This window comes from Filicampus tigris, chromosome 11 (genome assembly GCF_054856515.1).
Source record: "Filicampus tigris isolate MCC_2025a chromosome 11, RoL_Ftig_1.0, whole genome shotgun sequence".
Taxonomy (NCBI): domain Eukaryota; kingdom Metazoa; phylum Chordata; class Actinopteri; order Syngnathiformes; family Syngnathidae; genus Filicampus; species Filicampus tigris.
Genome location: NC_141227.1, coordinates 6,279,412 through 6,423,590, shown reverse-complemented (window position 1 = coordinate 6,423,590; position 144,179 = coordinate 6,279,412). Strand labels below are relative to the sequence as shown.

The window sequence follows — 144,179 nt, the reverse complement described above, 5'->3', positions numbered from 1 at the left end:
TGTTATTGATTCTACATTGCACTAAAGGGAGGGGGCGGGGGGGGGTGTTCTGGTATCAGTCGTTGGCTGATTAAATGTCATAATTGCTTAGATGTCATTGAAGCAAACTGTTGCTTGAAGGGGAAGTCAACCCCAAAAATTTCCTTACAATAATATGTTCTACGAAGGCCCACTAGTCGAAACATGACATTCTGATTAATATTATGTTTGTGGAATATGAATTAAGCAGTACTGTTTTTGTCCATCTCGGGTGGCGGCCGTTTTGCCACTTGCCGTCGACTCAAAATGACATCACAGTTGCTCAGGGCTCAGATAATGACCAATCATGGCTCAGCTTCAGAAAACCGGTGAGCTGAGATTGGTCGTTACCTGATCCCTGAGCAACTGTGATGTCATTTTCAGTCGACAGAAGTGACAAAATGGCCTCCCTCTGAGATGGCTAAAATGGGTGGATTTTGCTGCTTAACGCATATTCCACAAAATTGTTATTAATCAGGATGACATGTCTAGACTAGTGAAGGGTAACAACATTGAATATATTATTGCAAATAATTTTTGGGGGGTGACTTCCACTTTAAACTTGACAGGTTTGATGGGGATTTTGGACAACTGGGAATCAGAAAAGATTCTATTCCTACAGCTGTTGATTGATGGGGCAGTCGTTCGATAGTCTGTTTTATGAAATCCTATTAATAAAGATTGGCTATCTACTGAAGACTACTCTTTATAAAATATACAAAGTAGACTAATGTTCGATATTCAAATATTCGTTTCAGGTTTTATAAGGTCAACCCACTAAAATAGAAATTCTATTGTTTACCGGTCGATTTAATTTCCATTCGGATTTGGAGGCCCGTCTGTTCTCAAGCATGACAGTTCCCCAGTGCACAAACTAGGTTTATAAAGACATTTGGTGTGGAACGTTTTGAGAGCCCTGACCTCACCTCCATCAAGCATCTTTGTGAGGAATTAGAACACTGATTATGAGTCGGGCCCTATCTTCTAAAATAAGTGCCTTTGTCGTCCCAAATGTTCTGGATGGACAAAAATTCCCTTTGACACAAATCTGTTCTGAAATATGAATCTGTTCCATCTACAATGTGGAAGGACCAATCTGCTTATATTAAATCTTTCATGTTTATGCACATCTACTGAGGGAGCAGCAACCTTTCTCCCCAAAAAGAAAGTTTCCCCTGCATGCCTCCAGTCCAGCTATCCAAAGACTCCCCTACTGTGCCCAGAAGCAGCTGTACGGTCACTGCCAAGCAGCCAGGAACGCCACGGTTGAAAGTATAAATAGCACGTGGGTTATCAGTTTCAAGTTGGCTACCCGAGGATTATGAATAATTGATGCACACCCAGGAGGGTGCGGGTGGGAGACTTTCTGCGAGGTCAAAAGAAAACAAGAAGTCATAAACTTCACCACCATGTCAGACGTTTGGCAAGACCCTAAGAGACGCTCAGTAATCACATGTTGAACATTGGGTTGGATGCGGGTTTCCGAGAAGAGGAGGGAGATTAGGCTTGTGCGACATCAGCGGACCAAGCCCATCAGATTTCATCTCCGCACAGCCCAATCGGTCGTGTCTGTCTCCTGACGGACCCCAACAGTACACACTGCTCTATCTCTGCTTGGCACATTGACCTGCAATGATCAGTCATTTTTGGCAGCAGCATCAAAAAGGCACGTCAAGAGTGAGAACCTTGACGCTGCTGTTCAGATAAGCTTTCCTTTTTTTTCTGGCCAAGTCAAGTACAAAAAATCTTCGTTTACCTGCCTTGACTCGCATATGAATTTTAAGTGACATTCTATTCTTAAGTTCATGATGTCGCTTTCGGTTATCCCCTTGCCTCCAACTCTTACTGGAGCGTTTGTGAGGAAAATCAGCACCTCCAAATCTGACTTTATTGGTGTGTATTGGTGAAGAACGAGCTGAGCCAAAGGGCGAAGCTCTCGATTTATATTTCAATCTACGCTCCTACCCTCACCTATGGTCACGAGCTTTGTGTTGTGACAAGATCCCGGATACATGCGGGCGAAATTATTTTTCTCCACAAGGTGTCCGGGCTTTCCATTAGAGATAAGATGAGCAGCTCAGTCATCCAGGAGAAGCTCGGAGTCCTGCTCCGCTGCTCCTCTGCATTGAGAGGAGCCAGATGAAGTGGCTCAGGAATCTGCTTCTTTCAATTTCAATCAAAATCATGATTTTCACACCTTAGCAAGCAAACAACATGGCTGAGAAGTCACTATTTATCATACTATCCACAGTCATGGTTTTATGAAGTACAGTGCCGCCGACGAAATCTGGCTGCGCTCCTGCCCGTACCGACCAAGGACGTCAATTGCCCGACTACCTAATGTCTTATGAGATTGTTGTTTGGCTGAGGTGTGTTAAGAGTGGATTTGTCCCAATAATAAGATCCAAAACGGGGTCAGGCCAACAGTCTTAAATCTGAAACATGTTCAATATTTATGACTAAAAATCTTCATAGAAAGTTGTCATCCTCTCAAGTCATTTGATTTGAATGGAATACAGACAATCAAAGAAGCTCCCGGACTGCTGATCAAGGAAGTGGCGGTAAGTAAAATATGTCGTTCCCGATGTTGTTTTTTGTATAAAAGTGTGTTGCCCCGCCGCCAAGAAGTATTTTCCAAAGCATATCTTTTCTTGCCGACATCACCGGCTTTCAGTGTTCCCACCCCTTGTTCTCTTCAGAAACACTTGGGAAACATTAGTGCATCTCCGGTTGTGTCTGTTTTTATACAGTTTTGTGAGATCATGTGTGATCACACGAGGCTTCTTTCTCAAAGGACTTGGTGTGATATTGATGGTGTGACATAATCTTTATGTGTGTGGTGTTGTGTGTTGTGATCATCGAGCAGACCTCACACACCACCGCCAAAACTGTTAAATGCCTGATTGTTTAGCTTTGTATGTGGGGTCTGTCATCCATTAATAATCTTTCAAGATTTGAAAAATCCGTACACAGGTACCAGGCCCAAGGTGTTCTATTGGAATATGGAGGTAATACTCTGGTAAGGCCAGTCAAGTTCATCCATGTCTCTCATCCATCTTCTCGTATGTTTATGGACTTTGCTTTCGTCATGTTCAAAGAGGAAAAGCAGTTCCACAAAGTTGAGAGCATGGAAATGAGCGAGATATCGGCCCCTTAGTTCCAGTTAAACTCTGAATGATTCAGTATACTAAGAGATTTAGGACAATTCCATGCTCCCAATTCAAGTTTGGGGCTGGCTCCTTCCTGTTCCAACACGACTTAGCACAAAGCAAAGTCCATAAAGACATCTATGACAGAGTTTGGTGTGGATGAACTTGATCGGCCACAGAAAGTTCTGACTTCAATCCAATGTAACGCCTGTAGGATGAATTACAATGGAGTGTGTGTTCTCACATATGTGCTATCATGGGAAGAATGGTCAAATTTTTTTATTCCTGAACAAATTCCTGAACCCTGTGGAAAGATTTTCCGAAAGAGTTGAAGCTGTAGAAGGGTGAGCCGTCATTTTGTTGAAGCCTATGAGTTAAAAATGAACGCAGGTGCTTGTACACCTTCTTTCAGTTCAAATGCGATTTAAGACAGGTGAACAAATCATTTGGGCAATACAGTCTATGTTGGCTTCATTGCAGGACAGTGTAACTAATCAGCGAGCATTCACACATTTTCCATAGCCCCAATTTTTCTTAAAAAAAAAAAAAAAAAAAAAAAAACAAGACATCAGATGTCTTGTTTCCCTGCCAAATACAACAAAGAAGGCCTTTGTCTTTGTGTCATGAGGATGCATGTGTAGAGTTGTCCTCAGCTCGGTGTCAATGCTGTTTTGTTTTAGCTATCAGAGAACAGTAAAAGTTATGAAACGATGGAAGGCATTTTTTGTCAAACAGAAATACAGTCATTTGATAAACTCAAGATTCTGACTCAAACCTGTTGAAGAGGATGGAAATTAGTATTACTGCTTACTTCGAAGACTAAAAGTTCATTTCAGCAGTTTACTTCAAAAAGTGTAAATACAGATGAGTTAAACACACTAGGCTATTCCTAGCACTTTCTATATTGAAATTCTTTCAAGTGTTGAGCTAAATTGTTAGTTACAATCATCAAAATTCGGTAGAAAAAAAAAACTCCACTCTGTGTGTAGCGAATCAATACAAGCTTCACTTTTGTAATTAAAATCGATGCTGGCATAAATGAAGTCCTCGACAATGTCCAAATGTATTGAGCTGCACCTTTGCATGAATTTAAAGTATTCACAAGCTGTTTCCATTATGCATTCTTAAGCATCATAATGCTGCCTCCACCTCCACAATACAAATATATCAGAACCTTCCGTGCTGTAATGTGTTGCTCAACCTGCCATCCTTTGCTCATCTGACCTGCTTGTCAACAATTGAGGCTTTTCATTTTTGGTCCGATATCTCTGCCTCCGAGCGTGCACACAGAGGTAAAGCCAGATCTGAGCTCACATCCACACCACGTGGCTCCTTGCGCCTTATCTGCAAATTGCAGCCCGCTCTTGAAAAGGAGACAACAGAGCAGTGAGACAGTGCCGTTGCTTATCCCAGTGTTGGAAAGCCTCCAAGTCTGTGGCGCACAGCCATGTGAGCATTTGACCTCTGCTTGACCTCGTTCTGAATGCACAGGAGCCAGCTCGGAAAGTGGATATTTATTCACACGTCACAGTAGAGTTATATTTTATATTATATTTCTTGATGCTTTAAAATGATCCATTGCGTTTGTTGTAAGTGTACAAGTGAGTTACTCAACATACTGTAAGAGTCATTGAAGACCCTGTAAAGTTCATTCAGAAATTTGTTTCAGAGATTGTACGTTTGGAGATAATTGCCCAAAAAAATGTGCAAAGACTGACAACAACATGGTACTCATTTGAGAAGATGTAGCATGAATCTGTTTTTCACCAATTGAGTTTTCCTGTTTTTTGGGGGGTTATTCAGCATACATTGCAATTGCGAGTAACTTTATCATTCCTTGGCCAATTTCTCCCACTATAGCATTGTAATCATCTGATGATGATCGAGCCATACAGACAGAATGGGGCCTGATTTGCTTACCAGTGGTTTAGTTCCAACATCACCCCCTACAAATTCTTTGATCCGTTCAACATCTGCCGGCCCAAAGAGTTTAGGCTCTGTTTCAAATAACATGTTTCAAGTAAGACGTTCAGTTAACTTTCACCTTTGCCTCCCCCGAAAATCCAAACCGATCAAAACCTCTTTTTTTTATTGTATCGAGCTCCCCTTATGTTAGCCCGATAGACATTAGGCAACACAGTTCTGTTCAGCTAAACGCTTTTCAGTCATTCCCCACCCTATTAGCCTTTTGTCATCCAGATATTGCTCCTCCTTTTAACACTTCTCAGTTGAAATTTTGGAAATTTGCTGGAATGCGCACTCATTGCAATTCTTTTTGAAAATATCCAGGTCAGATTGCAAGCTGTGCCTTATCCAGCAACTTTTCATCTCTCGCTCTCACACACATACACAGCCCTGTGTCCTTCTCCTTCAGCGCAGTGTATCATTGCCGCTTGGCTGGCCTTTGCGTAAACCCTCAGTCTGCCCAGCAGCCCTGCTTACTCTCACCCTCTGCCTTCCCATGGCTCAGCGAGCCCCCGGAAAGTTCTCCTCACTCGGAGTGCTGGCACCGGGATCTGAATCCGTGCATGTGTTTATGGAGCTCTGACAAATTCCTTCCTCCTCACTCCCTCTCTTGAGTTGCAGACTTGACATGCGAGCATTATATTTATTCCTTCGTTCCCAGTGCATGCAGAGGCCGTGTGGTGGAGCCGCTATGGGTCCTGGAGCTGGAACTGTGCCTTCTGTGGAGGTTGGTGCACCATTATGGATGTTAACCAGGCAGCGCTATTCACATTTGTCATGCGACGGAGCTACGGGATGTATGCTGGAGCTAGAATTCCTTATGGTGTGACTTCACCATCACGGCTGACCTGTTTTCTGAATCTGACGCGTTATTGGCCGCTGTGAGCAGTTGTGATGTCATTTTCAGTCGACAGAAGATAAAATGGCCGCCCCCGGAGATGGCTAAAACGAGTGGATTAACACTTATTCCACAAACGGAATGATTATCAGAATGCCTTGTTTCAACTAGTGGGCTTGCATAGAACATATTCTTGAAAAAAAAAAATGTTTACGTTGACTTCCACTTTAAAAATCACAGAAGGGTGATGCTATTATGAATCTGGAGGGTCGTTCCATTGATGCCGTACTGACGGAAAATGAATCAATGAGCGCTTTTATTCAGAGCCTCACCAAGGTTGAATAGTTTCTTGCTTCATCCAGCTCCAAAGTTTAGCCAAAATCTGTAATGCTTGTTTTTGTAATTCTGTTATGTCTGTCTCTTTAACGCCTTTAAAATAACTGCTTGAAAGAGGTCATTAAATCAACAAAAATAAGTATGACCATTGGGTGTTAGGATGTGTTTTCGCAAAATAACAACAAAAGAAAGCTTCGGTAACACCATAAAAACTTGCTGGATGTTTCTGGGAAGTTTCATTACATTTGCGTTAAAACAGCTTAAAAATTAAAAAACAAAACAAAAAAGCAAGTGAGGTGGGCATGAGTAGGAATGAAGCATAGAGCTCAGAGGGTTAATTTCACACTCGCAACCGCAAAGGAAAGTCAAGTAAGAAATGTTCCTTTTCAATTAAATGTTCTATGCGGACCCACTAGTCCAAACACGGTATTCTGATTCGCATTGCGTTTGCAGAATATAAATGAAGCAGCAAAATTCTAACCTTGCCTGCAAGCTGAATTCTAACAGTATTTGTGAGTTCCCCAAACCCTGAGAGTCCATCTTGTCCCGAGTCTGCTGATTACTTGAGCCCTTAGGCGTTGTGATGTCATTTTCAGTCAACAGCAAGTGGCTGCACAAGGCAAAATGCTCGCAACCAGAGTTGGATAAAAACAGGTGGGTTTTCCTGGTGAATTCTTATTCTTCAATTGCAATATTAATCAGGAAACCATGTTTAGACTAGTGGGGGCGCGTACATCATATTATTGTAAAGAACATTTTAGACTTGAATTTCACTTTAACAAACAAGTAGTTACGACAAAGCTATGCAAAATTAGAAAACACTAGACTAGCTTTGGTGACTCAGTTCTTCTGAAAAACATTCCTTTCCCTGGGAGTTCTAAACCAAAGCATGTAACATTTTAATAATGCTTGCTTGAAAGAGACCTTAACAAGAAACGGCACCGGAAAATCAGTGTTCTTTTTTTCCTTTTTCTTTTTTTTTTTTTTCCAGTTCTGGTGAAAACTGGCAGTAGCGGAATAAAAGGGGTCCAAGAGAAACTGTGGTTTTGTTTCTCAGCAGTGTGATTCAGCCAAAAATGACCACAAAGGAACCCAGAGCTATTTCATTCATCCCCGAGGGTCTCTCTTTGGGAGCTGGGGGGTGAGGCGGGGTGGGGCGTGATGTCACATTGGCCCGTCGCTCTTTCGCAGTGCTGCTCGTAATCATCACTGGACACCAGCTATTTGACCTCAGCCCACTTAAGTAGGGGTTGCTTCACTATGTTAATTCTCTTGCAGGTCTGAATGGTAGACACAATTATACTGTCTACATGCTGTTACCATTATCTGGTAACAACCACATGTGCAACTCTGGATCGGGAATATATCCTGCTGAATGGGTTTTTTGACCAGATACAGCATGTGGGTGGATGATAGCTACGTTAATGACGTGTGAATGCATACTGGAAGGAAATTAAACATACCAGTGACATTTTTATGGGATTCATATGTTTCATTTGAACAGACCTATTGTAATTACATTTGGCAGTACTACGCTTTTTATGTCATCACAGTTTCGTGTAATCTAGATTTCAATCCTGCTTGGGCACTTCCCAAAACAACCGCAAGTCATCGAGCATCTTTATCTTCTGATCTTGAATTTTTCTACAAGCTCGGATCAAGGCTGCAACAAGGCATGTATGAATACTTTTTGCTGAATTGCAAAGGGATAGAAAATTTCTGCTTTTTTTTTTTTTTTAAGAAAAAGAAAATGTGTAAATTTTTAGCTTGGCAATTTTACACATTCAGGTCGGGTGCTCTAGGCTTCATTGAATTATATATACAGTCCATGGAAGTTTGACATCACTTCAGTTACTCTGCCATTTGAGTTAGGTGGAAAAAAAGAAGGCGACAGCTGCAACACTTTCAGCATGTTAATGAATGGATCAGTCAAATAAAAAAACATAATATAATGAAAATACTTTTGAGTTATGAGCTCGGTCAAGGAACACAAACTCATAAATCAGGGTACCATGGTATGCATTGGTCTGCTTGGTAGTAGAACTTCAGTTATTTCAATGAACAAAAGAACTTTGACTTTTTGCAAAAATGCTTAGGTTGCATTTATGCAATTAAAGATATATCCCTGTTCGCCCAACCCCCCCCCCCCCCCCTTTTATGTCCTTAACAATCTCAATCAGTCATCAGTCAAGATCTCAACCGTGGTTAACATTACCGCTTTCTATTTGCCTTTCTCTATTTGTATTTTTAACGTCTCATAATCCGCAAAGATCGGAAAAAGAACAAAACCTATTTTGACAAAGTAAGCAATAGAAAGTACACATCTGTTTTCAAACAATACAGTAGGGCATTAAAGCACAAAGGTGTCAGAAAAAGTAGAACAGATACATGAAATACTCTTAAATACAATAACAAAGAATTTGTACTTCGGGCCTTGGGCAAGCCTAATAACTGAGTACAAAGTAATTACTTAGTTGCTTCGCACCACTGTCTTTAAATCAGCCGCCCGTCAAACTCATTTTAGCTCAGGGCCATATGGAGGAAAATCTATATCCGGTAAAATCATGGTTTATAACTTAAAAAAAAACAACTTCAGATTGTTTATGTATACAGTATATATTTGACATTCAGGGAAACCTACCATTTAACCAGAGTTTTGGCAACACAAGTTTGTAATCTTGCTCTTTAGTTACCATTTAATTTCAACTGTGGTGTCTCAGTCTGAACACTGGGTGGCACCCATGCAGTGATGTACATGATTTAAGACAGAAGAAGATAAAAACTCATGCGATGTGATCAACTACTGTAGCGCTGTGTGCTAAGCTGTAAATAAAGTCAATAAAAAAGAAATGCAGTACTCATTAGATTAGAATACAACACAGACCAAAGCCGAATGTTCGGTACATGCCCAGACAGCGACCCCTGCCCATTGTGAATCTCTTTGCGGCAATCAAAGGTTTTTAACTGCGCCAACCTAGATGCTAATGCTAATGTGAATGCTAGCATAGTGACACACTTCTGTCACTTCAGCAGTCAGCAAGCTATTGTGACATCTACGCAGCAACACTTTGATAGCTTCAAGGTCCGTGTCATATCTACCTATTTTGCCTTTTGGCCCATTTAGGCAAGCTAATTAATCAGTCGGGCCCAACATTGTTTTTATACTTTACAAAATCATCTTGGGGCTGGATTAAACCTGTTTTGGGCCTGATCTGGCCTGCGGGCCATACTTTTGACACCACGGTCTAAGTGAATAGGCCAGTCTCAACAAGAGATGAGAAGTGTGATCATTTGTGCTGTTACATGTTATAGAAGGGAAAGTATTATTATTATTATTATTATTATCATTATTATTATTATTATTATTAACATTATTAGTAGTACATTTGACAGTGGTTAATTTTGCTAAAACAATCATCAAACTTCTTTCTTTTTTTTATTTTAACAGAGTGACGAATAAAAATGAGGGACTTAATAAAAATGAGTTTTGTCCATACGTCAGGCTCCATTTGTACTCCACTCTTGAAATTGTTGACCATAATTTAAAACAATAAACCAGGGGTTCTGTGTTTAGGCACTAAGGTACAGTGTATGGAGAAATCAAGATAAAAGGTATCTACAAAAGCATCTACAAAATCCACATCGGTCCAACTTTGGGCCATGTGATTCACCACAGTCCACCATTTCTTTCATTCAATTGTCAGCCACATGACCTCCCAAATACAGCTGCTGCCATGATGTCCACCACTCTGCTTGAATGCATACAGACATTCTGCTCTCTGTTTAATGTATATTTGTAGAGGGAACTGTATAGTCTACTGTGCAAACTTTGCCTACACCTGGGAACTTTTCATGGCTACAATCCAGTATAGGAGGAAGAATTGTAATTTGTTGTGAGGCAACTTGAGTCCGAGTGAAAATACCTCTTTTTTAGCTTGACCGTGCTGAATGAGACCCAAAGCCAAATTGAGAACATTTTAAGAACGTGCTGTGTTTGGGTGTGATTCTGAAAGCAAAGCACAGAGAGGCACCAAGTGTTTGACTCTTGACTTTGTGGTCAGCAGTACTGTGAGCCCTACGACAGGAAATGACAGAACTCTGAACAGTGGCTAAAAATAATGGCCGTTGTTAAAAGAGAATAACGCCAGGGAGGCAGTGGAGAACAGCAAATATTATTGACATTAAACCACAAGTCTAAAAACTGAGACTGGTATTTAAAAGAAAAGACCAGTCAGCTTCCCGAAAGAAAAGTAGAGGCAATGTGGAGCGAGAGGAGAGGTGAGGACTTTAAATTCTTGCCAATGAAGTGAAATGCGAGGTGGGGGTGATGGGGTAAGATTCCTGAAGTTATGGCGCAGTGCTTGGGCGTTTCCACCCTGACATTACATTTGTGAACAAAAGCTGAAAGAAGGGGGTGCTGAGGGCTGTAACTTTGGAATACAAACTGACACCAATGCCAATCCAGTTCACCTCCCCCTTTTCTAAGTCGCACACACGCACACTGGCTAGCTCCACACACCCTGGCACTCAGCAGCGCCGAGCTAAGAATGGAGCACTCCTTCAGCTCTGCTCACGCAATGTGGTGTGCTGAAATTTCCTGCTCTAAAAAAGTTATTGGGAAGATACCCATTAAAATGTGTGAGGGAAGAGGAAAGAGACGAGCGCTTGCCAACTAACTGCGCACACACGGAATGATAAAGAAACGAAAGAAGGCGGAGGAGTGGGTGGAAATGAGTTTAGTGGAGGAACGTTAAAGAAAAGCACAAGAGGGGGTGCGCATGCTTTCTGTTCTGACCACTGGCTAAAATGCCACCCATTTTCAAGGGGGGCTGGGAGAACATTTAGGCTTTATTTGCATTCCCTCTCTTCAAATTCTGTTTTCAGTTAGCAATGCTCCCTCGAACTCTTGACTTTCTCAAACCAAAAAGCTATTTCCTGATACACTGCCTCTCTCATATAATTACTCTTCTAGGCAGTTCTTTCTTCAGCCTCTTTTCTTCCAGCACTGCCCGTTCTGTACTTAGGGTGACATCATGGCCTCAACGGGGCAGCCGGGTACACTTTGTTCGTAATAGGCCAGAGGTCATTACTGCTCCCAATTTTCACACATACTTTAAGGCCCGTGTGTGTGCAACATTCACATGAAGACAGTGTTGTGAAAAAAAAAAACATTTGAAATGCATATTTAAACAATGTGGCAGTGAATGGCATCATTTAAAGACCCTGTAAAGTGAAGCACTGTTGCAGTTCTCACAACGCTACTGCTCAGCCTGAAACACATCTAATTTAGGTTGAAGAAGTATGGGCCCACCAAAAAAATATTATAATAGTATTATTATTATTTTTTTAATCATTCAAGTGTAGCAAGCTTGTTAACAACACTGTTCTCAATGGTAGGTGAAGTTTAGAAGACATGTATTTTCATTTGGTAGAGACTAAAGTTATCATTTCTTTGCAGCAAAGCAAATATTACAGCAGAAAGTCAATGAAACATGCATGATTTTTTTTTGTACAAAGGATATTTTTTGGTAAGGGTGTATCAGAGGAAATCAGAGTTGAGTTGTTCCAGTACATCCTCTTTCATGTGAGTCACATGCAGTATGCAAAAGGCCTTTGTTAAAGGCTTCGCTGTCTGCTCTATAAATGGTTGCATTGTTCACTTTCACAAACATTGTAACTTTTTTTCTATAATAAATAGGAATCATTTGGAACGTGCGCTTAAATCTGTTGTTTAGAGCCTATGACCCCATAGCATTAATAAAACCTGCACATTCTCAAAGTGCTCTCTTTCTTTCACTCTCTCTATCTCTCTAACTCTCTCTCTCTCTCTCTTTCTCTCTCTCTCTCGCTCTCTCTCGCTCTCTCTCTCGCTCTCTCGCTCTTTCGCTCTCGCTGTCTCTCTGTGGTGGTGGTGTAAGCTGTGTGGAACTGTGTTAACACTTGGCTCTTCCCCTCCCATCTGTGTTCTTCTGTCCCCTTTCCAGCTGTTCTGGGTGTGGCTGCTGCTGGCACAATCAGGATCTTGGGCTTTGCCTCTACTGGACAGAAGGAGTTCTGTGCAGAAATGTGATATGAAGTTATTCCTCTTCATACATTTTAAAACTCCAAATCAGAAAAGAAAAAAAAAACATAGTGTACTAATTTTACAAAGAACACTGTGGTCATTGGTGGCACATAAATGGAAGGCCTGCAACTCTTATGACTTCTCTTATCCTAAGTGATTCAGACTTTAAAAAATTACACTAGTCAACAGCAAATTTTAGTTACAGGTGGTTTTATCTATCCTTTAACATATTTTTGCCATTGATTTAAAAATGACTTTACTTTTTTGGAAAAGTCTTAGAGATATTTGCATTTTTCTTTTTAAATTTGACCTGTAAAAGCCTGCCCAATACGAATCTTATCATGTTGTATTTTATAGCTATGACATTACAGGGAGAAAAAAAATCCTCCTATTGCTGAACGTTACCCTTAATTCATAAATATTACTCAATAATATTATATTTCATATGACATATCGTCGCTGTCCTGTGAAAACCACGTACCGGTATGTCCATATTTTTAAATGTTTTTTATTTTTTATTTTCACATTAATGGCCTGTAATGCAGAAATCTCATTCACGTAAAAATGTTAAAATGTAAAATCATGGACATAAGTGTTTTTCACAGCAACGATATATTATTCTTATTACATTCTTCTTCTTTTGATTATTATGATTATTATTATTATTATTATTATTATTATTATTATTATTATTATTATGAAAACTCAATCTTCTAAAAAAATGAGGGCTGATTTGGAAAAAGTGCAAAAAATAAATCGTCTAGAAAAGTTTAAAATTTAGTAAACATTTGTTGCCCAGTGTTATATATAGCTGCCTTGGAGGATATGCCATTTAAATGTTGCCCTATCTTTTTAGAGCTGCAGTGTCAAACAAATTTTTGGTCACGGGCCACATCGTAGTTATTGTGTCCCTCGGAGGGCCGTTATGATTGTGAAGTAAATGTATGATCGTTTTATATGATCACATATACACAACAAATTGATGGATAGCTAGTTTTGAGATTAGACGCCGGAAAGTAATTGTTCAATCATTTTTCAAGTTATTTCAAGGGGGAGGATAGGTAACAAATAACACATTGCAGTATCTCATATCTCAGTGTTGTTAAAAGTGAAAACAATTAGCAAGAAACGTGAAGTTGACGCACATGATTTGTCTTAACGGGCCACATAAAATGAGGTTGTGGGCCAGATCTGGCCCCCGGGCCTTGACTTTGACACCTGTGTTATAGAGCATAGGAGCATGTGCATGTACCCTTTACCACAAACAAAAAACCTCTCAAATAACTTTATTCTTGCCTTTTAAAGAGTGTGGCATAATCTATATTGTTTTAATTTTTGGTCAACACCATACCTGGACACTGAAGTGATCAAATAAAGAATACCTTTAATTGTTGTTTGTTTGTTTATTTAAAAAAAGATTTAGTCTGTTATGATCAGTCTGCTATGGTTTTCACAGTTTCCTGTAGTACAGTATTTGAGGGAGTGGGTTTGCAGTGCTGCCTCACAACAAGAGGGTTTGATTCTTGCTCAGGCCACTCTAGCCTATCACTCCCAGAATTATACAATTGTACTTGGACCGGCAAATGCACATATACTGTACATATAAATTAGTGGTTCAAATGGCGACCAGTCCAGGATGGATGTTCCCTCTTGCACACAGTCAGCTGGGAAAGGCCCAAAGCACACCCACAACCCTAATGAGGATAAGCACGACAGAAAATGGAAGGGTGGATAATGAGACGAAGCACAGGAATTTTTTTTACGAAAGACATTTCCTCAAAATTCAGGGGTAAGAAAACCAAAATAAATGCACTGAAATCAGGGGCAATTCTCGGAACACAGCTTCAGAGGTGCTGAGCTCCCAGCCAGGCAGGATAGATTTCACAGTTTTGTACATTTCAATGCAAATGTACCCATTGTGTTCTCTCTTTCTATCCAAATAGGAGTTATAAGCAGCACCTTGGCAATAAAATGATTACACACATGCACATGACACAACAGGTAGCCTGTGTCATTCCAATTCCAACAGAGCCCAGTTTGCCCAACCAGCAGGTGAACGGGCTCTTGAGTAGAATCACCGGTAGCTAAAGTGTAGCAGGGTTTACTTTCTGGACCTGGATTTGACACCTCTGCCAGATGGGAGGATTTGCATTTTGGCCATCGATATTTAAATGGGTGTATAGTTTCTATAACACCCTTTACTAAAAATTAATTTTCTTAAATATACTATTTTATATTTACTTTCTGGCTCAGGGATTCATTTTGCTAAATTATAACCAGTATGAACAAAGAAATGACTACATTCATTAGCTCTATTTCAATTTTTTTTTTTTTCAATAACAACATCTTTATCTTTTATGACATGTCTTGGATATTCAGTTTTCCTCAAGCTTTTTTTATTTATTCTATTTAATACTTTCCAGATTTTTTGCGTGTTATTTTTATTCTGGTCCAGTAATGTGCGATTATATGACTTCTTACATGATCTTATAATACTTACTAGTTTATTTTATGTATTTTGTTTTTGGTTTCAGAATCTTGTGTCCTTCATTTTAGAAATGTAGTTGCTGTGAGGCAACAGTGCTAAACCCTCTCCTATTATGATACCCACATTTGGACCAATAACCTGTTGAGTGAGAACTCAGAACTCAGAGTGAGAACAGTTGAGTGATGCTGTGCTAGACAGTTAAATTAAGCTACAGCTTTTACAGCCTCACTAATCAGTCTTTTATAGCAACAATGGGTCAGTGACAATTCAAGTGAAGTATAATGTGACAAACCCATTGAGAGTTGTCACCCAACTCTGCAGTTCTGGGAGCCTTTCACATTATTGTTTTAGTTATATGGAATTGCAACATTAAAACATTTACTTGCATTATCTCGTAACCTTAACAGGCAGTGTGAAATATTGTGGAATTGCTGGAAAGTACCCCCAAGCACCATTTTCTTCTAAATTCGCAAAAACATACGTTAGTGAATAATGTGTAAAAGGTCGCGTCCAGGGTGTACCTTGCCTCTCGCCCAAAATCCACGGCTCCAGTTTACACATCACTATGAAGTGGGAAAGTGGTTTAGAAACTTGATGGTTCGAAATTGTGTCTTCATTTAATATAAATGTATATTGTTATGGCGGCACGTTAGTTGACTGGTTAGCACCGTGCAGAGGTCGTGGGTTTGAATCCGGTCTTCCTGTGTGGAGATTTCATGTTCCCACCTGTGCCTGCATGGGTTTTCTCCGGGTATTCTGGTTTCCTCCCACATTCCAAAAACATGCATGGTAAGTTGATTAGACACTCTAAATTGCCCCTCGGTGTGATGGAGGGTGCAAATATTGTTTCTTTCTGTGTGCCCTGTGATTGGCTGGCAACCAGTTCAGGGTGTACCCCGCCTACTGCCCGAAGACTGCTGGGATAGGCTCCAGCATGCCCGCAACCCTTGTGAGGATAAGCGCATTGGATAATGGATGGATGGATGGATATTGTTACAAAGCTATTGGAAATACAGTAGCTGTTTCAGGTTTGCTCATTTGAAGTGCAGGATGCAAAATTGTATTGGCTCTTTCAATTTGTCAGACTTGACAAGTTTATTATTAAATCTGGCAGTATAAACTTTGCAGACAAAACTGCAACACAGCATTATACATTATGTAACAATGACATCCTATTTTGATGAGAACGTTGTACGGAAGATGTCGTTTCCAGTGTGACAAGAACCAAGCGTTGATGCTCTATAAATAATTAGTTTTTTTTTTAAAAAGAAACCTTGGACAAACAGTAAAAATCTAAGAAGAAACTCGTAAAACAGCAAGAATATGAACTTGGTGAACGGATTTGTCGAAACAGTCCACAATGTAACTAATCTTCACGCCTTCAAAGCCAAGCAGCATTCCTACTTGTGCTTTAAAGCAGTGCCGCAGATGAGACTACAATATGTACTATAAAAGCAGATGACATTCTATACCATCTTAGAGGTCAAGAAGTATGTAGATAAATCCTCATCCCCGTAGGAGAAAGCAAATGAATTTGCAGCTTAAAATACAGCCGTACAACATGCGTGTTAAGTTGGGGACGCGTGTGGAGTCACGTCATACAAGTTCCTGATACCGAGGCATCTGCTATGTGTGAGGTCAGGGTGGCGTGCCGGGGATCAGAGCAGGTTTTAGCACCAATGACTTGATGTAACATACAGCCGTGGACTAGACATGGCACGGGCCGCTGACCTGCCATGGTTGCTAACATCAACACCATACAGACACACACACACACACGCACACACACACACGCCAGGGGCGGAGCCAGAACGTGGCTAATGGGTGGGCCTGGAAAAATCAGGGTGGGCCTGAATATTTCTTTCACTGAGCACAATCCTCAGAAGAGTATCACATACTACAGTCAAAATACAGTATACAAAATACAGTACAATACAATACAAAAAACTAAAAGATGATGCTTAGTTTTTCTTCTAATTAGGTTCCAATAAGCCCAAATAGCAAAAATAAATAAAAATGCATGTAAAAAACAAAAAACATCTTGGACCTTAGGAGATTAACAATAATTTACTAAATATTTAATAGTATATATTTCATGAATCTCACTGGGGGGGGAAGTGTGTCAATCTGGGTGGGCCTGTGCACACCCAGGACCACCCTGACATTTGAGCAATTATTCAATATCCTTGATTAGGAGGCTACTAGTGCATGACGTGCCTATTACTGGGGTCTAGTGCTGTTACAAGTGCGGCAGAATAGTCTACTAGTAAGATTCAACTGTGTACTTGTATGCCAAAATCGTCACTAGTTATGGAAAAAACTACCAATAAAACACGTCGTTCTACTAGTGTGCTGAATTGTCTTAATAGTGAGGATGAAGAGCGTACTCGTTCATGGAACTTAAAGTTGACACCAATATTGAATAAATGCTTAAACGACTCAAACTCTGTCAGTTAACGCCTCATCTGTGCACCTTACAAAACTCATGTTCTCTTTTTCCTTTGATGTCATTTTTGTTTCACAGTTCTGCATCTAGAATGCAAATGAATGGCGCTTGGCCAAAGCTACCACTCTGGCTAACTTAACCATTCTTTTGTTTAATTTCACACTTGATGGGTGGTGCAGGCATTTCAGAGACCCAACTATTTGTATACAAAAGTAAATTTCCCAGAATATGTCCTCCGCTTCGTTACCATGTCCCCAGTAAACAAAGCAAGAACTTGATTGCGCTGACTTCACAAATGTTCTTTTGCAAAACAAAAGAAAAAAAATACAAATTCACATTTGATTCTATATTCAGTACTTGTAGGTTATAACTACAGTGTTTATAACGCAGTCACATGGAAATAGAAATGCTGCAAAGAATCTGCCCATCAACACTCAAGACGCTCTCGAATTAACATGTTGCATCTTGTTAAAAACATGTCGGGGATGAAATGTTGGAGTACGTAATGCATGTTGGGTTTTTCCCTGAGAGCTATGTGGTGGATTTTGGCACACTGACTTCCTGGAGTCTTGACGCGCTTCGAACTCCAAGCCTCAAGCAAAGACGCTATGTCGACTATGTCTAATTATAACCAAAGCAATAATATCCTATGGAGGAACAATTTTATTTGTCCAAGGATAATTGAATGGGAGGGGCAATTGTGATTTGTTAGGTCACATACGGGGACACAAACGTTGACCATAAAATATCTACCTGTGTGATATCAAGAAAAAAACAGATGGAGAGAGAGAGAGAGAGAGAGAGGACCAAGAGATGATGACTATACTTTGTCTTTGTCTTTGTCTGCTTCAGGCTCCTTCCTGTGGTATCACATGCGTTGTAAGGCAGGGTGGCAGGGATGAGCTCACGGAGCGCCTTTGAGGATCACAGGAGGCCGATAAAGCCAATAAAAGGCTGCCGGGAAAGAAAGGAGACACCACCAAGGGAGTCTGGGGCAGGAGGCATCCAGACGACAGCCCTGCAAATCCATGGGCCTCCTCCTGCCAAACAGCTGAACCTCGAAAACCTCTTGCAGGGCATGTTGCCACATGTTAGCATTATCTACAGTATGCCATTCTGTGATGAAGCTAACATTTTCATAGAAGCGGAACTCAGACCATTGCAGTTACATTTCATTATTGACATAGCCAGAATTGTTCTTCTTAAACTATTTGCGGTGATACTTTTGATCGATACTCGGTTGAATCAATGCTAGATTATTGTCAGGCATCTCTGCAGTTCTATGAAAACATGTCACAACGGTCAAAACTTCTTCCTCTTTTATGTTTGTACCCTTGAAAGATGAGAGTCTCATGGCACAGACTGTACAAAGCAGCGTGGCGGGCAAATGATCAAGGAGAGGAGAGGCTGCTGCATAACTCACCATCTGCTGAGTCATAGCGATTGCAGTGGTTCCCTTTTGACCCTGAAGACTGGTCCAGCAGGGCAGACGGACAGTCTTGTTTCACCCCATAACATTTTGCCATCAGTGGACTTAAAGAAACAGACAATTTCTATCAGACGCAACACATCTAGTTACAAGGGCCACAGTAAAACAAGAAAAAAAGGATATTTACGCGAAAAAAGATGGACAAAATAATACCTGGGCATTTTACTAAAATTTCCCAGTCCATCAGCAGCTGGGTTACCCTTCCGCCATCTGTCTATCCGCCTTTTTTTCCGGCCGGACCAAATATCATTTTAAACGGGCTTCCGTTAGCGTTTCCGTCTACCAATTCCAACCAACTTCCACTAACCCAAAGCCTTTTAAAAATATATTAAAGATAATGAAAATAATACATTTAATGAATTGATTTCTACAATGATTCAGGAGGTATAATGCACACGGATGCCATATTTCTGAATGAAATACAAGGCCATCCACCACACATACCAGCAGAGCGCAGAATCTGTCTGCTTTGCACCTGGATGAAGTCCACCATCTGCGCCACAACTTTGACTTGGTCTCACATGGTCTAGTCCAGTAGCGTCGCCAGACCCCTTTTAATGGGGCACGTGCCCAAGTATAATGGGCTGTTCCCCAGGATCAGGTGCAGGCTGGCCATCGAACTGGACAGTACGGCCGGAGTGGGAAGAAAAAAAATTCGGGCATTTGGGGCTTGTAAGCTCCACGACAGAATATTTTATTTATGGTTTTAAAATGTACCTGTGTGTCCAGTGTATTTGGCTGAAGTGGGATGCAAAAGTTTTCAGGCTGCTGAAAACACCTTAGTACTCATGGACAGACACGCTCTATGTCAGACATTTAAATCAGTCTCGGAAACAACCAAAAGAAACAGTTAATTCAAGCAAAAGACACTTGCTGGGCTCCAAAAACCTCAACATGACTTGCTCACTGATTCCATCGGCACACCACCCAAGGAGAGTTAACAAGGTTCTGTAGTCAGTTCTAGCCTTGAGACAAAATGAAGACAATCCCCCTGATTTGTATGGTCCAGTAAAATGTGCCCCTCTAAATACGTTTCCTACAATTGGGCGTAGGACACAAGCTCGGGCTCGATCACTCGCCCAATGATTGATCGGTACATTACTTATATGCAGTTACAGTATGTCCCCAGATTGACATCCTTCCCATGTCTGAGCTGCCATGGAAATATCAAGGAAGACCATTGGAATACGCAAAGGACCATCTAAAATGGCTGTGAGGATTCTTAATGTCACTTGAAATCTACAAGGATTAGACAGTCAAAAAATATATCGACTATTGGCATTGGACCTAAAGAGTAAATCCAGCCTGAGTCCTTCCAGTTTGAGACTGCACTCGTAGTTTTTTTTAATCTTTGCCCAGGAAGTTATGTAATCACTGCCGCAATTAGCAAGATTATACAAAAATAGCAGGCCACTTTCATTCAAATGGATGGAATTGTGTCACGTGAGACAAAGCAGACATCATTAAATTACTGTGTGACCACCCATATGAGGGAACATGCAACATGATCTGTCCCAGGCTGATTGATTTTCCATTCTTGCTGCTCTTTTTCTGTGACAGATACAGTATTCATTTTGTTGCAAAATGCCATTGCTGTTTGTTGTTGCCAGCCCTGGCTGAACGTCGGGATTGGTTTCATGAACGCTAAGTGATAAAAGGCATCCTTCGCACGCTACAGTTTCTCTGTCTTCACACAGCTGGGCGAGAAGACTGCGAGATGGATGAGGAGGGCCAGAGACTGGGGCGTTATTGTGGGGCGGGAGGAGGGGGCCTACATTCCTTCCGTCGGATCTGTGCTTCTGCCAACCGGGTCACTCCCAGTTCAGTCCCGGGAAACTGTGAGGGAAGTATTTCCTAAATCTGTCCATACTGGACTTGGACACATTATGTGATTTGAGCATTTGGGACACGTGTGCGCAAGTGTGTGTTTGTGTGTGTATGTGTGTTCCAGCCTGCCTTGTGTTGTGGGGCCATGAACGTGATTACATTGCAGAAGGTTGGAGGGAGAAGTTTGTGTGAACTGCAGATGTACCGTATGTGTAAGAGAGAGAGAGAGAGAGTGACAGAAAAAAGTGATAGAGAGGGAGGGAGAAAGAGATTGGTGCAACAATAACAGACAAAGGAACAGGATATAATTGCTTCCACTTTGACCAAACCGACCGTAACTCAAGTTCTTTAGGACACTGATTAAACCAAAACTGAATCTATCTTGTTCTTTGTGGCTGCAGTGGTTTGTCGCTCCTGTAGGCATCCCTGCTGTATTCAAGATGTGGAGATCAGACAGCAGCAAAGAGGAGAGATTCTGAGGCTCTGGAATAGTCTAGGTTGTTGATACAACCTGACAACAGAAAAATAAACATGTTTTTAGTCATGTCCACCTTTATTGAGTCAAGCTCAAGTCATAAAGGTCCGAGTCCGAATCAAGTTCGAGTACGCAAGGTCCAAGTCCAAGTCCGAGTCCAAGTCCAGATGAGATCAAGAGTAAAGCTTAAAACGGAAGTCAAGAATATGTTCTATGCAAGCCCACTAGTTGAAGCAAGGCATTCTGATAAATATTGCGTTTGTTGAATACGTGTTAATGCACTTGTTTTTAGCCATCTCTGGGGGCGGCCAGTTTGTCTTCTGTTGACTGAAAATGACATCATAACTGCTCACAACCACCAATCACGGTTCAGATTCAGAAAAAAGGTCAGCCGTGATTGGTGGTTGTGAGCAGTTGTGATGTCATTTTCAGTCGACAGAAGGCAAAATGGCCGCCCCCAGAGATGGCTAATACGAGTGCATTTTTATTCCACAAACACCAAATTAATCAGAATGACGTGTTTCAACTAGTGGGCCTGCTGGGAACATATTCCTGAAAAAAATATTTGGGTTGACTTCCGCTTTAAGGCAGAGAACTATCATTTTTCCGACCACAAAATTAAGAGAATTTTCATTATGCTCAGCACTCTTCTTAGGTGGCATTGAATTATTTGCTTTATCAACCGTGCGTGCAGATAAACAACAAAAACTATTTTAAAAACAATGTTGCTTTATTTACTGGTGATCAACTTTGGAGGAAACGAGGAGGAGATTGGGCACCGGGGAGCAGCAAATTCCAGCGAGCGGTGAAATAATGAATGAACATGAATGTGTCGCTTTGGCAGGATTTGCTGTCGCTGATTCCCTCGCAGTCAGGTTAACCGATCAGATGGCTATTTTTATAATCTGAAAAACTTTATTTTAAGTTTTCTTTTGAAGGAGGACGTTAATTTTCAGGAATAAAAACATAGTTAGACTCGGTGGAGTCGATTAAAGTATTTTGCCAGTCCAATAGCCGAGCCAGAGTCAAGTCCGAGAAACAAAAAAATGTGTCGTGTCCAGACTGGAGTCTGAGTCAGGACTCGAGTACAAACCAAAACCAAACCTTCAGTCTTACCTTTATCGACAATGGCAGATATTTTATTCGTAAAAACGAAATTACTTACAGTACACAGCATTACACATTAACATCTGAGATTAGCACTTCAGCAAAAATGATTTAATGATAATCTGGAACTACAAATAAAGTCAACCTCCCAAGATGCTATTGCGGTAGCGGACTCTATCACGTTGAACCATGTGCAACTCATCATGACATGGCCATCTGTCAGTTATAATCATCGCTGAGGACAATGCAAATCTGGACAACATATGGCTAGCCTGGAACTTATATGATAATAATTGTGTGGTTCATTTCATCTTTATGAGATGGAACATGTATTGCGTTGGTTTGAGGGGGACATTGACTCAAGAGCATATTTTGACTTTAATGAAGGACTTGCACAATAATACCGTACATTATTTAATCATCACTAAAATGATAGCAAAGCAGTTTTTGGCGCTTTTAACACCAATGAAAACGATGCAGAGACATGGAATGATCTCCTTTGTGACTTGCGGTTTCTGCTAAATATGGTCTTGATTTTTTTTCTCTCAAACACAACACAAAATATAATACAAAATATAATAATGGGTTGACAATAGCTGTCTCAACTGGATACGAAATAGTGAAAAGGTCACCAAAATATGGTGATTTGCATGATTCTGACATCAGCATATTATATGGGCATATACTGGAATATGTTTTGGAAGAATTTTATTGATCCGTTGTGGCGTTGATCCAGTGGTTAACATGTCTGACTCACAATTCTGAGGATTGGGGTTTGAATCTTAGCTCTTATAATGCTGGTGTGGATTTTCTCTGCGCATTCAATCTACCTACACATTCGAATATATATATATATTTTGTGACACCAGTCTTCGAACTTTTCTAAAACACTTCGTGTGTAAACTCTAAAAACAGTTGGGTTAAAAATAACACAATTTTGGGTCAAAAATGGACCGATACACAACTTGGGTCAATTTGACCCAACTCTTTCGGTTGTTTTTGCAAAAAAACAACCCAACAAATGGGTAGTTTTGTACAAAACAAAGAGGCTTTTGACCCAAAATTGTGTTATTTTTAACCCAACCGTTTTTAGAGTGTACCCTAATTGGTTGGCTGCCGGTCCAATGTCAGTCCATGATACTTCCAAAATTATGTGTATTTCCTTGGGATTATTCTAAAATGAATGTGTTTGTTTGTAAATCAAAATCATAATGCATGGTAGTTGCTTTAAGGAGACGTCAAATGACTTGCCCTGCAATTTGTGACAGCATTTTGTCCTTACTCCTTTGTCCTGAATTTACCAGTGTGGCTCTGGTCAAATGTATTTAGTAAACCTTAACACAGAGTAAAAAGAATACTAAGAATTTTTCACACGCTGCATAATGAAAATGTGTTTCTGCTCATCTGACATAAAACCCAATAGAGGGATGTCGTGGTTTTAAATCCCAGTGAAATAGTACAGTGACCCCATGTGGCCAAATCGTTGTCTCAGTGTCTCCCATAGTGTGTGTGCGTGTGTTGATATGGTTCAACAAAAAAAGAACACACATTTAAAAAATAATAATAAAACTTTTTTTTTTCAAGTAGTCACAGAGGCCAAGAAATATACGTTCAAAGGAAAAAAGGAAAGATGTGGTTCCATACAAATTGAAATACAATTATAAACACCTTTCCATAATTTATGACACAATGAGCAACTCCAAAATCAATGAAAAAAGGTCCCGAGTGATCCTTCACAAAAACAAAAAGTTTGTCAGTCAATTAGTAAAAGTGGAGTGGAATTCATTTGAAACAGTGCTGTCCTTTCCTATGTTGGAAAGGAAGCACATTTTCATCTCTCCTTGACCCGATGACGAAAAGGTTAAGGAAAGGTGGCATAAAGGTTCGGAGATTTGACTTCCCAAAGAGGCCCAAATGAAAATGGAAATGCTGGATGACAACATGGCTCTTAGAAATCATGTAACATGGATTAGACTAATGACAGAGCAGCGCATTCACTTCAAAGACTCTCCCAACCACGGTTATTATAGTTAACAAAACTAACAAAATAACTCAAACAAAATTGCAAAAACGTTTTGGTTAATGAAATAAAATAAAATGAAAATGCTTTAAAAGAAAAAAAAAGTAACTGAAACTATGTTATGTTGATAAAACTGACTAAAACGAAATATAGTTATAGCAAAAACGTCCTTTGTTTTCATTTTTGTTAATGTTAATATCATGAATGAGCTCATGGTTAATTTTAAATGTATTTATTGCGGCATTGCGGTACGGAAGAAGGAAGCTGAAACAGTCGCTTGAGAATTGTAGTTTACTTTACTTTATTACACCATCACCATTTTATTTCACTTTTTTCTTGCACTCGACAAATACTTCATATTTTAAAAAAAAAAAAAACGAATACAAAAACAACCGGTAATAAAAAGTCAACAAAAACAAAGTATTTTTGAAAAAATAAAACTAATAAAAACAAACAAATCTGCTCTAAGAAACAATTATATCTGAATTTATCTGAATCTGAAAAAAACAAGAGTCCAAATAAAATAAACACTAAGCATAATGAAAAATCCCAAACTATTACTTTTTAGCACCCTGCACCAGACTTTCCTTTACACGGCTTCACCCTGAACTTGTTGTCAGCTAATCACACGGAAAACAAGTCAATGCCCCTTTTATTTGATTTGTTTTGAGTATTATTGACATCTGTTGAAATTGTAAAGGGATTATCTTCACCAAGGGAAGGATTATGTGATCATCCACTTTACTTCTGTGGTGGTCTTGTTCTGCATGTTTTGGTGAAGTTGAGGTCACCAGTGTTTCCTTTTTTTCAAAGAAACTCTAAACTCTGAAATTGCTCTTCTTTTTTTCTTTATTTACCTACCATCTAATAATGGCCATAATGTCAATCTCCTTGCACGCCATTTCAGATAGATGTCAAATGCCATCTTATTCCTCAACATGAACTCCATATTGTTCTCACTGTCTGACCCCAGTAAGATGCCAGTAAGAAGACTGCCCGATTTCTAATTGAAAAATAGCATGCAACAAAAACTTGGGTTTAAATTGTCATGCGCAAGCATGCAGGTACACTAAAATCACATTGTTTGATTTCACCCACCCTGAGTCACGTCACAGTTGTCCGAGTCGCTCATCCACACCCACAGAGACAAAGGTAAAGACACACGTGACTCCATGGTTACTGGCAGCAGGCTGCGTGTGAGTGTTGGATGACCACCAGGTATACAACGCTTAGTATCCCATCAGTGAGCAGTGCAGTGATGGCCCAAGTAAAAGTAACAGGAGATGCGATGAGGAGCCACCAGGACTGTGCTGACGTTTACTCTAACATGGCCACTGTCAGCTCCACTGCAGGTAAGTTCGCAAAACCATATTTAAATAATCCATCTTTTACCATTTTTACCTATTTTATCAATTATTTTCCTATTATTAAAGTACACCAATGATGCACAATGGAAAGGACTGAATACAGAATGGGAACAATTAGTGTGAGCCAAAAAAAACCTTTTATTATTGAGCCGTCCCTTATCAATTACATAAATAAGAAAATAATGCTATTATGCGTCGTCCAAGGTAGTTAGGGTTTCATCACGTTTTTTTTTTTTGGTCAAGTAAAATATTATGCAAAAACTACATAACCATGATGTGAAGAGTGGCGCTGCATAGACCAAAGAATTTATTACATTTATACTTTTTTTTCCCCCACAAAATTATAATATATTGGCATTTTCATGAATTTCTCAGTGAATAATGCATGCCATTTATATGCCCCCAAAAAATTAATAGAACATGCAGTACACTGATGACATGCCAATGCCGATTTTTGGCAGAAAAAAATACAGATTACATATTAATCGGCCTGCTAATTTAAAAAATATATAAAGCATAAAATAATATCTCCTTATGTGTGTTTTTGTTACCCATAGTTGAATGTATGCCATATTGATGTTTGATTCATGTTGCAATATGTTTTTATTATTTTAAATAAACCGTGACTACAGGTTTTGTGTAAAATAGTGACATCCAGGTCAATTCCGTATACAATTTGCATCTCTCACCGAAGTATTGTTTGTAAAAATGAAGACTTACTTTGCTTTGAATGACAGATCCATAAAGAACCTTATCATCAAATTTCATTTGATACATTTAAGGATATAAGTTTATGGTAGATAGTGAGACCAATACTTGTATACATGGTCAGAGTATATAAAGATAAAAACGATCTATCTATCTATCTATCTATCTATCTATCTATCTATCTATCTATCTATCTATCTATCTATCTATCTATCTATCTATCTATCTATCTATCTATCTATCTATCCATCTATCTATCTATCTATCTATCTATCTATCCATCTAAAAAAAATGTACATACAAATTGAACAAATAAGTCACTCTGGTGCAAGAAACGGCAAAACCTCTCACATTTTTGTGTGACAGGGCAAGGTGTTAGCTCAGTCCCCCACTCTGGCAAATTAGTCCCTTTGCTGGGAGTTGTACTAATAATCTGCATCAAATCCCTGCGTTTCTGGTATCTCTTTCTCACGAGCTTGTGTCTGTGTGCAAAAGCTCTCTGCCTCTCATGTTGCTTCATGGCAGTGGGAACCACGAAGCCTGGGTAATCCCTCTTTTATCGAAGAAGTCATCATCGAGCTAACGAGTTAAGTCGCGCTTTTTGCGGGATGCCAACCTGGGGAACGCAAGGAAATCATGAAACAGGAGCTGAAGAATTGTCTTGAAGTGAAGTGAAGTAAAATAAAGGTACAAAACCTTATCCTCTTTGTCCATTCTGAAAGCAGATATTGGAGATTCGTTGAGCAAGGGGTCAGTGTGTGAGACCTCTGTGGCTGTGGGTGTTAGCCGACGTAGCCGTGCCTTTCAGTCTCCGGTGAGGAGACGCCTCCGCACCACCTTCAGCCACAAGCAGCTGGAACATCTGGAGATAGCCTTTGGACAGAACCAGTATCCTGACATCTACTATAGAGAGGAGCTGGCCCGAATCACCAAGCTCAATGAGGCTCGCATCCAGGTACACGCTAGGGGTTTGTCGTCCTGTCGACTTGACTACACTAAAATTTGTCAAGAGAAATGTCCAGTAGCACTTCAAGTGTTTCCTGCTACTATAATGGTAAATGCTAAATGGGCTGTCACTTATATACGAACTTATCTTGCAGTATCAAGTGCTTCATCATTCAACAACGGTATAGTAAATATGTTACATTACGACTCGATACATACAGTATTTGTACCCAGAATGCAATATGAAACACAACAGAAAAACTGGAAATCTGGTGGGACACTGTCAGCACCACAGAGTTATAACCGGGCACAGTATTCACTTCCTCCTATATTATCACTATATTAAAACACGGCCTTCTGCATACTGATGAGGACTTAAAGTCAATCCAAACATTTTTTTTTTCAAGAATATGTTCCCACACGGCATTCTGATGAATTTTGTTTTTGTGGAATATAAATTAAGCAGCAAAATGCACTCATTTTTTAGCCATCCCTGGGTGCCATGTCTTCTGTTGACTGAAAAGGACATCGCAACTGCTCATAACGACCAATCACGGCTGACTTGTTTTCTGAATCCGAGCCGTGATTGGTCGTCACCTGAGCCCTGAGCAGTTATGATGTCATTTTCAGTCGACAGAAGTGACAAAATGGCCGCCCACGGAGATGGCTAAAAATGGGTGGATTAACTCATATTGCGCAAACGCAATATTCATCAGAATGCCGTGTTTCAACTGGTGGGCCTGCTGGGAACATATTCTTGAAAAAAATGTTTGGGTAGATTTCCTCTTTAAGGGATTCATTATGATCATCTGTTTCATGTCATTAGCTGACTGAAAACGGATTTGCTTGATTAAAAGGTATGTTTGGTGCCTTGCGATTGGCTGGTGACCAATCCATCTCCTCTTGCCCATGAAGTCTGCTGGGATTGGCTCCAGTTCAGTTACATTTGGTTCTTCTGGCCTCTTGTCTGCAACAGGTGTGGTTTCAGAACAGAAGAGCCAAACAGCGCAAGCATGAGCGCGTCTCCCAAAAAGTGCACCCACTGGGCGTGATGTCGGGTCACAGGGCACTACTGGGCAGCGTGCACGTCGCACCGTCCATGGCCCGGCAGTACTACGGCCAGCCCCTGGCCCACATTCCCCACGTCGCTGCGGTGCTGCCTGCCAGAGTGTACCCCCACCACCCCCAAGGTCCGGTCAGCCCGTGTCCGTGTCCCTCCATCACGCCGCAGGCCACCTCACAGCAGCAGCATGAAGAATGGTACAGCCACGTAAGGAGCAACCTGACCTCAACCATGTTCTCGTTGACATCCATGCAGCCCCTGGAACACTCCTCTCATTGGAGCTAAGCATCGTAGAGGCCTCAGTCAGGATTTTGCAAGTATCGCTGAAAGCAAGAGTCAAATACCATTCCGCATGGATACATGTATGTTCTCAGTACCGTTTAACTTCTGACTTGCATTAATTATAAATGTTCAGTTTCTTAGATGTATTACTGTTGAGCAATAACTGTGCTGCTGGTGTTCATGCCCACAACCACAGAACAGTGGGTGGGGGGAATATGATATTTGTGTCATTGAACAAACATGACATTTTTCAAAGCATTAGCTATAGACTGGTTTTTTTTTCTTCTAGTTGGCAACAGAGAAAAGTGTGTTCCATTGAGAGGAGTTCAGGAACATTTTACCCCAGTAAATGAAACGACTCTCAGTAGAATACTGTGCAGTTTGGGGGTGTCGCTATTGAATATATATATATATATATATATATATATATATATATGTATATATATATATATATGTATAATGCATGTATAAAATCAATTGTCAATGGCTTAATTTTGACACCTCTAGTCTATTGCACCACAACCACAAAAGACTGGTAATAATAGGCTCTCATTCGATATGAAAGAGTACCCAATAAAGTGCACAGATGCAAATATTTATTGCATTGCGTCATTGTACTTCGATGCTCAATAGTTTGAAAACTTGGAAGTAAACAAAGTTGTTCTTTAATAGTTGCATTAGTTGGTGTCGGTAGAAATCAATGAAAGAAAACAGTAACATCTGTTGATTACAGATTTTAATAGTTCACATTCCACATGTATTATGCATTTATTTTTAAATATTTGTATTCAACAACGCCTGACTGAAGAATCGCTACAAGATGGGAAAATACATATCTATAGAATAACAAACTGTACATTATTAAAAATCACAGATGGATTTGACAGATTTAAAGATGTTTGTATCTCGAGGCAGCTGATAGGTGAAGTTGTGCGTGTATGTGTGTGGGTGCGCATGTGTGTGAGCTTAGTTTCAAGAGTTTACAAACAAACAGCAGCAAGCCAATCCGATCCAGTGATAGAGGCAGCGTTGCACAGGTTGACACTGCGTTACATTCACTCTGTGACGTTTTCCTGTCACGCATCTGCTCGACACATGAATACAGCGAGGATGACAGTCACCGCCGGCTCATACGTATAATTCGTAGACAATCATCAAGATTTCATGAAGAAATAGCAAGTTTCGCACTCAAATGTTGTATGCACTGGTTATAATATACAGTAAATAATAATAGCACTCTTTTGGCTTGTTGTAGACAAAGAAGTGAAAACAGTACTGTGTGGTATGTCCTGTTATTCCAGTGATTTGGCAAACTCTGCGTAGTCGATGTAACCGTCATTGTTTTTGTCATCCTGCCTTAGAACGTCGTCAATGAGCTTTATTAGAGCTTCCTCTCCTATTGGCTGGCTGTTGTCTCCTCTCTCCTAAAAGAAAATAAACACAAAATTGATGGAAAAGCAACAGAAGCAATGTGAATACCAGCAGCAGCTGGTCAATAGAGGGCGCTAGGGCACCGTCCTAACGCTCAGCTGAGTCACCATGTACAGTACAGTAGTCAAAACAGTAAGAATGAAAAATGAAATATTATAATACAAATATTTCAAAATGTACAGTGGAACCCCCCTATTTGCGGGAGATAATTTAAACCTTTTTTTTTTTTTTTTTAGAAATAAAACAGAAAAGTGGGGTGGGCTAATTCTGCTAAATTATTCGGCCTTCCTGAGTTAATACTATGTAGAACCATGCACCTTTTCCTGCCATTAATGTTGCAATCTTTTGGGGTAAAAAAAAACAAAACTTCCAATTTTATATCTTTATGTTTGAAGCCTGAAATGTGGCAAAGGGGCAAAAAGTTCAAAGGGCCAAATACTTTTGCTTGCAACAAGCCACTGTGTGTGTTTGTGTAAGTTATTTTTTACACTCCAAAAATTATTGAATAAGCGTGCAGTGACACCCCCTGCCCATTTTCCTTTTACCCACAAAAAAAAAATTGCTTCAATGTACCTTTGCAATTCATCTTTGTTCACATTCAAGAATTACAACAGCTTTAGGGGGAGCAAATGTTCACAATAATATTTGGTCACACCTTTAACAGGAAAAGAAAACGCACAAGAGCAGCGGTCCTACCTCTCTGTGGACGTGGGTGATCGCTGTTGCCAACTCCAGCCCGTCTAACAGGTTGTTGCTATCATAATCGTGCATCTTGAAATAATGAAGCTGAAGTTCCTGAGGTGACATGTCTTTCTCTGGTTTGTCAATCACACCCTCGAGATGCTCCATAATGTGGCTGCGAGACAGATATTACAAATCGCTGACTACTGGCTACTGTGTGTGTGTGTGTCTCGAAGCATCGCTTACTCTTTATCCTGGACAATGTTTTTGTCGAAGCGACCGTGGCCCGATAAGTCATCTGCACTCTCCACAACGTGGGGCTGTGTCTCATGCTCTGCGTCCTCGTGAGAGTAGACACACAGAAGACAGGAGAAGAGGAAGAGGAGACTGTGATGTCTCATTCTACACCAAGGGACACATGTAGAGACAAAGTAACATGTAATGAAATACTATTGTGCTGCAGCATAGTGCTACAATTTAAATGAAAGATTGCTTCTGCATATAGTGTTGTAATTCGGCACTAAGGTAAATTAAAAAAAAAATCAGTAATAGATGTTCTCGGTATATCAAGCATTCCCGCAACCACGGTGCTGCGGCACATCAGCGTAATGTGAAACAACCTATCTTTGTTAATCTATTCATGCGATATATGAGGCCTTTATACGCCCTCGCACTAGTATCCACCTGTTGCCATTTATACAACAGAATCATCTTTAACTGTGATCAACCACTCAGGCCCAGAATTCGCATAGATGTCACCATTATTTCCAGTACATATACTTTTTGTGACGTTTTTGTTGTGTGTCATGAACTTTTTCTAAAGGTGGCTTGATCAATGGTTGGGAAATTTTTAACTAATTCAAATAGCAAAATCAATTTTATTATATGCCGTGCACGGACAGAAGCTGTGTATCACGCAAATTTTAAGGAATTCACCAACGGATCCTTCAGCACAAGGAATCTATAGTACGTCTGCTCTGCAATAATTTGCTGTTCCACGAACATAAATACACGAGAGTACGTTGACTGCAATGACGTTACCTAAAAGTCGAGTGTTGTCCAGTAGCTAGCACGGAACTAACGTTTACGTTACTTAAATTACGTTAATGTTCAATATACAGCACAAGTGATTACAGTTTAATTACTTTACAATAGACTAATCATCATATAGCTGCATACATTCTTTTTGCTTTCACCTGAATCCGAGTTGAGTGATCGTGTTTCTCGGGTCGCTGGTAACCATAAGCAGTCACAGGTTTGACAGACCTAGCCGCTTGCCGTAGTTCCACTTGGACACGACATCGCATTGTGATTGGTTGTCATGTGCGAAGACTACCAAAGTGAAACAAGATACGTACCTCCGTCCTTTGTGGTACGTTTCCATCAGATTTTTGACACCTTACTTCCTTACTAAATCAACGGACAAATCTATAATAAAATTACATAATGAGGAGTGGATATCGAAGGAGGTTTATTTCATTTCATTTCATTTTATTTTAATTTATTTTATTGCACAAACGAGCACCATCGTTTGCGTAAAACACCACATTTTACTTGATTTCTTGTTCAGAATCGCCCATCAACGATTGTATGACAGCGAGGTCATAATTGGTTTCAGGTGGCGTGTGATTAAAATAAAAAAAAAACATATTTTGTAATATATATTGTAAATACTAAAGAGAATTTCTGGCCAAACTGTATCATTATTACGGCCTGCTTGCAGCTCACTTTCATTTACATGATCGGTATTTGTTTGTCCATTATGGTGGAGGTCCACATTAGGAATAAGCGTGATACGGAAAGGCCTACTCATGTTCGTCTTCATTTCTTCGTTTTTCTTTACCATCTTAATTAATTAATATCAGCTATGCTATATTATACATAGTGTAATTTCCTTAGATATGCTAAATGAGTGTTGAAGTTTGAATATATGAGTATAGAGAAACTTTCAAAGCATCGGCAGACACACCACAATGACAAAGAGACTGTCATAAACAATTCAAACAACTAAAACAATTCACAACTCATTTACCTTTCAGTTACCGCCGATTCGTGTACAGCCCTAGTATTGAGTCTTCATATCGGGGGTTTACATCTCTGCTCGCCCCCCAAAAAAGAAAATGCAAAATGCTTGGGTTGCAAAGGCTCAGTGACACACTTGATTTGATGCTCATTTTTCAATTTTCATCATGCAGCGGGGAGTTGGGACCACACTCAGGGACGAGGCTCCTGGGGCTGAGTCCTTCTGAGTGGAGTTATGTTTTGTGTTAAAGCCCCAAACACCCCATGAGCCAGAGAAGCACTACTCATGATGTGTCTACTTTCCTAAAGTTTTCCAAGTCTGCCATCAATTCACTGACAAGTTCACCAGTATGTGCTCGCAAAGGATATTAAGGTGTCCCCCAGTGTTTTGGAATGTAAAACCTTATGTTCATATATCATGTATCAGTGCAGAGGAAAAGCATAAAATAAAAACATTAAAAAAAAAAAAACATTTCCTGTAGTGTATGTAAATGTACCTTTGGTAAATTAAAGTGTCCACCCAGAGATTTAGTGACGGATCAATTCTAACTTTACAGAATGATCTAGAGAAGGCACTCCATTTTGTTGTCACAGTCTCCCACCGTCAAGAAAGTGTTCTGGACAAAGATTTCATTGAAAATTTTCACATCTGTGAATTTTTTTATGATGGAAACCTAATCATTTTGAAAGAGTTAGACATCTGTCATGAAGTTGATATGGCCAGGAGGTCCTAATCTTTGTTATTATTGTTGTGATTTTTCATTATTTTTATGATTGAACAACTCTCTTGGTTAAAAATAAATTCAAATTAAGATCTGTGAAATGTTATGTCTTCATAAAATGCAAGTGACCTTTCACCACTACAAAACTCCTCCCCGTTGCCTACACTCACTTTTGCATTTTGGACTTTCAGTGACAGTCAGGCTACTTCATGTAGTGAAAGAAAACAGGCCATTGTGGCATATTACAGAGACAAGGCCGTAAACTTTAATTGAAATAATGAATAACAGTCTTGTGAACGTGGAGAAGTGGATAGAAGAGAACCAAAATGCTTTCCTGCCACCAGTCTGCAACAAACTAATGTGAGTAAGCTGTGTTAAATTAACTTATTAACAATATTGTTTTATATGTGCAGCTACAAAGGAGATTCCAGAGCTGCAATCATCACGAAGTAGAATAAAATGATTCCAGATCACAAGATTTGAGCCGTTACGTATTGTTTGTTTAAAGGTGTTTTTATCTCATTCAGGCACTTTTCCCAGTTAAACATTATGTTTGTTGGTGGACCAAATACCAGGAAGGATTACCATATTGAAGAAGGGGAGGAGGTATTTATAATCAATATCAGGTTCTACTCAAATGTTGCAATCTCAATGAATTACGAGCAACTTTTAGCTTGATTCCTGTTTGTGTAGCATTTTGAGTGTTGCTATTTTGCTGTTAAAGATGGAAATCAGCTGGTAGCTTCATAGACTATTTAGTACACACTATAGTGGTTCTGTAGCAAGAACCTTTCCCCTCATCCAAGAGACTTTTTATTTACACATGATATGGAAGTTATCTGTTGTGGCAATATTGTATATTTCCAACAGCTCTTCTACCAGGTGAAGGGGGACATGTGTCTGAAGGTGATTGAAAATGGCAAGTGTAAGGATGTGCACATCAAGGAGGGAGAGGTGAGCTGAAATGGAGAACGATGCATAAAGGACAACTAATTAAATGGTGTTATTTTAAAAAAAAAAAAAAAAAAAAAAAAAACCCTGATTGACAAGTGATCTGTACAGGGTGTACTCCACTTCTTGTTCTGCTCAGTCAGCTGAAATGGGTTTCACATTCATAAACCACTGTCTACGGTCATTCCACTGGACCCAAACAATTAAGCTTCGCATTATAAAAGCTATACTGCAGTAAGGTTGAAGAGCAACATGAGAGTCAGTTCCACAACGATTATGGCAAGCAACCCTTTACATGGAAATTCCATTTGTGATCCATTTTCTATACTGGCGCCTATCCAAGCTGACATTGGTGATTGGCTAAGATACAGACTCCCTGGATTGGTCATCAGTCAGTCACAGAGCACCTAAAGAGACAGACAGCCATTCACACTCACATTCACAAGTGGAACTTGAACCCATTATGCCTGTTTAGAATTTAGGGTAATCTGCCACTACATCAGGGACCTACTATACCTACTACAAATACAATTTAAATATACAGAGAAAAATTGTATTCACTTGACTGATATGCAGTCCTCTTTTGATATTGTCTTTTCCATTTTCAGATGTTTCTGCTGCCTGCTCGGATCCCCCACTCCCCTCAGAGGCAGGCCAACACTGTGGGACTGGTGGTAGAGAGGAAACGGCTGCTTACTGAGACCGACTGCCTCAGGTGATGCAATGAACCTATTTGGAAAAAAATAGGCAAATGAAAATGATAGAAGATTAAAATAAAACAACATGTCGATGTTCACGCATTTTGTATTGCGTGATTTTGTTTTGCCACTTTGCAAAATGCATGTGTCTCTATTTGGTTCAAAGTCATCATGTAGACACAAGCATGTGCTTGTGCCTATCAGGTACTATGTTGACAACACAACGGACATCCTGTTTGAGAAATGGTTCTACTGCGAAGATCTTGGAACCCAACTGGTGCCAATAATCCAAGAGTAAGAAAAGCTTTTCATGATCGCCCGTTCATGGCAGTCTATTTAAGACAAACTTCATTTTATTATCAGGTTCATGGCATCAACACAGTACAAAACAGGAAAACCTGATCCCAGTGAGCTGCCGTTTCTAATCTGCAATTATTTAGCATTTTCAGAATTTTATTATCATTTTTATTTTGGGGGACAGGTGAAGTCTTCAGGGAGCCTCCATTCCAGATGAACAACATGAATGTGATGTCGCCCTTCAGCTTTAAGTCCTGGCTGGAAAAACAAAAGCCATTCCTTGCCAATGGCAGCCCCATTAACATGTTTGGGGCTCAGTTTGAGACAGAGGTACAATGTTACACCTCATTCGACAAGAATGTAACCTTTCATTACAATAAAGCAACCTAACAATCGATAGCATACACTCACTTGCCACATTACATAGCCCTTCTAATGACAGCCTATATGCATAAATAAAAGAAAGATTTTGAATGACATTGTCAAAAAGGTGCTAGTAATTGCACAATATGAAACACAAACATGAAATAATTCAGCTATTTGTGACCCTGACAGGCAATTATGTTTGGACCTGGTTTGACTGACGCAGCCTTACCACAAAGTGATGTCTGGATTTGGCAGCTGGTATGTTCAAGAAATGTGTTGCTTATTGCATAGCTTCACGTTCTATGTGCCATCTGACGGTTCGGTTCCATGTCTAATAGTTAAACTATTGCCAACATGCACTTAAGACCAACATCATTCATACCCATGCCAAAATTGGAATGAAAGCAGAAATACAATATACAGTAATTTTGTACATAATGACATTCCAATCAAAATTGAATCACCCTGTATTAGAGAAATTGTATGAATCATTTTATACATGGAATCTTTTGTATGTATATAAGTACAGTAATTATATGTATATTAAATATGAAAATCACTTAAAAAAAAGTCTTTTTTTCACTTTCTTGTCACATTTCCTGCTAAAAAAACACATTCATTAATGATAAATTACTATAACTCAACATTGTATCTCCTCTTCTGATTTTCACCGTCAGGAGGGATCATCAGGAGTAATCATGAATGAACAGGAGTTCAATCTCTCTGCTGGAGACAGTTTACTCATTCCTGAGAACACCCAGTCAGTAGGCCTACACCCGTTTAATCGCAATATCAATGAGACACTATGATTTGAGATCATTCATTAAATTCACACGGAGCATATCGGTGATTATGATTTTTAATACAGTGTATTTTCATATCTACTCCTGTAGGTACCAATGGAAGAGAGATGAAGAGACGGTTGCACTGGTTGTGGTTCAAAACCCTGAGCGCAAAAGACAATGATCACAGCTGCCATTGACACTCTCCACATCCAGCATAGTGCAAATTCAAAAATTTTAACAAAACATAGAAAGTTTTAAGATATAATCATTGAAAATAATAGAAAAGTGAATACAAAGTCGTGAAACCTGGCATTGTTGTATTATTGCGTGAATTTCTCATAAAATGTGATCTGAGCATTGTCTGTTGAATCACAAACATGGACAAATATTGTTTGATTCAACTATCACACAAACAATTGTATGATTTCATGTGTTTATTCTCCACACCATGTCAAATTCACAGTGCAGGGTAGAAAAAGCAGAGGTCGGCATTTTACTAAAAATTTTAAGTCTGTTTATCACCTTCTGCCTACAGCCTGCGTACCCTTCCGCCGTTCGTCTATCCGCCATTTTGTCCTGTCGGAGCAAATAGTATTCGCGTATAGGCCGGTCCGACGATCATTTTCAAGTTTTCAAAATAATGCCTGGATCTTCCACAATCCTACTGACAAACTATTCTATGGATCAATAAAACAAGTTGTATGAGTGTTGTTGTTGTTTTTTGGGTAGGAACACACAATGCGATGCTTAAAAAAAGAAAAATAAGCTGCAGCGCCACAAGAATGCCTCATTCCAAATGTCAATAAGCTTTTCCCTCTCCACAGAGGCGCTCACTACAGTAGGCTTATGTCGCTTAATGAGGAAAACACCTTATCCATAAAATCCAGAATGGGCAAAAGTAGAACTGTCCACATACATTTTGGTGATGATTCATTGCTGTTTTGTGACATTAAGTAACGTAAGCACTTCAAAGCTTATGTGTAAGCGTTTTATGGTGTCCCGTGTGCCAGTGTCCTTGGTTATTTTCAAATATATACAAATTTGCCACACAAAAAAACACAAGTTCACTTGAAAAATGTGCAGTACTCTTGCACACTGACATTGACTTATTTGTCATGTATAGGTCGGCGCACTTAACATATTTTCAGTCAGGCCGTGATTGACTGTTGCAGACTGGCCATCAATCAGACAAAATCACACCATTCTTTCTTAATATTTTTAATTTCTTACTGATAAACAGCTCAACATTACTACAGCACGAAAGTACGGTGACTACTATGATGAAATAAAATAAAAATTAAATAAAAAGAAGGAGATATATTTTTAGAGATCCGTGCCTCAAGTAGTGGGGGGGACAAGCATCTCGGTGGGTGCCCCCTATGAGTGTGGTGAATGGTAGAATTTTGCTTTTTGCGTTGTTCAAACAATTCAATTTCAAGATGTGCAATTTATATAATGCTTTTGTCATAAATTGAAGAGTAACATTTCCTTCTAGCGTTGGTACAAATTGGCTGAAAATTACCCTAGTTGTCTTTGATTAGATGTCCTTTCAAATGTGAACAGAAGGAGTTGTTCTGATATTGAACAATAAACACACAAATGTATTGCAAAGCAGTCCAACATAATAGCAAACAAAAACAATGGAAAAAAACATTTCATAAAATTGCTTTGGTGTGGTTTGTTCCCAAATTAGTGTGACATAATTAGTGAGAGCAGCGTTGGAAACTCATTTTTCCAGATGTGCGATAGCTGTTCAATTGCACATCCGTACCCTAAGAGTGTTTTTGATCACATGCTGCTCTGCTATGAAGGCGGCAACCGCCCAAGGTAGCGCGTACTCCAGAGTCACCACTCCTCCCAGATTGTATTTATAACCCGAGTAGTCCCAAGGACAAGCCCCCAGCAGCCTGAGCCCGCTCCCCCAGCTGAACTCCCACAGGTAGATGAACAGTGTGTAGGTTATCAGACGCACGGACAGTGGCTGATGACGAGTCAGCAGCCAGCCTCTCATGCTTTCCATGAGGTAGATTGCAGTGGCATACATAGGCAGTGCCCAAAGGCTGCTGTATCCCATCATCCTCCTGTCCTGGATGCTGCACCAGTCCAAGACAGCGGTGAACGACACCTCACAGAGGCAGCCGTGCAACGCGTACACATAGAGGCGAGCCAAAGAAGAGAGGGAATATGTGGAGACCCTCCCGCAAAACTCTGCTGGGTCAGCACCTCCAACATGGCCTGCTACCAAGAAAATGGTGTTAATCCACCGTGTGGTGGTATGTGGCAAAACAGATCATTAAAATATTATACGCTGCAAAAATGAAAAAAAAGAAGAGAGTAATTAAGTTAGATTTTATGTCGTAAAAAGGGAAGGTATCCCCTATTGTTATTACTCGAAGAACACAGATGCTTTTGTGTTTTTGTTTGTTCACAAGAAAGTCCATTCATTGCCTTCTACTGCCTCGTTCTTGTCAGAGTGCACACTGCTGCTTGCAGAAAATGCAGCTGGTCAGACAAACAAACTCAAATGCTGAGTTTCATTGTTTGATTTTCACTTTTATTAACAGCTCAACTTTGGCGGAGGTCTTGGGATTTGGAATCGGCGGTTGAGTCCCCGCTGCGGAAACAAATGTAAAAATGGCAACTACTGTAGTTGTTGGAGAGATGCTTGATAGCTTCTCTCCCTGCATTCGAGTGTGAGTTGAATTTCCCTTTGAGGGTGTATATTGAGTATTAAAATAGTTGCTGCCACATTTGGATCCATCCATCCATTATCCGATCCTCTTATCCTCACAAGGGATCGCGGGCGTGCTGGAGCCTACCCCAGCTGTCATCGGGCAGTAGGCGGGGGACACCCTGAATTGGTTGCCAGCCAATCGCAGGGCACACAGAGACGAACAAACATCCGCACTCACAATCACACCTAGGGCCAATTTAGAGTGTCCAATCAACTTACCATGCATTTATTTGGAATGTGGGAGGAAACCAGAGTTCCCGGAGAAAACCCATGAAGGCACAAGGAGAACATGCAAACTCCACACAGGGAGGCTGGGATCAAACCCACGACCTCTGAACTGTGAGGCGGACGTGCTAACCAGTCGACCACCGTGTCGCCCACTGCCACATTTGGATACCAGAAATTTCTCCTTCAAACTGACCAAATTTAATTCCGAATGACGGTGAGTCAAACCTAAGAATAAAAGTGGGAATAATGGGTGGGAATAATAAAATCAGAGTTGGGCATTTTACTACAAATTGAGCATTCGTCATTCGCCATCTGTCTACAGCGTGGGTACCCTTCCGTCGTCCGTCATTCGCCTTTTTTCCGGGGGGGGGAAAAATAGTATATACTATAGGCCGGTCCGCCTCTAATTTTAAACTTTTAGTCACTTGGAACTGCCCATCCACCCTTTAGTGTCTATTCCATTGTCATTACTGTATACCCACATTCCATTTGCTGCAGCTCAAGGACTGACAGTCTTGTGTGCCTTCTCCAATTAGGATTAACGAGACAGTAGGTCATCCCAGCAAATCAAAGACTTAGAAAAAGCGCTCTTGCATTTAGAACTCAAATCGAGTTAACTGTACTAAAACAGATTAGGCAGATTTCATTGCAACTTCACTGCGTTTCCTCGGCACACAATTAACTACAATACAATGACTGTAGCTCCATCACTTAAATTTTGCCAGTGGCAATGAAAGCTACATTAAGTCAGTAAGCGTGAACATGAGGAGTCATTAAACACAAGTTAACATGCCATTTAGTGCCGTAACGCTCACCTGAGTGGCCACCACTTTGTGCTCTCCTCTCATGTAGTATTCGCGCCTCCATCCTCAGACAGCATGTGTTTCCCTGTGGCTTTTTAATCCCTTGCGTGTGTGTACGTGTGTGCGTGTGGGCGTGCGTGTCTGTGTGTGTATCTTGGGCTAAACATTAAGCTGATCCATGTCAGACAGAGAAGTGCCCGTCATGGGCTGAGATCGAGGACAGACAGCTAGACCTAGCAAGCAAACCTGGACCATGCACCTGATAAAAATTGTGTGGCACAAATGCCAGTATTGATTACAAAGTTGCTCATGTGAATGTTTGCTTTCACAACTTCAGTAAATGTGCCCGTCCTTGTATCGATGTGTGCTCGAAACCAAATATACGGTCATGTACTGTGTATTGTGCAGATGCTCCATTCAATACGGTGTGTCATGATTGGGTCGGTTTCAACGTAACAATAGAGCTTTAGAAACTTAGACATGTCAGTAAAGTTAACAACTGCCACTCCACATTGTTAATTTTATTGAGTACGCAGTTAAAAACTAACCCTTGCTTCATTGATTGGTCTATTCACACTACAGATCTAGCAGTAAAGCCAGTAAATGAGACATTTTCTTTAGTCACTTCTTCACGAATGAACAATGTCAAAAAAGGTGGATGTCTAGTATATTTCCTTGCATGCACGGCATATAACGTTGCCATGTGAGCATATCAGTGCCAATTTAGGATGTTTATTTAGTGTGACCACCGAAAACCAGTTTGATGAATGGTAGACCTCCAGATCAGAGTCCAGGGAGTCAGCAAACATGCATGTGGAAGGAGAATACACCACTACATCAGAGTCAATGACTATAAAGTTATCAAGCTGTCAACGCTAAATATATACAAAACCTGGTTTGGGAAAGTAGTGTTCCTCTCATGAGGAAAGTCTTCATTTGGATATGAATTTTAATATGAATGTCAAAAGAACTTCAATTTAAAATGTATTAATATTTAGTCGTCTTTGATAGGCCAATGTGTACAGACCGACCGTTTACTGTTCCCATGCCGAACAAACATTTTGCTACACATGTAGGTTCATGTATTTTCAGTTTATTATTGCACTTTCTAATTCCTACAGCATCAGAAGTGGTATAGCTTCCCCACTGCCTCTGGACCATTGATGATTGTGAGTCGAGGGGCCCGGTTTTCATCCCCACCTTAAGTCTAGTCTAACTGTATGGTTGGTGTGTACGGAATATTTTGAAACGTACTGGAGATGTATAGCTATTAATGTGAAGGGGAGAGCTGGGTAAGATTCCCCCTTAAGGAAATTTCTATTTATTTTGAAAATATAAATAATTGGAAAATCAATAGAATACTGTATGTACACAAGAAATATGTCTAATAAAACTCATCTGTAGTGTAATTAAATCCCGAAAAACTTGATTTTTTGTTTGTATACAACAGCAATAGGGGCGTCTTATTCCACGGCCTAGCGAAGCAAGTCGTGCAACTTCAAGTAATTATTTGTGCAATATACAAACATTACTTTAGCGTCATCTGGTGGCAACTTGGTGCCAAGCAACTATATTGAAACCGAGGGAAGGAGCTTCATTTATTCAGTCCCCCCATCGCCTTGTCAAAAAAAAAAAAAAAAGGTTCTTTGCTGCTATCTTGTGGCATCTACAGGCCATTACAAACCTTCGGGGCAAACGTCAATTACTCACGGACTGTCGTAGCTCCCGGTAGCTTTCCGTGAGAAAAATAAGAAAGGGATATGTAAACAACAGATGAAACGTGAAATTAGTACTTTATTCGATTTAAATGTCAATCGCCCAAATCATTTAATTTCTTTCACCCACATGGATATCTCCTCTTGTCACAAAACATTATTACAAATCACAGTGTTGGGATGTTGTGTAAAAAAACATGACTGATTTGTAACTCCTTTTCAACGAAATATTCAATACATAACAAAAATATACAATGTTGAACTAATAAACATTGTCATTTTCAAAATCATAGAGTCATTATTTACAAGACGCCCATTAGTTGATGAATAAATATATCAAGTAAATGATTAGTCATTGATTCGATTAATTTTTAAACACATTGTGAAATACTGTACAACAAATGAGGTATGGCGGAAATAGGTTACTAAAAGCAGATTTGTTCAAGTGGAGTTGCCGTACGAGTTGCCAAAGGTGAACGCCAGCGTTGAGCAAGATGCTGAGTGTCTCTGTTCGACAGCAGGGGGCGCCAAGGAGCCTCCACAACCCCACAACTCCAGACGAGTCCTCGTCATCCCGTTGGGGCATCATCGAGCTTCTTCACTGAGAAAAGGGACTTTCTCCGAAAGCAAATGTCAAGTTTCCAGAGAGAAAATGACCCAGCAAAATCCTTATTCAGAAGACTTGAGGTTTTTATTTTACGTTATAAAGTACCTGGCATTGACTTCTATAGTAGTTCGTGTCTGTATTGTGCTGTCCTAGAACAAACGCAATTTTAGAGTTGAGGCTGTGTCTATGTACTGCATATTGTGTGCCCCTCTTCAGCTGTGTTATGTGTTTGGTCGTTCCCTGAAACCGGCTGGTTGACCTCAGCCAGCCTGTTGAGCCCGGACAGACACAGGAACAAGTTCCAACCGAGCAATATGGGAATGTGGGTCGTTTTCAATTAGACGACCTATTGCTATTAGACATAGAACTTGTTGCATTGCTGTTTTTGCAGTTTCTTCAGCTCTACCTGATCCACTTAGGGTATTAACTGAGAAAGCTTAAGAGCAGGCACTCCTGATTCCTTAAACCATATTACGTTGAATGTTGTAAAAATAGTTTTCTTATTATCTATAAATGTTCTAAATACAGAATAATGACAGCATTGTTCCACAGCGTACTACAGTATAGCCCCCCCAACACACACACACGCACACACACCCACGCCCCCCCCCCCCCCCACACACACACACGTGCGCACGCTCCAAAGTACTTTTTTTTTTTTTTTTTTTGAATTTCTCCTGAAAGTCTGCAGTCACTCCCATCGTGTCCGGGGAGTACAGTCAACACCGGGACCGTGCTGCCATGGCCTCCCGGATCTCCTTCACTCAGCTGCGGCTGGAAGCGGAGCTGGATCGGTACCGGGCCGAGTGCCAGTGGGACAAGATTCCTCCAATCGTCGAACACATGCAGGCTGCACGTATACACGAAGACGGTGAGTGCACTTCACCTAAAGTTTTACTTTATAGGACTTAACAGTGGTCTCCAAATTTAATTTTAACCCAGCTGGTGTGGTCGAGTCGATCATTATACTAGTACTGTACTGATATTTGTGTGACTATAGCCTCTGTACACAATTTGAACTTTGTACTGTTAGCTACGTACAGCACTGACTGGTGGCTGACAGGTCTACTTAAAGGGCTCATTACCTGAACACAGGTGCTTTTTTAAAAAATGTTTTTTTTCTCCATGGGTTTGGTTTATTTTCAAAAATAAACTTGATTAAACATATTGCAAATTTTACAGTAAATTTAACATTAAAAACTATAGTGGAAATTTGAGCAAACCAATTTGCAAAGGGGCATGCCACTTAAGGTCCACAAAAGAAAGAAGTTAGGTAAAAAAGCAGAAAGGGAAACAAAATGTTCCTTTAATACATGCACATCATTTCAGTCTTCTTGTTTTGGCAGCCACTGACAGATTGTAGGTATAATTCCTAGTCTACTGGAAAAAGTGTGTGTGGTTCCCAAATGTACATTTATGAAGGTAAAGCTATCACATGGATGTTTTTTCCTTTTCCTATTTCTCTTTCTATATAAAGAGACCAAAAAACACATGCTCATAAAATGAATGTTTATCACAGATAAATCTTGCCACATCCCTTAGTTTTGTAGTGAGGGAGGTTTGTTAGTTTTCAGTTTTTTAATTTATGTGCAATTTCCTGTGTCATTCATAACATTGTAATTTTACCAACATTAAGTGCAAAGTTTGCATGTTGTATTTTACTATCTTCCAAGTGTAAATTTTAATCTGTTTAGACTGCGACCAAATGTAGTCCTTTTAGAGTAAAACATACTCGAAATTTACTGTGTAGGCCTCAAATTAGTCATGACCTGACCAAATTCTGAACTGCAGTGAATTTTTATTGGGAAAATGATTTTCTGAGTGGAAATTATTTCAGTGATTGAGATTTTCATAGAGAAAATAAGATTGATAGATTTTGCACTTGAATGAGGCAAAATGACAGCCACGAATAATAATGACACCTTTCCACTGTATTTTTTACCAAGTGTGTTACATGTCCACAAAACGTAACGATTAAAAAAAATAAACCCTATAACCAAAATGCAACATTCTACTGCCAGTTCTTCATCACCATACAATCCTATATGCGCACCTTGCATGTGGCCACTCTTTTTTTTCTTTTTTTTTTAATTATTACTTTGTTCCATGTTCTGATCACGTTAGCACGATTTAAAAAATGCAGGATGACTTTATTTGCTTCTTTAAGCATGGAGACTGATTAAAAGCTTTCTATCAACCTGTACATTTACACTTTATGTATATCCTGTTCAGAGAGCTGGAGCCTATCTCAGCTGACTTCTGTGTGGCCGGCACCTTGGCATGGTCACCAGGCAATCACCGGGCACACATAAAACCAGACAATTATTCATACAAACAGTCTCACTATCACAGAGTGGGAACTGAAACCACGATATTTGCGCCAAAGTCAAGTGATTGTACACTATCAGCGACATGCTAGAGCATTCTCATCAACTGTGATTTTAGGAAATTGGATGTGCCGAGTCACAACTGAAAAACTGCTGTAATAGAACCGAGCACCGGTAACTGCAGTGTGCTGAAATGACCCGCACAATGTAAATGCAGAGTTGAAAGGAGTTTTGGCAGGTCATATGGCATGAGCCCTTTTTGTGACTGGCTCCAAGTCAGTACTCAGATCATTCAGATGCTCCAAAATTGCATTGCTGAATAAACAATATTCGCCCTCCTCGGCGTTCCAAAAATGTTGCCACGCATAAAACCAACAACCATTTTTCCCATCGTCCTCTCATTTGGCCTGCATCTCTTTGCCTCGCCATGCTAACTGCATTTAACATTTACACATGTCTGCGTAAAGATGCAAAATCAGCCATGGTAATTCGTCTCAAGTTTGATAAATCACATTGCTCATGTTAAAATAAGAATGCAAAATAAACAGTGAGGCAATTTTGTCTATTTGGCAGACAATCCTGGGTTTGCCGGTTAGTAGATCAGCTTTCACATCTGTTTGTGTGAGATCTCAAGTGTGCGCTCGTTTTTTAGAGAATAGACCAAAAGTATGTTACTTATGTTCGCTGAGCCAAAGTTCTAACAGAGGCTTTGAGTCTTTTCTTTTTGATCTAACTAGGTCTGCACGATATTGGAAAAACATGCGCTATGGATGTTGACTATAGCAATATCGATTATTTAACGCGTACCTAATGAAATGCCTAATGAAATGACATTTTCTAATGAAAGATTTTTTGTTTTCATAAAGCAAAATAAGCAAGCTCAATGTGTAGCCAATTCATTATAATTACCCTAGATAATGTCCAACTACTGGGTGACTGGTCAAATTCCGATAAAAGCATACAATTCCATGAGAAAGTTATTGCATGTCTTCGCGATATGCATATTGCATAAGCCATTATCGCAAAAATAGATGGGTTTTTTTCTCGATATACTTTTAACTTTCAATACAAAATTACTGTATTGGGCCACCAGGTTATAGATACAGAAAACTGACTCTCCAGGTGAATGGCAGATCCAACAAAGTTGCCTGTGCCATTTGGACAAACTTTGGAGATTCAAAGCCATTCTGGGTAATCATGGCTGGTGCGATCGAGAAGCATTAGCAGTTGGGCGGGAAGCCTTACCGACAGCTGCACCACGGGAAGACTGTCAGATACCTGCATGGACTTTTACTGTAGCTCAGAAAAGCAACGCCATTACTTCCAGACTAGTGGCAAACAGGTTGATGGCAAGCACGTTCTGCCGTCAAGGTTGGTTGTGAACGGCAAACGGCAAAAGATGGAATAGTGAAGGTACAGTAGATGAAAAATAAATATTAAAAAATAGTCCGAACCGGATTACGCAGATACTCAAAACCTCTCGCTCTGCATTAATGACCAAAAAGAGAGTGGTAACTAAATACACTCAGACTAATTACCAGACAGGACACAGCTTGGGAAATGAAGTTATTGACTGTGGCTGACAAACATGTAAGTGGATGGCTTTAACATATAACTAGAACTGTTTGCAATGTCATACATGTAACAAATGATCAAGAAAATCAGAGTGTGTCTTTTGTAATTGGTCATAACTCTGCTACTGGATCTCAACAGTCTAAATATGTGATTTGAAGTGCATCATATTTAGTTACTGTAGAGCTGAGGGACTTTTGAGCTAGTAGGACTTGAAATGCAAATTTTTTCAATTTCAGCGAGCTCTTGAAATTTCAGCAGTTTCGATCATTTCACCACTTCTGACAGGCTTTCTCTGAGAAGTCAGAAGTTAATCAAGCATAACATTGAACCGCAAAACGTTTTTTATCCGTTTAGGAATGCAAGTAAATCACTTAAAATCTGACATGAAATCTTATTCAATATATAACTTTGCAGACTTTGAAAAGATCATAATTGACATCTCAGTGGACAACAATAATTGTTTTCTAGCTTGAAATGTCATTTTGGTTAAAGATCCACTACACGTTGGTTTGCCAATCATTTCAGAAACCTAAATATAATTTAGGTAATGAGCACATTTTTTTCATTTAGGGCAGCTTTGGCCGCATAAAGCTTACATTGCTTGGTGGTGGTGGGTTCAAGTATCAGTCTGTCAAGACATGAACTGAGCTGACACCGGAACACACGCAAAACAGCAGTACTTGAATTGAGTATGCATCTTGAAAAAAGTCAACAGTATGTGTAAATTGTATGCAGTATTCTGATTTAGTGGTTACATTTGAAAGTGTCACGCCATATGGAAACTGTGGTTTTAAATCTGCTCCAAAACTATGTCTTCTACGGGACTGTGTCTACTCCTGAGCTTGAACAACATTTATTAGACTATGTGTCATATTCAAAACAAGACTTGTGACCCGTTACCTTCAGCGTGGACCTTCTGGAAACTGTTCACCGTGACTTTTTTATATCCTGCCTTCAGATGATTACGGGACGCTGCTGTTGGCAGAAGCACTGCTGGAAGAGTCCCTGCAGGAAAATATAGACCTACTAAGGAGCTCCACACCTTTGATGGACAAAATGCAACCAAAATTATGCCGGGCCAAAAGCTACCTCAACATCATCCTGATCCGAGGCCGTCTCACTGTGAGTCAAACGGTTTTCTCCCAAGAGCGATTATTCCTCTTTGAATGTTACATGACTTAACCCCTGCCAATTGAAACAATGTGAAACAATCTTGCATTTAACGCAAATCTCTTTTTTTCTCTCTCCTTCTCCGCCAGCCCCGGTATTTGAATGAGGCTCTACTGCTGATGGCCAAAGTGCACTATGTGCAGGGTTGTCATCGCGATGCCCAGGGAATGTGTGCAAGGGTGGGACTGGAGGAGCTAACACAGGACGATCAGCCAACCTACCACCTCCGCCTACTGGCTGAGGCCTTTGTCATTAAAGGTAGTACTTACAGCTTCCCAAATATGCACGTTTTAAACAGCATTTATACTTTTCATAACTTTACTCGCACCATGTCTGTTGTTTGTACAAAGGCAGTTTAAGTCCACGCTGAAAAAAATGCTGTCCACAGCCACACCCAACTCTGTGTGGTTCTTTCTCCGGACTGTCAAATGTTTACACAATCACTTTAAAATCCTGATACTGATGATAAACTGAAGTTAATTTGGAAAACTACTAGTTTCATTTCATTCTCATGATATTCCAGATTAAATCTCAGAATCAGATTTTTTTTTTTTTAATTTACAACCGTATTTTCACAATGGGCGACTGGTTAGCACGTCCGCCTCACAGTTCAGAGGTCGTAGGTTCGAGTCCGGCCCCGGCCTTCCTGTTTGCATGTTCTCCTCGTGCCTGCGTGGCTTTTCTCCGGGTACTCCGGTTTCCTCCCACCTTCCCAAAACATGCATGGTAGGTTGATTGGACACTCTAAACTTGCCCCAGGTGTGATTGTGAGTGCGGATGTTTGTTTGTCTCTGTGTGTCCTGCGATTGGCTGGCAACCAATTCAGGGTGTCCCTCACCTACTGCCCGAAGACAGCTGGGATAGGCTCCAGCACGCCCGCGACCCTTGTGAGGATAAGCGGTATAGATAATGGATGGATTTTCACAATATTACAAGTTTAAACTTGAACATTTATACAACTTTTTATTATGAAAATAGAAGACTCTGGTGATTTTTTTTTTTCTTTTCAGGGTTGCCCTAATACTGATTTGCATATTTTGGGGTCTTACCACTAACAAATATCTGTCCAGATCAACAAGTAGAGAAGAAAAATATTGAGCCTCTGTTTTATTTGAATTTGGTGAATGCAATACAAAGAGAGAGCAAGTCAACAAAATTTTAAAATGGAATATTCTCCATGCCTGCACGTCCTCTCAGCTCTGCAGAGAAGACATTGGGTTTATATTTAATGAACTGCATGAATAAGATCAGGTGCAGTATGGCCTTGAGTCATTTTGCAGTCCAAAAAAAAAAAAAAGCGTCCAAATGATGGCACATCAAAACTTCTAAAGTCGAAGCAATCATTTCAGTGCTGCCTCTTCTGTCACGCTTGTTGCTCGGTTGAGGACCCAAAAGCGGCAACAAGGCAGGAGTGCAGAGATCGAATGGATTCATTTAAATCAAAGGCAAACAAGGTTCTGCGATGTTCAAAAATACTCAAGTCCCAAAGCAACAAGGATCAAATGAAACAAAACAAACACTAGGACTTGACTTTGATAACAGAACATTGACAGTAGACAGCAGACAACAAACCGATGGGGACTGAAAGAAAGCAGGGAACTAAATACAGACTAATTGACAAGCCAACGAATAACACGCAAAGGGTTGGAGGGAGCTGATTGACCAACACCGGGAAATGGGATGACAAGCACAGGTGGACTCAATAACCTAACGACAAACAGGAAAGGAACGCAAGGAAAAAACATGAAACTAAAGTCAAAGACCAAACTCAAAAGACAGACTATGACATCTCCTCCTTTTTTCCAGGGACAGTATTTTTACTTTACTGTACATATGGATCGTCTAGACGCAATCTGCATTCATTTTCAAGTGAAAATTTCAGATCTTTAAATGCTTTGTAGTCATTTACAGATGCAATCTGTGGAAAAGGTCAAGGGTCAGATCCACAGAATATGACAATGTGCATCATACTGGCTAATCTTGTTATCATCCTCATCATCATATCATTACACCCAATATTTCCTGATGAGCGGATGTGACTTCCTGCTAAATTGAAATCTAATTATGTCACAGTCACTGGCAGATTTGAATTCTAGCTTGGTTTCTTGGAAAATCTTCTCAATTCTTTTTAGGTGGACTATAATAGATGATGTCAAAGGCTGCGTGAGAAAGTCGAGCCATTCCTATGGGGGTTGCCTCCCTTTATGTAGATCTTGCTGCCCTGCATTCTGTTGTGGGAATTAAGTCTGCTCTGAATATTTTGGCAATGATGTCTATTTGCGGCGCTCTGCTTATTTGATTAGGCTTGGCATCTTGCCTGAAGATACTCCCCATATCAAGCCTTCCGGCCCACTCAGAAGGTTGCTCTGACTCGATTTACGGTGTACCGATAAACAGTTGTAGCATTAATGTTTCAAAGTGAGCAGTCAGTGAGTGATGCGAAGTCAGTTAATGGCTAATATTAGGTGTGGTTAAACATTTCTGTTTAAGGCCCTCATTGGATTTTGAAAGTGGTCTGCTGGGCAGGCTCAATTGAAGCACCGGGAGAGTTCCCGGTGGGCCAGGCAGTGTTATGTGCTGCTAGGGGCCGCTATTTCTATGGCCTGCGGATCCGTTTTGAAATCAGCAAACAAAGTGACTTCGGTAACTGTAGTTGTGTTATCGCTTTCTTATTACAACTACAATTCACATTATATGGGAAAGGTAGTCCATCAATTCGCAACGTCACTGCTCAATGCGCGTTGCCACAAGTGCAAGCAATCTTAATGATTCTTTTTGTGAGTCTGGTGGACCTGTGGCCTTAAAAAGAAAGAAAGAAAGAAAGAAAGAAAGAAAGAAAGAAAGAAAGAAAGAAAGAATATTATCACCCAATGTTATGTTAAAATACTCAGCAGATTAATTTATACCAATTACAAATAATGTGTGCAACATAGATGGTTAATATTTACTTTCATTTAATCGCATTTTTGAGTGTAAGTGTTCCACGTTTTCATAATAATTGATTTTCATTTGAAAGTGAAATTTAGCCCATGTAGGTCATCTTCCACAGCACAAGATGATCAAACAGTATCAAGTAACCATGTCAGTCCAAATAATGAATCAGTCATATTGAACAGATTGCCTTTTAAGACCAGCCAGCACAGAACATGAGAGGCAGAGTTATACAGTAGTGTTTTGCATATTGCTGGCGTCGGACAGAATTCTTGCATCTCCAAAACATCGCTTTCCAGGAAACCAAAGAAGCAGCATGTTTGTGTAGCTATCAACATCGCATCATCAAAGAAGAATTTGGAGGATTCCTCCTGACAGTGACACATTCACATTCTGAAATTGTTTTCTCGACATCATCATCACGTACTGAACATCCTGAAATAGACAAGTGTTGGAGAGGAGTGTGTGGTCCTTCAAAGTGTGTTCTGATACAAGTTCTTCACAATAAATTAGCAAAAGAAGAAAGGTGCGTCTGAAAAAATATCCTAAAAGATTAAAACAGATCCAACAGACGAGAAATCTATTCTACGGTGGTTTTCCCATCCATCTTTACAGTGACGTGCACCCTTGATCCTGTCCTGCTCAAGTCAAGATATTGTGAATGGGGCATTGAGTAGCAAATGATCCCAAGCCAGCTTCACAAAGCAACAGCTCCAGACCGGGAGCTCCGTAGTTGCACGCTTAAGCTACAGAAGGAATGATAAACAAGTGACAATGTTTGTGTTTTATTTTGTTTTGCTTATCAAATTCCTGGCCTTGGCATTTGAACGTCTTCCAGGTCTGTCTCTGGACCACCAGGCTCTTTCTTCAGTGTCTCGTATCCGTCTGTTAGAGAGGGAAGAGGAAAGTCTTTCCTGTTACCTCAAGGCCTGCGATGCGGCGCTGTCCTACCTGCAGGAGCTTGATAAGGTGATCATTTTTGTGTGTTGCAATAGGTCCAGTTTTAAACTTAATGTCAACTACACCATTGTGTTTGCAAATTCATACCAGGGGTGGGCAACCTTTTGTGATCAAGCAACACATTTGAAACAGACAGATGGGTCAGGTTGTATATAAAGAAATGTGTTATGTGTAAATGCAAAATTTGTATATTTTCATATTCTATCTTTTAATAATAATAATTTTATTATGTACACAAAATCAGGTAACCAATTAATAAATAACTAAAAGAAAATATGAATAAATTTTACCCAGCCAGTTTTAGCACAGAATGGCTAAATTAATGTAACAAATATTGCAGGACTGTTCATAATACAAATGCTCAGTGAGCCGGATTAAAGAATAGAGCGGCCTTTATGTGACACATGAGCCATACTTTGCCCACTGCTGATTTATACAAAATGTTAACATCATCATTACTGAACTCATTCAGTACCATACATTTTCAGATCCTCTTTTACACTAACGTTTGAAAAAAATTGAAATATATATAATAAAAATATGAATAAATATGAAAAAGACATATAAATATGACTGCGATTGATTGAGTTAAATATGGAATTATTAATGCACAAGAACATGAATACGTTTTATTGTTTAGGTCTGAATCAATTTTGTTTCCATGTTAAACAAATTAAATTACTTAAAATACATGCCTTGAGATACAAGTTTAATTCATTCTGTGATCACGCTCATAATTCAAAACACTTCTCAAATCAACATTTTCCATTGAAATAAATTGAAATGTCATTAATTCGCTCCAACGTCCCTTTCTTAAACCAGTCAAATTTTAGTGATTGGTTTTAAGAAGGAAAAAATAGCACTCCATATTATTGTACTTATAAAAACATGGATTAATAACGTAATCAAATGGAATATAAAGAATTAAACAGTTTGTGTATCATAATTTAATGCTGCAATTCCTTTGATTGGGCTGTACCTTCTGCCATGTCTGCCTTGGCCACCCAGAGGCAGAATTATACAGTCATGCTGATGCAAATGAAGAAGTATAGGATTTCTCTGCTACTGTAAAAGTGACTCAGTAAAGAAGTTGCAATATTTGTCATTTTTACTAGAGGATAAAGAATATACGCCTGTGCGTATTGTGTATTGTTATATTATCTGATTACATGTGTTGCTCCACAGTTTGAGTTCAAATACCTGTTGCTTAAAGGGTTCTAAAACTGTGACAATCAATGCTAACGTTAGCAACTCAATTACATTTTCATTTATGTATTAGCATTTAGCTAGCGGGCCATTCTAAAGACTTGTATTTCAAAGCACCGCCATAGCGTAAATGAGATATTATTATGCAGCTTTGCTTCCTCCAATGAATGGGGACATTATTTGGGGAAAGTCAACAAAATGGCACACGTTGATGAATGATGCATGCATGTACCAAGACTCCCTGGGATGTGAGCTGTATGGCTCTGCAAAGGTACAGCACTGTGATTTTACTTGAAGTCAACATTTATTTTCAGACAGTTACAACACCCCATCCTAAGACAGCCAAAGTCAGTCTGCTTTCTCCACCTGTGGACTTCGACTTGGGTTTCTTCCTACAGGCAGCCCTACAGAGTGCATACCTGTGTTTGCTGCAGAGAGGGTGAGTCCCGCGCATGTGCACATGCACACACTGAAGCACAGGTCATGCTGGTTGGAAAATTTGGGATTTTAGGAAGTTAAGAAGAGAAAACTTATTGGCTCAGCTTGTTAAAACCAAGATGCGTTCAAAGGTTTTGCCAGTAGGTGTCAGTATAGTAAAAAAGGAATGCCCCCTGTCACATCCAACGTGTATAGAAAGGACAAAGAAAGTGGTGGCAGAGGAGTGTAAAAAGTTTTGTTACATATATTGATCATTTTTGCATGATTACAGTATGAAAATTCTGATAGCATTAATATCCTTATCCAACAATTTTGCAATCTCTTGCACCATTCTGCAGGTCATGTCTCATATACTTAAAATCTTTCCAATTAACTACAAATGTATGATTTGCCTGTATTGAGAAATTCTATGAATAATTGCGTGCATCTTTTCTCATATGCTCCTCCTCAATGTTTTATGTGGTTTATTTCCAGTGTCAAAATCATGGAAATACACTTTATGTGCTTGTTAGTCATCTAGCGCAAGGTGCCCACCAACTACGTCGAGTGATGAGGGTGGTCGAGTCACGAGGGTCTCAGGGTTTCAGGAAGGTCAGCTGCCACACTTACACAGTACAAAAGATGTTAACCATGATTTAAATTAAAATGTTGGCATGCTCTACTCAAATAACATATTTGAAGCTCTCTATGAATAATTCATGAACTACTCAAGAGCTTTAACGTAACAGTATGAGTCAACATAGTGCTGACAACATACTCTCACCTATAGTGAGTACTTCAAAATACGTTAAACCACTACTTTTACAGACTGCAGCAAGGAAACTCGCAGAGGTGCTGCTGAGCTCAGTGACTGAAGACAGTTACTGGCCCCCACTAGGCCCCCCACCTTCGGCCTGGCTCCGTAGAGAGGGAGCAGCCACCTCCAAAGACGCACTCTACCCCACCGTCAAACCACCACAACGTTACACGACTGACAGGTTTCAATCTCTTTGCCTTGCTTTTCACTGTGTCAGTCTGCTGTTTCATTGATTCGAAATCCATAATACTGGCGTCCAGGAAACTTCATACAAAGTAGTAGGCTACTGTGCAAATAGAACTCTCTCTTTCAGAGACATTTTTTGACACGTTTAAGATATGATTCAGTTGGCAGGATTGTGGCAAAAAATACAAATCCATTTCCATGGTGGAGTGGCGCAATGATCAAGGAAAAACCCGTTGATTTTGCTGACAATCTGGATAAAAACAAATACCGCCAACTGAAACAAGACTGCTGATGTAGCTGCCCTAAATGCATTGGTAATTATCGAAACCACGTTTTGTATCCGTAATGGTTAACACCCCAGTATTTAGAAGCTCTTTAACTGAAATGCTGTTTATTGCTTGGATGTCATTTTTATTTTTATGCATGCATTTTCAAAGGCACTGTTTTGCAAAAAGTAGAAAAGCATAAATGATTGATTGTATGAATGATTGTAGTTGTTGAAGGTTATGCTTGATGAATTGCTGACTCCACGGGGCCCCAGTGGACCTGCTCAATTATGTGTATCACAAGGTGAACTCCTCATTCAAAATGGTAAAATGTTGAATGCTCACTTAAATTGAAAGAGTCTGCATTAAAGCTCCTGTCTATCTAACGTATCTTGTTGTCTGAGCAGAGAAGACGGCTTGCTTGTTGCGCAGCTCGTGCAACCAGTAGTTACTGCCACATGACTAATCCTCACACACTTCAGAAAGATCTCAACCCATGTCTAAGATTAGAGGATGAGAAGTGACGCAATTCATTTTGAGGAGCAGCTAGCTGCTATACGGTAGTATATTTGCGGCTTTGGTGTTGTCTCATACCGTACCTCTTTTTCAAGCCCAATAGTCTCTTCTAAATATGTTTTATAGTGTCAAAAATGTTCATAAAACAGATTTGTGTGTTGGGAATGGAAAAATTAAGCACTATGTGTGATATATCTGAGAACATGCCGTCTAGTTATAAAAACGCCTACGGTGGTCCGTGTAGTATTACACACCAGGTGAGTCCGAGTCCGAAACCGGACACTCCGGAAACCCGAAAGGCTTAGAGTAAATGATATCTGTGCCTTTGCGTGTATGTCGACAAGAAGGACTTTGTATAATCGTGCTTCCTTTGTCACTGCAGTTGCTTCTGTCCCCAGGACGTGGTTGAAGAGGCTGTGTTGCTGCTTCTCATTACAGAGTCCATGGTGAGACATAAACACACACATGTACATACGTTCTGCGCTTGCATTTGGAATGCATACGGACACCTTCAAGCTGTCGTTGTCTTCTCTTCTACACTTCAAATATCGTTTTTATCCAGGCCAGTGGCGATGCGGTCATCAGTCGCCTGCCAGATCAGGCCGAGGCTCGCCAGGCCACCCTGAAAGATTCGATCTCGGTCTACGACCTGCTCGCTATCGGCATGGTTAGGAGGGGGCAGTACACCATGTTGTCTGAGGTCTGCGGACACACACGCACATTAAATGTCCTCCATAGTGCAGGTCTGCAGTGAGGCTTGCAGATGAGTGAGAGATGTGTTAGGGACGGCCTTGTTTTCAGCAAACCTTTTAAAGAATTCCCTTCTCAGTCTGAGCTAAAGGGATTATATGTCCCACTTCCTTTATTCCCCCCTACTCCCCCGACATTCACTCCATACGCCAGCTATCCCCCTGCTCTTCAGTTTTGAGTTTTATTCTCTCTTAATCTCATTCTTACAAGCTCACTTACCTCTAAAATGTGCCCTGTGTGCATGTGTGACAGGTTTGCGAGCTGGCTTCATAAATAAGAGTTGTCATTTTCTAAACGACCTTTCATACTGTGTTAGTTGAGATTCAACATCAACTGATAACACTGGTCAACAAAGTTTTACTAAATATTTTGATCAGAGAGGGAAGTAAACTTGTCAGGTTTTAATAACAATAATAATGATATAATGACCATAATATAATATGTAATATACTACCGGTAATATATTTAGTCGTTTTTACGGTTTTAATTAAACGTTAGGTTGAGCAACAAGTGGATTTTTTTTCCTGAAACTTCATAGCTATGAATTACAACGCATAGTAAGATCCATATTGGTCAAGCTTTTATAGGTCACACTGAAAAAGGAAAAATAAAAATATCTCAAAAACCTCATGTACTACAAAAAACATAAAGATGTTTTTGAAATCATCGTTAAAAGTACATTTAGTGACACCTAAAGTCATTTCTGGTTAGAATTTGCCATTGACCAGTATAATCTGAAAGCAAGTGCATTTAAATATCATCAGCTCAGCTCCATCTGTTTCTACACACGATGAACTTTAACTTATTACAGTCACTAATGAATCAGTAACATTCTCAACGTTACGTTCTACATTTCTGTAGTTTGTACTTGATATGTTGGCTACTAGTACTGTGGGTACACAGAAAATCATTTTTTGGGGCTCCGGGACTGTACATTATCAACATAATTGGAATTATTGAAACGTCATTTTCCAGACTTTTTGTCTTTCTTTTACCTAAACGCGTTCAATTGCCACTATTAGCAAGCCAGTGATGGTGTAGTACTTTACTCGCTTGACCTTCGTGCAGGTTTTGTGGGTTTTGGTTCCCACTGTGTGAATAGTTAATAATAATTAACTTAGAAACAATTACCAAAACAACACATTACACTGGCATTGTGTGCCAAACATTCTGTGGACGAGAAAGTCCTCATTCTTGAGAGTTGTTATCTCACTCTGCTTCCAAACGAAGACAGATCTTGGTGATGTGTCGCTGGAGTTCTTGGTCTTCACGTGAACTCAGCAAGCAAATACACGTTCATCATAGTACCGATGATCTTGCCTATGCTCCATGAGGTTCTTGGTGCAGTATCATCCACAATCAAAATAACGTCCCCAGTCACAAAGTTTCTCTCACTCCCTCACTCGAGACCACTTTTGACATAGTTGGAGTTCAGGCAACTGTTCCTTATGGCCTTTCTTATCCTTTACTTGGACTGGAACAATGGAAAAGATGCTATCTGGGTCGCTGACCCCATTGTCACTACGACTTTCATTTGCTGTTTCCACAAAGCCCCTGCGCAGACTACCTTTCAACGTCCTCTTGTGATTCTTCCTGTTTTTGCTCTTTATATGTAACACGCTTGGATGTGTGTTAATGAACAGACTTCACAATTCAATTTTCTCCTGCCAGAACTCGCTCATATGCCCTTGTTTCAAGCAGCTAAAGCCGAGTCCCTCACCTGGACAAAGTCTGTTTTATCCATGTCGGAGGATTCCTTCAATATTTTACGTTGTTCCATGATGTGTGCATCTTGACAGAAGCGGCAGAGTTTGGTGAAAGCACTAAATGACCTGGAAGCAGTTTTCGTGTTTGGTTTTCTTTCTGTGTTTACGTCGCCATCTTGGCTGTTCACTGGTGTGGCAGTTGTTCTGGTGGAAATTGAGGCTTATTGAAGGCTTGGATCATACCTTGATGTAAAGTTGAAGCTTCTTGCTCTTTTCTCTTGAGTATCAAAGGTAACAGTTATCCACTTTTCTCTCCATTGGTAGGGAAGTTTATTAATAATGGCTTGCATGTTAGCGTCATTATCTAACTCCTCACTGTAATCTGCCATTGCATTGATCATGTATTTAGAGCTTCAACTCGATTAGTCAATTTTCTTTTGTGGTTTGTAATCCAACATAGCTTCGTCTGTAGGTTCCATCGCAGCTGTATCTTTATCAGTCTTTATGATGAAAGATGAAAGCCTTTCCACTTGCTAGCCGTTGATAACTCCACAGAAAAACAGCGCCTCTTGTAATGTTGGTCCAAATCCTGTTCGTGTACTCCAAATTCTGGGCACCAAAATAAGTTGTCAAGTCTAGTGAGTCGGTTAGAATGGTTCTCGAACTAATGTTTGTGTAGTTTGCTGTGAGTCATGGCTTACGCGCATCTACTACAATTTATCCAGGTTGTTTGTAATCCACTTGACTGACCATGCTTTGAAATGACTGCATTAGTCACCAACAGAAAATAGACTTACAGTAAGACATGTTAGTAGAACCGTGTGCAGGGATGGGAAAAGTATTGCCTTTCTGTACTTGAGTAAAAGTACAATTACTTGTATAATAAACGACTTTGATAAAAGTACTCATTCAATTAAGTACTCAAGTAAAAGTAAAAAAAGTACACACTCTGAAATTTCCTTCGTGTGTCAAAGTAAAAAGTATTTTTACTGGATGTTTCCTCCTCATGTCATATAATTTGAAAGCTATTAAATTTGAAAGGTCATCACTTAACATTAAACTGAGTGGATTGTTTTTTTAGTTCTCAAACTTTATAACTTCAAGGTCTTCCTGAGAGCAAACAAATGGAACCACGCTGTTGTCTACCACACTAATAAAGCATGTTATGCTAAACTAACGTCATTAGCTAACGAAAGGGTAATCTTTTAGCTTTACCATGATATGTTTTCTCAGGTCGGACGGGGAATTCTTGTAGGCGGCAAAGTAAAAAGTATTCTAAAAAATAAATACTCTGTGAATTACAAAGTACTGGGAAAAAAAGTACTCAAGTACAGTAAAAAAGTATTGCCGTTTGTTACTTCCCATCTCTGACTGTGTGTCGCCGCAGCTCAAGACTAATACTGAACAGAGCCTTTTTTCTCACAGTAACCATTGAATAACAACACCCCCCCACCCCACCCACTCTAGCTGAATGACAATATCTGACTGATTGGCACTCCATTCCGCACACTCCTCCTCTCATCTGTGCACACATCACTCACATCATTACAGACTAAAAGATGTCGATTGGGTAGAGGCGTGGCGACTGACAGTCATTTCAAGAAAAATGTCAGAAAGCACCAAAGTATTCTATAGAGATTAAATTATTAAGAGACCATGTAAACAAGAGGGAAAAAATTGTTAATGTGTTTATAATGTTCATAATACGAAACTTTTTCTATATTTCCACATTTCAAATTAGATTTTTTTTATGGCCACTAAAAAGTATATAAACTCATTAGATTATTTTACATGTAGAGACTGCATGCCTCCACTTGGACCTGCGCAACCTACTATACGTGTTACATTATTGTAGCTGTGTGAACATTCACCTATTGTCAATAGTCTGCATTTACCTTGTAGTGTCTGGAACGAGCAATGAAGTTTTCTTTCAACGAGTTCCACCTCTGGCACCAGCTGGGCCTGTCACTCATGGCGTCTGGGAAGGTGAGGTTATTTCTACTTTAAATGCCGCACTCACCATTTCACTACGGACATCAAAGCAACAAATTGCGGTCGCAGATAAAATGTTTGGATACACAATGCATATGCACTGGCTAGCTAGCCCTGCACCCTTTATTTGCATCAAAGGATGCTGGAATATTAATTCTGTCTGTTAGCGGGGCAGAATATAACTCAAATATTATTCTGGGAAATGAAAAAGGCATTTTGTGAGTTAGATGACAAAGAACCTGTATGCCGCTTCTGTGTTTTAATACTAGTCCCTTGGTTTCTAGATGTGTTGGTAGTCGGAAACGCTAATGGGAGCCCATTTAAAATGATAGTCGGACTGGCCTACAGGCGATTACTATTTGGTTGGACAAAATGGCGGATAAATGGATGGCGGAAGGCGATAAACGGATCACGAATTGTTAGTAAAATGCCCAGCTCTTGGTTCACAAATCACAATTTCTCACTTATATTTCTGTGTGTATGTTGCAGGCAGTTGGTGCTGTGTCTGTGTTTAAAGAATGTGCCAGGATGAGACCAGAAGACCCGTTATTGCCCCTGTTAGCCGCTAAAGTCTGCATTGGTCAGCTGCACTGGGTGAATACAACATGCAAAACCAAATAATACAACCCTAATTCCATTGAAGTTGGAACGTTGTGTAAAACGTAAATAAGAACAGAATACAATCATTTGAAAATCGTGTTCAACGCCAAGCAATTGCAAGGCATGTTACTGAATCAATCCAAATTCATTGAAGTTGGCGCATTGTGCAACACGTAAACACAGTACAATTATTTGCGAGTGCTTTACAACATATTTTCAATTAAATACATTACAAAGATAAGGAAATTGTATTTTTATGCACCTTATTCACCTTTTTGGGATTTGATGCCGGCAACATGTTTAAAAAAAGCTGGGACAGGGGCATGCTCACCACTGTGTTACAGCACCTTTCCTTTTAACAACACTCAATAAGCTTTTGAGAACTTAGGACATGGTTTAAGATTTGTGGATTTTTTCCCATTCTTGCTTGATGTTCAACTTTAGTTGCTCAACAGTCCAGCATCTCCTTTGTGATATTTTGTGCTTCACAATGATCTCCACATTTTCAATGCGAGATAGGTCTGGACTGCTGGCAGGCCAGTCTAGGACTGCCAGTCTTTTCCTATTCACATGCAGAATGTGGCTTGGCATTGTCTTACTGAAATAAGGAGACTGCTCCAAACTGTGTTATTGGAGCATTCTTTAACTTTGTACTGTATATTGTCTTTGTAGTGTATTCAATTGAATATAGTTTGAAAAGTATTTGCAAATCATTGTATTCTGTTTTTATTTGTTTTACACAGCATCCAAACTTCATTGGAATTGGGGTTTTGAGCAAAACAATCATTCACACTCACATTCACACCTATTGACAATTTACAGCCGTCAATCAATCTAGAATGTGTATTTTGGAATGTGGGAGTTAGCTATAGGGTGCCGAGAGAAACCCACCACGAAGCAAACATGAGGAAAGCCTGCAAACTCCACACAGGAGAGCCTTGCCTTGGATTGGTGCAAAGTAGGTAAACAAAAATTCCTCCTGTCAATCATTTTAAAAATATATATATATATTAAGCAAAACCATGACTGCTTGTGGTGACCCCAAGTGGAATAAGCCGAAAGACAGCAACAAAAGGAAAGCAGCATAGGGGCTCAGGTCTGGTACTGTTCCTGATTTTTGAGTGGAGTTTTTGAGTGCGTGTTCTTCTGGTAGGCTACTTGAGTGGGTTCTCTGGGACTACTAAGGCTTCCTCCCACGGTCTAAAAACACATATGTAAAAGGTTTATTCAAGGTACAGAATTGTGGGTTAGTTCTCTTTCTCTGTCAGGGATTTACAAACAAAATCACAAAATGTACTTTTTCAATTCGCACATGGTCACACTTAAGCGTTAAATTGAGGGTTGCGTCATCCAATAAATGCCATGATCAGCAGCTACAAAGGAGACTCATGGATGGATGTACTTTGTATGCATGTGCATGTGAAGTCATCGCACACCCAACACTTGTGTTGCTATTGTCATCGGAGTGACATACAGGTCACTCAGGCAGACGCACTTGGCCAGAATCACGCGCAGCTTGGATAGCCCTGCTGTTCATGACCTCGGCGTGAGTGGCAAAGTCGCATCAACAGTGGCGTGTTGGCGGGTAGTTGAGAGAGAATGAGCAAGGGTGAGGCAGAAAGATGGAGGGAGAAAAAAAGGGTTAGAAAATTAGAAAAGAGGAGTGTACAGGGGTGAGGGTGGAGAGCACATCTGTCAGTGGCTGGAGCTCATGCTAGGCCGGAGACAGTAAGGAGCTTACGGTCTTAATCACAAAGGGCCTCTGTGGCCGGAGCACAGTGGGGCATTACATAAATGGGCCACCATTATCAGCCATCAGATGGACTAGACATCACTCTATACAAATGTACAACTTTTTCTTCTGTGGATGCTTGTTGGAGAGCACCACAATCACAGCACTTTAAATCTGAAGTGCTCGTGGCAATCCTGTGACATCACCACAGATAAACAGCATTTCTAAATTTGTGAAAAACAGTTTTCTGTTAGTGTTTATTTGTCTACCTGAGGTTTGCTCACTTGATCCCTGTCCAGAAATTGCTCATATCTGTGTGTTCCACATGTGCCACCACCATCAATCACCGTGTGAGTTTGATAAGTGAAGTGAAGCATGAACTAGTAAATCGAGTAGACACAATAAATGGGGGGAGCAGAATACATTTTGGTGAAGATCTGGATAAAGGTGTCGATGCAGGAATTAAGTTTTACCGTTTGCAATGGCATCAAGACAGTACTGTCTGGCTGTTTTTCATCCACCACGGGAAATGATGTTGCCTGCTAACTAACTAACTGACGAACAAACAAAACACACTACTAGGTAGAAACTAGAGGTACACTGATATGTTTTTTTCAGGGCTGATACCGATTATTAGTAGTCAAGGAGGCCAATAACCGATATTTGGAGCCAATATTTATTTTCAGCAAAAAGGAAAATATTGGTGTCACAATCCCAAAAAATAATAATAAAATCAAAACTCTAAACTTTAATGAAACGTCTTTAAGCATATTGAACACATTTTCAGATTTGCATGACGTTGTTTTTTTTCATCATTACTATTATAAATGTTAGCCAATATATGTCTTTGTTTTAAAATTCTAACATAAAAGGAATTCCAAGGGTCATCAGCATGTCTTCAAAAGTTATCTCCCAATCTCCCCAGAATTTTCTACTGTAAATAAAGTCCTCCAAAATTTCATTCATTCATTTCAAATGACAGAAATGCTAAAATTTCACTTTTTGGGGGGGGCAGGGTTCAAACAAAAACAAAAAGTGTAGTCTTCCCAGGGTCGGTAGAATCTCTTATAAAGGTAACTGAAATTTTAAATAAATTGTTCTTTGAAGTTAACACAGTTTTAAATTGATTTATTATCGGCCATCAGATTTTATAAAAGGCCGATGCCGATATTCGTCAAAACACCGACTATCGAAGCCGATAAATGGATGGTCTATCCCTAGTAGAAACATAGGTATTTTTCGCCCTAGATATAGATATAGTATATAATCATTATAGAAAGGCTAAAACAACATTTAAGGCGGAAAAGAAAGATACAATAACTGCATTTAGGCTCTCCACTCCCTAATACAAGATTTAGACAAAGTGAACAGAGAATGGAAGAAAGAGGGCGGATGATTGGTGTCAAAGCGATGGATTTGTTGGTCGCAGCACTCAACCACCAGCAACTCGATCTCACACAGACGGGGTGACACACTGTTCTTCAAGCTCTGAAGGCCTGGAGCCAGCTATGGCCTGCAGCTTCCTGTTGCATGAACGGGTGGTTGACCGTTTGTGTGTCCGTACTTCACGTGCATTCACTAAATAATCCTGACTGGCCCCTTTGCCCACTGTTGCATTTGCTGTTGTCATCACAACTGTCCCGATAGGCATCCGTGATCTGGGCACCATCATACTGGTTATTGGACACTTCAATCTTGTGCCTCTCTCCCATCTACAGTACTAACAGCTTTTGAGTGTTTTATTGAGTTATTTATGATTATTATTAATATGAGCATTATTATTTAAAGCGGAAGTCAACCCAAACATATTTTTGTCAAGAATATGTTCTATGCAGGCCCACTAGTTGAAATTGTGGAATATGAGTTAAGCAGCAAAATCCCCCCGTTTTTAGCTAGCTCTGGGGGCGGCCATTTTGTCACTTCTGTCGACTGAAAATGACATCACAGCTGCTCAGGGCTCGGGTAACGACCAATCACAGCTCACCTGTTTTCTGAAAATGAGCCATAATTGGTCGTTAGCTGAGCCCTGAGTATCTGTGATGTCATTTTCAGTCGACAGAAGTGACAAAATGGCCGCCCCCAGAGATGGCTAAAAACGGATGGATTAACTCTTATTCTAAAATCACAATATTTATCAGAATGCCTTGTTTCAGCTGGTGTGCCTGCATAGAACATATTCTTGAAAAAATATGTTTGAGTTGATTTCCCCTTTAATTTAAATAGCTCTCTTTTTTTTTTTTTTTGTATAGCACTTTGTTACAGCTGCAGCTGTTGACAAAGTTAATGTGCGTTTCAGTTCTCAGAAGCGGAGGCTTTGTCCCAAAGTGTGGTGTCGATGGGAGAGGGAGCTGGGGAAGCGCTTCCTCGGGCCTACCTGGCTTTGGGACTCTCCTACAGTCTGCAGGCTTCTGACGGTGAGAATGCAATTGGGTTTATTTTCAAATGTCCTTGGAAGCAAAAAACCTATAAGGACTTCCTACAAAGATGAGTTATCATGAGCAACGATGACTATTCTTCACTGGACCCCTAAAAGCCTCACGGGGACGATTGAACATGCACTCTGACTTTACATACCATCAATTTTAAAATGTACATTCACAAAGGTTGAACACAGTCAATTATGGAATTTTTTATATTCAACCTCCGATATTCTCAGATTTTGAAACCATTTTTTCCCAGCATGAACATTTTGTTGTCCTGACAAATCATTGTTAAACATTATGACTATTTGTATTTTCAAGTCAAATTTGTACATTTCTAAATTGTCTTGCATCTTATATTCATGAATAAATACATTAAAACAAAAACAATGTGGAGGATTTGTGCTGATAGCTCGCACCGCAGATGAAAAAGTGTGTAATACTTTATTTCTGGTATCAAGACATGGCACATGTAGAGAAGTTAGTCTTACTGCGTTGTTTCTTCTTCAAGCACCCATGCTTGAGGCTAATGTCACAAAAGAGCACACAAAACTAAAGAAAAAGCAGAACACTAGTCCTTGACTAGGATAATGAAGTACTCTGATGTCTTGTGTGATATGGACATGTCTGATTATCATGTTTCAAGCTGCTGATTCTGTCCTTTTTCTAGCCTCTTTGAAAGAAGATCGAAATGAATACAACAAAAAAGCTCTAAGAACTCTGAGAAAGTAAGTTCCACTTAATCCAGTCAGATATTTGTCAAGTGTTGTATTATCTTGAGGCATGAAATGTGGCACATGCTGAATTGTTATCTGGTTAAATCCTTATGATCTAATATCTCGAGCAATATATCGCTGGCATCGGCCCAAAACCTTGGACCACCGAAATCACAAAGTCACTTTTCAGGAGACCCCAAAAATGGCAAGTTTGTTCAATCATTAGCATGGCGTCGTGAAAGATAGCAAGCCATTTTCAACACGGTAGATCGGTCAATAATAAGTAAAAATAATGCCCGCGTGTGTGGACTGAACTGTAGTATAGAGTTTTGAAAAAATACGAAATTCGCCCTAATGTGAGTTATGAGGTTTTGGCCTGACGCCAGCGATATGTGCATTTAACTAAGTTGCTCAACTCTACTAAGCTATAGTTTGAATACAATAGAATAATTTTGGGCACATTTGAATCTGGCATGGCCCAATCTGTCTGTCTTCACAGGGCTCATTCATTAGACCCACAGGATGCTCACATTGCCATGTGCTTGGCTCTGCAGCTGGCTCTTGTACGGCAGGTGAAAGCAAACAAATGCAACATAACCCACCTTGTCTCTCCAGCTTTCCATTGTCAAATCATCTGAAGGATTCTAAAATAATATGATTGTATATGAATTAGTGCTGCCAAGCGATAATTTTTTGAAAACTAATTAATCACAAAATTTTCCATGATTGATCGTGATTAATCATATTTTTCTGCTACAATTTTCTTTTACAAAGCTTGGAACTGTTATTTACTTGAGTTAAATCTTGGAATTTAATGAGGAAAAAAATGAAATTATATTTTGATTCAAAGACTGTTCAAATAGCTTTTTTTTTTAATCCTTGACTACGATTCTTTTCTTGTAAAAGACAACTGTTCAACGATACACCAAAGACGTACAATTAACATGGTATTTGAATTTGGCTTTGCAAAGTGCGCAATTTCTCCAACGAGCCGTCGAACGGCTACATAAAAGTCCGTCTTTGCGACAGTGACTCTTAAGTTTGGCGGCAAAGTGAACAGAGGTAGCTTCTGCAGGAAGTAAATAAAACTGAGTTAACTGAGTTCATTTTTTTTTATACATTATCAAATTTAAATTCATCTCCATAGTTAAGGCTTTAACTTTGACAGCCCTAATATTAACCCTACCATAGCAATTTTAGACATCCCTCAGTTGGGGGTACCAAGCATTGTAGAACAACCTAAAGGGTGGAGTTGCAGTCTGTTGCTTAGTTGACAGAGGCACACACCCTTGTCAAGGAAAGCTGTTTCTTCCTGCAATCAAACATCCAAATACCAAGAAATAAAAAGCACAAAATGTTGGATGTCATCCAGTATTGTCCTGTTTACTGTGTGATGTTCCTCTTCTTCATCCACATCGTTGACAAAGTTGTCCAGATGACGATTATTGTGCCAAACTTGAATGTAACGTTCTAGACTACTCGTTGGAACTTCGGAAACGCGGCTGAAGTTGCCTACAATGATGGATATGCATTGGCAGGTATCTGCAGCCATGGAGCCCTTGCAGGAGGCTTTATCTCTCCACGGGGATGACTTGCACTCTCTCCACTTGCTCAGCCTTCTCCTCAGTGCTCAGAAACACCAGCGCCATGCCCTGGACACCTTGGGACTGGCCCTCAGCCAGCACCCTGACAACTTCAAGTAAACCCGCAGCACCATCCCACTCACACATGCAGCAGAAAATACTGACGCACGCATCGGTCGAATGGGAATAAGGCACTGGCAATGAAGCTACACAATCACTTATTTCGACTGCCTAGCTTCTTAATCTTTGAGAGAGAGAGGGAGAGAGAGAGAGAGAGAGAGAGAGAGAGAGAGAAAGCGAGCGAGCGACTCTGAAAAGCCACACAGCACCAACACTTGTCATCTTGCAGGGATAGGGTGTCTCAGCTCCACTGCGTTGGAGGCCAGGCGCGTGCTCACACACGCACACGCACGCCCCCAACACACACACACACACACACTCGCAATGCCTTATTTAGAAGTGCCAGAGTGAAGGCCTGCATTGCGGTACCTATTTCCCCTCATACACCCCTTAGCCTTTTAACACTGTAGCTTTGACCCAAGGCTGCAGGCACACTCCCAACATGGTAACTGCTTCTGACGGTTGTTCTATTTTATTTAGCTCTCATTAATTAAATTCATGATATCAAGTGATAGTAAATAAAATATCAGCAAATGAATAAAACACATTGAATAATCATAACGCATAGAGAAAACCAGATGCTATTTTGAAGGTAAAAGTAACAGTCCAGCCCAAGCATGTTGCATCATCTCTTGAGATATGTTTGCTCCCTGTAAATGCATTTCTCAACGCAGCCGTTTGGGGTCAGTGTTGACCACCGTAGTCCCACTAACAGCAGATGGTGTTCATCGCTACATCAGGAAGTGAGTGATCATGCAGTACCACAACAAAATAAATGCAACAAAACGAGGAAGGAAATTAGACCTCTCAAAGAAGGAAAAACAGCCGAATAGAGGGCTGCTTCTCTGATGAGGCTTCACTGCTTTGCCCTCAAGGGAATTCTTTGTCCTCTCCTCTCTGTCTAGAGGACATAATCACACACACGCACGCACACACGCTCTCCTCCTCACTAGCGACACTTGACTACTTTGACCCATTTAAGTGCCGGACCCAGCCAATCACCTTCGCTCTTTGAGTCAGGAATCCCCATCACCACGGTAACCGGGAGGTCGCATGTGTAGAGCATGCAGCATCAGTTGTCATTCCAAAGCTTTTTTGTCTGGGTTTGTACTGAGAAATTGAGTCAGACAATAAGAGGGCGTTTGAGATAACATGCAAGATTAAAAGAAAACATTTTTTCAGCAGCTCTTCTTATGCTCAGATTGTTGTACGTTTGTGATTTTCGGGCTCTGTTGATGAGCTTTCACACCGCGTGTTAGTTCTTATTCAATGCCAAGAACCCCCCCCCCAAAAAAGAAAAAAAAAAGTTTTTTTCTAGATAGATAGATCTTCAACTAAATGCTGATAATATCATTGAGGAAAACAGTGAAGTGTGGTTAGCAAGTCTCCTTTACCATGGAGAGGTTCGGGTTAAAAATCTCAGCTCAGGCCTGTTGCATGTTCTTTCTGTGCTTGTGTGGATTTTCTCCAAATTCCCAAAACATGCATGATAGGTTAATTGAAGACTGGAAATTATCCATAGATGTGAGTGTGATCTATAATGGCTGTTTCTGTACCCGGTATATGTGCCCTGACTGGTGACCGTCTCACCCACGACCCGAATTATAAAAACTGGATGGATGGACGGGCGGGCGTGTGCGACCAATAGTAGTTGTTATTTTTAACATTTTGTGAAAATGCACCAGATTGTCCACAGAGAGGAGATTTGTGAACAGTTGCAAGTCACAGAAATGTGGCAAAGAAGAAATAGGCACATGTGGGGTAAGAAGACATTCATCAGCTTGTATTTGAATCGATTTCTCGCTCGCCCTCGGTGGAGGTGCATTCTCTGTAACAAGCCTTTTGAATATCGTTTGTGCTCAGTGAGTGTCGCACAGCCGAGGCGGAACGTTGCGAGGTATTGCGCGACAGTTGTCCGTGTACTGCGCTGGTGAGAGGAAATTGGTAGTGTGTGTGGGTGTGTGCGTGAGAGGGGGTGATGTACTTGTGTCTAGGATCTTAGTCTTGCACATGGATGCTGATGTGTCTCACTGTATTTGTGTGCGCGTGCATGCATGTGTATGATCCCTGCTAGCGATTGCCTCTCTGCACCACGGCAAAGTGTCAGCTTGCTGTAGCATAGCAAATTTCTTCTTCCTCCATTTCGCTCACATCCTCTTCCACCAGCCTCTCACTTCTCGCTTCTGTGACCTTTATTCGTTGAGGTCTTTTACACGGGGCATCATTTTGAAATCGACATTTTCTCCTTGTTTCGTTTTAATCACACTGCTATATGGATATGCTTTTCACTGTTGGATGTGCTTTTACATTAGACTACCCCGGTGTGTGAGGGTTGCGTGTGCGTGTGGTCTCAGAGTGTTCTAACGAGAATGATGAATCCAAGCCTTTGATTCTGCATTTATCGAACAGGGTTTTTCAGCTTGAGTGAACATGCATATAAGTGTGTGTGTGTGTGTGTGTGGGTGGGTGTGTGTAACTGAAACTGTGTGTGTGTGTCTACTACTGGCATGCACTTGCACGCTTGCCTAATGCTCCAAAGGAAGTATATGTCTGCATAGGCTTTAATAAAGTCATCTCTGCGTGTTTTGTACATGCGTGTGCACCTGCTCACGATGTCGAGAAAACAAAGTGCTCTGTGGGGGTGCAGAATGAGTAATACTGGAGATGGACCACTTTTTCAAGGGAACGTTGCTAGCTAGCTATTTTTAGACACAGTTGATACTGGCGGTCGTTGCTCAAAGCCGGCCACCGCAGAGCAACTCCGCTCGCTGCCATCCACTCACCAACACGACGCATTCGCAGGAGGCTGAAAATGACAACAATTGTAATAGGATGTGCATCGTGTCATCTTGAAATCCACTTTTATACTGGAGCTCTAAAATGAAAACGCTGGCTTTGCACGAGAGCTGAAATTGTCATTGGATGACTTATATGAACAATTTGTATTCACGGATGAAAGTAATTGAGGCCTTCTCTGAGTAAACTGAATTAGCCTTACATTCACCGAAACCTACGTATAACGTGCGTTTATACAGATTTACCTCAATATAGGAATACCATTCATATTTCTTTTCCCACAAGGATATTCTGTGTGCAATAATTTAACATTGTGTCGTATTCTGATCAACCACCATTATGTTCAGAAATAATCACTTTCAGGGTCAAACTGTCCCTATCATAAATACCATCTTAACATTCTTCACGAGAACACAAGTTCCTTCAGTCTCTTCTTCAGTAGGTAAAAAAAAAAAAAAAACGCTAGTCTGAAGATTGACTGTCAGTGTAAAAGCATCTTGCACCTGATGAACTCCTCCAATGTTTTGGGTCATTATTAGCTTGCTGCAGTATGGAGTGTCTTCTATTTTGTTTGGTTTAAATAGGCAGACAAAATGTTTCTGAGAACAGATTGGTGAGTCCCTTCAGGAAGGAGCCATGCAAACCTGAACCAACATTACATCAACAATTTATTGTTTGATTCATCAATTTTAATAAGACCATGCTGGGCAAGAAACCACTGTCGGGGCCATGTTCAAATACATAAAAAAATAACCGCTTCAAACAAAAGGTGCCATCTTCGTATTTGTGTATCTGAGCCAGATATAAAGCTAAAATGTTAATCTCTTATCTCTTAGTCATCTTTTCTTCTCAAACCCAAATGATTTAAGTCAAAAATAAAGAAATTGGGCATACTGTTTTGGTGTTTTTGATAGACATGTGTGAGAATGTGTGATGTGCCCACCAATTTCCGTTCGTGTGCGTGTGCGCATCCCTTAAGGACTCACCTTCAAATCCCTCTTTTGAATGCCGTTTTTAAAGTGCTAATTTATATTAAATTCAGTGAAGGTGGTTTAACATTACAATCAACACCTTCCATTTAGTCCGCAGAGAGAGTCAGTTCGCATGATACACACCACGTCACATTTCAACACTAGGATGCGTTTACATCATCAAAATGCCTCTGAACGTTTTGCCACAGTGCTAATAGGGAGCCTAGAGACACACACACAGCAGGTGTACGCCTCACACAGGCAGCCCCATCCTCCCGCACACTCAAGCTTACAACTCTTCCATTTTCCCCTTTCACACTCACGCACACACACCCCCACGCACGCCCTTCCCCCAGTACTCTACTGACCCACGAGCTGGTAATAAGGCACATTTTACAGAGAGTTTTCTCCCCCGACACAAGCTCTTCTCACTCTGTTATTGATCCCCACCCTCCACCATAGCCCTCAACCATTTGGTTTCCCCTGTTTGCAACCCCTCCCCCCCTCTCTGACAGAGAATAAAATAATTGGAGGATCATTCAACAACAAGGATGCAGTAGACAGCAAGATGGCCTTAGTCCGGTTGACTCTGGCGCTCGCTGTCTGTCCTCACTTCTTGGTGATGCCCTTGACAGACTGCATTCACTGAGACGCCCCAACACACCCCGACTCTGGACATTAACGCATGCACACACTCGCTTTCTCTCTCTCACGCACATGCAGATTAACGTGTACACTCCTGCGTTATATCTGACACTCTCACATCACTTCACCCGTTGCCTTCAACTAAAAGGGCTGAGTCGAAACTATATGACCTCTGCTGATTAGCCTTTCAACATACTTCACGCACGCACACACGCACACAAGTCTGATGCGGTAATGCACACACGTACAATATCCAAACCTGATGCTTTGATGCACTTAACTAGGAAATTGAAGTAAAAAAAAAAAAACAACAACAACAAAAAGAGTAACTTTTTTCATGTATTCAGTTTTGTATGCTTTACAAGATATATAAAGATATGTTACGGTGATTCTGCTGCTCAAAATGATACATTAAAATTTGTACTACCACAGAATCATTTTTGCATGCTGATCCCTGCAGCGGACAGATCGCCAAACACAAATATGTCCAAAGTCCGTCCAGCACTGAAGAAACTCATTGTTTGAGAAATATTACGTAAAGCAGCATTGTTGTTACATCACATTCCAGTCCAAAAGTAAATGTTCCATAATGTGCACTATAAATGCGTGTTCACATCAAGATTAATTGTGTTGTCAGTAGGAACCTCAAGATATTTGCTGCTGCAGAAATTGAATCATCTTTATATATTTACTAATTCTAGTGTTGGTTGAAGTTGCATTAATAGTTGTACATCGGTTTAGTTTTAAAATTAACAATTAAATTTAGTGACCAAAAAGCACACTGAATGTTTGTCATCCTTTGTTACATTATATCAAATCTGATTACTTTGATTCAGTTTTAGGGATAACTTCAACTTTGAGCCACAGAACTCACTTAGCTGTCATTTTTCAGGCTCTCATATCAAGCAACTACACCACCTATGCGATGAAATGTTAGTCAGTTAAAAGAAAAAGGAAGAAAAGAATGACCTTTTTTGGATGACTTTGGACCAGGCACCTTTGCTTTTGGACTATTTATCTTGAAAAAAAATCTAGTCTGCCTCACAATTCTGAGCTTCAGTGATTGAATCTTGATTTTGACCTACTGTATCTGTGTAGCATTAGCATGTTCAAAAAATGTACATGTACAAAATTGTACATAGAATATGAAATCTTCTTTATCTATATGTGCCCTGTGATTGACTGGTGACTGGATAATATTCCCTATAATTGATCTGAAGTCTATTTAATGTATGTGATTGTTGTGTTTTTTCTGTAGTTTGCTGTTCACAAAGGCTAAGCTTGAAGAAGTCCTGTATGGCCCATCTGTGGCCTTAAAGACCTGCCAAGAAATGCTGCAAATCTGGCAAAGCCGCTATGATGTCAGCCGCTCAAAGTGAGTAGACATACAATATCATGTATCTACATATACAGGAGTGTCTACATGCAGTATGTATCCTGTATTTTAGAATGTGTACATATACATGTGTCTTATACTGTTATGACAGGTAAAACTTTCAAAGGGAAACTGCTGGTATTGCTCATCCAAAGATTATCATGGACCCATGCACGGCTGTCAGACCCCTTATCATGAATAAGAATGTTCGACTCAGTTTTTCCTTGCCCAGATGCAGGTCACAGTGGCCCCCCTCTGGAGCCAGGCCTGGAGGTGGGGCTTGCTGGTGAGCACCTTGTGGCCGGGTTAGAGTTAGGCCCCGGGGGCCTGTGAGCTGGGTGGCGGCCAAAGGCGGGGACCTTGACGATCCCAACCCCGGTCGCGGAAGCTAGCCCTCGAGACATGGTATGTCACCTCTCTGACAGAGTCCTTGCTCAAGCTGTTGTGTGAGGCAGAGTATTTCCGACTGGACATAGTTGGACTCTACACCTAGCCGAGCTGCGGGGTCAACTGGAGGAAGCTAAAAATCTCTACGATGAAGCCTTTACACACAGCTTGGGCTCTGGTACCAGTCCTCTTCAGAGGGGTTGGACTCTCTTCCACTCTGGAGTAGCCTATGGTGAGAGGTGCAGAGCAGGTGTGGGCATACTTATTGCCCCCCCGGCTTGGCACCTGTACGTTGTAGTTCACCCCAGTAGACATAAAGGTAGCCTCCCTCCGCCTTCAGTTTGACTGTTGTTTGTACCTATGCACCAAACAGCAGCTCAGAGTACCCACTCTTTTTGGAGTCCTCGTAGGGTGTGTTGGAGAGATCTTCCTCTGGGGTCTCCCTCATTCTCCTGCGGGCCTTTAGTGCGCACGTGGGCAATGACAGTGAGACCTGGAAGGGTGTCATATGGATGAACGGCTCCCCTGACGAGAACCCGAGCGGTGTTGTGTTACTGTTCTTCTGTGCACATAGCGGTGCAAAAAAAAAAAAAAACTAGTCTTATGTATTGGAGACTTATTGCTGTACCGAACCCGTACCGAACCGCGACCCCCATAACACGGTACGTACCTATATACGGTATATATATATATATATATATATAGGAGCATCTCTTGACTGTTTTTATTTCATCAGTAGCGTTACGAGTCGGAGGATGCCCGGTGGGATGTACTGTGGCCATTGTGCATGGCTCGTCATAACGTAATTTACAAATACGTGTGTTTGTGTGCGTCTGTGTGTATTTTCCAGTGAGACAGATGACAGTAGCAGTATCCCGGTGGCTGAGAGGCTGGATGCCAGCCGTCGAGTCAGTAAAACATCCATCCACCTCACTTTGCCGGACTTCCAAGACACCTCCACAGGTCTGCCTTTTGACTTCTTGAAGACTTGTTTAGCCTTCTGTTGGTAAAGACGATCACTGTAGTGCACACAAGTTGAAGATTTAAATACACTCACACAGGCATGGGCTATGTGCGGCACCCACCCTCATGAGTAGGCGAATGCCATGTGAAACTGGTTCAAATTGTTATGATTCCAATCACCCACAGTGGTAGATCTAAAGAGCGGAGAAGCCCAGCATCTGCAACAGTACTACAAATACGTCAGTGTGCTTGAAAATATAATATTATTTCTGACTTCTAAAAAATATATTTTAATGGTATGCGCTACTCATATGGTATTCACATGAGATATTGCTAGTTCCTTTGAAATGCATAATTGGTTATTGAAATAGGAGTCTTTGTATGACACTGCCAAGGTCTCTAACATTGTCAACACAAGCAATAGTATTGTTCTAAAAAAAATCTAAGTATGTAAGTATCACTTATGTGAAACATTTTAGTCTGTTCATTCAAGTAAAGGGGCATATTATTTTAGGGGCATATTCTCCTAAGCCTGGAAATGGGTAGTCGCATCGAACACATTTCTGAGGTGGGGCAAACCTGAGCAAACAGACAGCGAAATGAACCAATCAGCGAGAAGCGGACGTGGCGTAGAAAAAACAAAAAAACGCCGTCAACTGCTGAGCTTTTATTGTATGTGTGTTTCTGGTCATTTAAAACTGCGTTTAATGTTGAATGAAACAAACTATCGTCTCTGCCACGCGCCATTTTGAATGTTATGAGGATGGACTTCCGCCGTCGAAGAGTGACCTTGCTCGCGAAGGATACGTCACAGCAAGGAAATGAATTTGATTGGACGATATTTTTTTTAACCGAGGCCTCTCCAGACCCACTTTCTTAGTGGCTGAGGCTTGCCAGGCTAATGCTTGCCAGTGTCAGAAAAGGTTCGCTACTGTGCATTTTTGGGCTGTGCAGATTCTCCCATCCACTTAAGAGTGCCACTTAAGCATCTTCATGAAATGTACTCACTCCGGGTGAAGACAGTGGACACGAGGGCGTGACGCTGACAAATTTGTCAGCATTCTCCCGTAGGCTTAAGAGTCTTTTGGCCACTGTCAAATGACACACAAAGAGCTGGGCAGGAACACTCATTTCAACACTCATTTCAACTTAATTCACCTGGCTTCTCTTCGCTTATTTGATTATATTCATTTCAATTTACTCTTCTTTTCTTTTGACTTGAAGTCAAGAGGTCATAGTAATAAATTGTTTGAATAGTTATATTGAAGGTGAATTTTTGGCGGGCCCTAGAGTCCACGGCACCCTTAGCATCTGCCTGATGTGCGAGCCGGCCCTGCATAGACAAATTGAATCGAATACATTTAATGTTGAAAAATGAAAACAATTCAAACAGCATACTCTAACTGCTGAATATTTTATAACCGATTTAATAAAGTTTCAATCCCTCCACTCCCTAATGACAGGAGTCATGACACACATTTTCTTTTTTCCTTTTTGAATTTTTTGTGCTATGTGCAAATTTGCTTTCTTGTGTTGGCGTATTTTTGAAGATGAATTTCCTTGAAAGTGTGCACATTCGTAATGACATGAATTTTATTCTCAGGGTCAATGAGTCCATCGTCACTTGCAGCATCCCGTCTTGAAGCGGCGCTCTCAGAAGTGTCGGACATTAGCTCCACGCATCGCCAAGGACCCACATATATCTGGACTACCCTCGAACGTATTTGGCTGCAAGCTGGTATGACAGCAGCACACATGATTTTGAATAAAACAAACTAACTGTTTTGATTAGTTATTAATCGAGACTGCAGAGAAGGCAGACACATTTCTTTCCCAATTGAGAGGTAGTTTGAAGTTGGTGCACAAGGCAAGTTCCATAATGTGTCAGATGAGTTTGATGTGCCAAGAAGTGACCTCAATCCCAAACACGTTTGGGAAGAAGTACAGAAATTGCAGGCTTCTGATTCCAATATCCAAGACCATTGACCGCACAAAAGTTTAATGAATAGTCTGGCGGCATTTTAGCGACACCATCCGAAACAAGTATTGACAATGCTCTGGCTCCATAGGTGGCGCATGTCAGCATTGCATGTTCCACGTTTTCTCCCTCTCGGTTCCCACATTCCAAAAATATGCTGCAGGTCGAGGTGTAGATGGTTGTTTGTCTACAGTACGTGATCCGTGATTGTCTGGCAAACAGTCCGCGGTGTACACTGCCTCTCGCCCAAAGTGACAGAACAGAGTAAACAGTAGCATATGAATGGATGATATGGGTCTTCACCGCACCTCTTGTAGGAAATACAGCAATTGAAATAGTAATCCAGAGGATTTCTTGAGGATAAAAAGTCTGACGGATTGATTAAGGGCTGGTCAACGGGAGACAATGATTCCTATAGTTGTGGTGCGGATTACTGCAGGCGGCTTACCATGATGACAACGCTCAAGTGAGGCAGAAAAACAGGCAAAACAAGATTGTGGCAAACAGGTTAGATGCAAAAACGCAAGTAGAAGACAGAAATAAAACAAACATCTTACCTTTGAAAGTATTGTTCATGAACTGAGCAAGCGCTTCTGCACTAATAGCGTCAAGCGTGAGACGGTGGATCTACAAAGTTTACACGCCTCTGTTCAAATGTCTTTTTTTGTGATATAAAAAAAATGAGAGCGAGAGAAATCCTTTCTCGACTTTTTCCACCATTATTGTGACCTGTATCCTGTACAACTCAAATGTGTTTTGAAATCTTCGAGAGGGGAAGTAAACACATTACAAGCGTGTGGCTGTGTTCAGAGTTTAACCAATGACATTCAAATTCATGTTAGTCAGCACACACCTGTCACCATTTTAAGTTCCAGTAGGCTTTTCCTGACTTTCCTTTTCGCATTGAAAACAAAACACAACAAAATCTCCCAAACACTTGTGAAAGTGTGTTATGGTCCATTGAAAGGAAAGGCTGAGCTTTTACACCGTAATTCTTTCCGCATGTTCTCCCTCTTTTTTCAACAATCAAAAACCAGTCAGCAGTCAGTGATGACGTAAGGTCTAGTTTTAGTCACACGGCCCTACACCAAGGGTGGGCAAACTTATTTTGAACAGACACAAAGACAAAGTATAGTTAGAGCAGAGGAGGGCATTCAAAAGGGCAATTTAACAAGCAGCCTTCCAGTGTGTTTAGAGTACCCTAGTGGGTTGAAGTGGGTGGGACAGATGGAAGTATGTCGGGGTCGTGTCCCCTGTGACTCTCAGTAATTCGAAAGTTATTTTTTGTGGCCAGCCTTTTGTTCATGTTAATCATGCTCTGTGAAATAAGGCATCGTTTCGCTGACGTCTCTCGATGTTGTTCCTTTGGTGTAATGGGACCAGGCTGAGTTCTCTCTACACTTCCCAGCATTCCTGCTCTCATCGCTCACTTCCTGTCGCAATCTCAGTTCCTGATTAGCCACGCAGGAAAAACACACACAGTGACGCACGACATTGTCACATGCGTATAACTGCAAATATACAGAGTACAGGGCATCACCGTATCAAATTTTCCGAAAATGAAACTACTGCAGGAACAATAATGGTAATGATGAGAAATGATTCCTTTGAGTGCATCTAGGTAGAAGAAAAACAACAGAACACCTGCCAACTGCGCAGATGAGTTCACACAGCATTCAGAGGCAAGAAGCGTGTATGATATTTGCACAACACAGTTGACCTCAGTTCTCCCTGAACCGCCTGTTCTATATAGCGGTGTGAACGAGGTGAAGAGTTCATTCCTGCTCGCTTGGCTGTTGGTGCACAATCCTTCTAGTGTCATGGAAGCATCCTTCAATAATCCATATCTGAGGTCTCTCATCAAAGATGTGAACTTTTTCACATGACTTTTTTTTTTTATTGTTTACTTGAACAGTAGTTACTGTCTGGAGGTTAACCTCATCTTCCCAGAGGCAGGCAGCTTTTGTCTGTGATAGCCTTATTTAGGCAATAGTTCCATAACTTCCCAAGCACAGCTTGCTCCTTTAGTGTGTGTGTGTGTGGGGGGGGGGGGGGGGGTGCATGTCTTTGTTCAAGTATATATACTTGAGTGTGTTATGTAATGTTATGTGTAATTTAGCCCCACGCTGTTTGTATTTTAACATGCTGCAAGGAAGTTGTAACTTGCACTTTTAACACAGCTTGTCTTGATGTGTCTTTCTGCCTGTGCAGGGGAACTGTTCATGGAGGACGGCCGACTGAGAGAGGCCCAGTTTTGCATAGCCGAGGCCAGCTCACTCTTCCCCAACTCACACTCAGTGTTGCTGCAGAGGGGTCACCTAGCCGAGCTGCGGGGTCAACTGGAGGAAGCTAAAAATCTCTACGATGAAGCCTTGGCCATCCACCCTACTGCGGAGCGAATACTGGTGCACATGGTGAGAGCAACAGCAAGAGCGATACGTGATGCAAAATTGAATAGCAAGCTGCGGGCTGCATTCGTGAATGAATAGGAGCGGCGCATGCTCTGCACCCCGGCAGCAGACGAGGACGACGGAACGTTGGCTAATAACTATGTTTTTCTCTTTATTCTAAAACTGCTTATTTGAACTAGAATCCTGCGTCGCATTGTAGTCAAAGGTACAATCCTGGTGGATCCTCGTTGTTGTTGTGAAAAAGCGAAAGTTAGTTGTTGCTTCTTCTTCGTTGTCTTCTTCTCTTTTCTTTTAAAGGCGACGAAGAAGAAGTACTTCCACTGTAAATAGTCGTAGCAATGTAATTTTGCTTTGCACAGCAACAAGGATTTAAAAGGCGCATTTACCCACTTCGATTGTAATTGGATACAGTGACGCAGGATTTGAGTTAAGGTAAGCTGTTTTAAACAAACTTTACCAAAAACTTGAAAATAGTTATTTGCCGACGTTTTGTCATCCTCATCCTTCCGACAATTTCTGAATGCAGGTGTTGACTTTCCGACTTGTGCTGCCTGCGCGTTGGGCTCCGGAGTGCTTGGGGCACTCAGCGTTCTGAGTTGACTGTTGTTGTTGACTGAACACATTTGGATTTGAATAAGAATACGAATAAGAAGGCCTTTATTGATACCACGGTGGGTACATTTTCAGTGTTACAGCAGCAAAGATATAGGTCACACAGGGTCGGCGGCATAATGTAGCCATAAAGTACATTATTAACGGCAAACATTCAGGATCAAACGTATGTAAATATACGCAGTAACTATGTGTATATACACACATGTATATACACACACCAACATACATCTACATAAAAAGTATGAAGGAACACTCATTTTAGCCTGTACATAGTACAGAGGAAAAATACACTAAGTAAGTGACAGTGCTGCAGTGAAATATAAGGAACAGCATTGGATAAAAATAAAACTAGACTAACTGTAGTGGGGAGTGTTGAGTATTACACGATATAAGCTCAGGTGCAGGACTGCACAATTGCAGCATTTGAGTTACCGAACAATGAATATGAGAATATGTTGATCTCTTCACCATTTCATCTTTTATTTCCAGCTATCCAAAACTGAGAAGATTAGACATTATTTCTAACAACAGACCTAATTCTTCAGTGAGCACAAGTACTGAAAAACAGAAGTACTACAGATGAACGTGAAATTGACATTTAGTTGCAAATCCTTTCTTTTCAATAACTGCAACAAACTTTTGAACCGCGGATATTACTAAACTTTTGCATTCTACTTTTACTTTCCTTTTCTTGGCACTTACCACAGAGTCTTTCAGTTGTTGTTTTTTTGGGGTGGTTACTCCATTTGGTCACCTCTTAATCGTGTACAATGCATGAAACTATAGTGTTTAAGTCTGGAGCTAAACTAGTCCCCCCCCCCCCGAGAAACTCATTTGTAGTTTTGTCAGTGTTTTGGGGTCATTATCTAGCTACATGATGAAGAAAGCAATGCGGTTGCATATTTCTTTCAATTAGCAGACAAAATGTTTCTGATGACTCTTGAGCTCATTTTACAGAATTTTTTAGGCTTGCCTGCATACTTTTTATGGGGGCAATTTCCTGCCTGGCCTTGCTCTTTTCTTGCTAATGAGTGGTTTTCATCTCTTGTTTAGTTTCTGCCTTTTTGTTCATTGCGTCTTTTGAAGAAAAAAAAAAAAAAGGCGATTTTGGCACCTTCACTCCTGCCCTTTGAGGGTAGTTGCTGATGTCATTAACAGTTGAGCTAGGATTCATTCTTTACAGCTCTCACAGTTGCTGTTTATCCATACTAGGTTACTTAGTACACCTCTGGTTTCTTTCTTTTTGAGTGGATTTCAAATGGTTGTAGTACAGTCACGTCAGTCTTTTCTCATCACACTTGAATGGATTTCAACCATAGACACCTCTTCATGTTTGTTTCACCTCAAACTCATATAAATCTTCACAGGCAAAACTCAAATCTGAAACTCATTCAGACAACCAACATTATTGACTAACTTGATGACAGGCTCACAATATCCTACTCTGACAGACCCACGGTATTTGATATTGGTGGAAAAAATATATATTTTCACATGCAAAGTGCAGCTTTTGTAAGATCAAAGGGGGATATCAGGCATCTGAAAAAAATATGAAATTCTACAATTAGGCCAGTAGTGCTGAGCTGCATAATGAGATGTTGCATAACAATATGACCCAAAAAAAATGAAGGGGCTGTTTTTAACTGCACACATTGTCAACACTTCCCCTCTGCCAGTATTCCCCACACATTTGCATTCAGCATAAACATGACAATAAAAGGATATTCAACTTCTACTTCTATTTATAAAACCAGTCATGATAATAAGTGATAATAATGACTTCTTTGTACTGAGGAGAACATTGTGCACGCTTATTCTAACTCACATTTCTGAGTGGCTTTTTGCAGTTGAGGGAACTGCATTTTGCCGACTTTTGCCGTCTAGCAATTTCCTGATCATGAATGATGTGTTTATGTTTACCGTCAGCGTGAAAATTCTGATTCATTTGCTCTAATTCTGTCAGTGGACACGGTCGTAGCAAGCTTGTTAAATAGCAGATGCCATTTTTAAGGTGTTTGTTTTTTTGGATCAGTGCTACAATATATAAAACGGCACAGATCAGGAATCAGGATAAGCACCATATTCGGAAAACGAAAGATGACTGCCACCTGCGTATGAGTGAATCCTCATTACTATTGAGGCATTTGCCGAGAATTTAAGGGGACTAGCTAAGGGGTTTTTGCTTAGCTTTGAGAATATGTGATTTAACTTTCTATTTACTGTAGTTTAAAGACTACAGTGGGTTCTTTGCACGTAGCGCTGTGACATCATATTCGTTGCGGACTTGAGTAAAAGGCCGATTATGAGCCTTATAAAAGATACTTTTTTTTCATTCCAAAAGAATGAACATTGTCATGTTCCAGTGTGCACATCAACATCCAAATTCAACAGCCTTCAAAGCAGGCATGGATTTTTCTGCAATGTTTAAGTCACTCATGATAACATTATTATGTATTTAACTAAAATTAACGGAATAACTAAAATTGAAAAACATTTTCATTAACGAAACGATATTAAAAAAGAAAATGCATTAAAAAATGAAAACTAGCTCAAAATACATCTTGGGTTAAAAAAACAAACAAAAACTAACTGTAATGATCGCGAAAATGGCCTTCATTTTCATTTTGGTCAGTTAATATCATACATCAGCTTTCAAGCTCATTTTGAATGTATTTATTTTATTATTGCTGTATGTCCATACAGAAGAAGGAAGGTCAAACATTCGTTTAGAGAATTGTAGTTTACTTAACTTTATTACACAGCACCTAGTGACCTTGTTTTTTAATCTTGGACTTGACAAATACTACATATACTAAAAAAAAAAAAAAAAAAAGTCAAAACAAAATAAAAACTAACTGTAATGAAAAAAATCCCAAACTATTATAACCCTGATTGCTGTGTCCCATAAGGTGTTTTCCTGGACACAGCAGTGCAGGTAAACATTAAATTGAAAGGAAGAATAGAATTAACTTTACATCTGGATTTCAAAGATTCGCCAAATCCGATGATAACATTCGCCTCTATTAAGGGGAGATAAGGAAAAGCTAGCCTCAATAATAAGCAACCCTATAAATACAGTCCACTGTGTCTGTCTGTCTTCATTTGATACGAATAATGCCAAACATGAATTTAAAAAATATATACATTTATAATTTAAATACGCATAGATCACAATGTTGGTTATTTTCTGTTTGGATAGTTTAAATGTTCATTTTAAAGGGAAGTCAACGCAAACATTTTTTTCAAGAATATGTTCTATGCGAGCTCACTAGTTGAAACAGGGCATTCTGATTAATATTGCGTTTGTGGAATAAGTGTTAATCCACAAATGCTCACAAGGACCAATCACGGCTCAGATTCAGAAAACAGGTCAGCCGTGATTGGTCGTTGTGAGCAGTTGTGATGTCATTTTCAGTCGACACAAGACAAAATGGCTGCCCTCAGAGATGGCTAAAAACGAGTGCATTTTGCTGCTTAACTTCCACAAACGCAAAATTAATCAGAATGCCGTGTTTCAACTAGTGGGCTTGCATATTGATAATCCATATCCAATATTGTGAAGAATATTGACTTATAACTCCATGTGCGTGGATGTAACAAGGGGCATGGCAGGGGTGAGTTCTACAATATGCAGATTGAGATCATTTTCCAATCCCAGCCGCTATGTTTAGGTCTTAAAATGAGTCCAGGGAAATCTGGGCATCTGGCCGTCCCCTGACTGACAGATGAGACGCAAGCTAAAGCAGCCAAAAAGCTGCAAGCGGCTCTGGAGCCATGTGTTGACCACCCCTGAACGAGTAGACTCTTTAATGCTTGCTGACTTGTGATCTGAGGGCTGTTTGTATAATTCTAAATAAGCAATGCGCAATTGTTTATGTCTAGTGTACAACTGTACGGCAATCGTGTCATTTTTGATGAATCTGTTCTTTTTGTGGACGCCTACTCACACTCAGAATATGGGTCACATTAGTCCTAATTACCACACCATGAAGTGGTGATCATTTGAATTCCTGAAAAGCTTTGAAACTACCTCTAATTTATATTAAAAAAAAAAAAAAAAGAGAAATTGTATTCAAATGGTGACTGTACTCCCTGATCATTTGGGCAACCCAATTTCTGTAGCTCTCTCTTGTTTTCCCTCTTACCCAAAGACACTTCCGCTCTATAAAGGTCCTCTCCCGCCCACTCCCCAGCAATCTCTCTCCCCGTCTGCCTTCCAAATGATCCGTGATTAACCACCGCCCCTGTGACCTTTGAACTCTCTGTTATCCTGCCGAAGGGACTGGCAAAGGATGTTCCTGAAATCCAAAGACTTGTGCCCACTCGACACATTCACCCACACACACATGCCAGTCGTCTCCATAGTTACCATAGATTGTGTTGGCTGATATCTCCGACTGAAGCGCTGGCTTTCTTGTGACCACATAAGGCTTGTGTGTTTGCTCTGATTGAGCACTTTGCTGAGCGTGCGCGTGTGTGCGCATGTGTGTGTGTGTGTGTGTGTGTATGGCGAAATGCGGTCGCGTAGTCGCGTCTCTTCCATATTTGGCCTGTGCTAAAGCCAATCCCTAGAGGTGAAACGTTGAACCAAAGCCAGCTGGCAGTGTCCCACTCTGTAACTCTCAGAGGGCAGATGTGCTCTTTGTGAACTGTGTGCGCGCGTGTGTGCGGATTTAGTCCGGTGTTGTCGTGGGCACTAATAAAACAAAAGCTCCGCTACAATGTATCCCTTCATATTTTGGATTAGATCCTAGGCATGCTAACACATCAATGTGCTAAATGGATGCATCCTTGCTTTTTGGCTGCTAAGTGGGACAGCATGTGGGACATTTCACTTGGAGATCTTCCCATATTTCTGGCTTGCATCAGCCTGCAAGAATACAACCCACAGTGGCAGGTTTTCTCAGTGGCTCAGGCTCCCTGCATGTATTTTTATACTGTATGTGCCGCTGACACTTTATGTGCCAGTGGCCCATTTATTCTGCTCTGCCTTGAGGGGAATTCTGATTATTCTTGCTTGATGTTCTTGAGTTATTATTCCACAAAAGTACATTCTGTTCTGTACTTTCCTTGAATATCCTTCAGTAATGTCCACCTCTGGGTTATTAGGGGGAGAAAGAAAATGTGATGCATTCCAACTGTTGAAGCTAACATGATTTGAAACTGGACATTACTGGAGGATCGTATTTTTCTTTTCATCGTAATGAAACAAAATCAGTCATATGTGGTTTGGTTGGACAAATTCTGCCCTGACAAAGTCTTAAATCAATACATATTATTTCAAGCAATCAGTCGGTCTTGGATGAGCCATAATCAAAATTTTACTGACCAACTGTGGAAGGATATGAAAAGTCTAACCTGGAGAAGGCCCCCTTTAAACCTGAAACTAGTGAATTTAAGTTAAGGGTACCATCATTTTGTCCATGCCAGTTTCATGAGTTTATTTGTATTTTTTTTAAATAATTCATTCATCCATTTTGTTCATTAATTTCAATCCGTCTATTTTCTATTCCACTTATCCTCATATGCAGATAAACTGAAGGTTATCCCAGCTAACGTAGGGCAAGAAGCTTGCCTATCAAATGTTTTAGAATACCTGTCATAAAAAGGAGGAGAGACCATGCAGCATTATGGAGTGCTTTAATGCAGACACTTTCAATTTCATTGTGTTTTTGATGTTTTACTATTTTGAACAGCAACAAGAAATGTTCAACTTTTTATACCCAAGTTTGACACGTCTTCCTGATTGATTGAAATTTATATCGAATGTGCACTCTTCAAACAAGCTTCGAAAATGAAAACAAACACTGAACAAAAGTTTATGATCCAAATATTCCAAATAAAAACAACATGTACTGCTTGTCTGAAAAGAAGTAGGAAGAAGTCAAACTTGTAGCACTAGGTTTTATTCAAATATGGCGCCAGAATTCGCTACCTGTCTCTTGAGCCGTCCAAGAGTTGCAAGTCTTTGGTTTGGTAGAGTAGACTTGCTCCTTTAACCAACCCTAAAGAAACGTCAAAGGGTTGCAGTTGGGACTCCTGGCTAGCCAATCATACCGACCACGAAGAAGTGACTATTCAGCCAGTCACTACCCATGATAGCAAAATGTGGAGGGGCACCATGACTTGCATGGAAATCAAATCTTCAACATTCTCCCAACACTGATAACCGACGTTCATGACATGGTCAAGAATGAGTGGGCAGCAATCCTGTCGTAAGTCAGTCAGTTCTCCGTTTTTCAGAGATAATGAGGATCTCCTAACCGATAGTGCTGGTTGTGACAATCCTGCCAATGTGAAATACTGCTTCATCAGTCCCGAGGAGATTTTGCGAGAGATCGGACCTATCTTCATGTCAAGCCAGCTCAATCTCCGTTATGGTGAAAATCAATCTTTTCAAGAATATGTTCCCTGCAGGCCCACTTGATGAAACATTGACTTCTGATTAATATTGCATTTGTGGAATATGAGTTCAGCAGCAAGATCCACCCCTTTTTAGCCATCTCAGGGGTCGGCCATTTTGTCACTTCTGTCGACTGAAAATGACATCACAACTGCTCAAGGCTCAGGTAATGACCAATCACGGCTCAGCTTCAGAAAACAGGTCAGCCGTGATTGGTCGTTACCTGAGCCCTGAGCAGTTGTGATGTCATTTTCAGTCGACAGGAGTGACAAGATGGCTGCCCCCAGAGATGGCTAAAAACGAGTGGATTAACTCTTATTCCACAAACGCAATATTTATCAGAATGCCGTGTTTCAACTAGTGGGCTTGCATAGAACATATTCTTGAAAAAAATATGTTTGGGTTGACTTCCCCTTTAACGCCATGTGAATGGTGCAGTATTCGACTGAGAGGAATTGACACTAGTGCAGCTAGCAAGCATGTGCAAAGCTCACTTTCCCTTGCTTGATTTGCTTGAGCTTCATGTTTTCTTGGTGCTAGACCTCCAAGGCCTACTTCGAGTATCGTCTGAATCTCATCCCAAGCACTACCACATGACAATTCTTGATCATCGTTGTGCCAACTTGAGCATGTACCTAATGGTCCTCCACCATTTTTGCACTTGAGACATGGTTTCCAAAATTTATACTATTGCCACTACCTGGCCCTTCTTCTGCAGGGGATAATGTGCAGCCATGTTCATAGGACTTGCAAATTGCAAACAAAATCCTCCATCAGAAAATCATTTCAGTTCGCATTGTCGTACTTTCAAGAACAAACACAGCAAAGTTGAAAAATGAATTACAAAAAGTCATTTTGTACTGTAAGTGTTTTAAAATAGCGAGTTACGTTTCAATGTCATGAATATCGACAGTAAATTTTAGCACCACCAGTTATGACCACATGTTTCTGAAGTGATCAAAGAGTGACTCACAGCACTGGCCAGCAGTTGGTATTTTTGGATCGATGTGGGTGTGGCTGTGACAAATAACTGGAGAGTGTGTGTGTGCGTGCGTACTCCTGGGTAGTGTAAGCGTTTTAGTCCAAGCCCTTGCAGCAGCCCACGGGCTAAACTGAAGCATATTTCCACTTTGCATGCCTTGTCAGCCTTCATGAATTTGTATCTGCACCTGGATGACGTGTGCAACGTGGCACGCGTTTTGCAGGTGCGTTCTGGTGGTATAGTTGATCCCAACACAGAGCCCAGCCCTACAACTTGCGGTGGTATGTAATGAATCCGACCCACTCCCAACATCCTCCACATTTCATTTCCCTGCGTGCATAGTGGCACCTGCTCTGAGTCAGCTACACACGCTCTACTTTGCCTCCTCTGCTACAGAAGCATATTCATACACATGCATGCAAAATCTCAAGGACGGGGACTTGTGCTCATTGAATTAATTTTTTCCCAATTATCAAATGCTCCCATCTTCCTCTCCTCTCCTCTCGCTGTGCTTGGGGGCGGTTGTCAGCTGATTGGATCATGCGAATACATTATTTATAACACTTCTTGCCATTTTATGGGATTGCCTAGCAACCCGGGAAATATATTCTATTGAGTAAGACCTCTGATAAGCAGAGAGGAGGCAGTGGAAGAGATTCAGAGAGAAAAATGAATCCGGGGCACAAACACTAGGGCAATTGGGAGCTGGCTGTTGCCTTTGTTGCTATGTGCGGCTCATGCAGTTGTTTGCCATCCGTCTGCCCTTTTCATTATTCAAGTTGGGCTAACTTTGGCTGTTCCTTGTATGTTTGTTTGTTTGTTACTTTTTCCCATTCTGTCTTTTTTTCTCTTTCCCCTCCCACTTTGGATTGCCTTTCACTTGTTTCACCACCCTCTGATCGAGGCTATGCAAATGTGTGGGTGCAAGGTAGAAATGTGGGCATGCGCTTTGAAATCCAGGGATCAATTGTGGAGGCATACACACACACACACACACACAAGGTCCAAAGACAGCAACTTGCGCTCTTCATTGTCCAGCATAGAAAAGGATGACCAATAACTTTGTTTTAGACATCTGGCTCGCTGAATAATGGTTGATGATTTGATGCCTTTATAAGGCACTCCTTAAATGAAATTAAACTTCAAGTAATATTCCAAGATTCATAGTAATTATATTCAAATAAAATATCCTTTTGGATCAATGTATGCAACTTCCCTGGCCAGTAATTGGACTTTTTACAAATTCAACTTGACCGTAAATGTTTGTTGTTTCATATTTTTGTGTAGGTGAAGTTGAAAATAGCTCATTTTTTTCCAGTTTCACCTGATGAGACAGAGGGATAGCTAGAACAGTCCGTTCTGATGCAAGGAATGGCAATGGTAAGGATGTGAACCACAAACCTAAATGGAATTGTCTAACAACTGGGTCAGACCAAGTCCCAAACGACAAGTCTTGTGGGGGTTTTCCAGTTTCCTTCTGAAAAGGATTCAAGCAGATGGACGACCAGAGAACAGATCCTAAATAATGTCCCTGTATTATGCAAAGTGTTTCTAATAAGGGTCGAACCGATTAGTCGACAAGTGGAATTCACTACTCCACTTCGGTGAGTAATTGCTTGTTTTTAGCTTCTCATCTTCCAGTTGGCCAGTTTACAATCAACTGTCAACTCGCCTGTCTTCATACATCTGCACAGGTATCAGAGTCTGAAAATAAGATGGTCGTGGAGGAGAATGGAGGTTAGCATTGCATTGCTAACGTCAGTTACTCTGATTTCTGCTAGTCTTAAAAGATTCATACCAGCGTTACCATGGGACAGGATGAGCAACGAGGGCAGCGGCGCTAAGTGAAGCTCCATCTATGTCGCAAAAGTGTTATGTGCAATAAAGTACAGGCAACAATGTGCTAACAAGAATGTTTTTCATCACACAACACACATAACGTCACGACCCTTTTCACACTGACTAAGGCAGTGTGACTGAAAAGTATATCACAATATACTTATAATATACTTATAATATACTTATAATAAGTATTTCATATTGGTCGGTATATATTGAATTATTTATTTATTTATTTTACTATTGAAAATTAATACCCGAAAAAAAGGCTGAATTTAGATATTTTCGTTTTAACACATCAGAATGCTGTTTCAATTAGTGGGCCTGCATCGAACATATTTAAAAAAATACATGTTTGGGTTGAATTCTGCTTTAAAGAAGTCAGCGCAACTATTAAAAAGTCAATTAAACTGGTCAATATAAAGAAAGTTAAATGAACGGCTTTTTAAACATAGTGTCCTTAGTAGGGCTGGGCGATATGGCTGAAAAATGTTTCACAGCACAAGAATTTTATATCACTTAATATTGTTAATTTTTTATTTTTTTTTTAACCTATTTAAGATTTAAAGCTCCACTAAGGAACTTATAAGTTTTCGTTGATTATGGAAAAAAGCAGTAGTGTTTTGCCTGAAGTCGACCATATTTCCCTTGAGCGCCAGCGCATAGTGTCGTAAAAACCTGAGCTCTCACTCGGCTGCAGTTAGACAGAATTACATTTCTGTTTCCGGTGGCTGTGTGAAAGATGAATAGCGATGAGTTAATGAATCAAATTGTGTCCAAGCAACAGAGGTGGGGATTGTCAGTCTGTCACCAAGTTCTCGTCAGTATTTCAGGCAGAGCCACGTGGGCCCAGTCCGTCCCTCATCGGCGACAGCCAGTCGGAGTCGAGAACAAAATTTGTGAGAAAAATATCAGACGAATATACATACATACATACATATAATTCTCAAGAATATACAGTTCAGTCTCTCAGGGAAAGTACTACTATTCGTTTCTTTGCAGTGTATTGTTTCATCTACTCATGACATTGCACAGGTGTTTTGTTTTACTGGTTTACAGCAAGCAACGCAGTTTCAACAAAAACACAAGTATCCCATTTTTCTCAGAAACTATTACATAATCATCAGAAACTATTGTCAGGTACACAAAATGACACAATAATACCACAATGATTCAGTATGCAGGGTTTCTCCCAGTTCAATATAAGGTTGACGCCAGTGTCCGCCAGGCTTTTCTTGCCAAGCGGGCTCCATGGTGCGCAAAAAGTGCCTGCTTTTGACTTGACTACGATGCAAGGGTCGGACAAGGCTAACACTGGAGCTAGCACGTCAAAGAAAGGGAACTTCATGTGTGTCCATCCGGAGGTGTCTAATCAGGTTAGTGTGCATAATATTATCTTATTGTACAAATTCTACTGAGTCAATTGGTCATTTATTTGAATGAAGTTACGCCACTCTCTTGCTCCACGTGAGTATGCCGCCCGCATGCGTCGCTGGTTTAGCTGCTTCTTCTTCGTTGGTTTGGATGCTTCTTCTTTGCCGGTTTAACGTCTTCTTTGTGTTTGGAGGCGGCTGCGTGCTGCCAACAACACGCTCAATGCCGCTGTTGGCGTTTGCTTTCTGATTTTTGAAGATTTTATCAAAATATTTTCTATTGATATCGATCACGTGTCTGTCGCGATACATATTCGATATTCGATACATCGATATTGAATTATTGCCCAGCCCTAACACTGACAGTTCGGAGATATACAATTTGGGTCAATTTGACCCAACTTTCTGCAAAAACGACCCAAGAATGGGTTGTTTTGTAAAAAAGAATGCAAGAAGATGGGTCAAATTGACCCAATTTGTGGATCAGTCCATTTTTGATCCCAAATTGTGTAATTTTCAACCCAACTGTTTTTAGGGTGCATGTTGAAGAGAAACAACAACAACTACATTTTAGTGTAATGGTGAGTTGTGTTTTATATATTTATTTTTCTCTTTGTTTGTTTGCCAGTCTGTCAAATTATGTTTCTATGTGAGACTGGTCTGTTGCACGCCGCTGTTCTGTGCAGAAAAACATATTCAAGACATTGATTAAATCGACCTCGATTCAACTTTAATTGCATTGTAGTCGACTACAAAAAGTTCAACAAGTAGTTGCTGATGTGCTTTTCATGCAGGTGATGACATCAGAAAGGGATCAGAAAGGGGTGCACCCGCCAAAACAGTTTTCTGGATTAAGTTTGCTGAACATTCATTCATCCACAGCCTTGAATGTTTCCAAAAGTCCTCCTCTGTCAACATGATTGACACGAGCAATATTCATTATTCAGTATTTAGTTATCTGCGTTCTTAAGCGTAGTAGAAGTCGTTGATTGATTCATTGATTTCTCGTAGGAACTGATCTATATAACCAGATTGCTTTTTGAAATAGGTCCAGGTGGGTTTAGATTTTTTTTCCCTATAAGGAATAAAATCATTTATAAATGCATTTTGTATTTACTTGGGTTGTCTTCGTGAGAGATATTAAAATTGGATTGAAGATCCGAAACAGTGTGATAAATATAGGTAGGACGCAAATACTTTTTCACTGCATTATATGTACTGTTTCAAAGGTTGGATCTCAGTAGTTGAATGCATTCTGACAAACTAGATGGGTTATTATTAGTCTGTTTGTAAAGTGTAATTATACAGAAAGTTGCATTTGTATTGTTGCAATGTTGTTGTATTTAAACTCAATTTATAAGGAATTACCTCCTACATATCTACAGACTGTTAGGCTTGTGCGTGCTGCTGTGTTGCATTGTGGAAGATATTAATGTCTTCAGTGACAATTCATTCCAAAACAAAATGCTACCAGCGATGTTTGGCTAGGTTCACACTCTGTTTTCTTTTTATTCTCGCCAGGAAAGGAAATATGCTTAATTAGGTGGTGTGTATTATTCGCAACTTTTCCAATTTGAAAGAGGAATGGAAAGGCAACAAACTTGTTTTACTAACACTAAGCCTGGCTCAGCCCACTTCACTTGTGCTTTAACGAGACACAAACCTGCTCCACCAAGCTCGTTGTGATCGGCTGAAGGAAAACTGGAGACAGATGGCTTGGTGCAGTTCAAGCAACTGAGACCACTTTTAATTTCTATGATGCTAAAAACAAGCAGTCCCGATGTTCTTCATCTCATTTTTGTTGCGAGTTCCAATCTGCTCACTCTCTGATATGCTGGCCACTTTCATTTGGCAGATTTTTGAGTTGAAAATATTGTTTTCCATGACCTCTGCCTTGTTCATTATTCTATAGAGCTCAGGCCCCTGACCTTTTTTCCCCAACCGGGGGGGTGGGGTGGTGGGGGGATTATTTGTATATAGTTGCGTGGCTACAACTACAAATGCAAATCCACTGTGTATTTTTATGTACCTTTACGAGCAGCACCAACACCATAATAAGGGTAACAACATTGCGTTAATATGGTCACTATGATAACGCTTAAACATTCAACAGACGCCACAGAACAAATATAAAGTGCATGAATGATACGAGCAACACAAAAAGTGAAGTATTTTGAAGATATATCAATAAATGCGAAGCCACAGTTTTATGTACGGGTAACTATATTAGTACCGTCCTCCTGAAATGCGCCAACTAAGGCACCACAGAACAAATATCATGAAAATATATAACTCACCATTACACTAAATCAAGAGCTGCATGCCACATGTTGTTGTGCATAGCTGATGAATTCGTGCGTGGTCTGTTTTTTTACTCAGTTTACCAGCTTGTGATTTAGTATTAGCGTTACGCGCTCAAGACAATTAGCATCTTGACATGCATAAAGAGTCCATCATAGATGGATGTTAACTGAGAGAATCTGATCACTTTTCTAAATAAAACATTTTTCATCCTCGGATAATAAATAAACCGGAAGTACTATAAGTTATTCTTTCATCTGTATGGCCCAGTGCAAAGTTGGTACTTTCGCAGATAGACTGCACGTTGCGCTCGACACAAAAATAATCCCATACCATTAAAACTCTTTTTCACCTTCTCACTTGTCCGGATATTTTGGGCGGGGCTAAAACGAGACCTGATGACGAAACGATAGAAATGGTTAGAACATTAGTTCATAATTAAAGACTTTCCTGCAGTACTAAGGTTGCATGTACATCCTGTGACAGCTTTTTTTCCATAAACAGCAGCTTTTCTTCTGAGCAGCAGCAAGGAAAGGGAAAAACAACTGACGGTAGACACAGTGGGTGTGCACGCTCTCATTGAAAGTTTTATCAGAGCTCCTAGACAGCTACGTGAATTTCATCCCAATTAATCTGGAGCTTGTGAGCTGGGGAGGCTGCATAACAGGATGAGTCTGTCTGACTGCGCGTGTGCAACGCATGTTAAAGTAAAGGGCAGTAATAATGTCATTGGCTGTGCGTTTTGTATGTGCCGTGATACTGTTGTGTTTTGTGGGCAACAGGTTTAACTTCATGCTCTTGGTCAGTTGCATTATGTGCCTCGTGATATGTTGTCCAATTCTGCACACAGACATAAATACCATGAATATTATCTTTCTTTAAATTCCAAAAATCATTTACTGGAAACTTTGTGGAGGTGTGGCATCTGAGTCCACTCATATCTCAAGGTTCCACAGTGTTTTTCTTTCTTTTGTTAGTACTGCGGCCTTGGCAGAGATCTTTGCTCTACCAAGTGGCATGCAAGTTATGTATGGTTTTTATAGCATTGATAAAACAAGAAATTAGCCTATAATATAAAAATAGCCCATCCCATCTTACTTCGGGCAATAGGCGAAGGTACCCCCTTGTACTGGTCGCCAGCCAATCGCAGGCAAATTAGTTTGCACATGTATAGCAGTGTGGGATTGTAGTAGTGGAGTAGGAGAGGCGCCAGTATATCACGCTATGGAGCAGTTCAAGGTTTTGATGCTCCCCTCAGATACTCCTCTGCAGTTCTTGCATGGGAAGCGAAGTGGCATGTCTCCAGCAACTGTTTTTCAATTCCCAGCAGGTCTTGAACTGTCCAATTTCCAAGCCAATAGCCTTGCGAAGTGCTGCACTTTTTTGTCATTATTATCACCTTCAAGGTTGATAGCGACATCCAATACAAGAGCTGTATCAAACATTCTCCGCTTGCAGCTCTAAAAACAGTTGGGTTAAAAATAACACAATTTGGGGTCAAAAAAGGAACAATCCACTACTTGGGTCAAGTTGACCCAACTTTCTGGGTTGTTTTTGCAGAAAACAACTGCAAAAATGGGTCGTTTTGTACAAAACAACGCAAGAAGGTGAATTAGTGAATCGGTCCATTTTTGACCCAAAATTTGTGTTATTTTTAACCCAACTGTTTTTAGAGTGAGACATTGGCAGAGAGGTATTCATGTAACAATGTGTTCTTTGACTTTACCTGTGGTCAAGAACTTCATTGAATCCTACTGAGAAAAGTCTAATATTTCAAGCTATGAGACTGTGGTACGCTACTAGAATCTAAAATTTCATCTTTAAACATACTTATATGAATGAATACGACTTTGACAATGTCAATCTAAATTGAGTATTATTGGTGTAAGGCACTGTATTTTGATACAGATCTTGAACTGGTTATTATAATGTGAAAGTGGTCATAGTCGTGTTGACCACTGTACCAGTCTAAAACAGCTCGTTAAAAATAACACAATTTGGGGTCAAAAATGGACCGATCCGCTACTTGGGTGAATTTGACCCAACTTCCTGTGTTGTTTTTGCGCAGAAAACAACCCCAAAAATGGGTAGTTTTGTACAAAACAACCCAAAATTTGTTTTGTTTTTGAACAAAACAACACAAGAACGTGGGTCAAATATACCCAATTAGTGGATCGGTCCATTTTTAACTCAACTATTTTTACCTTGATTCAGCAAAATAGTGAAAGATATGTAATATACCGTATAATTTTGCAATTTTTGTAGGGTCGGCTGCTGGTGAAGACAGGACGTGCAAACCTTGGAGAGAAGGTCCTACGCGATGCAGTTCAGGTCCACAGCACGTCCCACAAAGCGTGGAGTGGACTGGGAGAGGCGCTGCAGTCTCTGGGATCCAGTCAGGCCCCCGACTGCTTCCTCACAGCTCTGGAGCTGGAAGCTTCCTGTCCCATCCGACCTTTCACCATCATCCCCAGGGAGCTCTGAGGAGCCTTGATTGGACTGTAGGTTTGGGTCGACCAATTGGACTGACAGATTCGACACCGGCGCAAACATAGTCATTGGGTGGTCATCAGGGATTTTGTTTACATTGTAAGACCGAAACATTAACACAAAAGTTAAGCAAGATGTTTATGCGTTGTTAGTTATTCGAAGTGATTCCTTCATAGTGATTTAGCTTTACGGTATAGTGTATTCATCGAGGTCACTATTGACATATTCTCAAAAACATTCCATTTTAAAAAATGTACATGAAGGAGGTTTGGCTTTCACTGATAAGAATACACGGAATTAAATTAATTCTGGGAATTTGCTATCTGAGAATACACACAGCATTGGAATATGCAAAACTTAAAAGTCCTCCATATGGGGGTAGCATCAATCTAGAAAATTAAGCCTCCAGACCTATTGTGATGCATCGGCTTCCGATAAAGTGTGATAATAGATGGAATTGTCCTCATTGTAGCCATTTGGCAATGCATAAACCAAAGATGATCTTAATACATGTGGAGGCAGAATGTGTGCTGCTGTGTAGCCTACTTACTGTACAGTATGTAGCATTGCATAGACATCAATTTTGTATATTGGCAAGCACAGAAGGAGCTCAGATTGATCTTTAGTTTAGCCTCTGATGTATCTTTGATGATTATGTTGATTGCTGCTCTTTCATATGCACACAAATTCATCCTCTTATATTTTTCAGCAGACCCATTCAGTTATCAACATGGCATTAAAGCGTATGTTCATATATGTGCAGTCCTCATCTATCATGATTAGGTTTGTGTGAAAGAAAAGACAAATATTCTCTATACTCATCTCTCTATGCTTTTTTTTTGGGGGGGGGGGCACTTCCTGCCTTAATCCTCCCTATTATAAATAATAACAGCTTTAAAAATCACTGCCGGATGCTGCGTCTTCACCTGCCTTGTCAGTTGTGACTAATGGGCATCACTTCCCCTCCGAGTGTCTAACCACATTAATGTGAACACTGGGACTTGCCTACTGGCTTATGTAACACTGCCAGCACAGTTTTCTGCCTCTGAACGTCCCCCACCTCCCTCTCTCGCACTCTCTCCAGGCTAGGCTGATGTGATGTGGCTTGGTTGCCTAGCAGCCACCCCCTTGTTTGAGTTACTGGGGGAAAGCAAAGAGATATCTGGTCTTCTTAACAACACACTCAAATGTGCACATACAAAAGCACGGCAAGAAGCATGTGATGACCGCATTGTGATTTCACAGGCTTGTCATTGTGCGTTTGATTTGTTTGCCTGCTGTTACCGTGCGAGGGACGATACAGCTGCAATCAATGGCTTAGCCTGGTGTCAATTGATTTGTCATAAGGACAGGGTACCTCTCTTTGTTCTGAGAAAACACCCATTGCCTAAAATCACATCTTCCCTTTTAACACAGCTAGAATTCCTCTTTGATTTTTATGTCCTTAAAAAAAAAACACACACACACACAAAAAAAACATGACAACCACCCACTCTCTCCCGGCATGAAAAAAGGCCTCACCTGTCAATACTCCCGATGACGCAACCCTAATCGATCACTGTCACTTCTTTTTCTGCTGTCTGCAAAAAATCTATTTTTACTTTTGCCTTCATTGCTCAGTCGCCAGCTCTCCCTTGTTTCCAGCCCTCCTCTCATTAGCACTGTGTGACACCCACACTGGGGCTTTGGGAGATGAATGGTCTATCCCTGTGGGTAAAGGAGTGAAATATTACAAGTTGTGTTGCACGCATGCATGGACATAGACATGCAGGCACACGCACACACAGTGGCATGGAGAGCATGCATGTATTATAGTGGGTATATGCACACACACACAGTCTTGACAGCCCTTGTAAAAAGAGACAGATTAATGGAGGAAGCAGCCCACTGTTAAGCCTCTCAGAATGTCATGGGGCAAATGCAGCTATTCAAACTCACACACACACACACACACACACCTAATGTACTACTGTACACCTTCAGTTCAATGATCAGAACACATCTAATTAGAGAGAGGTAAGCGTGTGTGCACTGTTCAACATCATCAAAACAAACGCTATTTAAAAAAACAATATTCTAATAATAAAAACTGAAGGTAAGAATTCCTCTTCTCAAGTGCTGTCTTTTAGAACTCAAGTCAAGATGAAGTCAAGCGCAAAGCGCAGTCTAACTATGCACGTGCACGGAGTTTTCTTTCTTTTGCTATTTTCCTAGACTTTGCACAGGTAGTATTGGGCAGAGCTGGGCATTCGTCCATGCTTTAGTCCGTCTATGAGTTCCCTTCTATATTTCAGACCCGCCCGGTCGGTCCAAGTCAGCCAAACGGCATCGAGAACGAACTTTACCGGTAGCACGTCACACGCAGTTGCCCCATTCCTGACACGCAGCCAAACAAAGGTAAAATAAATAATAATAATAAATAAATAAAACCGTCATATACCTTTCAGTCCCACAGATGCAATGACAGTCCCGTTTTGTTTTTATTTCACCGATCAGCACGCCGTGCGTGTGTGTGTCTGTTGTTTTTATTTCGTATTTCTTCTCTATTTGGCGGCGTGTCTGATTGTGCGGGCGCCTGCGTGTGATGTGAAAATTGTGTTCTCGTTCTGGACGCCGATTGGCTGTCGTCGACGAGGGACGGACTGGGACCACATGGGTCGGCCAGAAATACCGCCCAGAAGTTATAAAACGAATAGACGATGCCCAGCTCTGCTTGTCCATAAGTACGTAGTTGTAGTTTAATTTACGTAACACAATTTAACTTTACACAATAGTCAGTCACCTTTTATTTATCTTGCAGTCAACAAATACTATATACATATATTTTTTTTTAAAAACTAATAAAAACTAAAATGAAGGATTTAAAAAAAACTTAACAAATCTGCTATAAAAACTAATTAAAACCAACTGAATTTAAAGGCGAAACAAAAATCAAAAGAATAAAAATGAACTCTCGTGAAAAATCCCAAACTATTATAACCCGGATCTCAATCCAATAGAGTATGCTTCACTGAATGTGTCTGCAGTGAAAGCCTTGATTGGAAATTCTCTATTTACATGGGATAAATCCCTTGAGATGAGGGGTTCACACACAAGAGCTACAGAGGCCTGGCAAAGGATCTCCAGGGAGGAAGATCAAAATGTGGTGATGTCCATAGGCCCCAGAGTTCAGCCACTCATTAACTGCAATGATTTCAAATTCCATATGTTTGGCCTTGTATGTTATGATGCCCAGTTTAGCTGCGTATTCAAGTTACATAGATCATCGTTTCCTTAGTAGGAAAGGACACTTCATATCATGTGTATAGTGTATGAACTAACGCAACGCTTGTAAACGTCTGTAGCCACACTGGATTAAATAACAATTGACAGCAATAAAAATCAGGGCCACATTGTGGTGTGTATGTGAGCTGGTATTCAGGTCACTGTTGTGTTTATGTGGATGTTTTGCTAAACCTTATGGATAGCATGGGCACGACAGCGGGTTGACAGGAAAGCAAACTACAAGTCATTTGTTTTGTCCAAACAAAGATTTCGAGGCATTGGTGTTTATGATCAATGACTTAACAATTTTCGGTCCATTGAGTCATTGCAGAGCTACTGCTTTATTAATAGAAAACACACTCCAACATACTGTACATACTGTACTTTGAGACATGCAGAGACTGTGCTTTATTTGGTGTGCCACCAGGGTTTATGGTAAACCTACTTATTGATAAAACTGGATTAATTATTGTTGATGCAAAACAGTTAATTTTTTTCAGATGACTTCTAACACTACTTAACAATGAAGCCCCTTGTTTTGTAAAACTCACTAACAGGGCCTGATTAAATGGTCATTTGTTGCTGTTCTGTCCGCCCCAATCATATGTTGACTCATCACCCTGGATGGGGGAGGCAATTTAATCTGAAGAGAAAAGTGATGACTAATATGGGACAAATGCTTCAACAGCACGGCTGATCCAAGGTTTACCACATCATGGATCAAACACGATTGACACAAAGTTGTGGCATTGACATGCAGAGATTGGCATTTTACGAAAAATGCAACCGTTTATCGCCTTCCGCCCGCAGCCAGGGTACTCTTCCGGCCTCCGTCTAGCCGCCTTTTTGTCCGGCCGGACCAAATAGGTCCGCCTATCATTTGAAATGAGCTTCCGTTAGCGTTAGCGTCTACCAACTCCAACCAACTTCCATTAGCAAATGTGACAAAACTGAAAGTACAGCGCTTCACGGTGCTGATAGGTAAAACATTCTGCAAATGCAACCAAAGACTGAAAGCAAAGAAATAGAAGCTTGTTTTTTGAAACTTCTATGAGTGACATTTGAGTCTTGGGGTCTGTCTGTTTGTTATCAAAAGATAAAGTGAGATCCAAATTAGAGGTTAGTTTCATTTTACACATTTATTATCCCTTCTGTTTTCATTCAAATCAAGACTGGTTAACCTGGTTAACACATGATAGGTGATAATGTGAAATTGTTCCTGGAAACAGGGCCTGAACAGTTGATAAGGTTTTTGTGATGTGATTTTTTTTTTTAATTTCCGTTGAGCATGATAATGATATGGAAAACAATTGCTTTGAAATTAAAACATTTTATAAACCTACTACCTACCATGAATGGCTTGTCTTTAATTTATGAGGTTCTACTTTATTTATTATCAAGTAGGTTATCTAGCCGGTCATTTCAATATAAGCAAATACTGTTTGAGTGACCATCAAAAGCCTAAATGGTCTTAAAGGGAGCTTTATTTCTTCAGTTAACTGGGTGTGATTAATGGGATGCCTTCTGTCTGTATTGAATAGTTTGATGTTAGAACTTTTCAAGGTAGTATCAAATATTTTTACTTTACAAAGATGAGGAAATAGAGCCTTCAGCCAACACTGCGGAATCAGACCCATCCCCATGTGCGAACCATACCATTACACATGTGCGTTGTGTAATGTGGCATTACGTGTCTGTAAAATACTGTATGTACGTATTTGTAAATATATATAATATATAATGAGATCGGAGGACACTGTGGTAGACTGGCACATGGGACAGCCTACTGAACATAAATGCTTAAAAAAAAAAAAAATTAAAAAAAGCTTACGCCGCTTAACATGTCAGAAAACTGTGATCGCTCCTTACTAAAATGTATGAGTACATACAGTATCTACTTATGCCGACATCAACCTCTAAAAATATCACAACGATTGCTCCATTATTTGACATTTTATGGAGAAACGTTTTAAGTGACGAGCTTTTTTAGTGACACCATAGCTGTAGTGACACCATAATTGTCAATTGTGATCTACATTGCTTTGTCTGATGAATTTTTGATTTGACTCATTATACAGAATAAATTCCATCAATTTCTTTCATTTTTTTTTATACTGCTTTAGGGTAAGATATGACTTTAGGCGAGAGGCGGAATACACCCTGGACTGATCACTAGCAAATTAAAGTAAAAATACCACTGTTTCATTATATTGTTCCCAATTTTGCATTAGTTTCAAAGGACAGTACATAATGTGTTTCTATGAAGAAGAGAGCTTGAGTGACAGTGAAGAAGCAGGTGGGTGGCCGCTCCTACAAAAGACGGAGGGTGTTAAATCTTCACTATGAGGCATTTGTCAGAGATCAGCAGTGGACTGTAGAGATGACTGAGATAAGAAGGCAGCAAGGGCTTCAAAGGTTGAGAGGCAGATTACCGAGTGCTTGGCCTCCGCAGGAAGAATGGCTGCTCATGGTTCGCAAACACAATGATAGGCATGCCCCATCCTCTTTTCAGTCTTCTTCTTACGTGTTCACAAATGTGAAAAGCAGTCGTCAGGATTTAAATGCCAGCCTAGACATGGACGCGCTAATGTGCCAGATTGCTCGTGTGACAGCCATCCCAAATAAAGCACTTTAGTGGTACCACTGTGTCGCATCCTCAAGCTAAGTCCTCTCGTAGCACTTGTGACTTCGCCTTAAACTCCACCGTCATTTGTCCAACAATTAAGGACAAAGAAGAGACTAGTACCTGGGCAATAAGCTACTCCAACTAACTAGCTAATGAAATCTAAATATCTAACAAAGATAATTATACAAAACGTGCGATAGTTGACATCTGTACGCTACTGTATGAAAAGTTTTTTGACAATATATTTGATATTCTTGGTGTACAGTTTGAGTTTCATGTACTAGTATGCTCTTTTTCCTCACTAGTAGTAAGACATTTCAGCGCACTAGAAGTGGAAAATGTTACTTGTAAGACAAAGTCATTCTACTTTCTAATTCTTAATGTTTTATTTCTCTTTCTATAATGCTTTTGATGTTTTATGTAAAGCACTTTGAATTGTCTTGTACATGAAACGTGCTATACAAATAAACTTGCCTTGCCTTACTGCAGTTGATTTTTGGATGGATTTTTATTTTGTTCTGTATAGTGAAATTGAGTGTTTTGAAAGCTGCCTTTAGACAAAATGTATTATTGATAGTGTTATTTAGCTAAACAGTCTAGACTGGATCTTAATTGTACACCATATTTCAGATGATTCATTTATGGCTTACTTTGTTGAAAGAGTTTGTGTCAACCTATCTGCTCCAAGGCCCATAAAGGTATGGAAGAAAGTGGCTGACGCATATGGAGAACCCAGATCTTAACCCCATGAAACATCTTTTGGATGAACTAAAACAGAGACTGTGAGCCAGACACTCATCCAACATCCGTAACCTCTGACATCACAAATCTTTTTCAGGCTGAATGGATAAAAAAATTCCCATAGGCAGAGAACAACATCACACAATGCTATATTTCTAGCGCTTGTGAGTGTAATCGCAGAATGTAGACGCTGTAGTCTGTTTTTCATGTACTTCAAATAGTACCATGTACTAACACAAGAAAAAATGTCCAAGCGATACCTACTAAAGTGGAGAGATGTACTATTGTAAATATCCTGCCAAGGGAGCTAATGAATAATATGGATGGATGAATGAAATGCTAAAATGAATGCTAGCTATATGAGTATGCTAGGCATGTAGTCCTAGAGCAATACATTTCAAAAGAACATGGTTGTCATCTTCAGGCTGTTTGTTATTGCTCCCTGTTGCCCAGTAATGAACGCAACTATTACCTCTTATCCTCGCTGCATTCTTTATTCACCAACATTATTGGCTGGGTTCGGTTCGCCGAAAGAAAGAGCATGCAGAGTAGGTAGCGATAAGAATAGCTATTTTATTGTGTGCCACTGCCTTGGCTCATAATGCTGAATGTGTTATCTGAGGGAGCAGCATGCCACACTAAGCTATGTGCATGTGACGCATGGCTGAGCAGCATTCCTCCTCCTGAGTGCATCGCAGGGCAGAGATAGTAGGAAGGCATAGCTGCCTGACTGCCAACAACAGCGAGGAAGAGAGAAGAGTGAGAGAAGTGCAGAGGAGACATGAAGGGTGAGAGCAACGCTGGGAACATGTAGTTAAGTGGAATAAAGTACCCTTTGTCGCAGATAAGATCATTCTGCTTTCCTGGCTAACGTCACTAAAGTGATTTCAACAACAGATGTAGCTTATCATACTGTTGGCAGGCCAGAAAATCCATGTAGATAAACATTAGCCCAAGCATTAAGAGACTTCAGGTTTGGTAAATTGAGTTAATATTTATTACTGGATGAAGACAGCATCACTGACATGGGGGCTACTCTTAGATTGTCAGACTAAGGAGCGTCACGGAAGAGGAGGCTAAATGATGGTTCCACTGTCGTCTTCATTCGCAGTTGGTCACCCCTTTTCCAGTGGGGTTCGTACGCACCTGGCCCTGGTGTCGCCTGGATTGGGGAACGGCAACATCCACACATACAGGACACCGATTATACAAATGTGTCATTATGATGAAAAAATCCATTGCACAACTTGATTTTTAAGGTTATGCCCTCCACTAAATTCAAATATTTTAATTATGTAAAGAAATAATAATTGAAGGCCTCCCGACTAATGAACAGTTAGTTGATGCCGGTCACTGATAGTGTAACGGTACACACGCCTGTGTTGTGTGCGGACAGCGTGGGATCGGTTCCCGCCCAGTGACGGTGTCTGTGTGTGTGCCCTGTTACTGGCTGGCGACCAGTTCAGGGTGTGTAGTCTGCCTTTCGCCCATTGTTCGCTGGGACCTCCCCGCGACCCTGTATAGGATAAGTGGTGTGGAAGATGAGATAGTTGATGCCTGGTCCCATCCGCAGTCACAATATGAGGAAATTCAGTATACTGTTCATGGTTTATTGCTGATGTTCACATATTTAGCCATATTAGAGATGTGCATTGGTGCTGCTAGTCATACTCAGTTATTATCATTCTAATCTCTTTAAAACTTTGCATTTCAGTGAAACAGATCTTCAAATAAAACAACTAAACAGCATATTCAGGATGTTGCCAGTGACTGTGAAGAAAAAAAAGATATATTTACTTAAGTTACTTACTGAGTGTACACTGTGGAGCCGTGGTAATTTGGATTTGAAACAGGAAGTGATGTAATTTGCAGGTTTGCTTGAAAGATTGTACACACCCGGAGCAGGGCCTTCCTTCTGAGAAAGTCAGACAAAAAGTTTTGCTTATTATAAATCATCACTTTTCAAGAGACCCCCCAAAATGACATTTTTGTTCAACAATTTACATTGCATCGTCAAAGTGAACAAGCCATTTTCAACACTTTGGATTTAATTAGTTAAAAAATCACCCACAGACGGGACTGATAAATAGTATAGAGTTTTAGGGAAAAATAAATAAATTTTGCCAAATTGTGACATGGGAGGTTCTGGTTCAACACCAGCGATATGAAAAACAGACTGGAGGCAACCGATTACATTTAACAAGAATGTGTAACTAGGAATCGAAATTCAGCACCGACGTTCTAAAATCTGAATGATTCCTGGAGAACCGGAATGATGGACCCGGTTCCACTCGATTCCCGGTTATCGATGCCCAACCCTAGTCACCATGTAGCGACAGCATTTGTTTGAATAGTCTCCACCACAATCTGTATGGCATGTTACACTGCCATTTCACTTCCTCGCATCAATCTCAACGTGCAGTATGAGACAAAAACAACAAATCACCCTGCACTTCGATTTTCAAACATTCAACTGTCCCCCCACAGGCCACTCACGTCCAGTTTGCTGTGACCCAGACAGAGGGAGGTGACCGTTCCTCTTTTGTACTCATCAGAGGAATGGCAGTTCCCTATTTGCTTCTGTTGACCTGGACTAGGAATCTCCCAAATGCTAATGTGCCAAGCGCTAATGCATTTGAACTTAACTGGAGAACAATATGGCCAGATAGTCACCGCCATTTGGTAACTTTCTATAAAAGTTTGTCATTTGAAATCAACAAGATGTCATTGCTGTATGTTCATGTGTGTATGAACAGACTGTCAAGTCATTTTGCCGCAGGATTTGTGTAATGAGCTTAACCTTTGACAATTAACATGTTTCGGAGTCACTGTGACACCACTAACAGCAGAAAACTGCTCCCAACTCTGCAGTAATAACGCCCTCGGGATATCTTTGCGCCTTGCCTTCTGTGTCAACACTCTGCAGCTGCCAACGGGTCTCAAATATCCATCAGCTACCAGCATGGAGACACGGTTAAGGAACAACACGCTGCAATATGAGCCTAAGCTGACCCACGCGCGCCTTCGAATTGGGGAATCGGTTTTCTTTGGCTCTTGGGGTTGTCATAACCTGCTCATGTGTGACATATACCAGATACACATTACAGTAGGCCACAACTTGTAACCAAAACCTATTGAAAGTGTTTTGTATAACAAAGCCGTTTTGGGGGCGGTGGAAAGACTGATTGGTCTGAATAAGGAGTCTTGGCGATCAGATACTTACAGGGGGAAAGGTGATCCTTTGCACGCTTGACCGAAACATAACATGCCTGCAGAGAAGAAAATGAAAGATGGGGCTGTCAAAAATCGAGAAAAAAAATACAGTGATGGACAAAAAGTACAGAGAAAATGAAAGAACAGAGTGGGGATTGCTCTTCTATTTTTGTGCTTTGCGAAGGAAATGAGAGAAAGAAGGAGAAGTTAGGAGAAGAAACAGATTCAAGATTATTTGCAGCACTGTGCTGTGAAGAGAATCTGTGTGTCAAATGCTTACTTGCACGGCATCTTCTCCACCGGTTTTGCTGTCACGTTGTAATCGCACGGTGAAGTGTTTATGTGCTGCAATATGGAAGAGAAATAAAGAGATACGTAAATACCTGTGGCAAATATTACAATGGTGAGTTGTACGTTATGATACCAAATGTGTCTCTCTTTTTGTGAGTTTTATCAGAATTCTCTGCAATTTGAGAACAGTTAAGTAAACATTGATTGGTGGAGAATTAGGGTGTCCCTCATCTTATTGTCCGCAACACATATACAATGCTATTGTTGTTATATGCCGTTGTCATGCATTTATTGTTCTTTTATGCAATGTCCTCTCTGTATCGCTATGTCTGTCCGCTCTTAAACGTCATTTTGTCATCTCAATACAAATGATAACTGAGGGAATACTGTATTTTTAACCCTTCGGACAAAAATGGCATACAGATTTACGATCATGTATGACTGTCGAATAGTCGAACAGGACAGAACATGTTCATAGCATTTCATTGCCAACCCTAGCACAGTCATTGCATTCACAATGTGGATATTCTGTGCTGAAACACGGCAGCAAATCGCAGGGCACCTATAAACAAATAACCATTCACACTCAAACGGACAATTTACAGCATTCAATTGATCTGACACATTTTGGGAATGTGGAAAGAAACCAGAGTACCTGAAGGAAATCAATGCAAGCACGGGGAAAACAACTTTTTTTTTTAATCAAATTCCCTCAATACAGGTTTTGAAGTAACTTGTTGACTGCGATTTCTGGCCGGCTGTTGGACCCAAGTAATTATACAATATTACAAAACCAACCCCAGGGCTCGCAATGGAAGTAAGCACACACAGTTGGGTAAGTAGTAAAGTACTATGGCGCATTTTGAAGCGTGTTTGAAGCGTGTCCACAGCGGGTTTGAATAGTAAATTAGCCAGCTAATGATCCTTAAAAAGCCTCTGCCGTTAGCATCTCTCCCGCGGCGGCATCAATCACGGACACTTTTTTGGGGGGAGGGGGCGTAACTGGGCGGGGCTGATCATTTTTATGAATAAGGGCGGGGGGTTGCGGCCGGACCGGCAAAAAAGGGCCAAGTGTCCATCTCTGCTAATTTCCTATTCACATCCCCTTACTGTACCTTAGGGGCATCCACTTCTGGGCTAACCGCTTGGCAAGCGGGTCGTCTCGGAAGGGATCGAGAGGAATACAACACAGCCAGCTGTCTTAACCGGCTGGAAGTATCTTGTGAGTGGATTGAATTGCCTACAACGTTAGCATTTAGCTGCCAACACAACCACCGTCAGACACCAGACTGACTGGCGATGTGTAAACTTTTTTTGACAGAGGACGAGTGCTCCTCCACTTGAAGCAAAGTGAATTCACTCCCTGTTGTGTACAAACACAGTGAACACGCACGAAACAAGCGGCACGTTGCGATATTTCCGATTCGATCTGAAGTAGCGTATTGGCAGATTACGCACGCAAGACAAGCTCGGAGCGTGTTTCTGTCAGTTGTCAGTGAAATGGGCATCCGTCGATACCTGATAGGGTTAGGGACAATTACAGCGATGGAGGAAAACCTATTTCCGTCTGGGAGAGACGGATGGATCGTTCCATTCCTGGGACATAATGCCCATCTCTCTTATTTACAGTGTCTAACTTAGATTTTAAGTGAAAGTCAACCCCCAAATTTTCTGTACAATACTATGTTCTATGCAGTGTTGGGCAAGTTACTTAAAAAATGTAATATGTTACATAATACTGGTTACCTGCATTTGAAAGTAATACGTTTCTTTACAATATTACCGTCTGTGTAGAGTAATACATGACATTACTTTTAAGTTACTTTTTACTCCAATAAATTGCAATTCCTCATATGGTTGGGCGGAGTGCACAAAGTTAAAGTCTAATGAGGTCTATATTGCATCTGCAAATATGGTTACTATGAACAGATGAATTACAATTAAGTAATGATATAAAATGATTAAACAACCGAAACCTTTACACGACACGACACAAACTCTTTTTCTAGGCCTCATTTATTCAACTCCTGAGTAACAAATTGCATCCATATAAAGGCTTAACAAAAAAGGCACATCTTCTTGAAATTGAACATGTTGATATCTTATGTTAGTTCAATAATAAGATTGATTGATTTTGTGTTTGTTTTTAATCAAACTTTTTCACTTGTATTATTTCAATGTACTGTACAAGTATTTGAAATTGCATTGCAGTTTTACAGATTGTATTCTGCTGTGATTCTACCTCAGAAACAAGAACACAAATCTCTAGTGATTCATTTCCATCCATACTTTTCTTCAGTTTTGTTAATGAGTAATGTAAAACATGATATATTATTTATTGTTTTATTTAATTGTTAAAGACACTTTCCTAAGCAAATTGAAACAATTTTAATCATTATCACCTCTCTCACCGCCTGTCGTGTCTCATTTTAAATGAACTATCTGTGTAAACTTGTTTGTACCTTAGAAGTAGGACTGTATCATTAGTTAGAAATGTGTTTTTAGTTTTTACCTTATCACTTGATCGAATGGGGGTTTTGCTGACAAGCTTTTGAATCGCTGGCGATTCAACTGAGAGAGGCAGCGTGTCCTCCACGACATATTCAGCCACCAGCCTTCTTACTTCTCCTGCGTCAAGAATATTCACATCTGGTCTGTAAAAATCCAACTTTCGTTGTTTTTGTTTGCTCGCGCCGTCATCTTCCACCTGTTTGCTAGCCAGAGGTGCTTTTGCCTCTAGCTTAAGGTTGCAGTGCACTCTATCCAAGTGTTTCTTGAGGTTACTAGTGCTTAGCCGAAGACAGTTCCTTCGGCCTCCCACCAGTGCATAAAGTGCACCGTACAGTTAGATGTTTCCTTTTCGGCGAGAAATTCAAAATAGTGCGAATAAATCCACTTAGAAAACGTTGAATGACACACTTCATCCATGTCGCGATCACCAAACCAAAGTATCTCCTTCTATTGTTTTAAAGCCGTCTTCTATTGTTTTAAAGCCGTCTACTTCTCGTACATCTGACGCGCTTGCAGTATTTATTCGACATTCACGCCATTGTGACAGCCCGCGGATTGTAACGTGTTCCTGGACTTAGTAACTGTAATATTATTACAAAAATATCATGAGTAACGCGCTATATTACCCAGTCGCCGACAAAACGTAATGTATTACTGTTTTATAGCGTGTTACCCCCAACACTGGTTCTATGGATCCACACTATCTAAACTTGATTTTCTAATTAATATTGTGTTTGCGGACTATGATTTAAGCAGCAAAATCCACCTGTATTTATCCATCTTAGCCATTTATTTTTCATCTCAACCATTTTGTCACTTGTAGACTGAAAATGACATCACAGTTGCACAGGGCTCAGGTAACAACCAATCACAGCTGAGCTTCAGAAAACAGCGGAGCTGTGATTGGTTGTTACCTGAGCAAATGTGATGTCATTTTCAGTCGACAACAAGTGACAAAATGGCCGTCCCCTGAGCTTGATAAAAACGAGTGGATTCTGCCGCTTAACTCATATTCCACAAACGCAATTGTAATCAAAATGACATGTTTACACTATAGTGCGGGCGCATACAACATATTACTGTAAAGGAAACGTTTGGATTGACTTTCTCTTTAAGTTAAAATGTTACTTAAACATATGTTATGTTTTATACTGTCAAGGAATAGACTCAGGAACAACTATACTTGAAATATAATCTATCATTTAAAATGTTTTGAAACACATTTTGATTGACTTTGGAGGTTCTACTGACTACTGTATAAGCTACTGATCTACTTGACATGACAAAGCATGCCGCACTTGAAAAATGCCCTGTTAAGTGCTACCAGTGACCATAGCCATAGTGATCCTCTTGGCAGATATATAAACATTGGACGTAAGCCTGAAGACACAATTGTCTCTGCGGTGGTAACTTTGCCATGGCAACTGTAAACTAATGCAAAAACATGACTGCTTATTTGAAATTCCATACTGTACTTATGAGGACCTTACCTTATCTGCTCTGTTACCACCACTGCATGTGTCACCTGCCTTAGAGACATCTTTGTTTTTCCATGAAGCGTCATGCTGCACTGTACTCATTTCAGCGCTGCTCACTATCTGGCTGACCGGAAATCCACTGACACCTTAGCACCATTTAAACTGTGAGTGTTACAATAGCAGCGACTCCACTATCAATCAATTTTTCAACAAGCTGGCTCACTTGGTAGAGGACTAAATTTAGACTTACCGGTTGCCAAGGCAAACACAATTGCAGACCAGGTGTATATACAGTATACAGGTAAGCTGCGGTCATTAGATTGTTGTTCAAATGCTTCAAATGGCATCAAAAGTTGCCTTTTTTTTTTTTAATGTATATACAAATAACGTCGTGTGATGTTTCACGGGTACATTGGAAGAATATGAATACACAATCATGGTTTATTATGAATGTTGCCCCCCACCGAAGAGTATGGTTTATTTACAATGAATTGTCACTGAACACTTCAGGATAGCCTATACGTACAGTAAAACCTAGCACAGACAAGATATTAAATAATCCTGTTTCATGAACAAATTTAAGATGGTTCAGAGGAATTTATTTTACAATAAATGCACTGTATTGCATTGTGATTGGATTGCAGTCTGCCCCTATGTACTGTACATAGAGTAATAGTAAAAAAAGGGGCTATGTCCAAACCACGCAAGACCATGGTTAGCTATGCCTCCTTAGTTTTGTAATATATTACACATAAAACCGTTTTAGCTGGTTTTCAATACAGGCAATTGAGTCAAACTTGCTTAGAAGGGCACCAAACTACAAAAAGTATGTAAACAAAACCCACAGGAGGCAGTGGTCCACAATAGAGCTTTATTTTGTCAAAATAACAAACTTAGTATCTCTGCAAGCTACTGTAACAAACTCAGCTATAAATCTTAAAAAAAAAAAAAAAAAAAGTACCATACACCTTTATTTACACCAGTTTCTGATGTATGCTCCATCCCCAGCACCTTACGAATGGGCTAAGACATGTGGCTAGCTTAGAGATGTGAGATAGTGCTATGCCAATAGGAGCAGACATCACAGCACGTGGCCAGCGACAGCACCTGACTATTCTGTCAAGTACTGTTGTGCACACTTCCAAAGTAAAAGCCTTTCACCCCACTGTGCTTGTGTTAGAATAACAGATTCCATCTGAACCATTCATCATTACATTAAGACGCATTGGCTGATGCTCCTCGGTGCTTTGGGAAATGACAACTACTCCTGTTTCAAATAAGCCAATATGTACTCAAGCATAGAGGGGGAGGCGGCTTTCTCCATGAAAAACGGAGCATGCAGCCCTCAATACAAAAAGGTAGTTAAAAACTCAATAAATAGGGCCGAGAAAACAAGACCAATTTTCAAATGCGGGTAGATTGTAAATTTTATTGGAAAACAAAAATATACAACTTGGAATGGATTATTTGAGGCATGGCCAGAGGCCATAAAAAAAATAAAATAAAATGAGTGAGTAAAACATTAAAAAGCATGGTAAGATTAGTCATTTTCTGGTATATAGAACAGCAGATACAAAAAGAGTTTGTACGAGTACCTAGGAGATACACCCGTGTCATTTTTTTGCAGTAGTGCAATGCTGAGAGATTTCCCATATATACTTTGTCCATAGTCCATGCAGAGTTTCAACTCCTCTACATTGTTTCCATGCCAACAGTATTGCCAAGTGACAACCAGCTGACAGGTTTCCAATGTCGCCTTGCCAGAAAAGCCCCCGAGCTCAATACAGAGGAGTCGGTCCTCCGGCTCCCAAGGGCCTCTGCAGGCATCTGGTTGGATGACCGTTCGTCACTCAAACACCATGACAGCAAAAGAAAAGGGACATGGGGACAAGAGCCTATGCAGTTTACATGCAGTTCCTTTGGACAGCAGTAGGGGCAGGGACGCAGGGGGTTAATAAGATTTTACAGATAAATTACACAAAGAAAAAGGCAAATTATTTATATACGAAATCTGTACAAGGCCCTCACTTCGCCGTCATCATTTGTACGAACTCTGTTGAGAGGGGGAGAAATAAGGGATTAGTTATCTTTCTGAAAAACATTTATCAAAAACTGCAAGTACCAACCTTCATAGTTGACCTGTCCATCGCCATCAATGTCCGCTTCTCTGATCATCTCATCTACTTCTTCATCAGTTAATTTCTCTCCGAGGTTTGTCATCACGTGACGTAGCTCGGCAGCACTGATGTAGCCGTTCCCATCCTGAATGTTACGACAATATCATCTTAACTTCCAGTGTTCATGTATTACCCGGTCACGCATTTAACGCGGAGTTTACCTTGTCGAAGACACGGAAAGCTTCTCTAATTTCCTCCTCGCTGTCTGTATCCTTCATTTTTCTGGCCATCATTGTCAGAAATTCTGGGAAATCTATCGTGCCATTTCCTGAAAAGCAAAATATGTCAAGTAGGGGATTCAGAGTTTCCACACGACTAGAATGTTTGGAAGCCACTCACCATCGGCATCCACCTCGTTGATCATGTCCTGCAACTCCGCCTCTGTGGGGTTCTGCCCAAGAGAGCGCATGACTGTGCCCAGCTCTTTGGTGGTGATGGTGCCATCTCCATCCTTGTCAAAAAGTGAAAATGCCTCCTTGAATTCTGAGAGGAAGGCCATAACAGAGGAATTATGTCACTTATGTTTCCAATATCAACTCCAAATTCTCAAACTCCACAGGCAATGCTTTCTAGTTCAGCAAAGAGTGACAGCAAACATAGGTGCAGGTAGCGGGCTAATGACAGCCTATGTTGTTTAGCAGTGCCATGAGGGATGAAAAATAACACGTATCAAGTACAACGAGGCCCATGTTATGGCATGCAACAACCTAGCCAACTATTTGCAGGATCAACACGCAAAAGGCCAACATGTTCTTCAGCCAAAGAAACCAGTACAATATAGTCCAACTGCTACAGGTGAGGACACAGCTAGCCACTGTTCCCCAAGGTGACAGAACAAACTCTGCTTAGTTCCCAACTACCTTAAAACAACTGAACATCTAAAAATTGTCTTTGAAATGCAGGTAGTAAACTTTAGTAACAATTACTACTGAAACCAGGGACAGATTAACAAACAAATGTCACATATGGCAAGAACTGCAGATGAAAATTGCCTCGTTTTTGATGTAAACATTTAGGCTTCAAATGAAATAGTCTTTATTCGTTGGAGGACACACCCTGGGCAAAGGACATCATGCTCACTGAACACACAGCCCTGCCAGATTACATCAGTCTATCAGATGATAATGCTACATTTTCCATGGGAGGGAATCCATCATTGCCAATGTACTTCTGTTCATTCCCTATATAAAAACAAGTAGGATGCCATAAAAAGTATAGAACCCCTCTCCAAGAGACTTAAGGATCAATAATGCAGGCCTTTTGGGAGAATGTGAGGAAAGCAGCTCAAGAGCAATAAAGGGGTGGCTTACCAGCAATCTGCTCTTCTGTAAGCTGATCAGCCTGGAAAAAAAATACAATATTTCAAAAAATGACAAATCACAAAATACTTTTTGGTGTTGCTAATGGCTGAACTCAAGATTAGTGCATATGCTTGCAATTTGGATACACAATAAGAAAACTGGAACTATAAACTCATTAAGTGATCTAAATGGGAAGCGCAGAGCAGCTCCCAACTAATGCACACCCCTCCACATGTCACCCATATCAAGTGCAGTTTTTTTGAAATATAACCACACACATGTGCGCGCGCACACACGATCACTAACGGATCCTTGCGATTTGGCGGCAACATAATGGTGGCCTGGATGAGCTGAGGACGGAGTCTCTCGAGAGCATGCTCAACACTTCATACACAGACGTCGAGCACGTTAACGCAAAAATAGTCACGTGCCATTAGGTAACGGAATAGCAGTCACTAGAACCAGCAGCACAAATGCGCTTTAATGAGACAACATTTACATAATAGCTGTGGCTGTGCACTATACCGTGACGGAGCGTCTAATGAAAACGAACGACAGACGCGGTTACATTTGTTAAATTTCATTTTCATCACTCGCTTCGGCTGGGATTTAAGCATCGCTCGCGCCAAGCAAGCCGATAAGGATTCGTTATCACTGCGGCATTTGGCGAACATCGCAAAGGGTGGTTTCGCCTCCCGACGGCAATAAATTTCATCCCGTTACTTGGCAACACGAAACTTGAAAACGACGACGAGCCGTGTTGTTTCTCTCTCTCACCATTTCGACGTAGACGGAGCTGCTTGTTGACGACAGAAATCCCGTGCACGCCTATGCCAGCAGGTAACCTCGCCACACTGCCAGCCTGAATGATGAACACGCCGTGGCCGACTGCAACTGGGCTCGCCTTTAACAGTTATCCGAAACTCCGCCTCTTTTTAATATCCCTCCGCGCCTGCCATTTTTTTCTATGACTAAAATCGTACATTTGATGCTTCTTGATGCAACAAACACATACGAATTTACAAAATACCACTTTACTCGCGCGTGTGTCTTCTGTGAGGGTTGGGACTCTGACAGGACGAATTATATACTTGGATTGATGGTGGTCTAGTTTATAGTGTATGTATACTCTACGCTTCTCTGTGAGGAGGCACACGCCCTAGCGGAAAGAAATGGCGCTCTGTGATTGGTTTGTTTGTACCTGCAATGCGTCACTCCCCATTTTCTGCGTTTCGCTGCATCTTAGCCAGTAGCCATAGACATCCTGTCTGCTAGTGCTACAGCCACAGCAGGCTAGCTAGTGCGTACAGTATAGGTACATGGGCGTCATCCTAAGGGAACTCCTCAACAGTTTTGCCCCACTATATTTATATAGAGCTTATTCTTTAGCCCCACGTGATTTATCGCCTTGTTGTTACAATTTTCTAATATCAAATTACAGTACATTAATTTCATTAGCATGTTAACATCCACCCAGCTGTCTAAAACACTGCTATGGCAACTTGGGGCTCCCAGGGTAAATTGTCTTTGCATGCATAATGAAATGAACATGTATGTGATTGTTAGCCATTGGTCATCATGTGGACACCTCACTGAGCATATTTGTTGCATGTATTGCTGTCAAGGCACATTTTCAGATCTAATTATGCAGTTAGTGCAAAGGGAGTATCTGATAGCATGATTACTGATGCTTGACTGCGCTTCTGTCTCCCAGTGGCCACCTGTCACCGGCCTGCTCCAATAGGAGAGGATGAGGAGGATGTTCAGAGAAGGGAGATGTGCAAAAGAAAACTAGTTTATACCTCTAACACCCCCTTTATTCAAAGACATCTGCTGCATCTCTTCACAGAGGATACACAGTGGTTCCCACTTCCATCTGTGGTAATGCCTGGTCATGTGATCAACTGTGCAGCCTTACAGTCCACCAGGCTTTTTTTTTTGCAACCTGCATAATCTTGAGCACATGGGATTTGTTTTCATACAGAGGTTTTTTTTGTCACCAAAGATTATGAAATGCCAAAAGGTGACGACACAAAGGCCAAACATTGTTACAAGAACCAAATAAGTTGGATCATGCGTGAATGAATAACCGCATGTAAGAAGACCTGTAGTTCTATGTACAAGTGGCCATGAACATGGAAATGTATGTCGCCTGACAATGACATCAACATTATCTTGCAGCAACAAAGGTGAAAGACTCCAGTACAACTCTTGAATCCCTTGAAACAATGGCATATTGTTGGAGGAGTAAATGTTTTAACTTGAGAATAACTCTCTTCTTAGCCCATTGGCTCAGTATCCATTGCCACCCTTCACCAATATGCACATCAGTTGTTCTCTTCAACAAGCCACTGGTCTCTAAGGGAGGTCCAGATGAATGACAAAGGTGATTGAAGGTTAAAGGTTAATATGGAAATCTCATATTGGAGTCCAGGAAACATGACTTGCTGCCCATAAAACCTTAAACCAATCAGTAAGATAAGAAAAGCATGACTTTTTCATGACATGGTGTAGAATAAAATGTGTGTCATCACATCCTGTTGTAGAAGATTATTTATGTTAAAAAGGGGGGGGGGCGGGGGTGACAGGGTCAACACCGTCTTATTCACCTTTCTTCATGCATGCCTTTTTTATCACCTCTGTGAATATGTAACTTGTACACATAACCATAAGGGTTCTTATCTGTCATTGCCTGACCCAGGACATTATAATGAAGTAGAAGCTTTCATTTGTTTCCAAGGGGGTTCAAAGTTCACTCTAATTCAGCAGAGGCAACACTGCCTGCATCTTCATTAATGGCCTTTAACATCACTCGGATCAATGACAGTTAGCATGGGTGCATCTGATGCAATCATATTCTAATTCCAGCATTTGAGGACCATGCAAGGCAAATGACAAATATGAGGCACCTGTGTAACAGAAAGACACCATTACAAATGAATGAGGCTGTGTAATGCACCTGCTGGTCCAATGCCAAAGGAGTGGATCACTTTTCATGGGAGAGAATGTCAGGTGTTTGCACATCACTGTCAATGAAAAGATGATTACGTCATGCATGTGTTTCAGCATATTTGTTTTCCCTTGTTTCTGTATGTTTGAACTGATATGTAAGCTAAATGCTTGTTTGCGAATGTTTCGATGTGTGCGCACTGGGGGTAAAACAAGATAGACAATAATTTGTGGATTAATTTTTTATGACGCACGGGCCATTCAGATGGATCTAAACTAAACGGTTAAAGGTATGGCTCAGTTAGTGGATAACGCAGATGAGCCCAGAGCGAAGCATTTCGTTTCCAGTAAGAATGGGTGCTTTTACAGTCGTGCAATAACAGTATTAGGTGTATAAAGTCCAACAACGGGCTCGCTGTATATCTACCAATCCCATCAAGCATGTTGGTCCACCTGTTAATGAGGAATGACTTGTTTTCAAAATTACATCACGAGGCAGAAATCATTAATGGCCTCAATTCGGATAAGAGGATTGTGTCGTGCCTGCCTGTTTCAATCATGTTGTGATGAAATGGATAGCGCATAAAGCAGAGGTGGGCATTCGTCAGTGCGTTAGTCCGTCTGTGAGCTCTTGTCAGTATTTCAGGCCTGCCCAGTCAGTCCGAATCAGTCAAACGGCGTCGAGAACGGACTTCCCGGTACCACGTCACACGCAGGTGTCGCACACCTGACTCACAGCCAAATACAGAAATAACAAAAATATACCTTTCGGTCCGCAATGACACGTGTCAGAAATGATTTTTATTTCACCAATTACCACACTGTGTGAGTATGTGTCTTTTGTTGTTGTTTTTCTTTATTTATTTGGCTGATTTTCCGCTTGTGCGGCGCCTGCGTGTCACGTGGAAATTATGTCGGGCTCGGCACACATGGTTCGGCCTGAGACACTGATGGGAACTTATTGACGACTGACGATGCCCATCTCTGGCATAAAGTGTGTCCTTAGTGGGATCAGAGGGACAAACCCACTTAAAAAAAATAAAAATGTCTTCTAAATTTGACACAACAAAGAGAAGAGTGACAAATTTGAATGTGCTGAAACCCCGCCCCGCTCAACCGTCAACTGTCAAGAGAATACAACTATCACAAATGGCCGCTATTTTGTGTAGCATCTTTCCTTTGGCTATACTCATAACTACATGTTTGAGCAGTGAAAATAGATCATCTTAAGGGGATGGGCCATCACAGTACTTTTCCTCCCCACGACAACGAGGCGTTCTGAAGCAGCCACGCCAGCGCCACGCCTTGCCGGCTGTAAAATCAGGACAACCGAAATGGTGAAAAACTGTTTAATGCTATTTCGGCACAATTGAGTAGCCTACGGTTTTCAAGTCTTTGTACATGTCGATCTTCAAACATGTGTAATGTATTCAGAAACAAATTTCTGAATTCACTTTACAGGGTCATTAATAGTTGTCACAGTGAGTGCCAGTGGCAGATCCTTACACTTTCCCTTTTCATCTGTCCTCTATCTACTGGATCTTTGGCTCTTTCGCTCCCCCTTCCCTGTCTGGCTTGCCTCCAGGTTCTCTGCTGCAGCCTCTGTAAGGAGCTGGTGTTCATGAAATTGTTGCTACTTGGAACTTCCACAAGTATGGCACTACAAACCTCTCTTACAAGGGTGATTTCACCCTCACTGGCATTTTTCCTCATCACACATGTCCATTACATGGATCTGGAATTCTCGCTTTGCAGAATATCATTCTTGTGGCTAATGCACACTTATTTTCCTCAGATATGTAAATAACCAGAGGAAAACCGAGAAGTGCTCCTGAGGCCACACGGTAGTTGTGTACTTTAGTGTATAACCACTAATAAGGAAGTGACAAGTGCACCGGAGTGCTGCGTACTCGGCCCTTGCTGAACTACAGGTCGGGTCTGCTGCTGCAGGAGTGGAGACCCACAGGCCTGCCTTCTTAAGATGATCTCATTCTCCAGGGAGCTTGCTGTGACCACGACCAGATGAAGGCTGCAGAGCAGGTGTCATGTCGCCTACGTGTCTGTGCGTGTGCTGCATTTCTGCGTGTGCTCATAAGCAAACGTGATGGATCGGCCTTGCTTGGAAGACTCACTAGTGACATCTGGTGACCAGAGCATAAATTGCCTTCAGAGGGAGGAACAAAAAACGTTGGGCCCTTCACCTGTGAACCATAGCACTTGTCCTGATCAGGGGCGGAGCCAGAACGTGGCTAATGGGTGGGCCTGGAAATATCAGGGTGGCCCTGACTATTTCTCTCACTTCGCACAATCCTCCTGTCCCGACACATCGTATATTGAAATAAAATGACAAACCGAATAATATGAAGTCCAGATCTTCCTTAGAAAACCACAATTATGCCATTCTTAATATTAAATAAAATAAAAAACACAAATAATTTCACAAAAAACAAAAAATGGAGAAGGACATATTTTTTCATGAATCTCATTGGGTAGGCAGTCTGTCAATCTGGGTGGGCCTGTGCACACCCAGGCCCACCCATGGCTCCGCCCCTGGCACTCATCCTAACAATCCTAGTCAGACAGTCATTTGCAGGGCACAAACAGAAAATGAACCATTCACACTCAAATTCCAACCTATGGACAAAGTCTTAGATTAATTTAAAATTCATCTTTGTGAAATGTGATGGAAGCCTGAGTACCTGTATAAAGTATGTAACTTTCACATTTTGTTACGTTAGCAAAACTCTTCAAAATCCAGTAATGGAAATCTTTTTTAGGTTTAGGTTCAAAACAAAAGTGTTGTTTTGGATTCTTCGATTTATTGCATTGAGAAGAGTGATGCAATGGATAAAACCTTTTCTGGACAAATGGTATCAATTTGATGTCAGGTATGTTGCGGATGCTAATGAGGCCATTGTGAGACTGCTGACTGCATTTCAGCCGGAAGCCAAAAGCACTGCAGTGGTTTACTTTCATATTGCCAAGAGATCATCTTCCCCCGCTGCCGATACTTATTCTAAACACTTATTTGCAGGAGCAAATTTCAAAACAGCCCCATCAAACTTGGCCTTTACTCAGTGGGAAAAAAAAGACAAATGCAGCCTTTAAAAGTCACTCAGGTTTACTTGTTTTCACATTATAAATAAGTCATTCATGTTCTTTATAAAACATCTGCTTCAAAAGTGCTTCTGGTATGTCTGTGTGCATTATGTATTTTCCGTATGTCCCAAAAGTGGAACAAAACACGCACATGCTGTATGTAACAGTGTCAATTCAGCATGTGCTATCTGATGCGTTGCCGGGGTGTGAAGTTGTCGATGATCCGGGGACTGCAGTGGGTCGTGTAGTGCAGGGAAGGGTCAGAGTAGTTGAAGGGCTGAGGATTGTTTGCTTCCTGTATGTGGTCTGACAACAACTGAGGCAGACTGAAAGAAAAAAAAAGGCATAAAAGCAGGTCTAACTTTCTTATAGTACAATAATCCTGTCGCGGAGCTGAAGAGTTTCATAATTGGGAGGAATGTATGCGCTACATCACATTTATGGGAGACAGGCTGACATCTTCAATTTGCACAATGTGAGCCATTACCGTCTAAAAATTGTTAATACTGATAACTAGCGTTGTTATACCTCATTTATGGCCAAGAGGGACAGCTCTGTGTAATGTGGATGTATCGTGAATGTCTTTCTGTGTTTAATGTTAAATAAAATTTACATACTGCAGACAATAATCTCAATCAATTTATGGATATGTTTGAATAAGGCCTTGTGCCGTAATATTCAACAACTAATGAATATTAATGTGGAATCCATCTTAGATAGATAAAGAATAGAAATTTAAAAAATATATATTTGCAGAGGAGGTGTTTTTTTGGGAACATTGGCGGTTGTTGTCATATCGCAAACTTGGAAAGATTATTTTATCCGACCCGCCTCACGATAACCATGTCATGATTCACTCTAATCTAACATTGTAATCCCACAATTCTAGAGCCATCCCCCTACATTATATCCATAGGGTCTAGTTTACAGATAACATAGAAGGCAGGCCAGTCATTGTGGGGATTATGTGTCTCTAACACCTGGCCCAGATGCCGTGCATCTGTAGAGACATGCGGGAGCCAAGGACACACTATGAAGCACAAAGTCACATTATACTCAAATCTGCCAATGAGAAGTACTTTAGCATGGATTTACATCCAACGTACAGAATTATTATAATCATCCAACAGTATGTACTCTATATATGAAATTCCAACAATGACCTGTGATTATTACATGCTTGTATATTTATTTCAAACATTACACTGTTTAGCTCAGGGGTCATCAACCTTTTTGAAGCTGAGGGTTACTTCTTTTGTTCCGATTAACACAAGCAAAACCTTAGCTAGTACCGCAGTTTGATAATGTCAGAGCTCGCCTCCCCAGGCTCATTGTCCCATTCACCTCGACAATACTCATTTGTGAAATAACACATTTTCTCATATTACCTTTAATAAGATTATTATCCTATTATTGACAATTAACAATGTTAATAAATTATCACAATGATTAGGAAAGCAGATACATATCAATCTGCAATAACTTCAAATCGCAATGTCCCATCACAGGTGAGCTATTTTTTAGAACAGACCTGCTGGCTGCGCATGTGGTGACCTCTGGTTAAATGATCCTTGAATGATAATCGTTTATTTCAGAGTAAATGAGGAACTACTAATCCTAAAAATGGACTTAATTGATCATTTACTGAATTTTGCTGATTTCAATCCCAAAATGGAATCGTCATCATCATCTTCCAAACCGCTTATCCTATACAGGGTCGCGGGGAGTTGCTGGAGCCTATCCCAGCCGTCAACGGGCGAAGGCAGACTACACCCCGAACTGGTCGCCAGCCAGTCGCAGGGCACACATAGACACTGTCACTGAGCGGGAATCGATCCCACGCTGCCCGCACACAACTCAGGCGTGTGTACCACTACACTATCAGCGGACAAAATGGAATCGTACTATTACTATTTATTATTGAAGTTATCCGTTTATTTGCTGCTTGTCATCGGTAAGACGACGGTATGATCCCAGCTGACTTTGGGCTATAGACACGGGCTACGTCCTGGGCTGATTGTCAGTCAATGGTAGACCAAACAACCAGACAAACTCACATTCACACCTATAGATAATTGAAGCAACCCCGTTCAAACATGGGAGAACATGCAAACTCATCACAGAATGGTTTTGGGTATGCCACCGTGTAGTCAATTGTTATTATAATCATTATTATTATATTACATTATATTATTAAACTGCCATGTGACTGAATGGCGACGAGTTGAGGGTAACCTGCTTCTTGCAGCTGAGATAAGCTCCAGCCCACACCCTGAACAGGATAAGTGGTAGACCCCCCCCAAAAAAAACATTAAAATAGTGCCCCGACTAGTTATAGTAGTAGAGTTACCAGTCTGGTTTATTTATTTATTTAAGTTATCCCGGGGCACAGAGGACTTCTTCTGCAGCATTAAACAGCACACAACTTGTCAAGCCCTCCAATATAATTTGCAGGTGTAGTCAACAATGATTTTATGTGTAGCTAGCTTGGATTACTTACTCTCCAGTCACTGTCTTCTTGCAGCAACAACAGAAACAGGCCAGTGCAGCCAGAAGCAGCAGCATGGGGATGCCAAAGCCAAGAACCAGGCCCAGTATAAGATCTAGGTTGGTTTTGTTGTCCACGTTATCTCGATCTGCTATATTTGAAACACAATTATTTTACTCAGAGTTCTTCAACAAAGTTTGGTCAGCACAACATTTCTATCAGGTTTGTTTCTTTGCATATTTAATTGCATATCCCACATATAAGAACTCATTAATTTCCGAGACATTCATGATCCTATGTTAAAAGTGCACAGATACTTACTTAATACACAAGATTGTGTTTCATCCACATCAGTTGTGCCGTTGCACATACACCTGTAGCCTCCGTAAGTGTTGATGCAAAGGGCTGGGTGCACACACATCGCCTCTTTGGCCTGACACTCATCCAGATCTGTGGGTGGGAAGGCATTGAGCAAGTTGGAGAGACAAATCTTCAACAAAACATTTTCTACTCTTGTATGACAATGCAAAGGCAATTTGGATATATTTAGTCAACACTTGATGGTACACTTAATCTCCTAAAAAGTAAAACAGTGTTTGATGATATTGTTGTCTTGAGCTGCAAGACTTAAAACAATGGACACGAATAATTCCAAGCATGCCGGGGGTTTTGAAAAAAGTGTCTCTTTACTTCTGCAACCCACAGAACATCAGCGACAGTTACAGCGAGACATGACGCAATGAGCTGCACTCTGTCTAATGACTTCCGGGTCAAAAGGACCCCGTAGCTGTCTCAGGCGCCTTAATTAACTTAACAAATCTTATTTAGTTAGCCACTGATTAAATACTGTAATATAAAACATAAAACATGTTGAAAATTACTGTACCAAAATAATAATAATTAAAAAAAAATTATATACATGGTTGAGGAGCATGAATGTCATCAACTTATGTACCCAACATTGTCCAACAACAACTACCATGGGCCCCACAACAACAATGGCATATTTTCAATATGGTGAATATTTTAAAGTAGTGTGTGTTTACCATCAACGTTTATGGTGCCTATGTCGTAGTGGCTGCTGACTCTGGCCAGGTAGTCTCTGATGTACCAGTGAGGTGTGTCACTGGACACATTGATGCGATACTCAACCGGACGTGGAATGGAACTCTGTCCTGGATCCTTTTTACTGGCATTATAGAATTTGTTCTGGAAGCCTAGGGACAGAATGTTTACCAGCTGGGGAAAAAATACACATTTGTATGTTAGTCTGATTGGAGTGGGCATTGTAACTTGTCACTAGCCTCCAGCAATCACTGCGATTGCCACAGACCCACCAACCCACCTGCTCAAGTCCATCAGCTCTGTTCCTCCTCCAATCCACAGACACAATGAACACATTGCCGCCTGTAGACACATCAAGACATCAACACCTACGTGATGACCTCTTATGACCAAATATGGGCATGGTGAGTATAACAATTAATCCCTATAAATAATTACCTGGAGGATTGGCAGAATCACCTGTGCAGTTGAAGATAATTCAAGTATTAGTATTATTGTTATTACAGGAAGTAAAGCTACACAAATTAGGACCACCACATTATTCAAGTGGAAGTCAACGCAAACATATTTTTTTCAAGTATATGTTCTATGCAAGCCCACTAGTTGAAACAGGGCATTCTGAAAAATATTGCGTTTGTGGAATAAGTGTTAATCCACTCGTTTTTAGTTATCTCTGGGGGCGGCCATTTTGTTTTCTGTCGACTGAAAATGACATCACAACTGCTCACAACGACCAATCAGGGCTCAGATTCAAAAAACAGGTCAGCCGTGATTGGTCGTTGTAAGCAGTTGTGATGTCATTTTCAGTCGACAGAAGACAAAATGGCCGCCCCCCAGAGATAACTAAAAACGAGTGGATTAACACTTATTCCACAAACGCAATATTTATCAGAATGCCCTGTTTCAACTAGTGGGCTAAAAAGGAGTGCATTTTGCTGATTAACTTATATTGCAAAAATGCAAAATTAATCAGAATGCCATGTTTCAACTAGTGGGCCTGCTGGGAACATATTCTTGAAAAAAATATGTTTGGGTTGACTTCCGCTTTAAGTGGCTGCATAGCACGGATAAATTAATCACATTTGCATGTTTGTCCTTGTGAATGATTTTGTGCTCAGATCATGAGCAATTGGACTCTAATATTACTTTTCTTTTTAACATAGCTCTTCCAAAGTAAATTTCCATTCCATTAAACTGATTTTCAGATATTTTACATACCACATCCATCAGAGTCCTCAGCGTTCTGGTATCTGCAGAAGCAGTCGACAGATCCTGGTTTGTTCTTACATTCAAACTTGGCATTAGGGCACGTTGACATCCCAGCACACTCGTCAATATCTTCAGTACATAGACGGAGAGTGGAATCGTTTTAGTGAAGGTGCGGGATCATTTCTCTCCAAGATGTTCCATACCCGTGCAATTGAAGCCATCGCCGAAAAAGCCGGGTTTACACGCGCAGGTGTAGTTCTGCTTTGTGCTGGAGCAAGTCGCATCTTTGTGGCAGGGGAAGGTGAAAGGGGGCATGCACATGTCTGGGAAAGTACAGCGTGAAACAAGACTGAGGAGTGAAATTGCTTGTTGGAACCGAAAGGTAGCCATTTATTTGTGACCGACCATGCTCAAAGCACTTGTAGCCTTGCTTTCCATTGGACACAGTTTTATTGGGGCACTGTCCACAGTTGAAGGTCCCGCTCTGTAAATCCGATTGGCACTGAACCCCTCGGAAACACGGCTTACCTTTACATGGGTCTGCAATATTCCCACAAAACTTCCCACTGAATCCTTTTGGGCATAGGCAGCCCAACACCTGGGACATGAGTAACAAAGTACATATTAACAACTGTCTGGTGCAAGTTTATGATAGGCACGTCTGAAGACAGGATTCTAGGAGTCATAAGTATCACAATAACAACATATAGGGCTAGTAACCCGTGAAAATTGACTCCAAAATGCAACTGGAATAATCAATGATCATCATGACACTATCAATAAAGATTGGCGATCTTGACAAAAGAAGCCATGTAAGCCCGTGTTGTGACATTAGCGCCACTGTATTTCATGAATGAGCTTGTAACTGTATGGTTGGGATCATGAGTAGATCTTTTCTTTCTTCAAACCTGATCCATTCAATTACTTTGGAAAAGGTTTATTTTTGTCCACAAGTTTTGTTCCATTTTTTTAGGCCTGTCTCTCTACTTTTCAGCAAATGACAGCAATGCCACTCCTCTGGGTTTCACCACTGCCCTCTAGAAGTTGTTGTTGTCACTAACAGATGTTTCGTCAAGTCTATTTTAATAGATCTCTCAATAATTCTGTCTTCAACTGCTGTTGTTGTTTTCGTTAGTGTACCTGTTCAATGTCTGGACAAATATTTTAACTTGGTATGAACAATTTTTGTACGATGGCTGTGACTGATTAAAAACTAAATCTTTCTCCTTCACATTGACAGCTCATTGACTTTCATGTTGGTTACACCATTGACTTTAAATGTAGTCTATACAGATAAAATCCTAAGGTGAAGCTGAACATAGACATTCAGCACTTTACAGTAACCTAAACAAAAAACTCCTGTCAGACAAATGTACAAAAATTGATTATTATAACAAAAGGTCTTCTAAGTTGTATATGTTTTATTTTGTTTTGTTTTGTTTTGTTTTGTTTTGTTTTGTTTTGTTTTGTTTTGTTTTGTTTTGTTTTGCTTTGTTTTGCTTTGTTTTGTTTTCTTTTGTTTTGTTTTGCTTTGTTTTGCTTTGTTTTGTTTTCTTTTGTTTTGTTTTGTTTTGTTTTGTTTTGTTTTGTTTTGTTTTGTTTTGATGCCCAAGCCAAATGTTGTCATGAAGGATGGAACTAGCCTAACCGTTCTAATAGTTTTTAGTCACAATTATAGAGTGCTGTATATGTGAATAGTCAAACAAAGACATTAGCTTCTCTCAAAGGTTTACCTGGAACTTCCCATGTAGGTGGTTTTCAATGATGCTGTCAGACAGACAGGTCCCTCCATTAAGGCAGTTGCAGATACGCAAAATGGGGGTAAAGAAGGAGCTGGAGAGCTTGTCTGTGACCTTAATAGTAAGCTTGACGGGCTTGGTGCTGAGGGGCATCCAGGTTAAGTAACCATCTCCTGGATTGGAGAAAGCATGTGGAGTCTGATTGGACCTCAATCAAATATTTGAATTTCACAGTAACAAATTATACCACAAAGAGCAAGCCCTTTTGATACAAAATCGGAGAAGTGAGGTAACCCTCTTCACTAAGGTGAATTTTTTCACGAAATCAATGTGCTTGGAGAGTCAGTAGTGCTCAGAAATGCCGTTGTGGATTGAGTGTGAGTGGATTAACTCTTCTTCCACAAATGCAATATTTATCCCAATGCCTTGTTTGAACTAGTGGGCTTGCATTGAGCATATTCTTGGAAAAAATATGTTTGGGTGACTTCCTCTTTAAAGAGTACTTGGCCAGTTTGGGTCAAGGGTAAGAAACATGCCTGTGTCTGTGCGCGTGTATTTGTGCGTCTCACCACTGCCAATGGAGACCTGCGGGGGTCTTGGGAAGAGTATTGAATAAATGATAGGATCTCCATTAGGATCCTGGGCAATCATTTGTATGTTGACAGTAGAGTTGACCTGAGCATGGATCAGTGTAGGTTCTGTCACTATGGGTGGTGTATTGCCTACCAGAAAAAAACAGACACAACATATTCTGTCAAAAGTACAGCTCACAGGTTAAATAATATTCTCAAAATACAACATTAAAATGTCTTACCATATATTCGGGCCAAATCCTGGTATTTTTGCTCTGCATACAGGGTTTGAAGCCCCAGGTCTGAAGTGCTGGATGCAAGACTGTCATGGACACACTGCATGCTGCCTTGGCAGGTTCGCCTCAGATCTTCGACCACATCAGGACTGAAGCCCTCCAGCAATTTGTTGAGGGAGACTGGTTCAAATGGGTCCAGTGGAGGGGAAGAGAACAGCAAGCTCTCTGGTTGTGGAACAGCCCCTAAGCACACAGTTTGTAGTGTAATTCGTATGTGCAGTTTGAAATACAAAATGTACCTTGAAGTGGAAATCAACCCAAACATATTTTTTTCAAGAATATGTTCTATGCAAGCCCACTAGTTAAAACAAGGCATTCTGATAAATATTGCGTTTGTTGAATAAGAGTTAATTCACCCGTTTTTAGCCATCTTTGGGGGCGGCCATTTTGTCACTTCTGTCGACTCAAAATTACATCACAACTACCCAAGGCCCAGGTAACGATCAATCACGGCTCAGCTTTAGAAAACGGGCGTGATGTGATTGGTCATTCCCTGAGCCCTGGGTAGTTGTGATGTCATTTTCACTCGACAGAGATGACAAAATGGGATGAGATGGCTAAAAACGGGTGGATTTTGCTGTTTAACTCATATTGCACAAACACACTATTAATCAGAATGCCGTGTTTCAACTAGTGGGCCTGCTGGGAACATATCCTTGAAAAAAAAAGTGTTTGGGTTAATTTCCGCTTAAATACTTTGATTGACTAAGTCCATGAGACATTTAGTTCCATTAATTGCACTTGTATTATACATGAATATATAACAACAAATGCTTAGAGCCAAAGTAATGTAAACATTTTGCACTGAGGATAGTCAAATAATAAAAATGTATCTGCAATTCACTCACAGGACAACCCAAAAAGATGCAGCTTGTCTTCTGAGGGCGGGTTATAGTCTACTGAGGGCAGCAGCTGGCCATCAGACATGAGGAAGTCATCTGAGCGGTTTGTACTCCAGTGGCCCATGAGTCCCACTGTTCGGTTGTAAAAGGTCTGCGGAACTTCCACCATGGCTGCCAGGTGCTTGTGGCCTTCCACACGCCACACCAGCACATGCAGACCACCGGCGTACAAAGCTGCACAGCGATCCAGTGAAACACAGCGCACAGCAAAGTCTCTTTCTCCCATGTGCACGACACCTGAGAAACATTTTCGGTTTCAGTGTTTCATACAACAGAACAGTGTTTAATGTTGTGTCATATGTGTAGCTGTTACCAACAGTGACAACAATTTCAGCATCATCTATAAACAACTGCAGTCCTTCTCCTTTCTCTGCACATCTCCATTCAATCTGGAAGAATCAACCAAATACAGATACAGTACATTTTTTTTTTGCTCTGAAACATTTTTTTTTTCTTTTCATAATAGTGTTTTTCTTTTGAGAAATATTACTAACACATTTTAATCTTAGGGTCAATTTGATCCCAGGGATATTTGCCTCCATAAAGTGTTTGACATAAAATTGTCGACCCGTCTTTGAGTCAGGCACTTTATTTGTTGAATACATAAATGCCCCCTTGATAATGAAACTTATCAGCGAGTTGACCTGTACTCTAGCGCCACCATCAGGCCAAACTTTTAAATTAGAATTAAAGTATCTTAAAAAGTTTTCATACAGATCTCAAATTTTCTGACAACATTATTGGCCACAAGAGGATGAAACCTATGGTTTTGGTGATGAAATGACCTTTCCTGTAGCGCCACCATCGGGTCAAACTTTCAGTTTTAGAGTGAGGGTATCTTGAAAATCTTTCATCCAATTTTATTGTAATTTGAGGTGTGCATCCCCTGGACATTTTTTTTGATTGATGGTCTTATGAAGAGCTCAAATGTCTTCATCATGGCTGATTGCATATCTGGTGGGGCCTGGAATTATTTTGATATTATCAGCGCTAAGTCTACCCTGCTGTTGAAGTGGGGAAAGGGACAATATTACCTTTATATTTTTTGAAGGGATCATGTCTGCTGGTGATTGAAAGGGAATATTGTTTCCCCCTACCCCATGTAACATTTTGGGGAAAAAAAAGGAAGAAAATTCTATAGCCCTTCTTCTTCAACAAGAAGGTAGACATGCTGCTAAGGGTGTGTCCCTCCAGACACACAGTCAGCCATGTTGAAGGCATAAAATCGTTATCCATGATCTTCATAACTATCGATTCAAAATATTTTAATAATTTTAATTTTGGAGGGGAGACGTGTACCGGTAGTTGGAAAGACTTGGATGTGATCAACTCGCAAGCCTACATTGGCTTCCTCATTTTAGAAGGAGTTCACAAGTCAAATTGTTTCCCACATGCAAACTCTGCGAGAACTTATCAATGTTCTCGCGGAAATAGTTATTTTCCCCACCCCCTGTAATGTAGCAACACAAAAGTATCAGCTCTACACCAGCAGGTGTGGGGATGTTATGTCACACACACACGCACACACACACACACACACACACACAGACAAGTTTTCGGCAGCTAAAACAGGTTGGGGTCAAACCTGACCCCTGAGGATCACCAATGTGTGTAATATGTGTTCAGTACATTGAAAAAATAGCATCATGATAATTTTATGTAAAATCAGTTGTCTTAAAACAAAAGTCTCCATTAGAAAGGAGAAATTCAAAGATCCTTAAACGGAACTCATGACAACACATGCACACTCATTTCTGCTGTCATTTTTTTCCATGCACGAGCACACTGACCTTGCCAATGCCCTGGTAGAAAGCAGCCATGCGTACCACCACTGGGAAGTTAATGCTCCCTTTTTTGTGTGTGCGCAGTCTCTCAGTCTGTCCTTGCAGAGTGAAGATGTTGGATCCAGTGGTGGAAGACAGCCGCACGATCACAAACTCTCCAAGTGCCTTAAAGGAGTACTTTGTGCCATCAAAGGTGATGAAATGGAGGCTGCCATAAACTAATGCTGCGTTGGACAAATACAGATCATTTGATAGGAAATTGGAAAAGAATTTCAGGATTATAAGAAAGTTGAAAATACTATAAAAACAAAAATAAAATTAAAAAATGTTTTCCAAGTTTTATTTACGGCACTACTTTCACCTCATTCACCGACCGGTAATGCGACCAGGGGCAACTTGGAGTCCAGATTCTTGCCGAAGGATACTTGGACAGGGCAATTTGAACCCGCAATTGGTGGAGAGATGACCGCTCACCTGAGCTAAGCCACTCCCGTATGTTTACATGTAGACTGTCATTCACATTTAGTAGCGGAGCATAGAGTTTAATTAAAAGATGATGACGTGTAATTCAATCATTACATTTAAATGTCTATGTGTAATATGACTGCTGCTTAATTGGTTCTGTGTGAATATTTTTCATTTTTGCATTCACAACAAAGAGAGCTCCTTACCGACACCCTGTGTCACCCTGTTGCTTAGCTTGGAGCCATCCAGGCCGGCCCAACTATAACCTTTGCAGCGGTCAATTGGACGCTTTTTGAGGTAAAGGTGGCAAAGAGGAGACCCAATACAACACCACTGGAAAGGCAGAAGATCTTCAACTGAAGAGATAAAAAAAAGGAAAGAGAAATGCCTTGTCAGATTTTGTTCAAGAGAGCCTGAAGTCATTCTTCCGTATATATCAAAATTGCACATTATGTCCAATATTTCAGCACCTTCTTTGACTTTGATTACATTGCAAGCACACCAAATTACTAACCAAATTTGTATGCACGAATCCTTAAAGGAGATGCCTTGTTTCAACTAGTGGGCTTGCATAGAATATATTCTTGAAAAAAATATATGTTTAGGTTGACTTCCCTTTTAAAATGGTGCTTAGTTACAGTATGTATGCCTATTTGCATAGTACTTACATAAATACATTTCTATGAATACTGTTTTGGTTTTAATTTTGTAAAGCAGTGAATGTAGTCATTGCCTAAGAAGCAATGACATATATTACCGATATGTTTCTGTGTGCTTTGTCTTGAGAAGTAGCGCTCATTGTAACCTGCCAGCAGAGGCCCCTGAGGATCATACACACATCTCTTTCCTGATCCATATTTGTTGGTCAAGACTGACCGGAAGATATGGCCCCCATCACCACCCCATCTCTGTCCCCTCAAAGTTTTCAACTGTGATCCTTGGTCAGTGGTATCTTGCAAAAAGGACAAATCCTCCAGAGCTTGGGTGCGGGTACAGTGACATGAGGGTAAGCTATCAGTCCAGTCAGAAGGATCAGGCTCCTTCATTGCCCATGCCTGGCACATCAGTCCTGGGTTCGCCTCAGACTCATTCGCTCCACTTAAGTCATACACAATCTGGCCTAATTTCCCCAAGGGCCCTTTCACTTGTTGCGGCCTGTATCTTCCCCCGGGGCCAAATATGTTTTCTGGGGGGGCAGTGGACTCTTTGTGGGTGATTTTCCCATCCATATAGCCGATAAGGGCATCGTGATGTTCTCTCTGGCCCGGACCCCATCTCATGTCGCCGTATTGCAGGAGAGCAAAGGACTGTACCCCATCCGTGGTCAGAATACACTGGAAAGTGTTTGTCTGTAATGAGCACACATGGTGTAAGTTAATGAACACATTTTATTGGTTTGTGTTCTATGCTTCTGTCGTATACACTGGCACTGTGTGCACCAGAGCAGTGAATCCCAACTACTGTGTGACGGTACAGTAGTGTGCCATGAGAGATCATAAGGCTGCAGGAAATGATCCAATTTCAGCTAAGTGATCAGAAAATTTCACTTGTCAACAGATCATTTTAATCAGAGATGGCTTCATCCCCAAATGTATTTATGATTTCAAAAATGTCTTTACTTTTTCCCTCTACCACATTAGGCATTTGAGATATTTTCATTTTTTGTTTTGAAGTTTGATCTACTTTATAAAAACTTGCACAATACGGATTCCACCATGTATTGTAATCTATAGTACTATTATTATGAAAATCTGATGTGCTAGAAGAAAAATTGAAAAAAAGTTTTAGTAAAGTTTTTTGACTAGTTTTTAAGATCACATTGTGTTTCTGTCTTCAATTCTTGAAAAGTATCAGCTTTGCATTCAAGGGAACGGGCCCAGATTTCACACAAAGTTAGTACATATCGGAGGATGTACTTGTGAGTAAACTGAGAAATGCTCGTTATTATTTAAATATTGGTACTATACTGAATATAGTACTTTTTGTGACAGTTTTGTTTTGCTGCTGGTCCGTGAGACTTTTCTAATACAATGAGCCTTGGCTCTATGAAGGTTGGGAAACACAGGACCAGAGTGCATATCGTCACATTCCTAAAATAATGTCATAAGTCATATTTTATGGATTTTTTTTTCTTCAGAAAACACAAAACACTGAACCAGATATTGATTAGATTATATTTATTAATACTGTAATTCATTTCAGGGGTAGAATGATCTGTTTGGATGTACCATTTTTAGTAGAGGTGGCTGGTGTCATAAGGAGATGCCTATGGGATAAAAATTTTTTTAAAAAGCCCAAATATGACTTAGGCAATTGTTTTAGGAAGGTGACACGTTTGTATGCATGATGCATGCATGCTTTTGTGGAGCCTGCCTCAAGAGGGCGCCTAAATTCAATTTATTAATGACAGTAGAGCAGACACATGTGAACAACTAACTACAAAGCTTCTGATATTAGTATTGGTTTTGTTATGCATACCAACTATATGTCCAATTTCAAGCACACCTAAAAATCGGACTAATTTCATACAAAAGTTGTCTCCATGGTTGGGACTCAGAATTTTGTCATATAATTAATCATGTTACCTCTGATTGGTTGATCTTCTGGTAAGACACAGCCATTAAATGGTCCCAAGTGATTTTGAGTATCCAAGAAGGACTGAATGCAGGCTTTCCTCTCTGCCCCAAAAATGTTGAAACATCAACGGCTGTACGATTAAACACTATGTGCGAGTACACATCTGCCTTATCGGATGCACGGTATTCCTGGAAAAAGAAAAAAAAATGACGGGATTAAAATACTACAGCACTCAAATATTCTTTTTCAACCTCTTCCCTGGCCTTCAATTTATGACCTACCTTATAGAACAAACGTCCATCGCCTTGGGTGAGGTCAGCATCATCCCAGAACACCGCCAAAAGTGACACATTCATATCAGTGGGAAACCCAGCGGCTAATGGAGCAGGAAACAGATACTGCTCATTCTCAGCAGCAGACTGAAACTGGACAAGTCCATTATCAGAGAACTATAACAGAAAAGAAAAAAAAGCAAATCTCAATAAAAACTGCATTGACTTATTGACTATTCAATAAATTGTGAAAATTTTCATCATCTTTATCAAAATGTAACAATACCTTTTAAGTCCATATTTAAAGAGTAAATACTGATTTTATATGGTAGCAAGAGAAAGTATGTGAACCCTTTGGACTTAATTGGATTTCTGCTTAAATTTGTCATAAAATGTGATTCGATCTTCAAGTTACAACATAAAACAGTTTTACTAAACTAATACGAAATAATTACAGTGGATATAAAAAGTCTACACATCCTTGTTCGAATGCCAGGTTGTAATACAAAGGCGATAAAGAAAAATAAGATAAGACTAACATAAACCATTAAAGCGGAAGTCAATATTCATTCACAGTCAAGTGTAATATTCCACAAACGCAAAATTCATCAGAATGCTGTGTTCCAACTGGTGGGCCTGCTGGGAACATATTCTTGAAAAAAATATGTTTGGGTTAACTTCCTCTTTAAAAAGATTTGCACCATCAATGGAACCTGTACCTGTATAATTGAATTTAAAGCTTTTTTTGTGTGTGTGCATCTGAAAGGCAGGTGCAAACCCACACATGCACACACAGTGGTGCCAGCGTAGCACAGGCAAAATAAGAGGTGGTGGGGAGAATACTTCCACTTGTGTAAACATTTGTGAAATTAAAAAAAAAAACAACAACATATCATCTATTCAGCAATATGATCTAGGGCTGACTTGAAGCCAGTCACAAGAAGGAGTAATGCCTCATAAAACGCTTTCAACTGACAATTGACATTGTCTGCAATTATTCAGGTGTGCAGTCCCAAAGTTTTAATGCAACATTATGCAGGGAGAGCACGTATACCCAATTGCCACGCCCACTGGGTGAGTTAAATAAACAAAAGATGGCTCTTATGCGGTGGCTGACTTCGACAAAATTATCATAGATATGGATTTCTTTGCTGTAACACAGTTGTTTGTTTGCCTCTTCTACTTCACTTCCTATTCCACCACTTCAAACGTCATTTGCGCTTTTTGCACTCCCAAATGTTCCGTGGTGAAAAAAACATCAGAAGTACATAAAAGGGCAGAAATGTCTTACAAATACAGCCGATTGCTACCACTTTTACTCCTGTTACATACAGAGCGTGCAATTTGTTCGAGTGAGTCAACATACAATTTCACACCTGCTATTTGGGATCTCAGTAAAATAGGCCCTATGAATTCTGCGCTGTAGTGATTCAGGTCATTCCAAAGGCTTCACACACTTTTTCTTGCGACTCTATGAGATTTTCTCTCTTAACAAACTTACGTAAATTCTGTCATATAATTTCCCCATGAATGGAAAACCTATTGGTGGTTCGATGTATGGAGAATTTCCATCTTTTGTGTCCGTGTGTATTTTTCTGTCGCCAACCTCTGCTCCAAATGGGTACAGGTTGCTCTCTGTTGGTGCAATTCAAAGTGTTGATCAGTACAACTGTTAGACATAATTGCCTTTAGTTTATGTTAGGCCAAATTGACACAAATTAAAACATGTGAAGTGAGTTTTTGTAATAAAAACCGAACCCGGAACACACCTGAAAAATCATCTCTAATAGTTGGCTTCAATACCTTTAGTGTGCCAGAAACAATGTGTTGCAAGTAAAGGGAACATGATTAATTTGCCCTGAAAACACAATAACAAATACCCTGTAATAATTTCAACCCAAACATATTTTTTTCAAGAATATGTTCCATGCAAGACACTTGAAACAAGGCATTCTGATAAATATTGCGTTTGTGGAATAAGAGTTAATCCAAGATGAGCCCTGATTGGTTGTTATCCGGAGCCCTGAGCAGTTGTGATGTCATTTTCAGTCGACAGAAGTGATAAAATGGCCGCCCCCTGAGATGGCTAAAAACGAGTGGATTAACTCAACCACTTAACCACAAATGCAATATTAATCAGAATGCCGTGTTTCAACTAGTGGGCCTGCTGGGAACATATTCTTGAAAAAATATGTTTGGGTTGATTTCCCCTTTATAATATGCACGAGTGCATATTGCACAGTAGTTTATGTACTGTACTGCTTATTGAACTGCATTTGTTTTTTGGGGGTTTGTGTTTTTTATTTATACAGATGTGATGGATCAACAGATAACTCCCCTTGAATAAATAAAACTCACACCTCACCTGGACTGTTTTCCTCCGCTAGCTGGCTAGCGGATGGAGTAAATTGAGACTACATTCAAAATTTGCTAGCAGTTTGAAAACTACAAACTCCCCTTTAAGTGTCATTATATATTTGTAGAAAGCTTTTGTTTAAAATATCATATTGTTCAATATTTCATATAGAAATACCTACATTCCAAAAAATTCCTGAACACTTATTTGATGTCAGTGAACTTCTACTCTTGAAAATGAGTGAATACTCATAAGGGGTAATCAATGTCAGCAATAAGACAAATTGAAATAATTCTCAAATGGCACATTCTCTGTGACACACACATTACTGCAGTTATGTGGAAAAGCACAGGGTATTAATAAGAAATAAATGAATAATAATGCATAGCTAACCATTCTGAATCATGTTGCAGACTATATTTTCTTCTGGACAGGAACAGGTGTAAGACCCAGGCAGATTTGTACAAGAAGTGTGCCCCGGACATGTCACGTGTGACACACATTCATCAAAGTCCACACATCCTCGTTTTCCATGACCACTGTCTGTGGTTGCATTCCAGCCGTGACCGCAGGTACATTTAAAACCTCCTACATGGTTGGAGCAGGTGGCAGCAGAGTGACACTGCCCATTGGCCTGTTGGCATTCATCAAGGTCTACACACAGTGGCCCAATACTGACAAAGCCACGCATGCATAAACATACAAATGACCCCGGGGTGTTGTGGCAGTGAGCAACAGGTTGGCATGCATTGCTGAATGTCGCACACTCGTCCACATCTTCGCACCAGGAGCCATTTCCTGCGAAGCCCAGAGGGCAATGGCATGAAAAGAAACCGGGATTATTCCAGCAACGTGCCAAGGAATGACACGGTAAATCCTCACATTCATTGGTGTCGACGCACATTTCCCCCTCCTCGTGGTATCCCGAAGGACAAGAGCAGTTGTATGTTCCAGGAACATTGGCGCACACCTGATCAAGGCGACAGGAGGTGTTGTATTTGCATTCATCAATATCTTCACAACCCAACAGAAAGGACGTGTGCCCAGGATAACACTCGCAAATGAAGGATCCTGCGGTATTTTGACAGAATGAGTGCTCGGGGCACAAGCTAACAATTGGTTGTTGACATTCATCTATATCCTGACACATGGTGCCATTGAGAATAAAGCCCTCGTTGCAAGGGCAACGGTAAGAACCAGGGCTGTTGATACATGTAGACTGAGGCGGGCACACTGTTGAGTTGCGAGAGTCTGAGCATTCGTTTACATCGACACACGATGTTCCATTACTCCAAAATCCACTAATACATTCACAGTAATATGATCCAATTGCATTCATGCATGCCCCATTGTTGCAAATGTTCAAAATATTAGTTTCGTTGCACTCATTGACGTCCACGCATAAGTCCTTGACATGGGAAAATCCAGCATCACAAATACATTGGAAGCTGCCATTGGTGTTGATGCATGTACTATATTCAGGGCAGGTGGAGTTGTCCTGGCACTCATTAATATCCTCACAGTCACTGCTGTTGTTTTGGTAACCTTCCCAACACTCGCAGAAGAAGGATCCCACTGAATTCAGGCAGATGGAGGAATTAGGGCACCGAATCAAGCCTAGAGAGCATTCATCTACATCCAAACACATGGATCCATTCCCAGAGAAGCCCGAGTCACAAATACATTTGTAGCCGCCATTGACATTGTTACAAGTGCTGTTGTCCGTACAGGTGAAGTTCCCCATTGCGCATTCGTCCAGGTCCTGACAGTGCGTCCCGTTGTCAAGAAACCCTTCCCAACATTCACAGATGTAGGAGCCATAAGTGTTGAAACAGGTGGAGTAGCTAGGACATAATTGAACTTGGAATCGGTCACATTCATCCACATCAGAGCACACCGAGCCATTGCCTTGATAACCGTCTTTGCATTGGCAGTAGAAGGAGCCCTGATAGCGTTGGCACTCAGCGAGGGGATGGCAGATGGAACTGGTGTTTAGGCATGTATCTTCATTCACACATGTCCCCTTGTCATATACCAGGCCAAAAATGCACTGGCAGGTGTAGGAACCGATGGTGTTGCTGCATGCCATGCGTGTGCTACAAGTTGTGTTCTCTTGGCATTCATCTATATCCTCACAATCAAAGCCATCGCCCTGATATCCAGCCTGGCACTGGCAGTTGTAGGCTCCGTATGTGTTGTGGCACAAAGCCTGGGCACTGCAGTTGTGTGGCAGGGTGGAATTCTGCTCGCATTCATTTACATCTTGGCACTGAAAGCCGTCACCCTCCATGCCGACAGGGCAGTCACAGGTGAAAGATCCGGGTGTGTTTATGCAGCCGGCAACGTTATGGCATCCTCCATTTTGGACTTGGCATTCATCAAAGTCTATAATTCATCCAAAATGGGACATTGTCAGGGAAGCGGCCCCAAATGGAGATGAAGAAATCTCTCAAGAGAGTTACTATAATGACGCAAAATAGTCATAATGTGTAGTGAATGCATACGAGGAGTTGACACTTACCGGAGCAGTTCTTTCCATCACCTGTAAAGCCACTGAGACAGAAGCAGACATGGCTTCCCACAGTATTGTCACACTGTGAAAAATCACTGCACTCATGTTGTCCTGTTTCGCACTCATTTACATCTGACAGAAAAGGGCAGAAAGAAAGAATGACAATGAAAAACAATTGGCTACATATGTCCCATGGCACAGATTTACTTCCATACATATGAAAACTCCAGAGGAATGAGACAACACAAATATATGGAATGTCATGCCATTGATCTGATCAATTTTATCTAAGTCAGCTGTTTTCATTTCTATCAACCATAGATGATTTAGGCTATTTGCAGGTTCTGCAACTACATTCCCAAGTGGCCAAAAGCTGCTATTCAAAATGTGTATCGCGGGTGAACGCCGTCGCAATATTGAAGGGGTAACAACTATCTAAAATGCCATGTCATCTGTACTTGTGTCATTCACAACAAAAACAAACATTTCTGCGTATGAAGTGAGCACCAACCAGCTGGCCGCCACCAAGATTATTATATAAAGTGAACTTTACAAATTGTGTTTTGCAATAAAAGAATGACTATATTGTAGTTTCCATTTCATATGTATAGGCTAAAAAAGCACAGCGTGGAGAGTCTCAGTCACTGAAGCAGCGATCATTGTTGACAGCCTCTCAAATATCCACGCTCTCTCCTTTTACGTCTCACCCGCCTGCATGTTTCTCTTGTGTTGCAATAACATACCCGGTAGCTGAAGCAACCGAGGCGATTTGCTTCTTCCTTGACAAGCACGCCATGTTTTTTGTTGTTCAATGAAATTAAAGAGATGAATAAATAGAACAGGATATGTCGCGGGTTTTCCTTCTCAGCAAGTTGGTAATCGTGCACGGGTCAATCGCCTGTTGTGCAGGTGTGAATTGTCAACTGCTTTATTTTTTTTCCAATTGTCCAATTCAGTTGCGCTCGGTCACACCGCCCGGTGTAAATATTGGTCTTTCCATTGATTTTCGTGTTCTAGCTTTGAATTTGGAAAAAAAATTGTGATAACAAAATAAGAGGTAGATATTATTTGAAATATTTTCCTTACCGGTGCACTGAGTTCCACTGAGAATGTAGCCTTGCTTGCAAACACAGGAATATGAACCAGGGACATTTACACATTCCGTGTCATTTTCAGGACAAATGTTTTCCCTTTGGCACTCATCTACATCAAAGCAAGCCAGCCCATCACCAATGTAACCCAGGTCACACACACATTGGGGTCCAGCAGGTGAGTGGTGGCACAGGCCATTCATGTGGCACCTTGGGTCACAGAGTGGACTTGGTGGCACACAAGTGTCATTCAGGGCGACTGTACCATTCAGACACGAGCAAACATGTGCTCCGGGGGAGTTGACGCACGTTGAGAAATCCGGACAAATGGTATCCACGATGCACTCGTCCACGTCCCGGCAAGAGAAGCCATCACCTTTGAACCCCTGCTGGCAGGAGCAGAGGAAGTCCCCAATTAGGTTGCTGCACAGTGCCCGTGGATGGCACGTGTCCACCACAGAGCACTCATCAATGTCATCACACCGTGTGCCATTGACTTCAAAGCCTCGCTTACAGGTGCAAGTGTGGGAGCCGATTGCGTTGAGGCACGTCGCATTAACGTGGCAAGGATTCTCTTGACACTCGTCAATATCAACGCAGTCCATGCTGGCGGCGGGGCGGTAATATCCAGTCCGGCAGGGGCATTCATATGAGCCGTCAATGTTCTTGCATTCTTCATTAACGCCGCATGGATTTTCCCGTGCCGCACACTCGTTTACATCCTGGCAAAGAGTCTGGTTCACCAAGATAAATCCCTTCTGGCACAGGCAAGCGAAAGAGCCAAGGTTGTTCACGCACGTCGCCTTATTTCGACAGCCTCCGTTATCCACCAGACACTCGTTCACATCGCTGCACTGGATCACACCATCTCCAGAGTAACCCAGCTGACAGGTGCAGTTATAGATACCGGGCAGGTTAGTGCAAAGAGCGTTGGAGTGGCATTGAGTAGAAACGGAACATTCATCCACATCCGCACATGTGAAGCCATCTCCCCTGTAACCTGCTGCACACTGGCATGCGAAGGAACCGGGGAAATTAGAGCAGATCGAGTCGGGGCTGCAACGGCCTGCCGCGCATTCATCCAGGTCACGGCACTCGGATTTATTAAAGATGAAGCCGCTACCGCAGTCGCACAAATATGACCCGTTGGTGTTGACACATGTCGTGGGAGGAGGGCAGATGTTTGGTGTTGCGCACTCATTAATATCCTCACACAATCGACCGTCTCCTTCAAACCCCTCCAGACAGGAGCACTCATAACTTCCGAGCCTGTTGATACATACAGAATTGGGATCGCAGTCATTGTCCTCATTGCACTCATTTAAATCAACACACGTCAGGCCATTTCCGACAAAACCGCTGTTGCAGTTACATCGGTATGACCCGATCGTGTTAAAACAGTCTGCGTATAGACTGCAGATGTTGCTTGCACATTCGTCAATGTCCACGCAGCTCTGGCCATTACTTTCAAAGCCGTTGCTGCACGTGCAGAGATAAGTGCCAGGAAGATTTTTACAGCCTTTGTAGCCAAACAAGGACGAGCACACCTGCGGAGTCTCTGAACATTCATCGATATCGAGACACAGGTAGTTCCCGTTGCCCTTGTAGCCTGGATTACACGTGCACACGTAAGATCCGGGGTTATTGGTGCATGTTGCGTTCCAATGGCAAATATTTTGGTTGGTGCATTCATTTTTATCAGCGCACTCGAAACCGTTTCCCTCAAAACCGTCTTTACATCGGCACCGTCGTCCACCCTCAAAGTTGCTGCAGAGTGCGTTGGCGTGGCAGCCTCCGTTTTCTTTTTGGCACTCGTCAACATCCCGGCAGTTTGTACCGTCCCCGATGAATCCACTGAGACAAAGACAGCTGTAGCTGCCAAGGGTGTTGTTGCAGCGGGCCTTCGGATGGCAACTGTGCAGGCCGCTGAGGCACTCATCAATGTCTCTGCACACAAGACCGTCACCCTGGAAGCCCATGCCACATACACAGGTGAAATTGTTTTGGACTTTTAGACACTCGGCCTGTTGATGGCACTTGCTGCCTGCTGCCTCACAATCCCTCAGGTCAGCAACTGATGGAAATAAAGAAAGGGAGAGAAGAAGGTGAACAATGGAGAACTAAATTGTAATTAGTTTGGAAAATAGTGTCTTTTTAGTATGAATGAGGTGACTGTGAGTTTGTTCACCTGCAGAGGAGTACTTTAGCGTTGCCAAGAGACTGATCAGCCACAGGAGTGGGAACCTGGAAGGGCAAAGGAAAGATTCAGAAAGAAATAGCTGAAATCATTTCAAAATAAAGCGGACATTCCTCATGCTGTTTTCTTAAAGCGAGAGTCAACCCCCAAACTTTTGGGGAATATGAGCTAAATATTCAAATCTACCCATTTTTGTCCATCTCAGGGGGAGGCCGTTTTGCCACTTACTGTCAACTGAAAATGACATCACAGTTGCTCAGGATTCAGGTAACAACCAATCACCTGTTTTCTACAGCTGAGCCCTGAACAACTGTGATGTCATTTTCAGTTGACAGAAAGTGACAAAACGGCCGTCCCCGTGAGATGGCCCAAAACGGACATATTCTTGAAAAGACATTTTGGAGGTTGACTTCATCTTTAAAATAAGATTGTATCTTTAAGAAAAATCAAATAAACACACAAGGAGGGATCCTTTCATGCATAAGTAATGTCATCATGCTCTGTTTTTAAAATTCAAAGAAAAGAATTGACCTTAAAAGGATAAGTATAGGTTACATTTCATTTTCACACCATGAAAAAAGATTGTTGATCATTTTTATGGCTATGATGGCTAGGCAGATAAACATAATCCTTATCCTGGTTGAGAACACACACAGCTCATTTGACAAATGCTTGTCCAACATCAAAACTGATTATCAAGCAGGTTTTCTAATTTTTGTATGTAATTTAGAAAATATATACGCAGTATCTTGGCTGCAGTGAATGGTGCCGGGTCAGGGTGTAAACAGATTCATGCAATAAATTACAGTTCAGAATGTAAGCATTTACCTGCAACAAAGAAATGACTGTTGTGCTAAGTGTACATGTTTTTCAACCAAAACAAACTGGGTGGAAAAGTGAGGAATGAATGTCAGTTGCAGCAAAAAAAAAAAAAAAAAGGAAGCCAGTGCAAAGGTAAGGTTACGTTCAAGTTCAAGTATTTAGCGGCAACTTATCACAGTAATGGGGCGTGTGGAAGAGAGGTGAAGAGGAGGGGACAGGCAGGGTGGAACAAATGGAGGAAAGCGTCAAATATTGCTGAGGATAAACTATCATTTGCATCTTTCCAACTGACAATTGTGCCAATTTTACAAAACAAATCCACTGTTTATAGGTTAACTAAGTCTAACCCGAAAGACCTGCTGTGCCAAGCAGTCAATCGGAGGAATTATATGAATAATAGGTCTATGTTGGTGCTGATTGAGTTACCATCTAGATGTCACGGTTTCCTTTAGGGCATGTTAGGCTATTGTCTGTGCTGAAGGACAAGGCGCTGGTTGGACAATGATAAAACTCTAGCAGACTCCCATTACATAAATGCAGTCTATTCAAGATCACATATTTTTACCGCTGGATTAAACATTACACTCTTTTTAAAATTAGCATCAAACAAAAATAAACCAGTGTTTATTATATTTGACATTGAAGTGTGGAAGTCCACATTAACTTTTCAAAGTTACTGTACAAACGACCCTTCCCAATAGGTTTTAAGGGTCAAATGAGTCTTTTGAAAGCTAATTGCATTTTAATTACATTAAAAATAAAATTGGAAATATATATATATATATATATATATATATATATATATATATATATATATATATATATATATATATATCTTTTTTTTCATTCGTTATTCTTTGTATTGATTTAGCAAAGAAGATAACAGTACAGACGTCAAGTGAACAGTAACTCCATATTACAGTTTTAGTTATACCAGCTACCAGCTCATTACAAAGTTACCTGTACGTTATTGTACTTTTAACTGTAGAATGCTCATGTTTCACTCAAATAAGGTAGGCTAAATATGTCATCATTTTGCACCTAATATACATATTACGTCACCACAACATTTTTTTTTTTAATTTGTAAGTGATAAATCACATCACATTTGCATCATTCAGCACTGAAATACAGTCAGAAATTGAATGGACCCTCATAGGTTTAATCAAAATCATGCATCTGTTACACATCCATGTTGATAAAAATGAAGATATATAAAATGAAGGTATGTATATTTTCTATAGATATGCGTATTCTGAATATAGCTTTGTCAAAATTTGAGCATATTTCATATTTTTTCACAAATCAGTACACATGTGCATGGTATTTTTTTTTTTTTTTTTTACAATGTATACAATGTATAAAGTGTTGAAAATTGATTTCTCCCTTTGGTGGTGCACTGTTAATGATTTAACAAGGAAAATTGTTTTGCACTCACCCCATTCCCCTTCTCCTTGTGGTCTTGTGTGAGTGAATTCCCCTCGTTTGGATCGCACACTGTCAACTGGCAGTCACTCACAAATTTCACTTTAGTCTTCAAGTGGCTCCTTCCGCCTCCTCCTTAGTCTTGATTCATTCACCCCAGGGAATCAGGACAATAATGTGCACTGCCCTGACATCTTAAACCTCTGGGAAGGGGAACACCCATATTCTGCTGGTTGTGCGTAAGCTTTTTCACAATACGCGCCAAAGGTGTCCCTCGGGCCTATGTTTGCCTTCTTCACTGCAACCAAGCATGCGGGACATCAACATGATTTTCATTCACCTGCTCGTCACGGGGGACTTTTATAGCCCTTTAATAGACAAGTTATTGTCAGATTCTATTGTTGTTTGAGGTACCTCTTTACCAATTTGGTAAACATCAAAAAAGAATGGTGCATCAGGGGGTGTTTGTGAAGACTGGTCCTTTTGGTGCAGCAGAAAGTGTTTTTTTGTTTGTTTTGTTTTGTTTTGCCCTCCCACAACTGTCTTAGTCTCTGACTGCTTTGTCAGCTGTTATTTCTTATGCAGGCGTGCGTGTGTCTCTCCAACTCATGTCCAATCTGTTGACAGTTGATTCCAATAAATTTGCACAACATCTAAAATATATAAAGCATGCACTCGTTACAACTTCAGATGCACCGGGGAGTCAATGATGATAAGCAATTGAGGGCTGTGATATACTGTAGTGGGATAGGGTTTAAATATAATTTCAGTTTTATTACCATATGTACAATAAAGCAACCTCCATTGTGGGTTAAGGTCAGCTTGATCAACTCTTAAATTCAAATATCAGCTGTTTTATTGTCATTAATGTATGGGTTCACACAAATGTACCTTTACTTGTACTAGGCATTTTAAATGACCAGGAAACTAAAGAAAACATTGTGGTCTCATACTTTTTCCATGGCCGTATGTTCCAGATTCCCCCCCGCGATCAATGAAAATCTGCAAAACACAAATACTTTATTTAAATACATCCTACATAAATGTTTTATAGCATACAGCACTGAAACGTTTGTGAAGGTCTATAAACACAAATTTAAAAACAATACAAACACGTTTAAACACATATAATATATGCAAGCACACAACAAAAAAAAGACAAAAAAATACAGAGACCATGAAAATATATATATATATATATATATATATATATATATATAGTATGTATAGCATAAACATTTGTAAATGTATGTACCGGTATATCTTTCTTAATGTTTCTTATGAGTGTCCTTTTGCTTCATTAAAATAAATCATTACATCATGAAGTCTATGTCTTCAACTAATATCCGTCAATCCATTATCCAATTATTATTATTATTATTTTTTTTTTTTATGTGGTGGAGGAAGCTTGTTCTTTTAATTACCATTACAACTGGCAGACATTTTTCCCCAATGTTGAAAATGTATATTACATTTACCGTCCATCATTCCTCTATTTGCTGGAGCTTATAGCAGCTGTGTACTTCCTGGACTGTTGCCATATCCCTACAAAGACATATAAACTACGTAAATGTCATGTCATCTTCCAAACCGCTTATCCTATATAGGGTCGCGGGGAGTTGCTGGAGCCTATCCCAGCCGTCAACGGGCGAAGGCAGACTACACCCCGAACTGGTCGCCAGCCAGTCGCAGGGTAAACTACGTAAATATTATAGATATTATTCACAGTCTCTGCCATAATTTGAATGGTAATCATCATGGATACCACAATGAGTGTATGCTTTTAATAATATTTTCCAGATAAATAATCACTGAAACTTCAAGGTGTGACTCATCTGTTTCAACCGTGACTCACAACAGGTATGACGTGGTTTCTCAATTCTGGTTTCAGTCTTACATCATACTGACGCAAAATACTCCCTTGGGTTGTCCATTATGTCATCATAATGTGAGATAGTGTTGAATTTTAAATAGTTTGAAAGGTGTTTAATATTCACGATAAATTAGTCAATGTAACATTTCATCTTAGACATTAACAGTGATATGCAAGTGTTTTGATATTTTGATAGAATAGTTTCCTCTTATAAGAAGCCTTATTAATATGGAGAGAGGTATGAAGAACTGAAAATGAAACGAGAGAATGGTACAGTTTTAATTAAGACTTGTCTTCTTTCTGCTCCGTTTCATTCTAGATCGGAGAACATTTATATTCATTTTTTTTTCTTTTATAAATGAATGAAATAAATGAAGGAAATGAAATGAAATTTCCCAATTCACATCCTGAGATTTAAATTATTCACGTTTAAATCTTGTGTAAAACAACAAATTGTTTCTTTTTGCCTTAAACATCTCAGGATGCTTGCCAACATTGCTAAAATTAGCTACATCCTTAGTTTAACAGATCATTCTATTCTACCCCTGAAATTAAATTATTAATAAATAAAATCTAATCCAGTGTTTTCCAACCTTTATTCAGTCAAGGCACATATTTCAGATTTCAGAAAAATCTCATAGCACACCACTTAGCAAAACAATGGATTCTTAACAAAACGTGGATATACTGGTTAATTATGTATCTTCTGTCATCTAGTGGAAGAGCATTTGATTGTTT

General features: G+C 40.5%; 8 protein-coding genes across 11 annotated transcripts; 3 read left to right on the top strand and 5 right to left on the bottom strand.

Moving 5' to 3' along the window:
• Positions 1-25,456: 25,456 nt before the first annotated feature.
• prop1 (PROP paired-like homeobox 1) lies at positions 25,457-29,180 on the top strand. Its single transcript, XM_086046015.1, has 3 exons — positions 25,457-25,574; positions 27,023-27,252; positions 28,219-29,180. The coding sequence occupies exons 1-3, from the start codon at positions 25,481-25,483 to the stop codon at positions 28,588-28,590; spliced, it is 696 nt and encodes a 231-aa protein (XP_085902141.1). The 5' UTR covers positions 25,457-25,480; the 3' UTR covers positions 28,591-29,180.
• A 126-nt stretch (positions 29,181-29,306) lies between these two features.
• Positions 29,307-32,040, bottom strand: mcfd2 (multiple coagulation factor deficiency 2, ER cargo receptor complex subunit). 3 transcript variants are annotated; one of them, XM_086046012.1, is made up of 4 exons: positions 31,896-32,040; positions 30,946-31,101; positions 30,715-30,874; positions 29,307-30,011 (listed from the first exon to the last, which is right to left on the bottom strand). In XM_086046012.1, the coding sequence occupies exons 1-4, from the start codon at positions 31,940-31,942 to the stop codon at positions 29,880-29,882; spliced, it is 495 nt and encodes a 164-aa protein (XP_085902138.1). In that variant the 5' UTR covers positions 31,943-32,040; the 3' UTR covers positions 29,307-29,879. The 3 variants fall into 3 exon arrangements, with proteins under 3 accessions (XP_085902138.1, XP_085902137.1, XP_085902140.1); XM_086046011.1 differs by having other exon boundaries at positions 31,879-31,991; XM_086046014.1 differs by lacking the exon at positions 31,896-32,040 and adding an exon at positions 31,741-31,859.
• Positions 32,041-33,622: 1,582 nt separating this feature from the next.
• On the top strand, positions 33,623-37,246 carry haao (3-hydroxyanthranilate 3,4-dioxygenase). The gene is made up of 10 exons (XM_086045811.1): positions 33,623-33,803; positions 33,971-34,049; positions 34,314-34,397; positions 35,003-35,109; positions 35,297-35,386; positions 35,456-35,499; positions 35,574-35,719; positions 35,945-36,013; positions 36,433-36,515; positions 36,649-37,246. Exons 1-10 carry the CDS (start codon positions 33,721-33,723, stop codon positions 36,719-36,721), a joined length of 858 nt encoding a protein of 285 aa, XP_085901937.1. The 5' UTR covers positions 33,623-33,720; the 3' UTR covers positions 36,722-37,246.
• Positions 37,247-37,742: 496 nt separating this feature from the next.
• Positions 37,743-40,447, bottom strand: LOC147139549 (transmembrane protein 229b-like). Of its 2 annotated transcripts, none has more exons than XM_086045813.1 (2): positions 40,318-40,447; positions 37,743-38,775 (listed from the first exon to the last, which is right to left on the bottom strand). In XM_086045813.1, the coding sequence occupies exons 1-2, from the start codon at positions 40,367-40,369 to the stop codon at positions 38,294-38,296; spliced, it is 534 nt and encodes a 177-aa protein (XP_085901939.1). In that variant the 5' UTR covers positions 40,370-40,447; the 3' UTR covers positions 37,743-38,293. The 2 variants fall into 2 exon arrangements, with proteins under 2 accessions (XP_085901939.1, XP_085901938.1); XM_086045812.1 differs by having other exon boundaries at positions 37,743-38,778; positions 40,318-40,442.
• A 2,091-nt stretch (positions 40,448-42,538) lies between these two features.
• On the top strand, positions 42,539-94,967 carry ttc7a (tetratricopeptide repeat domain 7A). The gene is made up of 21 exons (XM_086045411.1): positions 42,539-42,707; positions 43,312-43,498; positions 47,488-47,651; positions 47,789-47,957; positions 51,469-51,599; positions 53,111-53,235; positions 53,747-53,825; positions 54,042-54,211; positions 55,381-55,444; positions 55,561-55,698; positions 59,357-59,440; positions 59,936-60,040; positions 64,075-64,192; positions 64,869-64,926; positions 65,414-65,486; positions 66,453-66,613; positions 72,288-72,404; positions 73,642-73,754; positions 75,358-75,492; positions 77,944-78,146; positions 93,922-94,967. The coding sequence occupies exons 1-21, from the start codon at positions 42,651-42,653 to the stop codon at positions 94,138-94,140; spliced, it is 2,670 nt and encodes an 889-aa protein (XP_085901537.1). The 5' UTR covers positions 42,539-42,650; the 3' UTR covers positions 94,141-94,967.
• Positions 94,968-101,762: 6,795 nt separating this feature from the next.
• stpg4 (sperm-tail PG-rich repeat containing 4) lies at positions 101,763-106,913 on the bottom strand. Its single transcript, XM_086046103.1, has 5 exons — positions 106,794-106,913; positions 104,271-104,335; positions 104,001-104,046; positions 102,588-102,692; positions 101,763-101,939 (listed from the first exon to the last, which is right to left on the bottom strand). The coding sequence occupies exons 2-5, from the start codon at positions 104,279-104,281 to the stop codon at positions 101,829-101,831; spliced, it is 273 nt and encodes a 90-aa protein (XP_085902229.1). The 5' UTR covers positions 104,282-104,335; positions 106,794-106,913; the 3' UTR covers positions 101,763-101,828.
• A 2,214-nt stretch (positions 106,914-109,127) lies between these two features.
• On the bottom strand, positions 109,128-112,672 carry calm2a (calmodulin 2a (phosphorylase kinase, delta)). The gene is made up of 6 exons (XM_086045020.1): positions 112,526-112,672; positions 111,758-111,788; positions 110,787-110,930; positions 110,609-110,715; positions 110,397-110,532; positions 109,128-110,323 (listed from the first exon to the last, which is right to left on the bottom strand). Exons 1-6 carry the CDS (start codon positions 112,526-112,528, stop codon positions 110,295-110,297), a joined length of 450 nt encoding a protein of 149 aa, XP_085901146.1. The 5' UTR covers positions 112,529-112,672; the 3' UTR covers positions 109,128-110,294.
• Positions 112,673-117,980: 5,308 nt separating this feature from the next.
• LOC147139545 (uncharacterized) lies at positions 117,981-141,586 on the bottom strand. The gene is made up of 25 exons (XM_086045746.1): positions 141,582-141,586; positions 139,313-139,368; positions 137,120-139,198; positions 136,043-136,165; positions 133,915-135,906; positions 132,667-132,800; positions 131,175-131,342; positions 130,902-131,081; positions 129,074-129,665; positions 128,523-128,672; positions 127,858-128,075; positions 126,381-126,456; positions 126,014-126,304; positions 125,112-125,348; positions 124,867-125,019; positions 124,292-124,470; positions 122,964-123,156; positions 122,762-122,881; positions 122,568-122,687; positions 121,788-121,808; positions 121,630-121,691; positions 121,331-121,523; positions 120,606-120,734; positions 120,297-120,435; positions 117,981-118,122 (listed from the first exon to the last, which is right to left on the bottom strand). Exons 1-25 carry the CDS (start codon positions 141,584-141,586, stop codon positions 117,981-117,983), a joined length of 7,752 nt encoding a protein of 2,583 aa, XP_085901872.1.
• Positions 141,587-144,179: the final 2,593 nt, after the last annotated feature.

Bases quoted from the DNA above. Each gene is read 5' to 3' on its own strand.
- calm2a (XM_086045020.1), bottom strand. The intron at 110,931-111,757 runs GTAAGCCACCCC...CCTTCCTCTCAG, and splicing joins TACAGAAGAGCAGATTGCTG to AATTCAAGGAGGCATTTTCA. The intron at 110,716-110,786 runs GTGAGTGGCTTC...TTTGCTTTTCAG, and splicing joins CAACGAGGTGGATGCCGATG to GAAATGGCACGATAGATTTC.
- haao (XM_086045811.1), top strand. From the start codon at position 33,721: ATGAATAACAGTCTTGTGAACGTGGAGAAGTGGATAGAAGAGAACCAA. The intron at 33,804-33,970 runs GTGAGTAAGCTG...TATCTCATTCAG, and splicing joins CCAGTCTGCAACAAACTAAT to GCACTTTTCCCAGTTAAACA. The intron at 36,014-36,432 runs GTATGTTCAAGA...TTTCACCGTCAG, and splicing joins ATGTCTGGATTTGGCAGCTG to GAGGGATCATCAGGAGTAAT.
- LOC147139545 (XM_086045746.1), bottom strand. The intron at 126,457-127,857 runs GTCAGTGTGCTC...TGATTCTTCCAG, and splicing joins TCTACCAGGGCATTGGCAAG to ATTGAATGGAGATGTGCAGA. The intron at 123,157-124,291 runs GTAAACCTTTGA...CTCATGTCCCAG, and splicing joins ACCTACATGGGAAGTTCCAG to GTGTTGGGCTGCCTATGCCC.
- prop1 (XM_086046015.1), top strand. From the start codon at position 25,481: ATGGCCCAAGTAAAAGTAACAGGAGATGCGATGAGGAGCCACCAGGAC. The intron at 25,575-27,022 runs GTAAGTTCGCAA...TTCTGAAAGCAG, and splicing joins CACTGTCAGCTCCACTGCAG to ATATTGGAGATTCGTTGAGC. The intron at 27,253-28,218 runs GTACACGCTAGG...TGTCTGCAACAG, and splicing joins TCAATGAGGCTCGCATCCAG to GTGTGGTTTCAGAACAGAAG.
- stpg4 (XM_086046103.1), bottom strand. The intron at 102,693-104,000 runs GTAAGTATCTGA...TGACTTTCTCAG, and splicing joins AAAGGATCACCTTTCCCCCT to AAGGAAGGCCCTGCTCCGGG. The intron at 101,940-102,587 runs GTAAGTAACTTA...TCCCCAATCCAG, and splicing joins GGCTCCACAGTGTACACTCA to GCGACACCAGGGCCAGGTGC.
- ttc7a (XM_086045411.1), top strand. From the start codon at position 42,651: ATGTCAAGTTTCCAGAGAGAAAATGACCCAGCAAAATCCTTATTCAGA. The intron at 43,499-47,487 runs GTGAGTGCACTT...TCCTGCCTTCAG, and splicing joins TGCACGTATACACGAAGACG to ATGATTACGGGACGCTGCTG. The intron at 51,600-53,110 runs GTGATCATTTTT...ATTTATTTTCAG, and splicing joins ACCTGCAGGAGCTTGATAAG to ACAGTTACAACACCCCATCC.
- LOC147139549 (XM_086045812.1), bottom strand. From the start codon at position 40,369: ATGGAGGCGCGAATACTACATGAGAGGAGAGCACAAAGTGGTGGCCAC. The intron at 38,779-40,317 runs GTGAGCGTTACG...TTTTCTTGGTAG, and splicing joins ACAAAGTGGTGGCCACTCAG to CAGGCCATGTTGGAGGTGCT.
- mcfd2 (XM_086046012.1), bottom strand. From the start codon at position 31,942: ATGGTTACCAGCGACCCGAGAAACACGATCACTCAACTCGGATTCAG. The intron at 31,102-31,895 runs GTGAAAGCAAAA...CCCTTGGTGTAG, and splicing joins ATCACTCAACTCGGATTCAG to AATGAGACATCACAGTCTCC. The intron at 30,012-30,714 runs GTAGGACCGCTG...ATTTTCTTTTAG, and splicing joins TCACCCACGTCCACAGAGAG to GAGAGAGGAGACAACAGCCA.